At 35.7% G+C, this 108,950-nt stretch overlaps 7 protein-coding genes across 12 annotated transcripts; 2 read left to right on the plus strand and 5 right to left on the minus strand.

The window, feature by feature from the left end:
- Positions 1-1,896: 1,896 nt before the first annotated feature.
- On the plus strand, positions 1,897-11,547 carry LOC130662372 (uncharacterized). 3 transcript variants are annotated; one of them, XM_057461225.1, is made up of 4 exons: positions 1,897-1,987; positions 8,422-8,770; positions 10,274-10,466; positions 10,907-11,547. In XM_057461225.1, the coding sequence occupies exons 2-4, from the start codon at positions 8,427-8,429 to the stop codon at positions 11,252-11,254; spliced, it is 885 nt and encodes a 294-aa protein (XP_057317208.1). In that variant the 5' UTR covers positions 1,897-1,987; positions 8,422-8,426; the 3' UTR covers positions 11,255-11,547. The 3 variants fall into 3 exon arrangements, with proteins under 3 accessions (XP_057317208.1, XP_057317206.1, XP_057317207.1); XM_057461223.1 differs by lacking the exon at positions 1,897-1,987 and adding an exon at positions 6,644-6,798; XM_057461224.1 differs by lacking the exon at positions 1,897-1,987 and adding an exon at positions 7,345-7,930.
- A 7,117-nt stretch (positions 11,548-18,664) lies between these two features.
- LOC130612479 (COMM domain-containing protein 9-like) lies at positions 18,665-101,181 on the minus strand. The gene is made up of 4 exons (XM_057433799.1): positions 101,172-101,181; positions 21,175-21,225; positions 20,263-20,366; positions 18,665-19,408 (listed from the first exon to the last, which is right to left on the minus strand). The coding sequence occupies exons 2-4, from the start codon at positions 21,203-21,205 to the stop codon at positions 19,262-19,264; spliced, it is 282 nt and encodes a 93-aa protein (XP_057289782.1). The 5' UTR covers positions 21,206-21,225; positions 101,172-101,181; the 3' UTR covers positions 18,665-19,261.
- LOC130612476 (palmitoyltransferase ZDHHC16-like) lies at positions 21,799-24,010 on the minus strand. The gene has a single exon (XM_057433797.1). The coding sequence runs from the start codon at positions 23,983-23,985 to the stop codon at positions 22,804-22,806; it is 1,182 nt and encodes a 393-aa protein (XP_057289780.1). The 5' UTR covers positions 23,986-24,010; the 3' UTR covers positions 21,799-22,803.
- Positions 27,707-57,353, plus strand: LOC130612474 (ribonuclease 3-like). Of its 4 annotated transcripts, none has more exons than XM_057433793.1 (39): positions 27,707-28,131; positions 38,810-38,856; positions 38,942-39,415; positions 40,340-40,439; positions 41,348-41,480; positions 42,992-43,032; positions 43,186-43,266; positions 43,360-43,446; positions 46,068-46,154; positions 46,231-46,305; positions 46,698-46,779; positions 46,889-46,948; positions 47,140-47,228; positions 47,312-47,398; positions 47,694-47,744; positions 48,183-48,247; positions 48,676-48,729; positions 49,054-49,128; positions 49,327-49,405; positions 49,605-49,712; positions 50,215-50,332; positions 50,572-50,632; positions 51,044-51,103; positions 51,221-51,320; positions 51,522-51,559; positions 51,713-51,771; positions 51,975-52,048; positions 52,236-52,280; positions 52,438-52,491; positions 52,851-52,960; positions 53,797-53,902; positions 53,994-54,086; positions 54,166-54,211; positions 54,643-54,725; positions 55,039-55,157; positions 55,316-55,359; positions 56,073-56,121; positions 56,203-56,249; positions 56,357-57,353. In XM_057433793.1, the coding sequence occupies exons 2-39, from the start codon at positions 38,816-38,818 to the stop codon at positions 56,809-56,811; spliced, it is 3,630 nt and encodes a 1,209-aa protein (XP_057289776.1). In that variant the 5' UTR covers positions 27,707-28,131; positions 38,810-38,815; the 3' UTR covers positions 56,812-57,353. The 4 variants fall into 4 exon arrangements, with proteins under 4 accessions (XP_057289776.1, XP_057289775.1, XP_057289777.1 ...); XM_057433792.1 differs by having other exon boundaries at positions 27,709-28,131; positions 50,215-50,353; XM_057433794.1 differs by lacking the exon at positions 38,810-38,856 and having other exon boundaries at positions 27,711-28,131; positions 50,215-50,353.
- On the minus strand, positions 58,926-61,336 carry LOC130612478 (uncharacterized). Its single transcript, XM_057433798.1, has 3 exons — positions 60,074-61,336; positions 59,630-59,675; positions 58,926-59,479 (listed from the first exon to the last, which is right to left on the minus strand). Exons 1-3 carry the CDS (start codon positions 60,134-60,136, stop codon positions 59,004-59,006), a joined length of 585 nt encoding a protein of 194 aa, XP_057289781.1. The 5' UTR covers positions 60,137-61,336; the 3' UTR covers positions 58,926-59,003.
- LOC130612475 (bromodomain-containing protein 3-like) lies at positions 61,474-74,127 on the minus strand. Its single transcript, XM_057433796.1, has 19 exons — positions 73,957-74,127; positions 73,506-73,674; positions 73,063-73,218; positions 72,635-72,781; positions 70,897-71,089; positions 70,646-70,809; positions 70,075-70,248; positions 69,202-69,393; positions 68,367-69,073; positions 67,002-67,114; positions 66,568-66,809; positions 65,630-65,690; positions 65,419-65,553; positions 64,550-64,587; positions 64,310-64,367; positions 63,722-64,225; positions 63,459-63,649; positions 63,142-63,348; positions 61,474-61,715 (listed from the first exon to the last, which is right to left on the minus strand). Exons 1-19 carry the CDS (start codon positions 74,046-74,048, stop codon positions 61,650-61,652), a joined length of 3,609 nt encoding a protein of 1,202 aa, XP_057289779.1. The 5' UTR covers positions 74,049-74,127; the 3' UTR covers positions 61,474-61,649.
- Positions 81,034-82,384, minus strand: LOC130612899 (uncharacterized). The gene is made up of 2 exons (XM_057434233.1): positions 82,163-82,384; positions 81,034-82,089 (listed from the first exon to the last, which is right to left on the minus strand). Exons 1-2 carry the CDS (start codon positions 82,382-82,384, stop codon positions 81,034-81,036), a joined length of 1,278 nt encoding a protein of 425 aa, XP_057290216.1.
- Positions 101,182-108,950: the final 7,769 nt, after the last annotated feature.

A 108,950-nucleotide genomic window follows, 5' to 3' on the forward strand; every position in this document is an offset into this window, starting at 1 on the left:
TTTTTGTGGTAGAAGTAACGAAAGTTGTATTTATTTATTTACGTATAATTTGATCCGTTAACAACAGCCCCCAATAGATATATTCCCTACAAATCTAACTCAAGTCTTTACTCGATATAGATCAACTCCCACACTTGATAATAAAACTCGTAAAACTCATCTTAAAATTCGTCTCGAACTGCTCATTTTGGAACTTCAAATATCTTTTAATAGAAATTTATTTGAGCAGTCCTATTCATAGAAACACAAGCACTTTTTCCACTAGTAGTAATGTCATTTTAGAAAGTTGTTATAAAAGTAACAGGGGCGTCTGCCACTTTCCGGTTCAAAATGATTTTATTGATAATCATTTAACAGCTGATCTGCATATTCTTTTGTCCTTCTTTTGTTTTTTATTGTTGTCGAAAAGTACGTGCCAAACACGAACACAAATCCGAGTAAAATCATTGCAGCGGTAACCAAAAATACACTTCCCGGGTAAATACTCCGTGTTTTCATGTAAACGTAGTACTCAATTGAACTGAAACCAACCGTGACGATCAAGCTACTTATCGTCGAGATCTCCAGCAACGTATCGATCGTCTCCGTAAAATTAGTCTTCATGAATGATAAAAGCGTGGGTATAGCAATACCACCAAATATGTTCAGCACCAGTGATATGTAAATATATTCCTTTGAAGGTATGACAGCTAACACGGTGTAGTATATAATATAATTTAACGCCGCGATACTAATCATTGAGCTGTGTTTGAACGGTGAAAAATAATTCAAAATTTTCATGAGAAACAATCCGATTATCTTTGCCACACCCTGCGATGCAACGCAGTACCCATAATCCCTCAGCGTTAATTCAAAAGGAGGTTGTAACAGGTAAGGTCCACTTATATTTGAATCAGCGATGATGGCGATCGTAAAAATGGAGAGTTCAATAATGACAATTAGCTCTTTTCTATATGACGTTTCGGAGAAAATCATCGGTGCTTCTGTGAATAAGTTCGTTTCATTGGATAACAAACCTTTGTCTTTGGATTTTCGCGCCTGTTGCAGCAAAATTTGTTCTTCTTCTTCTGACGATGAAACCGAATCGTCGATACTTTTGTCTTTTTTATCTTCATCATTTTCGATATTAGTCAGGCAGGAACACCTAATTGGCGCCAACAATAAAGCGTATAATCCATTTGCGAACGCAAGAGTAAACTGCAGAACAAAAACAAGCGAATACGATAAATCAAAACACGTACTTATAACGAAACCACCAAAAATTACGGCGGCAAAAACCAAGATATGGGATAGTTCAAGTTTAGTATTGACGATATCTCTCCTTTGCTTGAACGTCCTTTGCTCCAAATTTGCAGTTAAACGGTAAAATAATAAAAATACGCCTTGAAACTGACAATGAAAAGACGGCATTAAAACTCCTGCCAAAATAATAAATTTGAAAGTTGTAGTACTTTTTACAGTCAATGCGTATGAAAATAAGATACATTGACATAATATACATAGAGGCGGTAAAAACACAGCGATAATTCTGCAGTTTGACAGAGTAGGCTTCCAAACTAAAAAGTACGACGCTAATGATAAAATGGCTGAAGCCACAGAACCAACGATCATAATATTCAAAGTATCATGGTTAATTTGGGAAACATCAAATCTCATTGACGTTGTTTTGTTCAATCCTGTCATGTATTTATCAATACAAGAAGTGTCAGAGAAATTAACAGTAAACAAAAATTTATTTTCCAAATGATTATTCTCCACACAATACCTTTCAATTATGAGCAGTGGCCACACGAGTGTATTGATAATGAAAGTTGTGAAGTACAGCATAAAATATGGTGTGATTAGCCAGTAGCTTGGTCTCTTTTGTTGTTTAGTTTCGTCGTCATTTTGAATTCTGCTGAGTAGAAAAGGGTTAAAATTCATATCAGATAGCATACCAAACGCGTTAAATGTGACGCCTGAATTTTATGTATATTTTGCTTGTTTGGTAAATTGATCTTTGTCTTGAAATTAATATATACAAATCGATAATACAAATTACAAGCTCTTTCTATTCATTTGGATTTTTTGTTTATGCAAATAAACTTTTCCTTTATCTATAAAATCCTTCATCTAACATAACAACATGATAGTTTATGTTAACAACTTCCAATTGCCATAAGACTTTAATAAACTCATTATTTTACAATGCGTTTTTTAACGTGTATAAACTTAACAATGAAATTACCTGAGGCTCCGTCGTTAATTTTCTAAAAAAAACGTGCACTCCACCACGGAGTTTTGTTGCTGTCTTTTTGGTTGAATGCGTTGCCTATCTAGCGTAAGAGCTTTTTACAGATAATATATTCAATGTTGCTGCTCAAAATTTTTTACAGCCTCTCTCCAGGGTACTTTTTCATTTATGGCATTTTTTATTTATTTGAGAAAATAAAGGATCATCGCAAGTTCTTTAAAGCAACCCAGTTCCTAAGGGCCTAGGTCTTAATGAGCCAAAAAATTAAGCTAATTGTTTAGGCCTTATCCTTCCTATGAGCCCTTTTTGCAAAAACCTCCCAGTTGGGTTGCGGCAAGAGTCTTTTCTTACGAGCAACATATTGTTTTTGTGTGCTTTGGAGAAAATAGTTTTGTGTGTATTAAGTTCCTGAATAAAGAGTTAAGATAGAGTTCACAATGTCAATACCGTGCAGATAAAACAAATTAGAAAAGCAATTAGCTATGCACATATATTTTATGTTTTCAGTTTTCAAAATACTGTCTTTTTTGCTTTTTTAAAACATTTTCACAAGCTGCATGTTTCTCATTTATTAATCTTTATTCTAGTTTAATACTCTTCGAACTTCTTTAATACACAACATTCTTTATGCAACTAGCTAAGAGGTTATTTATTTACCACGTACACACCAAATAAAGGTTTATTAACATTTAACCCTCCTTGAGCGAAGCATCGGGAGTCCCCTCCCAAGTGTACACGATAATCGTTCACTACCCATCTTCCGTTCACTACCTGTTTCAGATACAGTAGTCAAAGGTATTAAGAAAACCTTTTCAAGCAGCACTAAATAATAAGAAGTCGGTACTATCTAGAAGAATGGAAATATAGAGAAAAAAAGAGATAAGGGAAGTGTGTACCTAACGTGTAACCCCTCCTCCCTTTTACAAGCCTCTACGTATACTTGATGAGCCCCACCACCAACCTCGTCCCCAAGACTTGTTAGGTTTCCCCAACCCTCCACTTTTATACTATTTATAATCTGTAAAAAAAACTTCTGTAGATACTCGCCTCGTTAATACAGCATGAATGAAATATCAAAAAGTTTTATCTTGACTTTGACTAGGGTAGGGAAAGGATTATACATCTTGAAATTTTTTAATCCATGCCATGTGAGGGAAATCACGTAGGCAATACCGGTGTGTAACTAATATATGCATTCAGACCGGACCCACATTGATAACAGTGCTTCCGCTTAAGTGGCTAATATCCTGTATAAACATTCGAAATAATAATAAAAAAATGATATTCGAAATAATAACAATGTAAATTATTTGTTATGCTTGGTAACATATTGAAAAGTATGTTGTATAATTATTTTAAGATGTTAGATCTATAACCACTTTGAACATTCTCTTAAAAACATATTTGTTACTGTGCTACAAAAAAAACCCGATAAAATATCTTTGTTTTTCAAAGTTTTATTGATAAAAATTGAAAGTTATTATATTCCAGTTCTTGTTTTTTCGCCGAAATATTCATACTTAGTTACATTAGCATTTACATCAAGAGTTATGGCAGTATGTCGTGTAGAAGACATCACAGAAACAGGCAAGAGAAATTTTATTTCTTATAGGTTCCTTTGAAGGCAAAAATGCCCGAAAATTGAACTCTCCATAAAAAACAGTGTTAATTTTGTAACGCTATTTTCAGTGACACTCATAGCTTAGACATTTTTATTAAAAACTTGTAAATAAAGTCTTATTTGACCTAAAAAATAAAAAAATTATTTAGAATGAAAGTAGCTAGCTACCTAAAGTCACATTTTTGATATTTTTGATATAAACCTTAATATTAATATTGCTAGCATTGTAAAAGTGACGATCAGACTTTACTTTTGTCTATAATGTAAACAAAAAACAGAATATAAAAAGTAAATGTTTTTCAGACAGTACATGAACATGTACGAAACAAAATAGGGCCAGTTAGCAAAAGTTAACTAGCCCTAGCTATCATGAACGAAAAATAACATTATATTTCTGCACTCCTATTTTTAGTTTTCAGGAACGTAAATATGAATTTTCAAATTCGCAAAACGAAACAATGACTCGAGTTATCGACCAGGTTTTAAAAAATCCCTTTTACGGGTAAGAGCAAACAATAAAAGATAATTTATTAGAGACTGCATCAGAGGGTTGATGCACGGATTTGAACTAGCCTGATTTGCCGATCGTACTCACTCAGTCGTAATCTCACTGTCCGTAAAAATGTGTTGTTCAAGCAGCGGGTTTCACTATGCCTTATTACACGAAATTAACGCTGTGTGGATATTAACGCGGTTAAAAATAACAAGACATTAATTGACGCGGTTGCTTGAGAAGACCTAGTTTAAGTGTGTGAAAATTAACGCGGTTAGAGACAAGTTTTGACAATTTTCATGTGACTAAACATTTTTTATTCAACAACAATTCAATGCAAAAGTTAGTAAAAATGTCTACTCCATAGCATCGGATGGGTTCTAATGAATATAATTTGTTCCCATTTCCCGAGTATTTTCAACAGCGGCGGTAATACCAGCACTTTGCCAACCATTTTTTATTACTAACTCCTTTCTTTGGTTGGAGGAGCTCGTACGCCTCGACCATCACTTTGGCATGATACGGTTTCAACGTAGACAACTTTAAATCTACTTTGATTGAACATCTAGTATCCGTCTTGTTCTTTTCAGGTTAACATAGCTACCTCTGCGAGAAATAGCCTTGAAATTTAATCGATGCGCGAAAATAAATTTTAATTGAGGACAAAAATTGTATGTATATGATGTATATGATAATGTATGTATACACTAGGCAGTTTTTAATCTTTTTTCGTTGTTTTTTTAGATCACAAATTAAGGGTGTTTAATTAACAGGGACATGAAATTAAGGGCGGTTTGATCAACACGGACCAGAAATTAAGGGCGGTTTTCATTAACGCGGTTGAAAGTCAACCGCGTTAATAACAACACAGCGTTAATTTCGTGTAATAAGGTATATAAAGATCTTATATTATATAAATATATATAAAAAGACCAGCTCGGCTGATTAGTGGAATTATTGTTAATATTCTGTGAATGCTTATAAATGTGCAGATTTATATGACGTAACAAGATTTTAGTCCAGTTCATTGGGCCTAAACCTACACGAGCCACCCCCTAGAAAATTGGGTCAGCCTCCTTTATATACGAACAACTTATATATTGATCGAACATTTTGTTCAGTAAACACGCCAATACAATAGGTGTTTTTAGTAAACATATTTAATGCTCTCTTAAAGTTTTATCACAATTTTGCAGTATTCAAAGCCAGAACTTTTATAATTTCTTTCATAGGATGGGAAAGAATTGGATAGGATAAAATTTTGGCATTAAAAAGAATCCTGTTTCACCTCTTCCTAAATTCTTCGTTCGGAAAATCGGTTTTATTAGTTAATCTTGTTTTCTCACAAACTTCAATATGGCTTGCAAAACCCCTGATATCCTCTAAAATTGCTTACTTAAAATAAAAAAAATTACACTTAGAGCTGTTTTTTTTCCCTCAAAGCCTAACAAACACAAATTTTTATTAAAACTGGACAATATTTTCAAATTAATTGATTTTGTTGTCTAAAAATCCAATGTTGTTCCCGAGCCTGTAACGAACTGCAAAGTTATAAGCCATGGAACGAGGTGGGAAAATGCCATCATTTTAAGGGTCAATTGGTGGAAATGAAAAGGTTAACAGAATTTTTAAAAGGAAAGCAAATAATATAAGCTACAAAACATAACGACAGTTTAAATGATATGTTGACATGTTAAGAATTTGTTTACAGCAACAAGCCAAGAGAAAGTTCCTGACCAAGCGTAAGTCTCGGTTTTTACATCACTTTGTTATAATCAAACTATAACAGACTTTATTGAGGCGGGTTTCCGCTCGAAAGAAATCGGTTAAATCCATCGACGTTAATCAATGCAAATGAAGGATCCCTCTCAACTTTTGTTAATCGATTGGTTTGACTTGGCCATTTTAGTATAAAATCCTCTTTTTAATAGCCTGTCTCAAGCAATATTTGAAGCGTATTCCCCCCAAAAAAATCTGAATAGGTTGTTAAAAAAAACAGTTTTTTCCGTTAACCTTTATTGTTTGCAGTCCAACAAGAATATTTTTGTAATGGGAGACCAAAGCATATAAAATCTACGTAAAGTTGTTTTTTTGGTATAACTTTATTTATTTTTTTATTCAAAACTAACAACACACTTCTACGCAAATGCAATTAACAAAAATGTAAACAATTTGACTTTTAACATCTGACGCAAGCCAATCATTTTTTTGATTAAATTAGTTAATTGTTCCATACATCGAATACCCATCTTAATTTCACCATTAAGGTAAATAATTTACAAAAGTGTTGGTAATTTAACGATGCATAGAATCGGATTATTTGCTACCCTTGATTCAAGCAGACGGTTTTTGTGTAACTAGTGCATTTAATAACATAATACGTGAAAATGGAATCCACTAAAAATAAAGAAAACAGTGCCAGTGATGTTAACACAATCAAAGAAATAGAAGGTATACATTAAATCTTCTTAGTTTGAGCATGAACTATTTTAAAGACGCGCCCTATATATTATTTTGATCAGCGTTTTGAGCTCTACAAAATAAAGGTAACATTGGCATATTTAACCGGATGTTCTGGATTTATACGGGTCCAATGGTCGTTTTTCTGTCTAGGTGGAGTTTTACTGCGGAACTTGCACTTAAACCACTGCAACATTTTTTTTATTTTTGACGGCATGAACGTTCATGTATTTAATACCGTGTACTTCCTTCTTGTTGATTCTATTGTATTATGCAAGATTTATCCTTTGGATGTTTTTTTTTTATCGAAATTGAAAGACATAGTAGGAATCTTGGCATTCTGATTGATATTATTCCAATATTAAGATGAATAGAAGGAACTTCCTTGTTTTCTTAAACTCTTATAATAGTATTGTCAACTTTGTTCCCAGAGCATCTTGTCTCCAATGAAAATAGCGGTGGCAGGATCCTGTGAACGAGGAAGTAGTTTTGTATATATAGGCTTCTAGTAGCGGGTTTTTAAATTTCGGAAGAAATTAGCTAGAGCATGAGTTGACAAAAGACAGTTGTCATCTCCAGAGATGTGATCCAAATTTAAAACGGTTATTCAATCAGGATGTTCATTAATCGGAAGAAATATGATACGTTTATTATCCGTGAAAGCATATGTTGGAAAGGAAGGACGGAATAATTTTAATGACTGCTGCGATTTTCTGCAGCAATTACGCGCGGAAAAGAATTTTCTTTCTATCAGCAAATAGCTAATAATATTTGTGTATTTTGACCTATTATGTAGTTTCTCCAATCGCCAGCAAAAATTAAAAATTCCAAACTCAATCCCAAGGCTTCTTCCTCACTTTCTGATATGCGTTATGGTGTGATCCACACAACAGAAAACGAAAAAGAAACCCTGGGAACGAGGCTGTTTCAACAATTAACAAAGTATAAATTAAATTCATAAAGTAGGAAAGTTTATAGTAGTAGGATAAACAATGAAATTAGTCAGGCTTTGAGACTAACTGTACTTTTTTGTGTGTGTCAGATAAATGATCAAGTACAAAAAGTGGATTTGGAGGGCGTTTGGAGGGTGATTTCGAAAATAAACAAACATTGCAATAACCAGGTAAATCTGTCAACAAACAATGCAACTTTTTCCTTATGGGGTTAATATATATCTGCTCAAGTTCTCTTTTTAATGTTCATGCTTAATCTAGATTAATACTTATTTCTCCATTGGAAATTAAGACCAATACGAGATACCTTTTTAAGCTAACGATTTATCAAAGACATAATTTCTCTTTTTAAGGACAATGTTTTTGACAAATGTAAGAAATAATGTCATTAGGATAGTTTAATTACCCCCCTTTACCAAGATTTATAATTACTTTTCTACAATGTGTAGGCTGTTGTTACGAAACTAATGTAGTTATGGTCGGCTGTGCTTTGTGCTTAAACTGAACTGGCCATTATAACAGGAGAACAAAAAAACTTATATAAGCATCACGCATTGTTAAACACAACTACCGAAGTTATAATACAGTTTATACAAAATAGATTTGTTAGATCGTGTGGAATATATTTTTAGTTATATTTTTTTGGTTTTGACTTTTTCAGAAGAGATGTGCGAAGCGAAGGAGCAACAGAATACACTCTGGATTTATTTATATCGTTGTTCGAAGCTTGGACCAAGATCAATATGGCGCAAACAAGAGGTATGCCTGCTGGAAGAACAATCACGTGCTGTGTGCGATAAAGCGATACGACATCGCATGGAGAGAGTTTGTATTGATCATTCGCCAATAAAAAGTCCGAACATCAGAGCGAAACCTTCCGCTGAAGCACTTGCCTGCATTTACGATATTATGGATGTTTTGGTGGCGTCCAATCCTGAGTTATATACTGATGTTTCTTTTAAGATGAATATGAACATTCATGACGAGAGAGCTGTTTGTCGAGCGTACAGGTAGGCCATTTTTTTCCGCAGCTGATGTTTAAATTTTTTTGTTTTCCCTTAAAAAGCAGCATTCAACATGATAATTCCAGCATTCAACATGAAATTCCCAGCTAATCTATATATTATGACTTGTGTCAGAAATCTGCATACAGAAGCTTCCCGCCTAAAAAGAGACAAATGTTTCGCAATTTTAAAATGATGTTTAGCGGTTTTCTTTACTGTTTGTGTTTCCATTATTTTAAACCGGACTAGTTAGGGGGTGGGGGATAGCGTTTGTTTTTTACACAAGCAGAATTTAAAACTGGAAATCGGAGGAAGTTTTAAAGAACAATACTTGACTGCAATTAAATTTTCTGCTAACTTAAAAATTGACTGGTTAATGGTATTATTTTTTTGCTCACGTAATCAATATCGGGCAAATCCTCGCTTGGTGTTTCGAGCGAATGGTTTTACTCACCCAAACAGACATAATTAACACTTGGACTGTTTACTCCGGAACAATGTGACCATGGTTGTAAACATGCGTGTGACTGGCTTTGTGCACATTAGTCAACTTGAATTCCGAAATTACTTTGAGAAAATCGTTTGCATCAACTCTTTCGTAAAAGAGAAGCACAATTTTTAAATCTTTGAAAAAAACTGAGTTGAGTAGGCTAACAAGATAACATAGGTGATGCTATCCTTTTATGTGATTGTTGCCGTGACAACATACGCATTTTAATTAGCAGTTAACTCATTTTAATTGTAGAAGCGTTAATAAAAATATGTTCCTCTTCATTTCAAACATTTACTCTCGACACTACTACGCGTCGTTATAAAAACTTGCCTACTGTTGTTACATGTTGGTTGAGAGAAAGTTATGACGAGAAAGTAGTGTTTGGTACTGCACAAGTAAAACAGACCATTCTACTTGTGCAGTACCGAGCCGCGTTGTCAAGTTGTTTACAGCCAAATGGAAACGTACAGCTTTGCGCACTTTCACAGTCCTGTATAACAATGATACCGAGCCAAGCCTAGTTTAAATTTTTATTGACTTCAACTCGGTCCAGCATAAGCCTAAGTTCCTGATTTTAAAGTCGACAGGAAATTGTGGAAATTATGATGTAAAAAAATACTGACGAGTTTAACCAGGTGTTTTTGCCTTTTTGACATCAATTAAGCGCTCTGGGGGAGCACAATGAAATAATTTTTCCGAGCATCTGATGCAAGATGATTTTTTTTATTTTTGTGTAGGATCATTTCTTTATTGACTATCGTTATTGGTCGACTGATTTTTATAATTTTTTTTCGGAAATTGTCAAGTTTAACAGCACTCTATTGGTAAAACCAGTATTATTTGATAAATTGTCCAAGCCACCAGTTGAAACCAGTAAGTTTGAAGTACGTGTGTTCGAATGCCACTCTGCTCAAAAATTTAGTTGCAATTTAGAATACACTCGCTCATCAATGAATAACTTAATTTCTTACTGTTAATAAAAGCAGTGTTTATGACTACATTTTTTCTCATTTCAGCGACTTTGCAGAAAGTTTGTTTCAAAAAGGCGTCACCTGGCCACTGATCACAGCGTTGTTCGCTTTCTCAGGAAGTCTTGCAGCAGAGTGTACAAGAAATGGTCGCAGTATATTAGTTCGAAGCATCTGCGATTGGGCCACCGTGTTTATCGTGATGCGTTTGAAAGAATGGTTAAAAGAAAACAATGGATGGGTCAGTGGCTTTTCTTGTTATTTCTTTCCAGAAAAATTCTAATTTGATTCTCTCCTGTTTTTTCCAACAACATGTAAAACTTTAAAACAGATCACAAAATACAATATATAATTTGACTTATAAATTCGTAAATGTTTATGTGCTAAACTTTTAGAATGAAAAAATTTGTAGTTGGTACACTATCGTTAGTTACACAGCAATTTTGCTAAAGATCTACATTCCGAAAAAAATTCTCAGGAAAAAGCACAAAATTAAAGGTTTTGTTCACACATATTTTGTTAACAGTGTAGTTATTAGAACTTTCTGCTGGTTTAAAATGACATTCAAACCATTGTCATACAAGATTGCACAAAAGCAGAAAGCAATGTGAACCATTACGAAATTTGTATAAAATAAACAAAATAAATATACGTTAAAGTTCTTTTATTTTTATTTTACAGGAAGGTATTGTCAGTTACTTTGGTGAGCGATCATTCTCAGCTGGTCAATGTGCGTCTTCATTTATCAAATCTGGACGAGCTCAAATAAGAAGAGCATCACTTATGTTGGTCAAAGAAGATTATAAAAAAGAAATACTCGAAAAATGTGTCTCTGGCGTTAAACTAAACAATGAACTTTTTCAAAAAGGCATATTTTCTTTTAAAATCATTCAAACGCTATTTCTGTTTGTCGCTTTGTTATTTCTGGTCGTGTGTATAACGACCGCCAACTTTAATCGCACCATATTTAATCCGTCTCATAATGAGGTTGGCGCGAATTCAGTAAGATGTGAAAAATATTTATCATGACAAAAAATTAGAATATATGTTGAGAAATCCGAAGAAAGAGCGATGTTGCATTGTGGGTTAATACAGTAGCTAATGTTGTTTCAACATAAAAACTTTCAAAAAAACAACTTGAAGAAGCTAATGAACTTGTACAAACTTGGAGGAAAACGAGCGAGACATCAAACTTTACAATTTGGCAGTCTTAACATGAAATTTCATTCCGAATCGTCTTATGCTGTATGTAGATATCTGTTAATATATTTTAAAATTTAAAAATATTTAAGAATTGTGTAAATAAATTTCATGTCGCATGGTATTCGTGTCTTAGTAAATCCCGACTTGCATTATATATTGATACCATAAGCATGCGCTTTGTGCATCCTCTCCATCCCTCACTGCCGGGTTATACTTTTAGTTGCAAAATAATTGATTTTTTACTGCCGACAGCCTGGGGCTCCTTCTTTAAATTTGAGGTCTTACGGGTCGTTATGTCGGTTTGTTACGTGCAGGTTTGGATGTACAGGTTTGGACGCTGGTTAGTGCTTTTTAAACGATGTTTACCTGGGACCTCTGCTTTTTGTCACTTTGGAATGGCGATATACTGGGAATGAGATGAATTAACTTCCATTTTACAGAATAGCCAAATAATTGCATTGTCTATTCGGTTTTGCTCAGGATTGTAGTAATATTAGATCAAAAAATCGACTAAAATCGTACGTGCCATGAAAAAAAAGAATGTGAAAAAGCTGACAATCTAAAAAATAAAGGAGGTAAAGAAAGTAAGATAAAGGAGGTGAAAAACAGACTTTGATGCAATGAATATTTTTTGTTATCAAGAAAGACAACATCTTTTATTGGAAAACAAGATATTTACATAAATACAAATTGTAAAAATTAGTGTGCAACTTTAGTTATTCTCCCACAAAAATTGTTACACTCCTTGTACGTTTCAAAGTTATTGCTGTTACCAAAGCAACCACCGTATGCAAACCTCTTACATGCAGAAAGCGTTTCATCATACGCCCAGCGTATCGATGCACGTCTACACGGCCCAGAATCACTTTTCATTTTGCAGACGTCTAAAGGAGTATCAAAAAAAATTTTATAGCACATGAGTCAGACTACCAGGTTATGGCAAAATAAATGTCATTGAAAAGGTATCGATACTAATCTAGAAAGTATCGGTAAATTATACAGTTATCAATACTTTGTATCGGTAATTTTATGGGTAGTATCAATACAGTATTATTACCGATATTATAGGTTGTTACCGTTTTCCCTAAAACCGTCACATTTTGGCTTATAACCGAAAAGGAATTGGTACTTAGTTTTGAGGCAGTAAATTACGCAGTTTAAAAATATTTTAAAAAAGAAGGCATGATGGCTGAAGGCTGGTACCGTTTTCCATTTTTTAACAAAACAACTTTACTTAGACAAAAATAAATAGCTTGTAGATCCAAACACTGCATTGGAGGATCGTTTTTTAAAAATGCACAAAATGTTTCCCTTGTTCCCAACTTGCGCACATTTGACGTTACATCAAATTTGAAAGAGGTGTATTGAAGGATAACATAGAGAAGTAAATATATTTTGTTTTTTCAGCACTTACCCCAGTATAGCTCGTGGGAAGGTATAAGAGCCATAATTTCTGTGTTTATATTTTCTTGCAAAAAAAGTATGTTTCTTATAACTAACATTACCTTTGCAATTTTTTTCACATTCTTTTTTTGTTTTATGTCCAATCCGCCCAGTTTTATGGCACTCCCCAGCTTTTGTTTCCACACATTGATCCAATTGTTGGTTGTAATAAAAGACTGGAAGTTTTCCATTGCAAGAACCCTTCTTTGGATTGATGTTGCAAATGCTAGCTGTATAATGGAAATAATATGTATGGTAAGAAGAAGAAGAAGAAGAAGAAGAAGAAGAAGAAGAAGAAGAAGAAGAAGAAGAAGAAGAAGAAGAAGAAGAAGAAGAAGAAGAAGAAGAAGAAGAAGAAGAAGAAGAAGAAGAAGAAGAAGAAGAAGAAGAAGAAGAAGAAGAAGAAGAAGAAGAAGAAGAAGAAGAAGAAGAAGAAGAAGAAGAAGAAGAAGAAGAAGAAGAAGAAGAAGAAGAAGAAGAAGAAGAAGAAGAAGAAGAAGAAGAAGAAGAAGAAGAAGAAGAAGAAGAAGAAGAAGAAGAAGAAGAAGAAGAAGAAGAAGAAGAAGAAGAAGAAGAAGAAATAGAAGAAGCATACCTGGTTTACACACATCATTAGCCACTTTATATATGGAAGAATTGGCTCGACATGCTCTTGCTTTCATCAGGCACTCGTTCTTGTACGTAAAAGCATCAGAAGCACATATTGGAGAGACGATGGATGGGCATTGAAGATTTGATTTGCATACACAAGTCACTTTTAATATTGTGTAATCGTATTTACAAATTTGGCTGTCAGGACATTTGAAATTTTGACACGCAGCTAAAAAGTTAAGATCAAGAGCATAAATTACTTGTTGCGTTTTTTGCCATGAATAATGATTCGGAATGATGTCTTTATCTCTTACGTCTTGTAAAGTTCAAATAAAAATAGATTTGAAAATTTTACAATATCAAAGAGATAACACTTGTAATAAAGTGTGAAGTGGAAAACAATTTTCATTAATTTGTTCAAACTGACAAAAGTAAACTTCATATTTACTTACGTACGCATGCTGGAGGACTGTGTGACCACTGCCCATTTCTTTGACAGTAAATCTTTTCATTCCCTTGCAAGCGATATCCTGGATCGCAGGAAAACTCGTATGACGATCCACGCTCATTGGAGCCTATTAGTCTTCCATTTATTGGCGAAAAATGTTTTGAGCATGATTGAACTAGATGAAATTCAGGAGGAAGGTGATGAACATTCCACGGTGATAACAGTCCTTGTGTAAACAAACGAGTGACACTTACATGAGGGGATCACAAGCAAGTGGACTTACATGAGGGGATGACAAGCAGGTGGACTTGCAGCAAGAAATTGCAGGCAGAGAGACAGAAGTAAATGATTTCAGTTAGGGCCTTATCTAAAATTATCGTGATGGTAAAAAATTTAAATTACACGGCCGTGTTACCGTTACGCATCGATTATGAACCCAGGCGCAGCTATATTAATTTTTTCGTATTTAAAACTAATTTGTCTATTAACGTACTAGTTAGCGCCTTTTTTCTCAGCGTATATCAATATACAGAGGGACAACATGAGCTGGGAACAAAGTTGGCTATCCCAATCTTGTCACTTTTTTTCCACATCTTTTGGCGTATAAAGGTAACTCAAGTGTTCATAGCGGTGTGACAATGTTATTGTGAAGTCTAGAGTATCTCTATTCCGTTATGCGTTAACCACTACATATTCCCCATCAACCTTACACAGTGCCTTTTTTGTATTGGGAGTTCAATATTAAGAAGCAAAAAGATTTCTTGGAATAAGGTTGTAATCCCCGCCCAATACTGTTTTTCTAGTTATGCATTTTCAAATAAGAACTTACTCAGACATGTTGGATGGTAGTTTGTCCATTCAAAGTTCGGCTTGCATTCCCGATAAGGCGGTCCCGCTAAACGATATTTTTCTTTACATAAGTAGTACATGCGATCACCTGGGCGAAACTTGCCGAGATATTGCTTGACTTTAAATGTGTAGCCATTTTCAAGTTCGCTCGGAATTTCAGCGCAAGATGTCATTTTTATGGAGACATCAGTTGGACGGGTGATGATTGCTGCACTAACTGTGGTAGTTGTGGTTGATTTCAAGGAGGGTTTCGCTATAAAATATTGTTTTCATGTTAAACAAATCACGTTACAAGTAATGCCAATCAGCCAGAAGTTTTTCTCCGGTTGAAATTCTTATTTTAGGCTAAATGCTTCAAATAAACGTCGTCCGTTTTTATTAAATTTTTCAATTTTTAGGAGGGAGGGTTGATTTAAGAGGGCGTCTATTTGAAGGGGCGTAACTTTTGCATTTTCCCTTTTTTATTTGCCAATGAAATATATTTTCCACATAATAAATGTCATTATCAATATCGTCATCGTCAAGCATATAAAAAGCTTATGCAAAATTAACAATATTTCCTTCTGATAATTAGGATGGGTTGTTACCGTAAATGGTAAAATTTAAAATTTGGATAATGTTTCGAAAAAAAACCCCTCTAAAGGGGCGGGTGTTATTGGAGGAGATCATTTATCAAAAATAATCATTGAAAAGAGAGGCGTCTCATATAAAAGGGGCGTTTATTCGAGGCATTATGGTAAATTAATTATACTAGCAATTGAACAAACCAAATGTACATACACACGCATCGGGGCGGAACTCCTTTCCATCTTCCATTACACATACATTCTATTGAATCTCCACCTTTTAGTATTGCAGAATGGTGACACACAAACTTGTGTACATAGCCAACTTTTCTTCCTTTTAAAGTTTCTGTTTTGTTTACTCTGATGTTTGGGCAAGTTCGAACTGTACGAAAAAGAGGTTACTTATTGTCATCTACCTGACAAATTTATCTGCAATCATGGACAGAATATAATGAAAAAGGACGACTAATTTCGAATTTTGCCGACACAAATAAGTAATCACTTGTAGCGGCGAAATTGGTTGTTTCTATTTAGAGCGCGCATTTTGAACTTGTCAATGTCAACTTGTCACTGTCCATAACAGATTTACGATTTCGGATCTTACGTTATTGTTTAAACCCGTACTCTTGAAGTATGTTAATTGCTGCTGACGTCAGCACGATCATTTTTCTCAAATTTCGCAACCTTTGTGGGCTCCTAAGTGGATTATTTCGTTGTGCAGGTGCGCTAGAGAATGCCACTAGCAGATTTAAAACGCTCTCCACCTGGAACGCTCTCCAACTTTCAGCCTGCCTGGCTGCAGAATAATGACCGTTTGAACCTTTGTTCAAGTTTGGATGACGAAAAAAAACTCACAAAAAATAAAGAGCAAGTAAGACAAGATACTTACGAACACACTTAGGAGGCACAGCTGTCCAGCGACCCCATGCTGTGCATTGTATTAACCTGGCACCTTTTAAATCGAAGCAGTTGTTACATTTGTATCGAATGATACCACCAGTGTTAAAGTGAGTAACACGTTTGGTGCCGTTAAAAAGCGGTCCAGGATCTCCACAAGAGATGGACGCTGTAGCTAGAGGAAAAAGTAGAGGTTGATGACTTTATGTGTTTATAAAAAATTGAGTTTATGTAACTGAAACTTCGAAATAACGAAACAAAAATAAAAGTCAATAAGGTAACTTGTGGTGACAAAATTGTGTGTAGTCTAAGAGGATATACTTTTATGTAAAACGAGTAAAAAGTGTGAGAAAGACATCGACATCCCTGCTAATTGACGACTCCATAGCGAGAAAACCCTTACCCCTAAAAAGTGGGCGGATCAAATCTGTTTCCATGACAAGGTGAATTAGGACTAGGTGCTAAAATGCAAATTTTACCATTACGTTATTTCTGGATGATTTCTATATATTTATTTTTAAATCAACAAACCTTCAATATTGCAAGACAGTAATGCAAACAAAAATGCGACATGGAATGAGACCATCTTCACAACGTTTGAAATGATTTCTTTTCTCTTCTATATTTTATGGACTTGTTGTTTTGTCAGTGAAAAAACAACTCGATAGTCATCTTTGCTGAAAATAAACATTTTCGTTTGATTAAGATTATTTTTTTGATTAAATTGTAGAGCGATAATAACACAAATCACACGACGTTTGTTTATAATCCGACACAATCCGATTTATCTAGAATTATACAACAGTTATATAATTAAAATTTTGTGATAGGAGTTAAAAAATAACAAGAAACCGAATCGGCTTGAAAAATCACGCCTTTGATAACGATTTTCAAAGTTGTGACAGTGGCCTGGAAGCAAAATAGTTTTGTTTTATGGCAAATTTTTGAAACAACAAAACAGTTTTATTATTTGGCCTATTTTCGCCTAGATCAGATAACAAAATTTTAGAGCTACAACCATGTTTAATCCACTGTCCAAAGTTTTGTTTACGGTACAAAAGGTGTGGAAAATATGGACAAACAGTCAACCGTCCAGGTCACATATTTTAAGAAACATCGTACCGTAAAAACGAAGTATATTTAAAAGTGAGACGGAAAAAATTATCATACCATGATCGTGGGAGCTTGTTCTAATAAATAACTCTTCTTTGAGGAGTGTAATTTAACAATAAAAAATACAACAGGCGGCAATTTCTTGAATATGGTCTGCGTTTTGCGGACAAATAGTAGAGGCTATTTTAAGTTGCAAATATTTTTTTTCATACATTTCACGATAACTTAACAGTGATAAACGTTTTGACTAAGCGACTAACATTTGCAACGACCAAAATTTTTTGTTTGCTCAACCTCGTCCCCAGAACTTGTTGGGCTTTCTTCAGGCCGTCCAAATATAAACTTTAAGAGCCCAAATATCTTTGGGAATCAAATGTCTTAAAATAAAACGTTGCAAGGGTTGCATATTTTCAGGTTACATTTTGAGATAAAATTATTATAAATGAAGTCATTTGTGATAATTGTAAAATTTCAGCCTTATGTCAAAAATTTATAAAATTCCTTTGTAGGAGTTTTCGTAGAATCTTTCAATCTCTGGATGCTTAGAAGTGACTACCTGATTGATGAAAATCCGTCGATTAAAAGTGACGACCTCTTTAGTAGGTGAAGAAAGTTTTAACGCACGAAATTTTAACCCAAATTTTTTTTTTTGCATGAAATACGTCAAAAAGGAGACCTAAATTAAAAAAATAAATTAGAGTAGCTTGTATTGAGTGAGCTAATTTGAATGAATGACGGTGAGCTAATTTGTCTTGAGCAAGCAAAGAAACTTACAAGTTGTATGTAATTGATGACAATTCAATATAAATAAGAAAAAAAAAATGGAAGATAAAATACTAAAGTTCTCAAATATACCCGTTCGAAAATATTTTGTCGGTTAAAAATGACGTTTTCTTTGCTATGTGACGAATATTTTCACTGACGAAAGTTTTTCACTGACGAGAATGATGACCGACGGATTTTACACAGATATACCTTATGGGTAAAAAAAAGTCGCCAAAAATGTTTGGTCGGTAATAAAAAAGTCGGCCAAAACTTTAGTCGGAAAAAAATATTAGGCATCTAGCCAAAATTTAGTCACTTTTTGCTGACTTTTTTTTTTACTGATAAGACGAAAACTTAATTTCGGAAGATAGAAAGTCTTAATATTTTGCTAAAATTAAATTTTGCGACACATAAAATAAAGACCGCTGAAGTTAAAATTCACATATCTGTTGAATAAATGGTAGGCATATCATAAAAAAAAATAGTGCGAAATTGTTTACCCCCAAGGACTAAAAATCCAAAAAAGGTACTTGAATACATAGGTTGCAGGTGATTTGCTGGAAATAGTGAACACATGACTGATTTATTTACTTCTGAAAATATTCTTATATTCTTTGATATTTTATATACAAAAGTTCTTCGAACAAAAAGAATCAAATTAACGAATATATAACTCCGGTAAAATCTAGGGGCGACCCGCGAATTTTATAATTTTCTCACAAATGAATTACAGTGAAGCTGTAATAAAAATTCTGTACCTGACATTGTGACACATTTTGATACGATATGTAAGTTTATAAACATTTATAAAAAAATTAAAAAAAAAACGATTCCTATATTTAATGCAGATAGAAAATGCACAGTTTACAAAATACAAAATTTAAAATAAAAACACAAAGGAAAAAGATTTTAGAGTCAAACAAAGGCGTGACAAAGACTTGCTAAAAGGACTAAACAAAAATATTTTTTCTCTTTCCTCCCCCTTTACCCCCCCCCCCCTCCCAAAAAAAAAATAAAATAAAATAAAAAAAAAATTACGTTACAGGCAATAAAATTGGTACACTGGAAAATACTATTTTATTTTTCATTTATTCACGCGTGACCTTGGATAGTCATGCTTAACCAACGAACATTTTTTTATTGCGTTGTCACACTAAATAGTTATTTCGAAACAACAGAATTTAGCTGATCTCGGATCTTCCCTAACCCATCCAACATCGTATCTAAAGTTTCCTTAGACAGTTCTACAGTAACATTCCGTGGTTTCACTTCCTCTGTCGATTTTTTACAATTTCCATAATCAGCAACCTAAAAACACGTGATACAATATAATTAAATTATATTGTAATAATTTATATTATTATATACCCGTAAGCAAAAACAGCCATTGAATAAATAATCGTATTCCACCCGTATTATTGAATGCTTGTGACGTAATAGTTTTGACAAAACATTCGTAAACGCATGTTTTGATTTTATCCTTTCCGCCTCATTAATTTTTATCGTAATTAACTGTGATTGGTTGTTTCTTAGTGGTCCGTTTTCTGATTGGTCGATTTCCAAACACGTGAAATGGCGGGAACTTTTTTGTCGAGAAAATTCTTTTTACAAAAACATCAAAACAAAGAAATCGAAAGAAAAATGAATCGCTTCGGGGACATAGATGATGCAAGAATTGAAAAATTAATAATCGATAAAGATAGTGTTAATACAAAAAAGAGTACTGAAGCAAGCTTTAGGTTATTTGAAGCTTATAACAAGGAGAAATCACTGGACAAACACAAAACAAAATAAGTAATATTAATTATAACAATCTCTTTTGGGTATATAATAAAACATATATACAATAGGTAAACATAGCTTATTGGATTTACTAACCCTCGGTGATATTATATTCAACTCCGCTGCGCGTCGTTGAATATAAATCACCTCGGGTTAATAAATCTCAATAACCTATGTTTACCTATTGTATATCTACTTAATAATATATAATTAAACACTAAACTCACAAAGATTGAAGACTAGTGGAGTTTCAAAAGGGATTATTTTTCACCGCAAATTTAATTTTTGTTGATAATTTGCACGCCTTTTTATCAGAAGTTTTATGTGTGCGGTATAACATAAACGCCAATAATTTTAAAGCAACACAGCACGGTTGATACCTTAAATTGTAGAAGACACGTGGGTAGCGACATTCGATTAACTTGATCAGAAGCCGACACAACATCGATTCTCCAGTCAAAGTCGAGAAGACTTGGTAAGGATACTAAAAGAACACAAAAAACGCACATAGATCAATTCTCGTCTGTATAACACATTCTAAAAGGAGATTATTTTTAGCGAGCATCAAAATTCACGAAATTTGCTCGCAATTATATAGTTAGGAAATGTCGATTCAACCACATAACGCTTGCAAAGATTTTTTAAAAAGATTCAGCATTACACAAGTGGTTTGATTTAATGTATTACGTCACAAGATAAGTTTCAAGAATAAAAAATAAATATAAAAATCCAACGAATTTTGACTTAATCTTAAAATTTCGAAAACAAAATTCTAGCACTTTTCCATATTAACTAAAAATTCCAGGTCGATTTTGTGATTTTCATGGATAGTGTTCAAAAAATGTTACGAACCAGCTGAATTAGCCGCTGATTCAAAGCTGATTCAAAGCTGATGTTTCAAAGGGATAAATGTACTCGACCTTAAAACCAGTACTTAAAAAACTCCTATTTGAGTACTAGATGAAATAAAGTATTAAAAGAGATTTTTTAAAAGGATTAGTACGAAAAAGATCCAGTTTTTCCAGAACTTTTCAAAAACTTTTCAAAACTTTTTTTTTTCAGGCTCTGACCACCCTTAACTTAAAATTATCTCCGTAATATAATTTTTGTTGCAACTTTTCCTTACACTATCTCCATCATGAATAACTTCAAATATATAATGGATTTTATGACATAAATTGCGGTTCAAAGCTGTGCAATGTATTTTGCGATGTAAATTATTGCGGCGTCTCAGTGTAGTTTTTTGTAAAAGTTCACAATCATTTCTTTTCTGTAATAATTTATGGCACTACCTGGTTTCAATGTGTCTTCCTCAGCAGGCATTGTCGAAATTTTTTATCACTAAAAATATAAAATTGAAATAACAATCTGTAGTATAGATCAATGCTTTTATGAATAGGATAGACTAAAACTTTCCTAAAATTGTTCATTAACAAACACACGAGCAAATATTGGCATATTTTGTAAACTTTAACTACCTTACTGGCATTAGTTTTCTTGGGGCAAAAAAATTGTATTAATTTTCGCAAAAAAACGTAAAAATGTTCTCGAATACCTTTAAAAGAAAAATCCTTTTCTCAATAAAATGTATTTACAAATTTTGCTAAAACCTGCAAGAACCGCGAAAAAAAAGTAATCTTCAAAATTAGTTAGAGTTACAAATCAGCTATATTTCAATCTAACACAGGCTTTGTTAGGAAGACATGTTTCTCTTATGAATAAAAAAAATTGACAAGCAAAAGTTGTATCAGGCACTTATTTAAAGTGTAATTTTTGTAAAAGAAAGCTTCGAGTGCTTCTTAATAATATATCTTAACAAATTTACACCTGTAGTGTTGAGGATAGGAATTTGAAACGCCATTTTGGTGATTTTAGATTTTAGTGATTTTAGACACTTTCCCAGAACGACATAAGACTGTAAAACTTTCAAAGATGTTATTGTCCTAAATAAATAACAGCATATTTTCTTCCAGTCACGAAATACTGATAATCTTCCTAATTTCTCTATAGAAGTTTTTTATAAAAAACGTCCTATGAAGAATTATGGAGAAAAAAATATCACGTTATCGTCATAAATAAAAAAAAACATAAATAAATTGCAAAAAATTTCAAAAATTCCTAGAAATTGATAAATTTATATATACTAACATAAAAACAGACAATGAATTCACAAGTAAAACTATGATGAATAACAAAACATATCATATAAATGGGATTCAGCAAAGAACTCAAAGAAACATTTTTATCAATTCATTCTCAATCACGAGATTGAATGCAAAAACTTAAAAAAATGGTTAGAGGTATTAAAGAAACTTTATTCCTTCACAAGTTGTATGAAATGTGTTTCCTATATTCTGGAGTAAATATACTTCACTTCTTTAATTAATTAGAAAATTTAAGGAAAGTTTCAATTTAAAAATTAGTTGTTTAACGACGACTGAGAATGCTGTATTAGAAACTAAAAAAATTGATTTTTAAACTCATAGCCTAAACCTTTTTATTCCTCAAAATGCTTAATACTCAATAATATACCCTATTTTTAAAAAGCTATGGCTTTTTTAAAAAGAAACGTCTTTAAAGAGGTAAAATAAAACAAAAAATTAAATTTAATAAAAACTAAAATTGTTTTCATCACAAAAAAAAAATGAACAAATATTTTGCCAAAAGTAAAATATAAATTTTAGCCTATGGACTAAAAACCTCCACTAGGGTAACAAAGATATAATGTTAAATTTTATAGCAAAAAATTTACAAAAAATTTAGCTCCAATTATATACAGAAAATGGAAACAAATGTTTTCTACAATTTATAATTAATTAAATGTATATACATATTTCATTCTTAATTTTGTGCAAAAACATTTTATCAGAAATATCAAACCTATCGCTTTTATTAGCCTAAATAATTTTCGTTTCTTGTCTTCAACAAGGACACAATTTTCGCCAAGTTAAATTTTTACTACGTTCGTATTTAGCAAACACCTCTGGATCAGGATAATGAATTGGTTTTTTGTTGTCTGCCCAACTTATTCCATTACCATTTGGTGGGTGACTAGAAGGAAATAAAACTGACCATATTGTTTTACCATTAGTTAAACCAAACATTTCTTTTAAATTGCCTTTTACACCATAACTGTACGGATTATTATATCCCATCCCTCTTTTCGCTGCCTTTTCTCTTTCTGAACTGTTTAAATGCACTTCAATTGATGTCTCACCTCGACTTACAAGAACCATATGCCATGTATTTAGCAAACCAAGAGCCACAGCAACAGCAGCACAAAGCAAAAACAAATATATAATTCCTATGTGTTCCCATTCGTGAACTTCTGTGAAGCCTCCAGGGTGTGGACGGTAGTTTTTCATAGTCTCCTCCACACCACTGACAAAATGGGTACTGTTTATTTGCAGTTTACTTAGTAAGTTATCTAACATTGGACCCAATCCCAATGCAAATGACAAGGAAACAGCTCTTTTTGGAGAGCTTAATAATGTTCCTGGATGATTAAAATGGTATGTAAACAAATCAAACGTAGATACACTAACGTAAACCGTGCCCAGCCACATAAATATACAGAATGATACAAAATATCTATGATTGTAAAACCCAATACAATTATTCATCCATGGGCAGTGATGGTCCATCTTCAGAAAACACCTATTACAAATTGAACAGTGATGTGTACGTGGAGGTTTCGGCTGGATACACTTTTTACAAACAACAGCCCCAGGTATGTTCTGCAGTGGCGTCTTTTGTGGTGGGGTCCCAGGGCTTGTAAAAACAGCTTTAAAGTAGTGGAAGACAATATTTATCAAAAGATAATGAGCAAGAACAACATGAAATATCAATCTTGTAGTTGAGTAAGTTTGCAAAACAGGTAGTAGAAATAAATACCACAAACAAACAACAGATGATGTGAGAACTGTAACAGCAATAACAAACAGTAAACCCATATACGAAGCTATGTTATCGATAAACCAAAAGAGTGGCTCAAAACATGCATCGATATAATGTTGCTTTGGTCTTGAAGAATTGTACGTCAGGGATTTAAATGTGAAATACAAAACGTAAACATGCTGCTTGATTTTTCTCCAGATATTCATGGCGCAAGATTTTATTATTAATAACTAAAACAGAAATGGAAAATTTCAGCAAACAAAAATATACAAATCAGAAAATACCATGCTTTATTGGTGCTTGTTTTTAAAGTATGTTAATCTTCATTCACAATGTGAGTTCTTATGCTTGTTTTACCACAGCTCTTAAAATTAGCGTCGGCATTCGGAACTGCCAACGTAATTGTCGACGTAACATACGAAGATACCGTAGTTGCATAGGAAAAAAAATTACTGACGTAATTTTGTTGTGAAATTTTTAAATAACAACATTTTGGTTTTGTTTGAGCTACTCCTACTTATTGTGACTACAAAATAATTACATTCGATTTTTATTAAGTTAGGCCATTATCACTAACTAAAATCATTTAAGCTACAGAAATACTGTGGTGTCATTCGATTTGTAATAATAATCGAAAATATTGTATATCGTATTAAAAAAAAGTCCAGAAGTTCTTTCTCCCACACGACACAGCAGGCAATAAGTCAGCCCTGCCCTCGGTTTTGTAAGAAGAAACGTTCTGTGAAGACTCTAACAATTGAGTCACCTGTACAGTTTTGCTTCATCTTACACTGTGCTGGTGACAAGCATGACACCAGCGACTTCTGTGATATACAACATAATGATGCCCTAACCCAATGAGTTCATCTCGAAAAATAAAAAGCCAGTTGGCAGTGAACTGTTATATCAAACTAACAAAGTTCACCATCTGGACTGTATGTCAATAAGACTTGTTGTACTCCATTCCCATTCGTCATCGTCTTAGGAGATCAATGCATCGAATTTATAAGGGGTCTAGAGCTAATAAAAGGTGAATGACGAAATTTATTGCCAGCTGAAAATTTCACTACAAAAAAATAATACAGACGCAATGTTGACGTAAAAAAATTCTAATTTTAAGGGCTGTACCAGTGAGAACAAGGCTTAAGATTCTTAAAACTATAACAAAAATGTCCTTATCACTTATTACTTTCTATCATGGCTTAAAAAAAGCCAAATAAATCTTTTTAAAATAAATAATGTTAATTTTTTTCCACTTAAGAAACCGAAACTAACAACAAAACAATAGAGCAGGTTGCATCTTCGTCTTAAAACATGTTTTAAGAATCAAACTGATTTGATTCTAAAAACATGTTTCGCAACTTAATGCAGAGTGGTTTAAATGTATTAAAATAAAACAATCTGTTCACATGAAATTAAAACTGGTTTTAAGTAACTGTAACGTTTTAGTACTAAGCCATTACATTTTTATTGTCCATGTGAAACCCAGCTTTAAAGGTTTTCTAATGATGCCATTAACCTATTATTCCTGAAATTGGATAAAGTGGTTCATCATGAAGGTGATGGCTGGCCGAAAATGGCTGTATATATGAGGACAAGCTTGAGTGACTTTAATAAAATTTGAGTTTTTGCTGATATCTGCCAACACAGATCTACTCCTGAATTCGCCAAATTCTTCCCGAAATGCAAAACCAACGCTTTCAATTTTGTTGGCTCTGCAACAAAAAAGGAAACTTTTGAAGCATTACACTATTATGTGAATTTATTAACTATATATTTATCGATTAAATTGTATCAAATGAAGCCTTTTTGAAAACTCTACCCCAACAAGCTTTCTTGGCAAAGTTTGCTTGTGATACAATCACAGTTTATCTTCCATTCTTAAAGTTATGTGCAGAACTTTTGAGATATATATAAAGTTTTGATGTTCTGGTGTTAAGGTGGCAGTAACACTTTTTTAGCTGTCCAAATAGTTGAATTATTTACTCAGTGTTTTATTTATACCATTTTTTTTACTTTTTCCTGAAAACATAGACCTTAATACATAATAAAATGATTTTAACTTAACACTAAAATTGCTGAGTCAGCAAAAATTTCTATTTAAAAAGGTATCATAAACAAGAAAAAAATCGGCTTCTACGAGCTCCGAATTTTTACAAACTCGTTATTTTACATTAGCTTGTTTTTAAATGAGCCTTGGGTTAAACCTGTTAAAACAGTGTGCAGGTTTTTTTTGTTCATTCTTATTATTTAAAAAGATTTTTATTTTTCAAAAGATTTTTTGTTAGCATCCCTGCTGCATCGAACGCTGTTAAAAGAAAAATATTCCGAATAAAAAATTTCCGCACACTATATCATGGCTGCATGATTCACCAAGCATGTCTGAAAATTTTAAAGTAAAACGAAAATGCTAACGAAAGTTAAAGCTCGTGCAGCATAATGAAGATTGTCTTAAATTTCTACATAATGCGCTATCTTTTTTGTTATTAACGTTTTTTTTAATAACTACATCATTTCTTTCTGTACAATTTTGCAAGCGCGTAGACTAAAACTATATTCGGCAGAACTAATTAATTATTTATGAGTTTTATTTTAAAGAAGAATTGTTGAGGCTGAATGTTTTTGGTAAAAGATAATAGTATTTTAGTCACAAAATCATGACAAGTGTGTTATAACAGAAAAAATATGGATATATGGAGTGAAAATAACCCTTCGTAACTAATTATGTAAAAAAAATTTCTGATTTTTAAAAGGGTTACTGCCACCTTAAATAAATTGTTAATAAACACTTCTGTCACTATATAAAAGGCATAACCCACACAATTATTGTTTCGATAGACAAAGTAATGTTAACATAAATCTGTGTTTTTCTGACAACCAATTTTAATAGATGGGGAGCTTTTTCGGGCACCTTCCTGGTTCATCTTGGAGAATTTGACCAATATTGGTCTTAGATGGTCCAAACTAACCAGCACAGGTAAAAGTAATACAACCACGTTTCTATAAGGTGGGCCTTACACCTACAAGTGCATGTCTTCACTAACTTTTAGTAATACTGTGTTAGTCTTTGTAATGGCATAATCTCCTGCTGGTTACTATAGATGACTTGCTAGAATCTTTGTTTACATTTTATTTCGGCAGGCAAATAGTTTTTTAACCAATCAGATCTTCTAAAAAGAATTATTAGCCAATTAAATTGTTTTATTTTACCTGCCAAAAAATAAAAACAAAAAAATTATCAAGATAGCAAGTCATCTATATGGCTAGGTTTGATTATATTCTCAGTGGACTCCCCTTAGCGGCGATTAAATGTGGGCAATTGAACATTACCATAGCCCCGGGTTAACCCAAGCTATGTGAGGGGAAATTGGGGAGATGGTGCACTGTGTGGTCCGTTGGATGTTGTGCAGCTCAAGGTGAGCATTAAATATATACTCCATGACTCCCCATCAAAGCCATGGCCCATCCCCATGGCCCATAGACAGGGTATATCCCTCAATATTTGTGAGGCTAGCCATGTAAAATATGCACATCCATCTATCTCCAGGTTACCATGTTTGAAATTATCTGATCATTTCAATAAAAATGATCAACATATTTGAGTTCAGCATCAAAATTTATAGAAACATGGAGATTTTCAAGTTTATACACTACTGTCTCTATTAGTAGTTAAACATTTAATGTATTACGAATCAACTGTAGTGACTTTTGTATTTATGTAATTATAGGGAATCCTTATGCACATTCATTAAAGAATTTTGTAAACATTAGAATCTTGTCAAAAACTTAAGCTTATAAATAAAGAAAACCATGAGCATTATTCCAAGAACAAGATGACATGACTAAAGAAAAACAAGCCACCGCTCACTGAACCAAACTGCACTAGATAGAGGCATAACTCCGTAAAATCTTTATGTAGGGCAACATGACCTTCAGTCAAGCAATGTTTGGCAACCAAAAGATGATAGCTAAAGGGTGCGATTTGGCAGGATTATCTTTAGGATCGTAGAATTATCTTAATATTGTAGAAACCATTTTAAGATCGTAGTGTAAACTAAATATAAAGTATAACATGTCTGCAATGGGCTTCCGTAACAAACATTATGCGAGAGACCAGAAAAATATTACAAAAACTCAACGTTCAAGGTTGCTGTCTTGTATATGGATTTTACCTCAAGGACCTCCCCATTTGTTGTTAGTTACGTGCAGGGGATGTTGTGACATGGACCTTCACAGCAGGCTGGACATCAGATCAGGAGGTAGATCAGAGGTCATGTTTGTTTTAGATTAAACTTGCGAGTCTAAAGACGCCTAAAGTCGTGAAACTATGGAGGTTGCTTGAGGAGATCTAGGTGAGCCATTTTTTTGTTAGATTTTAGTAAACATTTTATACCTAGCTACAGCTGGCTGGGTACCATCCGCGTAAGCCTTTCTGGCTCTAACACAACTGCGTGGCGGGCAGAACAATGCGGACGCTTGCTGAAGAAAGGTCTTTTTCAGTCAATTTCTTTCTCAATATTTGAGTAGATGTGCGATGATTCGCATGTTAATTTTTTATGCGCATTCATTTTGCGGTAGTTAAACTCACACATAAAAACTCATCATTGTAGAGTACAGTTCTATTGCTGTAGATAGGACAAAAGTTACAAAAAATTTATATATAGTAATAGCTGAAAATATATACAAGCATGAAATGAAAGTAGAACACATATATAATATAAGCAACAACAAAGCCAAGGTAATAACACATCTCTAGCTATATAATATTAATAAGCGTGAACAAAATAAATATATACATAGCATAGCTCACAACGTAAAATATGTGAAAACATAGAGTCCAAATCCAAAGTAGTAGTAGAAAATAAAATAAAATATGTCATGAAAGGTGTGATGCCATAAGTTGTTGGGCAGAAAACCGCTGAGCAAGGGGCATGTGAAGGTAAAGAAACATACTATCAGATTTCCAGTCCCCCAATAAGGATATAACATCCAGGGGAACACCTGCCTCTAAAGCAAAGGTGGCCCCCCCACGGCGAAACGAGTGGGTACCATATTGGGAGGTAGAACACCCTAACTCTGTCAACACTTTTTATAACGGACATGAAAGTCCGATATGTCAATATAGTGTTGGTTAGCATCGAGGATTTGCGCCAACAAAAGGCTTGAGCATCAGGCAGAACACCTGGAGTGAGAGAAAAAGCATGCAAAATAGCCCGAACTGGACAAAGAGGAGAAGAAGGAATAGCCACCAGTGGAACAGTAATTGTGCGCTGTCCCAGTTGGATGGTCTTACTCCATCTAACTAGAACGAGAATATGGTCATTATGAAAAGTAAAATCAGACCGAACTAGTTGTTTGAGCGGGTTAAATATCGTAGAAGATGCTGGCAATAAATGTGACTTACGGAACAGACCAAAAAATGAAACTAAACAAACAGCCCAAAATGAAGCATGAAAGCTACAATTTAGGTTAAGGCGAGAACGAATACCAAAAAGAAGAGCAGTGGTAATAGGAAGACGTGGCTTGGCCGGAACACCAAGCATACGCTTCATACCTTTTAAAACTGTGGATAGTGTCCAATTGTTGGTTAGAGGATTAGCATATCCCATCTCAAGATGTAGAAGGCCAACAAAATTTAGATACATACAAACTGATTGTGGTAGTAAAAAACTAGCCAAATGGGCAATATATGGGCATAAAAAATCTGTGGAGGCAGGCACAAGTGGCGAAGACATCAGGCTACAAAAACATTCATAAGCCTTGCGATGCGTGCAATAGCTCTTTTTTGTATTCTCAGCATAGGTGGCCTGCCGAAAAAGGACAACGTCGTGTACCAACTCCGAAACGAAGGAGGGCAACTCTAGAGGAAGAAGAATACAAAAATTAGCTACCACAGATGGTATACTTACCAATGAGAAAATAATAAGAATAGGCAGACATATGATTGATGGCAACCAAATCACAGACTGAAGTCAGTGAGTTGAGCTGCAAAAATGATAATAAGTGTTGTCTTGAATGAAGACGTGATATGTCGTCAGCAAGGACATTCTGAGCACCAGTTACATGGAAAGCCTTCAAACGAAAATTGAAGGTAGCCGATAACCAAAACAACTGACGTAAATAGTCCATCATAACAGGGTGATGGGTAGTTCCTTTATTAAGCATAGCAACAGCAGCAGTATTATCACAGAAGACTTGGATAGTTTTGTTCTTCCAAGTGGGAGCCCAGCGAATAGCAGAAAGAACTACACACAGGGCTTCCTTAAAATTAATATGCAAAGAGGCAAGAGGGGAATGGTCTACCCATAGATGAGAATAGAACCAATCACCCTCAAAAAAGGCACCAACAGCGTCAGAGCAAGCATCAGTTTGCAGACTGGTAATAGGTCTTTGGTCATAGAAATCGCATTGTCCATTAAACACACCCAAGAACTGATCCCACCAAGCTATATCCCTGTGAAATTCGAGCGTCAAGCAACACTTCGAGGCAGGGGAAGACAAGGTGTTCATCAGATCCAGGACACGTCTCAAGAACGTTCTACCACCATACACGACTTTACAAGCCCAATTTAGGCTCTTTCTTAGAGGCACTCTGCTTGGTTAAAAAATGTGACACTACTTCCCTCAATGCATCCAGTTTAGCAGGTGGAAGAGAAAGGGTAAGTGACAGAGTGTCAAGCAGAATTCCAGGAAAAGTAAGTTGCTGGCATGGAGGAACCAACTTAGCAGGGCTAAGCTGAAACCCTAGTGCAACAAGTAATTTACAGAGTGTTTTATAGGCCTCATAACATTCAGTCTGTGTTCGGCCAATAACAAGAAAATCATCTAGGTAGACAATAACGAGAGGAAAACCTCGTCTTAGCATCATACGACGAACAGATTGTGTAAGGCGATGAAATATTCCAGAAGCACTTCGACCTCCAAAAGGAAGTCGAGTATCGACAAGATATGAGTATCGAGTGCTTCCAGAAAACCGCCATTTTAGACCAAGCGCAGCATAGTTTGATGGATGAACAGGTACTGACCGATATGCATGGTGTAAATCAACGACAATGTACGTATTGACACCCTTTCCAACTGGCATGGAACAGTCATGTATAATGCGTAACTCGTCAGAGTCAGGTTTGGGGACAGCCCTAAGAGCACTGACAATGGTAGGTTTACATTGAGTAAGAACATAGTTACCAGTTTTAAGTTCATCCAGCAGAGTAGCTTCTACTTTCATACGAGGACTGGTAACAGAAAAGTAGTTATTCATTTCGGCAGGCAATAAATCAGAGTCCTTAGGAAGAAGCTGAAAACCACAGTGAATTCCATTAAGGAGGAAGTCACGATCTGGGTCTTCAGCCAGTTCATTGGTCCATAAGTGAACATTAAGAGGAGTGCGAAATTCTGAGGGTAGTCAATTGTCAGAATTGTGGTTTTGTCCAGAATGAGGTTTGCCACAAGCCTGATTACCAATTTTGCGGTTGCAGATGTGGGTGAATTTACATTCTGTTTTCTGGCAACTTTTTTGGCGGTTAAAATTACGACATATTTCCACACCAGAAGAAGTATGTGTAGGAAACCCTGAAGACGATCCTGAGGCAGGTGAACCTGAATTTCCCTTACTTAAGGTACTGGAAGGGTTACAGACAGGAGGGGAGGCCCAACGAGGTATAAGCATCACTTCATGCAAATGGCTATTGTCAAAGCTCCATGGATAGCCATAAGTTTGCTGAAGAATTCGATATTCATCGTCATACTTTAGCACAGACTCCCAGGTGTACTTTCTAGCCAACTCTAAGATCTTAATGGAATAAGACAAATAGTCACGTAAATCGGACGAAGTTGGCAATCTGGCAGAAGACAATAATTCATAAAAAATCCTCAAATTAGCTATGTTATATTGTTCCATGAAAAGAGATTCCAGTCTTGGCTTCTTATTTCCAATGGCCAACATTAGCATAGGGAGTGTGTTTGTTGTTGTGACAGGACAGTGCGATTGGTCAACAAATTGGCGGACTGTTGCGGAGCAAGCAAGGAAGCAAAACAAGATGGCGGTTGTACGTCAAAAGGTGAAGGGTGGAGATTGTCTCGGACACGATTGGTTAGATTTACAGTTTGCTGCAACGGGGAAGTGCTTAAAATTTGTGCTGGGCGGGCATTTCTGGAAGAAGCTGAGCGAAGCTTAGCTAATTCTGATTGTCGAGCAGCAATCTGATTGAGAAGGTGTTGCTCTTCTGTTTGTAAACTTTCCCTTAGGGATAGCTCTTCCTGTTCTAAGACAGCCAGCTGATTTCGAAGAGCAGCTAGCTGAGACGGCGAAGAAGATTTGTTTGGGTTGTTTAGGTGAGACTGCAGAGGCGAAGATCTTTGGATTGAAGACATTGGGTTATTAGCGATAGTTGAGGAAAGTGTTGAAGCAGCTGATGTGACAGTGTTGGTAGCGCTAGAACGACGACCTGGACAGTGACGACTGGGAATACCAAAGTCGTGTAGAGCTAGAAGTTTCTTGCAGCCAGGACATTTTGGGATACGTTTCTTTTTAAGTGTGGACGATTCCTCAAGAGCGACAGACATTGCAGCAGATTGGAAGGTTTGTGAAGTTGAATCTTCATCTTCTGAGCCATCTGGCGTTTGAGTAGGTGAGATAAAATATAACAGCATCCATATAGGTGATAAATTCATGTTTAATTAGCCAAAGATTGGTTTGATTGCAAAATGATTGATTAGATATAAGTGGATTAATAAGCAGCAGACATAAGCATAAGAAAAACTGCTAGAACTGAAAAGGAAAACCATGAGGCAACGGCAGCTTAAATTCGAAATAGTATGCATGACTATACTGTCATTTTTATATTTATTGTTCACTTTTCAGGTCATCACAAGCAAATACACAAAAATATGCTTTGTTTTCAAATTAAAAAAATCTTTATCCACGTGGCTTAGGGGTCATCTACAAAATTCGTAGCAATTCGTATCAAAAAAATTCGTATATGCTATACGAATTTTCTTTTGCCATACAGTAATTAAATTCGTATGAAATTTTTCTAAAATCGTATAAAATTCGTATGAGTTTTTAATTAAATTCGTATGAGTTTTATATTAAATTCGTATGAGTTTTAAATTAAATTCGTATGAGTTTAAAAAGTTCGTATGAGTTTTAAATTAAATTCGTATAAGTTTTAAATTAAATTCGTATGAGTTAAATTCGTACGAGTTTAACAAAAAATTCGTATGAGATTTTAATTAGATGCGTATGGTTTTAAAAAAAAGAAAATCGTTTGACATTGTATTAAATTCGTATACGAGTTTTAAAATAAAATGTTTTTTTAGATCGCATTTTAAAAGTTTAAAAACAAAAAAAGGCGATAGAAATGTTTTTTAAGATCGCATTTTCAAAAGTTGAAAAACGAAAAACGGCGATAGAAATGTTTTTTTAGATCGCATTTTATAAGTTGAAAACCGAAAAACGACGATAGAAATGTTTTTTTAGATCGCATTTTAAAAGTTTAAAAACGAAAAACGACGATAGAAATGTTTTTTTAGATCGCGTTTTAAAAGTTGAAAAACGAAAAACGGCGATAGAAATGTTTTTTTAGATCGCATTTTAAAAGTTTAAAAACGAAAAACGGCGATAGAAATGTTTTTTTAGATCGCGTTTTAAAAGTTGAAAAACGAAAAACGGCGATAGAAATGTTTTTTTAGATCGCATTTTTAAAGTTTAAAAAAGAAAAACGGCGATAGAAATGTTTTTTAAGATCGCATTTTTAAAGTTTAAAAAAGAAAAACGGCGATAGAAATGTTTTTTTAGATCGCATTTTTAAAGTTTAAAAACGAAAAGCGGCGATAGAAATGTTTTTTAAGATCGCATTTTTAAAGTTTAAAAACGAAAAGCGGCGATAGAAATGTTTTTTAAGATCGCATTTTTAAAGTTTAAAAAAGAAAAACGGCGATAGAAATGTTTTTTTAGATCGCATTTTTAAAGTTTAAAAACGAAAAGCGGCGATAGAAATGTTTTTTAAGATCGCATTTTTAAAGTTTAAAAACGAAAAGCGGCGATAGAAATGTTTTTTAAGATCGCATTTTTAAAGTTTAAAAAAGAAAAACGGCGATAGAAATGTTTTTTTAGATCGCATTTTAAAAGTTGAAAAACGAAATATAATTCGTATGAAAATTCGTATAAAAGAGAATATAATTCGAATGACAATTCGTATGAAAGAGAATATAATTCGTATGACAATTCGTATGAAAATCGTATAAAAGAGAATACAATTCGTATGACAATTCGTATGAAAATCGTATAAAATTCGTATTAGATTTTTTAAAAATCGTATAACTATTTAACACTATACGAATTGTATACGATTTTTATACGAATTAAAAGCAATTAAATTCGTATATGTTCGTATAAAATATCATACGAAATTTGTAGACGACCCCTTAGAACGTCAAAAAAATTAAATTTACACTGCATGTGGGTTTCGTTTTTACAGGCATAAAGAAAAAATCCATTAAATTCTGACCTGAAGAAATTATCTTCAATTAAATCCATGATAAAATGTCTATTCTGCCTGTAAGTGCAGTTTTGCAGACTTGCTTCATCCGTGCTCCGTCAGCGTTCACCTCCACATTAGTTAAGAACCACATGGCTGGATTTCTTGTGCAAGACCTGTTTACCAACAACGAAGGGGCCAGGCAAAAGAGATTTGTGTCTACGTAGTTCGTTTAACTAAGTCAGGAGTCGGTGAATTAGCTAGGATGGTCAGGTTGGCTATGAATAGGCTTGCTCGTGGATTAAAAGGACCAGGACTATTCAATAATTTCTGAGATCTTAAAGTGTCCGACCATGACGGAAATCTATCGGACGTTTTGTCTGACAAGTCTGCAAAAATTCTTTCCAGGGGCTGCCATCGCACGCTACAAAATGGATTTTAAAGGTTGATTTTGAAAACTCAATATTTATTTTTCAGGTGTGCGATTAATCACACGCCTAAAATGATTTAGGCGTGCGCGCGCGATCGCACGCCTCTCCTGAAAAAGACTGTTTGCGGTATATTCTTTATCTTTTTAAAATCATCAGAGCAAGATGCGAATTTATGTTAATATTGTGTTACAGCACTGTCATAATGCTCGTCAAGTTTCGAAGTTCTGTATCGAAAGAAGTGTCTTACAAATAATATATAATTCACATTTATATAGTAAACCAGGCGGGTACTAAATAAATGATATTATGGAAAACCAACCTAGTAGCTTTCCGCGTGCGAAGTTTGTTTCGAATTTCTTAAGTCAAATAAACCCTATTATTATGGCTAACTATTTACAATTTTTTCTTGTTGTTCATTTCTGTATGAGAACGTGTATAATTCACATGTTTTCATGTGCATTGTATATTATCTCATGTAGATTTGAGCCATGTATACAATGGGAGATGATTTCATTTTTTGAAAAAAAATAAATCCCGGTATCACTAAAATTGCATTTATGCAGGGATTTTTGTGTTTTAAATTTGCATACAGTATGTGCACCTGAAACAGGGAATTGTCTTCAAATACTGCATTTAATTTTGGATTATGGCATTGTAATGTAGTTTCAAAACGAAATACCCATGTAAGCCTCGTATGATAGCATTTTCAAAGTTTTGCAATAAAACATGTTGGTAATTGTGAACGTGTAATGAAAAATAAAAATGTATAAAGTACTTATGTGGCATCTAAAAACTGAACTATATGTCTCCACTAAGTTAACTAGGTTCTATCTGGTACATGGGAACAAGAGTAACCACTGAGACATAGCATACATTATGATAAAAAAGCACTTATTGCTTTCATGCATTACTTAATAATGCAAAAATTGGAAAAAAAGTTTTAAAGTGAATACCGTATTTTCGGGTTATAAGTTGATTTTTACAACTTCCATCGTTGGTGCGGGTTATATTGTGGTGCGGGTTATGTGATGAGTTTTATATTTTCTGTCATTTATTGTGAAACTTAAAGTTTATACATTTAATGAAGAAAATAGTACCCACGGGGTAAAATGCGTACATTAATATAACTGCATGCGCGATCCTATATCTACGTAATCTTACTTCAACTACGTGATTTAATTTTTTTTTACACAGTGAAATTGCTTTCTTTAACTTTCTATTGCTTGCCATTGTTAATATTACGAGCTCTCTCTGAAACACAATTCTGGAGATCATTTTTCTTTTGTGTTGAATGTATAATTCTAATCTATTTATATCTTTGCAATCACATTGAGCACATTGAAATGATTTGCTATTGGTAATAAAGCAATATAGCAGGTATCATATAAGTAAGTATAGATAATAATTTTATTTTTGTATCTTCGCTAACTTCGAGCAACAAGTGGCCACTAAAAATATGAAAAATAAATATAAAATACAATTAATTAGACACATGCAACTATCTCCTCCTTATTGCCGTCATTCATTTTATCATGCACACTGTGATTGCTGAGATATAAATAGATCACAAAATTCTATAAACATGAAAAGAATGTTCCGCACATCGCTGTTACAGACAATCCGTGATAATTATTATGTTGTTTATTTTTATGCCAAAAAAACTTAAATATACATAAAAAAACAGAGATTTTACTTTAGGTTTATAACCTGATAGAATGGTTTTTTATTTGTTTGTTTGTTCAATCACAGGAAGAGTTATTATTGCCTGAAACTAATGTTTACAAATTAAAAGAAAACATCATTGTCCGATTTGGTACCGCCAGAATTAGCAGAAGATTGACTTGTCAAATTAATTTTAATTCATTATTATTTCACCATCTTAACATGATGCAGGTTATGCAAAGGTGCGGGTTGGTGAAACAGATTGATTGAAATTTTATGCGGGTTATACGAAGGTGCAGGCTATCTGATACCATCTAGTTCATAAGTCCCTAAAAAAGCTGAGCTGCGGGTTATACGATGTGCGGGTTATATACCCAAAAATACGGTAGTTAAGAAGCCAGAAATATTTTAAGTTCCTAAATTTTTGACAAGTGACAAATTTTCTTATCATAGTAGAAACAAGAAAACTTGACTATTTTTAAAGTCTTACTGAATGCACTGGTGAGTCAATTTAATGGCTAACACATCTAAGTCACAGAAAGCTGACTTTTAATTTTGCCTGGTGAATAGACAAGGTGTCCATCGAAAAGTTGACCTCAGTTTCCTGACATTTTTTAGCTTAATTTTCTTGTCTACTTCATTCTATAGTTTTTGTGCATGAACTAGCTGACTGTTGAAGGAAAAAAAATTAAAAAGTAACAAAAAATGAAACAAATACAAGCTGAAGATAAAAACTGACTTTAAAAAGCATTATATTAAAATGAAAAGCATATGCATTACAAGAACTTAGTGAAGAGTTTAAAATTCCTCTCATTTTTCCTGAAATTTCATAAAAAGACCAAATTTTTCCAACAGTTTGACTATATTTTCAAAATTCCTGACATTTCTGACAGAGGAGGCACACTGAACCAGACCATATAACAGACAATGTATGTGATGTATATTTAGTGTGCCTTTTTTGAGCATTCCAAACAGGAATATTTTACAAAAACAAAATGAGAGTAGGTGGGAGTACCTAAAAACTCTTTAAGTGAAAAGAAATTACAAGCATAACTTTCTGAATAAGTTTCTGCGTATTCATAACATTAACATTAATCTTTGAAGTTTGATTGAATTGTTTCAATATTTTAGAATTTTTCTTTTTCTTTTTGTTAGAAACTAAAAATAATTTCATAATTAAAGCTAAATAGCATTTCAAATACCATATATTTATGCTTTTGCATACCTTCTCACAAAACCTTTTAGTAGTCTTTTTTATAGACCACTTTTCCTCCTTTATCAGCATGCTGTGATTTTTCAATTTTTGTGCCTTGATTTATCTGCTTTTTTGTAGTCACATTTGCTATAATTAAAAAGCTATTTTACATTTTATCCTCGATATTTTGCGCTCTGTCATTAATTATAAGTAAGAAATAGTAAGCAAGAAATTTTGCTGCCTACACCAAACACCCGTACATTTCTTTGCACTATGACTGAATATTAGTTCGGTTTACATGTGTTATACATGGCTTTTGAACTGGATCTATTGTAAAAATAAATATCATAAAACAAAAATATATAAACTGATTCAGATAAAAATGTTGATCATGAAAGTAAAACAAACAATGTCACACAATGGGAAAAAGATTTTTAGTCGCAGTGTCCATACAAATCCGATGCAAGATAAAAGTAAAAAATCTATGTTGATAAACGCATTAGGAGTCTGTAACTCAGACTCCTAATGCGTCAAAAAGAACCATCTAGGTTGATTGATAGAACTGCAAAAGTTAGTACAACTGTGGCTCTATTTGACTTATTTCCAAATACAATAAAAGTTAAAGAAAATCAGCACCAATTTACAATGTCGGTTATTAATTAAATTTGAAGTTACTATCTATGGTCCTGACGTTAACCAATCAAAGTGGAATAACATGCTTAACATTAAACTCAAATTTGTATTTGACAAGAGGGGTGAAGATAAAGAGTATGATGAAAAAGCCATCAGTGTTTACTGATGAAGAAGAACAAAACGAGGGACTTTTTGAGCACCTTTCAATTGAATTATCAAAACTTATGAAGCAATTTCTTGATGCAGATAACAAGAACATTGCTGTTGTTGCATAGAAGGGAAAGGGAGGATGGACTTCTTATCCCTGCTAGATACAGTGCGTTGATCAAAAATAAAGAAATGGTAACTGTATTAAATGATAAACTGCTTAAAAGGAAGAAAAATAGTGAAAGTTTACTTTGTAAATCAGGTAAAAAAAGCTATATTCCTATGAACACTTGTTGTTTTCTATATACCCCTTTTAATTTTAATGTCTGAGTAGGTGTGCTTAAAAAGGGGGAAGTGCTTATTTGAAAGGGATGTTTATTTGAAAGGGGGCGCTTATTCCATCATTGAGGTAGCTCTTCATTTTTAAATCAGGCCTTTCAATACACTTTTAAAAACAGCACTTTCCCATCTGTTTTTGTTCTAGAGGCAAATGGAACATACAGATCTGAATCTTGAGATAGAAAATAAAAGGTGTTAGGTCTATTCTTCTAATTGTTGTTTTACAATATTACTTTGCCCATTTTTTTGTTTAGCTTTTGTAGTTCAATTTTTTTAGGAGAAAAATGGAACTGACTACAACAGCTAGACAATCCAACACAACTCCTTCTTTTGCGGTTTCCCGAAATCAGGCAAACATTTTATCTGTTGATAAGATAAATCAACCAACCAAGACCACTCCACAACAAGAATCCACCCTGCAACAACTATCATGTGTGCAGCATTCATCCGTCAACAACAAACCAAGCTACCCCTCTTCATTTCAATGTGAACAACCAATGCATGTCCAACCACATCGTTACCAGAATCAATATGCTAATGTGCCTTGTAGCTCAGGAACTAGTGTTAGGAGTTTAACTCCTACTATTCATCATTCCGTGATACTGCATCAAGCATGTGGGCACAGTAGTCTGCCATCTGACATATCAAGCAATAGCGATGAAAAGAAGCCTCATGAAAACAATCAAATTATTGGTTCGAAAAGAAAATTAAATATGAAAAATGAAAGGAAGAAAAAGAAAAACAGATATTGGTGAATTTGTTTTCGTTGGACATGAGGGGCTTGTGTTTATCTCTTTTGTGTGTATTTCTAGCTAATGAACTCAATTAGAATCACAAAATTCAACTTTATGTGTTGCTCTTGTGGTTCGAGTCAAAGTTTCTTACTGACTGCAAAATAGGACAGTTTTTTTAATAAAAAATATTTTTTCCTTGAAATAAATTTCTACCTTTTTAAGTGAAAAGATTTCTGGTCAGGTAAAATAGTACCCTAAGGTATAATGACAAGGAAAAGTCAGGGAATTTGCACTGAAGCTGAAATTTCATTTGATCCCAAAAAATGTGAATTATATATTTTTACTATTAATTATTTACCATTATTTTCAGGTAGGAAATTTAATTTAAGGGTTTTCATTTAACATGATTTTGAAATTGAATTCAAAATATATAATTCTGATAAAGGACAATAAACAGGTATTTTAAATTTTAAACACCTCTAAATACAAATTCAAAAAACATTATTGTGATCACCTTTTTTAAAAATATGGCAATCAAGCAATCAGCATTTAAAACTTTTTCTTATGAGAAATGGAACACTTTTAACCAAAATATATATATATATATATATATCTTTTATTAGAGTGCAGGTTTGGACAAAATGTTTTGTTGTGGAAAATATAAAGTGAAATGTTTGCTCTAAATTTCTTATCTTAGAGCCCTTTAAGTCTTCATATGAGAGTTAAGATTTTGTTATTTTGTCTATGAGTGAAGAAATATGTTGAAAAGAAGACAATCTTTGAAAAAAATATGATAGGAATAATCACATTCTATCTGTGTACGTACTTACTAAAACTAACAGTTTAACTTCTAAATTGCTTGGTATTTGTAACATAACTTTGCCATATAAAGTATCTTATTATCAGCTGTTATAACACATTTTTTGTATTTGACATTTCAGTGAGCCACCAAGACGTGGTTATGTTTTGGAGAACATTAAACGTAAACAGACATATATTTCTGTTGGTCAAGATGGTTTTTATACAAAAGAAAGTGAAAAAGTAAGTTAAAAATTAACTCAGAAATTCTTTCCATAAGACATGTTTTGTTAAAAAGGAGAGGTCAAAAACTCTCATGTCACTTATACTAACAATACCCCAAAGTTAATTATGTTTTTGAGGTAAACACAGAAATCTTTCTATGCTTGGTTTTAAACAAAAAAAATTAATTGGGCAATGATCCTGTGATAAATGTATTCAGACAGTCGCAGCATGTTTCCAATATAAAACAAGAGAAAAAAAACTAATAGAGGAACCCATAAACCCAAACATACTTTCCAGATTAGATAAAAAAGCCAAATTTAACAAGAAATAATATACAAAGTAATATATAATGAAGAATTAAAAAACAAATATATCTTACAAATCTATCTTATCTTCTTAATGTTGTGCCATTTAGGATAAGCTTAACAAAAGTTCTTTCGAATTAAACACACTTCCAGTGCATTTCTGGACATGTTTTTTTTTACTGCCAGAAAGTTTTGTAGTTTTTAAAAATGATATCATTTTTGATCAAATGGTGGATTTATCACCAGAAACCGGAAATGCACAGATTTCTGAACCTCCAAGCCAGGTGGTCTAAAGAATAAACATTTGGCAGAAAAAGCAAATAATTATTTAAAAATCAAACATATTCTGTAAAGAGCAGAACAAGAAGCTACAGGACAGTCATGCAACCCGAAAAAATGTTTTTTTAAAGTACCACAACTGTCAACAAAGTATTAGGAGAAACGAAAGAGGCTGTATAACCTGTATTGCTTTACTTTGTAGAAAAGTAGCACTTTTGAGTTAGGGAAAATTTGAAATTAGATAATGAATATTGTTTATTCTTCTTGTAACTTTTAAAAATAGCTTTAGAATACAGATCTTTGTTGGTTTGTGAGCAATATTTTGTCTCTTATTCTTCATAGAGAGAAGATGATATAAATGTGTCTGTATGTGAGGGTCTTCTAAAACTCCACCATGAATTCATTGTTCACCGCATCTCATTAGATGAAATAACACCAAGCTGTGATAACACGTACAAAACTGTACAAGAAAAAGGTATATTTTTCTATGAACACATCATACAATGGTTAAGCTAAAAAATTTTATCTATAATGATTTAAAGGGATACGAACGTCAAAAAAAAAACTTTTAAAGCCTTTTGATTCAACAATGTAGTAGTATCTTAGTTTCTATAACTAATTAATCTTTAAAATTGATTATAACCCTTCAAAATTAAAAATTGTTTTCTTGCCATTTGCATTTGAAAACAAAAGTAATCACTACCGTTTTTTATCAAAGCATTCCATTCTGTGATGTAACTATTGTGGAGAGAAAGTAGTAGATACAAAAGTAGTAGATACAAACCAAATAATTCCAGAAAGAAAAATAAATACAATATTATGCATTACCCTTGCCTTGTTTTTCTCCTTAATATATATATAGCAAATGACATAGCTAATGGAAAAATTTTTTGAGTTATATATTACCATATTCAATAAAAATAAATCTTGACGTTCGTTCTTCTTCAGGATTAATTTAATTAATAAGCCATTATTAGGGTTCACAAATGTCACTTGTAATATTTGAATATATGTTTAATGGTTGTCTTTATCAGAACAAAATTACTTTTGTTTTTCTTGCCTACAACCCCTCGCCAAAATATTAAGACAAATTTTACAAAACTAGCCAAAAGCATTAACTTGCAAATTCTCTGCAACCACAGGCTGTGGAAGTGCGACTTTTTTAATGGTTTAAGTTAGACAGGCAGCATTTAAATTGCACTAGTTGCATTTTCTAAGGAAAAAATCCATTTCAGGGCCATCAAAGAACTTGACTTTGAGAAAAATGGCCATGCTCATGTCAATAATGATTAGCACATTTTGATTTTGTGAGATTGAGCAAAGTAACAAAGTCCTAAGTCTTAAACATTGACAATTGAACTTTGTCAAGTTCAAATTGTGTGAACCTTGTATAGAAATAGAATATTAATTACTTGTGGAGACAAACTACGAAATTTGCCACATTGTCGCAGTATATTTTGTGGGGGATTGTAGAGCTCAAGAAAATAAGGTATTAAAATAACACTTGTGGAAAAAAAGATGTTATGCTAAAGATGATGATCGTTTGGGGTTAAAATAATACTGAAGTTGGTGAGTTATTTAAAATAAATAATATTTAACCTATTTTACACAATCCAAGATTGAACGAAAATGATGGTGTAGCTGATGAATAATTTTTCACATGTTAAATTTAAAATCAACTAATCAGTGTTCACATGATAAAGGCATTCTTTGTTGTTAACACACAAAACCTAATATATGACTAGTGAATAATGACAAAAAATAAAAACACGTTCTCATAAACTATGGAGTATTTATACAGCATCTATTTTCCTTCGCTTCTTTTTTTTGTATGTACTAAATCTCTGCTGTAGCGGCGGAACAATTAAGTTTCAAATTCAAGAGAAAGTAAATGCTTTTTTTAGTTTTGCAGCAGATATAATGTTATACTTGACTTATTTTAACAATTTCTAATTTGGTTTAATCAACATTTTTTACATTTCACAGAAATTCTTCACCCGTCAATACACTATAACCAACATCCAGAGGTAAGTAAAATCGAATTATATTGAAACCACTATGAGCAGAAAGGTATTGCTATTTTTTATAAAAAAGATGTTAATTGGAGAAAATTTGGTTACATCCCCCCCCCAAAAAAAAAAAAAATATTCAAATTTAAATTCTATATTTATTTCTATTAGGATTGTGATTGTAAAGCTGATCAAAAAACCTATGGAATACATCACAATGTTTTTCCTGGAAAAGCTGGATTTTTTGGCTCGGTAAGCTGGTGTTAATCTTTGCTGGTGTTTTCATAGTGTATCTGTGTATCTGCAGTTTTGTGCACAAATATGTTTATATATTTCTATTTTCAGGATAGTTTACATTGCGATCCTTACTCTAACAATGCAGATCGATTATACCATTACCGATTGGTCATAGATCCTGAAATAAATTTTACTGTAAGTGTTATATATATATCTATATTATAATACCTGTATACGTCTGTCTGTCTGGCACGCAAAATGGCTACCGATATTCCTTTGATCTTTCAAGGTTTTTTAAAAACCAGGGGGTTGTTTAATCGAAAATCTTACTATTGATTAAAATATATTCAAGAAATTATTTAATTTCCTTAAATAATTTAATTACTTTAATTCACTAACCTTAATTGGAAAAATAAATTAAGTGATTAAAATGAATGCATTATTTAAATACGCCAGTTTTAAGAATAATTACCCCTGTGATCTCGATCGCCGATTCCACTCAGGAGCCACAGAAAACAAATAGGACAGTTTTATGACTTCTCGCATGTACTGTATCAGTCAAAACACTTGATTCTTTGAAAAACAAATTGTGTAGCCCGGACATGCCAACGAAGAAACATGATGGCCATTTTAGTTTTTAAAGTGATGGTGGTCAATGTTGTTTGTATAGGTCTGTTTCACCTTTCTGTCTAAGCTTTTTATTTTTGTAGTATTTGTTTTTTGTATGTTCCAAAATGTTAAGATAAATATATTGTCAGGTTTTTTAGTCACGTACAGATCTTAAACGAGATCTTAAACCAGTTTTTGAAGGCTAGCTAGCTAGAGCCTTACTTATTACTATTCTGTATGGTATAAGAGCTATTTATTCTACCCAACATTTATTTTTATATTGTGGTTGTAGCCATTTAGCTAGCTCCTATCTTTGACTAAAAGTGAGAGTATAAAAATGCAGTTTGGCTACAACAATTTTCGTAAGCAATAATTCTTATGCTAAATGCAGTTAGGTAGCTACATTTTTTATTATTTTCCTGAAAACGTCTGCAAATAAAATGGCTGAGCGATTGTTTTAGCTGGACGGGTAATGAAAGGCTGTTCCCTATGTTTTTATTTAAACCAAAGTTGCAGTGAAGTTTTTTTTGGAAAGGGTATTATGCCTGTACACCTGTTCAACCCTGTTTACCTGTACTAAGCGCTTAGCCCACTGTTAACAACAGACTGTTTTTTTTAAAAAAGGATGTTGTGCCTATGCACATTTGCAACCTGGTTTACCTCTATTAAGGGGTCAACCCACTGTGAAAATTAATTTTTAAGCTTTCTCACAAATCACGCCTGTACTGATGTGCAACATTGTTTACCCGGACTAACCGCTCAGCCCTGTGTTAGCAATGGACTGTTTCTTGTGTTTTTATTTAAACATAGTCGGCGAGAAAGTTTTTTTCAAAAGGGTATTATCCCTATACGCCTGTACGCCTAAGCCTAGTGTCACGAGTAATTTTTTAACTTTTACAACAACTTATTCCCCAAAATGAGATTATATTGACTGATTGTTTTTGCTATGACGGAACAACAACAGTTTGTAAACTCTGTTTTTATTTCAACTATAGTTGCGGGAAAGTTTTTTTTTCAAAAATACTACAGTCGCAACACCATAATGCTGTATGTGATTCACTTGGTTTACGACATACTGTATACCTGTTATAAAGCGCTCCACTTGATCATTTGGCACAGTTTACGGCTCTTATTAAGCGCTCCACATAGTGTTCAACGTCGGGCCACACCTTGACCTGTAGCTTACCCCAGCGTTTCGACGCCAGGTTTCCTGGCTGTATTTTAACATTTTGTTTTTACTTCCTTAATTCAAGCTTGTTGATTTTTTACACTCATTCTCTTCCAATAATTAATAAAGCTATTTATCTTTATTTTGTGACAAAGCTTTATAATGTTTTGTCATCCCTGGGACATTTTCCATGCAAAACTCTTTTTCATGTACTGTGACATGCAATGCAGTTTTCTATGCTAACAGTAATTTTTAATCAACTTTCTGTCCATTTTAACACCTTCAACTATACCTTTTCTCAAATCATGTTCGCCTTTTATTTTGTTTTTGCCAATTTGTGTACCGTAATGCTTTGAATAAACGCCAAACGCCTGGGGCGTTTATTAAATTTTTAAAAGAGGGGGCGTTTATTAAGTTTTTTACACTTCGTCTCTTTTGCAGTTTTTAAGGATACCTATAATATATATCGTCACAACAGAAAATAAAAGATATTCACATGTTTTAGAGAATGAACTTCAAAAGCGAAAAGCTAAATTTCCAACCTTAAACCTAAGATTTAGGAAAAAAGTAAGTATACTTTTACTATCGCCTCGTATAAACTCCCCTTATGAGGGAGGGGCGTCTATTCGAGGGGGCGTCTATTCGAGGGTTGCGTTTATTTAAAAAATGACTGAAAAGGAGAGGCGTTTAAGAGAAGGGGGCGTTTATTCGAAGCATTACGGTATATCTAACTTTCAAAATTAAATTCTATATCGTTTAAATCACTGAACTCGACCTCCTTGGATAAAACAAAAGAGTAGACAAATCGTCGTGCTGCAATATAAGAGATAATTTAGCATTTTTAATTTCTTGAATAAATAACCATTTGCATCACAGGGAATAAAATTTCCCCATATGCTTTACTGTGTTCTAATTTACAGAGATAATACCAACACAGCATGTTGTTAATATATCTATGTGCGCATAAAAATGTTTTCTATAAGTCACGAATCTCTTCGAAAGTCTGCAATGCAATGATTACTGTATTGATTTCTTTTAGACAAGAGACCCAACGACAATTTATTTTGATGGCAAAGATTTTTGTTTTGAAGGATACTCTTTATTTTCGCATGTCTCATTAGAACAGGTCTGTCTTTTTTTTCATTTGAATTACAATTTTTTATTTTACAAACATCTGATAAAATCATGTGTTTTTACTGCAGGTCCCTTCATATTTATTTTTACGTAATGGAGTTGATTACACAATCAAATTTGCTAAAGAACCTTCGATACCAGAGGTAACTTTTTTCCAGATTTATTTTACTTACTTTTTTTTACTACATTGTATCAGTTCTGTACCAGCATTGTGTTGATGGCTAGTTATTGTGGAAACTAAACATTCGATTTTTTCACAAATTACTAGTTAAAATATGGCTTCTTGTTATTACACTAAAAGAATGTTTGAACTGAAGCAAATGTTAATAATAGAACGAACCTTGAAAAGCAAGGTAATTCAAAATCAATTTGTACAAAGTGATACCTCCATAGATTATGAACCACCATAAACTATGTTACTCTGAAGTATGGTGCAATTTTTTTTTATTTAGGATAGTAGAGCAGTTCGAACGTCTGAATGTATAGCCCTCACCTATTTCCCCATATTTTTATTTTCTGCTATTTATTTGTTTAGGGTTTCTGTCTAAAAGATTTGGATTTGATCTGTGATTATTTGTTTGCAGACATTTTCGAGTTATCAGATTGGTGCAATAAAGGTATGTGTGGCTTTAGTGAAAACCAGCCAACCAACATCAACCACTAAAGCGGTTAAATCATATTATTACCTTCAACAGTTCAATTTTCAGACTAAATTTTTATCTTTAGATTCAGAAGACGGTTGTAGACAGTTTCATCTCATGCCAAGATTTGTTCATCGACCAAGTGGTAACACTTTAATCATCTTTCTTTTATTTCATCTTCAGAAAGAATTTTAGGTTAGGAGGAAACTTTTATGGTTGATTAGTTGTGATTCTGCCAATCTTACTGACAGTGAGTGATGCGTGGAGATTTTGCTAAGGGTACAGATTGTGTCAATACAATATATATGTGGTAAAAATGTTATTGATGTAATGTAGATTCAACAAAAGAACACGAAGATGAGATGCAGTTGTTATCAATGGCTAGAGTCCTTGAATATTTAATGAAATCCTATACTCCGTTTGAAGTATGATTTCGTTTTTATTACTCTCTGACAACATAATTTTTGTTGATATATTTGTTATAAAAGAGTTAGAATGTGTACTTTAGACTGGAGTAACAAAAAAGTTTACCAGAGAAGATTGGAAACATTTTTCAAAAGAGAATCGAGGATGTTTAGTTTTGAATCAAAGCAAGGTAAAACTTTTTCGTGACCTTTATCCAAGCTTTTATCAAACAAGAAAAAATTCTTGTGACCTTCTTTTAGATTATGTGTTGTGGTGTTTTATTTCATATTGCTTGTCATTATGAAATCATTAGTTTTTTTGTTACGTTGGAAGTAAGTTTGTGTTTCTTTAACTGTTGGCTAGTAGGTGTATACTGGTTGGCTTCCAGGCTAATTTCATAGTTTGCAACCGCTGTATTATTACATGCAGTTAACGCTTTTTTTTTTGTTTACTACGCTTATTTATATTTTTATACATCTATTTAGAAACCCAGAGCAATTCGTGTTGATGAAGTATTATATCCTGAAAGGCGTAAAGTATGTATATTCAGATTTAAAGAGCCTTGGAAATGATTAAAATAAGACCTACTGAAAGTTTACAGTTTTGTCGTATAATTTTGAGATAACCGGATTATTAAATTTCTATTGTCAAATGTTTTCTGTGAAAATGTGGTTTTACCCTTCTGTTCATAAAAACGAGATTTATTTCGGGAAATTTTTTAATGAAATTGCCAGTATCTTAATCTTTGTTTACCCTGCATTTATAATTTAAAACATATCTGTGATTGAAGCAAACATAGTAGGAATAAAAATGTGTATCTCTATTATCAATTAAAACTCTCTCTGTTGTTACTTGATCCTTTTTTCATCTGTACTTCCTATTATTGTATCACTTTTAAAAGCTTGTCTTTAAAACTGCTGTATTCATGCTGTATTAATGCTGTATTCATGCTGTATTTTGTGTTTTTGTGGTAGGGACATCTTCGTATCTTACACTCAGCATCAAGTTTAAAAAGTACTTCAAAGAAAATGAACAAGCAGTAAGTTAATTATAGTGAAACACAAAACATTTTTTTGCTTCTGCGCTAATTTTCGTACCTCGTTACTTTTTCAGACACACTAATACCAGGTTAGGATTTATCAGGTTAGGATTTTAGGTTAAAAACAACAGTTTTGCCTGTTCAAAATTTTGGTATTCTTAAAGAAAAGTGTGTATTGCTTTTCAGAAACACTTTAAAAAAATAGGCAAAATTAATCTGAGAGTAGATTGTGTAGTAATCAGAAAAAATACGGGTAAATGAATAGTTTGGTTATGAATATGAATTTGTTGTTTGCGTTTCTTTTCAAATATTAGTTTGAAATGGTATGTGTGATAGGTAGGTTGCAAACGTTTAATTAGACATTTGTAACATTAAAAGAAACACTCTCTTTATTTGATTGTTGTTGTTATGTTTATGTGTTTTTCTAGATACAATGACTTGACTGAACAACTACGAAAAGCAAAGAGGGCTGTTCAAAGCAGGTAAATTTTACTCTCTCATTATGTTAAGCGTCCATTAAAATATTTAAAAATACTAAATTATTGCTCTTAGATTTTTCTTAAGAAAGTCCAGCTGTGTCTCAATTTTATTGTAAAACTCTGAGCAGTTATATACACCAGAATGTTGCTCTTAGTAACCTAAATGTGGGGGGAGGGGGGGGGGACAACACCAAATTTCAGGGGAATTTAGCACCCATTTCAATTTATTAGCACCTCCCACCCCCTATTAAAGAAATACATGGTCATTCATTTGAGCACATGTTTTATTTTCACAACTGTATTGTTTTTCTCTCCATATTTGTGTAGACCTGTACCACGCAAAGAAGATCAAGAATTATTATGGAAGGTGCAAGAAAAAGTGAACGTAGTCAAAGAACAGAGGTAATTCAAGAGTAATTTGTAAAACTTCATTCAATTCAGGATTTGAATTTGAAATAAAAAATATAAAGAAGGGATGACGGATTTGAGATCGCAACTACAACTACAAAATTTTAATGCATTTTTATTAATGACATACTAAAATTATTGGCGTTTGAAATAACATAACATATTGAAATATTTGTCATCATTTTTTAACAGGTGTGAAAGCAAATGGAAGGACATCGAAATAAATTGTGAAGGTTATTTCAACACTGGATTAAGTTGGGACATATGCCAAGTTAGTTGTTACTGTGTTTTCTATTATCTAAAAAACCTTAACATTCGCAAAAAATCTCACCACAACTGATTCGCGAAAATAAATCTTCGTCAAATGCATTTGTTTAGATCCTAATTCCCCAAAAGTTAATCAACTTAAAGCCTCATTCATCATGACATTCCATTGTCAAAGTTGTAATTATTTGATTTCTACTTCCTAGCACTCATCCTACATACCTGGCGTGTGGAAGTATCTACGATTTATGTCGTGTTTACATGTGTTAGAAGATCGTATAAGTTACACCTTCAAAGACAAATCACACCTAAAGGTAAACGAAAATCGATGTTGGCGCAAAGATTTTATATTTTGAACTGTTTAGTTAACTGTGCTAATGCTATATAAAGCAAAGCTTTTTAATTTGATGTCACTTTGAACCGAAATTGGTATTAGCTTTCCATCAAAAATATTTTTTACAGACACAGACAAAATAGGAGATTTAGAAAAAAAAATTATATTTTACTGACATGCCCTAATTAGTTCCATATTAATTTGTTATTATATCCTCTTTTTAATAATTCTAAAAATTATGCCTTCGTGGCGATCTATAAATACTGTAGCTGATAACGCATTTTATATAAACTTATCCTTCCTTTTTGTTGCCGGTGTGGTCTTACTATTTGCAGCAGTTCAGTATGATAACCAAGAGTTTTATACTATGCAGTATTTCTTCATTCAAGTCATGTTAAAATGATAAAGCAGAAGATGCGAGCTTTTTATCTGGATAAGTTCCCTCTGGTACGCATCTTTTGTGATTGTTGCACTTTTCATAGAACGCTTTGACGCATCCATCGTATGTAGACCAATCAACGTTGTCTGCACAACTCATTACTATGGTCAAGAATCTTGGGAAGCGACATCCTCATGTTGATAAAACGAATCGACCTAAAGGTTTGGGCATAAAGAAGAAAGGTTTGAACACTCTTCGTTTTCGCTGGGGTGGCCGTGAAAATTTGCTGCTTTTATGCTCAGATATTAAAACCTAACTAGCAAATTTGCATCTGTTAAAACTGTCTTTATAAAATGTGTTATCATAAGTGTGAACACGATCCTACATAACATCACTATCAATGGAGGTGTAACGTGACTGTTTCAAGATTCTTTTGATTTTTTCCTGTTCTTGCTGCTAGGTGTCATCAACATGACCAATGTTATGGCGACGTTATTTGATGAAGAACAGCCAAAAATTTGGTAGGTGTCTTATCAAATTACTAAAGTTGAAAATTTTGAGATTACTGTAGTGACCTTTTAACTTTAGCCAGAGAATATTAGAACTAAGATTAAGAGTCGGAATGTTGTTGGATAAAACTCAGCCGCCAACTGTGCAAATAGAGTAGTGTTTTGAAAATGTTGTTTTTGTTAAAAACAATTTAGAGTTGTTAGGAAAATCGTTATTTTAGTCCTGAAAAAGTCATGAAAAATTGACTAGCTACCCTGATTATTTCCTGAAGTGATTATTGTTAGACCTGGCAATTTACTTTTAACACAGGCACGTGGTTCTCATATTCCAAACTGATGGTAATCCAAGCTTCAATCCAATCTTCATATTTGAACTCCAGTGCTTAGCTCTGTAATATCTTCTAGCAGTTACGTTATTTTTAGTTTTCAGAATAATGAAAGATTGGAATTCCTGGGTGATGCTGTACTGGATTATTTGAGCAGGTTATAAACTTTTATGAATTTATTTTTTGAGGAAATAGTGCATGAGTTTAACACAGATTTGTTATTATTTCTTTTAAGTATTTTGGTTTCCGAACTGTTACTATTTCTTTGTTTTAGCGTTCATTTATTTTTGATGTTGTCTGATAAAGGACCTGGTAAACTAAGTGCCTTTCGATCTGGTTTGGTTAGAAAAGACAACCTTGTGAAAATAGCGCATGTAAGTATGAAGTAACATTTGAGTCATTCATATAGCATTTGTTTTGTCAGCCTGTAACATTGTGAATTTTTTTTAGCCTTACTTCATGATCATTTGTTATAAACGTAGATTGCACTATCAATGTCTGTGTTTTGAGCCAATCAGGTTGCTTGCAGCAAGCAACAATATCATTTTAAATGTTTTTTTTTTTTTTTTTTTTAGAAAATCAATTTAAAAGAGTTCATTTTAATTGACCACAGGTGCGACATTTTTACTAGAGGATAAATCTCTATTTTGTAAATTTGTATTTTTATTCTCAGCTTTTTGTTCATATTTTTTGTATTTTTAATACCAGTGGTGTATTAGTCACAAATTTAGAATTCTGTCTCTTATTATAATATTTCGACAATTAGACACAACACAACAGAAAAGCTAGATACCTTCCTCGCAGACGCTGTAGAAGCTTTGATAGGTATGGATTCTTTTCATGGTTAAACAAAGTCGGGAAATCAAAGAAATTCAAGGGAAATTTAGGGGGACTTTTTTATTGGTTAAGAAGGAAAGGGGAGAGTCCAGGGAGAAATCCACGGTTGGTTGGGGAAAATCAAGGAATTTCTAGTTAGTGAGGAATCTTGAAATTTATAATTGATAAATAATTAATTTTGTCAATTTTAGGTGCGGCATATTTAGATGGTGGAATAAATGTTGCTGATCAGTTGATATTATTTTTTTTCTTCTCTGATGACGAAGTAAGTGGAAGTTGAAAATTATGTGCTCGAATTAATTTTTTTCCAAAGAGTAAATAATTATATATGTGAATTATATGCAATACAACGGTTATGGAAGCATTTTATTGACCTTTTATTTATTTTTATTTGTGTAATAATTTTTACAAGATGAAATTAGTTTTTATATATTTCGTTTGATTGCATTTAGACGTTAGCAAATGTATGGAAGAACTTGAAGAAACACCCGCTGCAGGTTAGCACGTGTGTATTATGTTATATGGGGTCCAAGTCTTGTTTGTTGGTTTGTAATGTACCTGTCAATGCAGGTGTATTGTGACTGCTGTTGCAGATGCTGTTTTTTGATCGCTTTTTTTTCGTTTCTCTTTCTTTGCAATTTTTAATTTTTGTAGGAAGAGTATCCTGAAAGTGATCGCCACTTAATTAATGAATCACCGACATTGCTCGTAGGTTGTTTTTTCTTTGAAGAAATATGCTCCATGATGACTAGTATCTTTGTTGAGGAATTGATGTAACTCTTTTTTTACCGTTCCAGTATATACCTTGGAATAGGATATTTAGACGTACTTAAGCAGATTTTTGTGTTCAAGCAGATTCTTTAAAACTAGCTGGTAAGAAAACTAGTTAACTAGAGACTCCACTCTAATTCAAGATGTTCCAAGCCTAGCTCCTTAAAGCTGGCATTATTTAGGATAAAATTTGCTGCATTTGTTATTTATGGAACTACTTAATCTTGTTAGCCCATAAGACTTTTGAATTTTATCGTTAACCAATAAGAGGACGGATCAACTGTTTTATATTATAGAAATGTGTAGAGCTAGAATCAAAAACTGGTGTTCAATTCAACCACATTCGATTACTAGCGAGAGCGTTAACACATTCAGCTGCTGGTCTTGATGATCCTTTGGTAACTGGGTACGTTATTTGTTTTTATTCAGATGGAACAGCAGGTAGAGTTAACAGTTAAGATTACCTTGTATAAATTAAATGTTGCTCTCGATTTTTGAAACACTAAATTGGCAATTCTTTGTTTGGCATGGTTAACACTCTTGTTCTCGAAGTTCTTATCGTTTCGAATAACTTTAACATGATAGTAAAACGATACATTTTAGATGCAGATACTGATGTGTTAACCAGGATTTTTTTATAGTTTTAAATAGTGATTTTTTGTTAATCAGCAGGGGTTTTTGCTCTGTTGTGAAGAAAACGTTTTGTTTATGGGGCTGATAAGACTCAGGACATCTGAAATTTTTTTTTAATTTTCTTAAATCTGAACAAAAAAAATTATGAGTTTTTCCGACAATAACTACTTTAGATTGGGAAGAGGTAATTGATTGGTTTGTTTTTTCTTCTAGCTAATACTCTAGCAATTCTGCTTGCGCAAGTGTTTAGGGATATATGAGATGTGTCTTGGCGAGTAAAATGATGTTACGTAGTGGACTGTAACAAAGCTGCAAATAGAGCTCTTCAAAAACTGAGTTGCATTTTTTAATCAGCAACAGAATATTAAGTTTGGAAGTTAAACAAAGAACAGACCATGCTCGGACAACTGAGATATTTGTCAAGAAGAAATTGTGAAGTGCTGTCAAACAAACATGGAAATAAGCTGTTTAAGTATATAAGCATGTTTCATTTCGACATAAAACAACTGGTGTTGTTGCAACAGGCACTACATAAGCGACGACTTCACAACTCAGCGGTGACGTTGTACGAAAGCGTAGTGTGTTAATGTGTAACCACTTTCATTTTAGCGGTAACTACGAAAGATTGGAGTTTCTTGGTGATGCTATTATAAAGTATGTTTGCAGTGATTATCTCTACAAACGCTTTCCAAATCACCAGGAAGGACATTTAACAGTATGTTGTTTAACAATTTGTTATTTGCCTTTCTCGAAAGCCTCGAAAACTCAAGTATTGATGTAAGACATTACATTTCTTTTCACTACAGCTCTTACGAACATCACTCATCAACGCGAAATGTCTCTCAAAAGCGGCTAGCGAACTTCATCTGGACAATTATATTGTTTATCAATCACAAAGAGTAAGTTGAACTATCGGGTCAAACTAATTAAGGTTTGGGTGATCAAGATAGAGTTTTTCATCCATGCTTTTCTTTACAGGAAGCGATGAGCGTGAAAGAGAAAGTATTGTGCGATGTGTTCGAAGGTGATTTTTTGTTATTGTGTTAAAAGCAAAGAAATTTTATTGGATAAAAAAATAAAATTCGTGGGTAAAGTGTCGCAAGGATTAGAGGAATGCTTTATTCGTACGTATTATTTTTCGCGCAAAACATTTTCCAATAACGAATTCATTGCGCAAACGCACGAAAATTGGTACGAATAACACCATAATTTTCTTGTACCAGCTTGAACTTCAGGAGCTTGAAATTTCACCTTGAATGGTGAAAAGATAGCTGTTAAAATAAAGGACCTGGTAAAATAGAGGAAAATCGATGGTATTTCGGAATAAAAAATATCAATATTTTGATGCAATTTGCACAGTAGCACAACATAAAAAATGTTGACCAACATTAAGCATATTTTGAGGCTGAATACATTCTGCGATTCATGTTTTTATTACGAAAGTTTGCTGTTTAGCGTTCATTGGAGCTGTTCACGTTGACCAAGGTATAAAACGTTGTCACAAAATCATTGAAGTGTGCATACTACAAAAACTCAAGGTATTTTTTTTATGTCGCTGTAAACTTTTTGCAGTATAGATTAGCCTATCCAATTGCTTGACAAAACAAGTTTAAATGACGAGAATGACGGCTTTTGGGATGAAAGCATAAAAGGTTTTCGTTTGAGTTTGTTTAGCTGATTCTCTGAAACTGTAAATTGAACTTTCTTTGCTAAAATTCCCGTTTAATATTCTGAATATGATAAAAAAACATTTCGATTATTGCTGCTTTTTAAAATTTTAGTCACAAAAATCTTCTTGAACTTGTTCTGTTATGAGTTTCAATATTTAAAGACTAACTTTCTTTCACTTAGGAATTCATTATCAATCAAGAATGGCTTGATCCGAAAACCCAACTTCAACAATGTTGTTATAGCGTGAGTGATCCGAAAAATTCGAAAAATAAGAAAAACGACTTTGTTCCTGTGTACAAGTACGAACTTATTTTACTAGCAAGCGTTTCGCGTTCGATGTGTGCTCGCCTGTGTCGTCATGTAACATGTGTGAATCTTTTTCTTACTCTGGCGTGCCCTGTTTTGTTTTATATATTTAATATCCTTATTGTGCTTGTTATCTTTATTTCATATTCAGGCGATTAAAAGAAACTTCAGAGGGTGGAATTCAATATTTTAAAGGTTAGAAATTTCATTATCTCCTAACTTTTCCCTCTTTACAAAACGTTGTGTGTAATAATGTGTAGAGGCTCACAACAAAATTCCCCGGCGGTTGATTTTCGGCAAATATTACTTCTGTCGAGTGATTTTTAAAATTTAAAATTACAATATTTGGAAATATATATCAAGGGTTGCCAATCTAACGTTTTTGCTGCTGATGTCAGCGGTAGGAATCCCCATAACTAAACAATGGGTGAAATCACGTGATCTGCTACCGAAAAAAAAAATCAAAATGTTGGCATTCACGTAATTAAAATAGGAAAATTTTTTGCGAGCGCCCAGGCAAGAGATGGTTAAATGAAGATGTACAATTTTTTTTCACTACACATACGATACTTAGTGTTTTGTTGCCAAGTGACCATTTCAAGACCAAAAATTTCACGCTCCAATGAATTTCCAGGTTATATTTTAATGCAGATCTTGTGTCACCACCATGTTTAGTATATATATTTTTTCACATGAAACTATTATCACAAACGGAATAGGTCTGTTATACGGTTAGTCTAATTTTGGGCTTAAACGCGATAACATGTCCATATCATGTATGTTCGGCATGTCTGGCATTTTTAATTGATAACGAAGCAATATTTATTATGACTAAATTTTTGACACACTGTTCCATCGCGTTCTTAAAAAGTCATTCAACTTCTCATTTAACTTACTTTGTCTTTTAGTTGGTGTATATTGCAACAGTCGCCGGTTGGGTGTTGGAACCGGACGAAGGTATGTATTGGCACGACATCAAAATGTTTTTTATCCTTTTGTTTTGTTGTCATTTACTCATGTTGCATCTTTTCTTCATAGTTGCAAAGAAGCAGAGAAGGAGGCTGCAAGAGACGCTTTGAGAAGTAGTGAGTGTTGTTCTTCTCTGTTGTTCAGATTTGCATCAGAGTGTTTGTTGTGATAAGAGTTGTGAAAACAGATTGTAAATTATAAGGTAAATCTTTTTTAATTTTAGATCATTTTGAGCAGCACGCGCGGCAAAAGAGAATTGCGTATAAACGGTTTGGTCCGAGAGGATCCACTTCAACTGCGCATGAAAGTAAACAGAGTGAACAGCGATCTTTTGTGGAATCGGATAACAGTCACTCCAAACGCAGGCGAACTGAAACATCGTATGAGGGGTGTGAGTTACCACGATTCAGCTCGTCAAAACACTGCGGACGTTCGCCACCACGTAGCTCAATGACTGACCGCAAAAATCTAACAACGAAAAGTGATGCGAGAAGCGTAGTGACAACAGGAAACACGCATTTTGATAATGCGGAATTTTGTATGGGGAAAGAGTTACAAGAAAGTGATAACGACGCAAAAACGTTACAATCGTCTGATTCTTCTTCTGATATGGATGAAGGTGAATTGTATGAATCTGTGTTCGATATGGGTGATAAATCAGATCTATTTAGAGGATGACATCTAAATTTTTGTGTTTTTATTGAAGATATATACAAAACGGTTGTGTGACTTTACAAGGAAGTGCGTTCTTAATTTTCCTTTTAAAAGTGTTTATGTTGTTTTCAGACTTTACATAAAAATGGCTCGAAGGTTAAAAGTTAAGCGATTTGTGCAAATTTACCTGCTTCAGACAACTGAATTACAATAATTTTGTTTGACAAAAACAAATTTCTATGCGGTTCCCATAGCCTGATGAAATGAAGAAGTGCGGATATAGGTAAGATTTGCCCTAATTAATTCCGTCCTGATCTAAAATTTCTGAAGGTGCATTAATTAGTTTCACACTTCTTCATTCTCGCATTTTTATGAGTATAAGTTATTTTCTAAGAGTTTTCCAGAAGTTTTACCAAATAGTTACATTGTGTTTTGGTCCACATTGGATCGTTATTTTTTTTTCAGACGTTAAAATTTGTAAATTTGGATATATTATGAATACGTTGACAGTATTTTTTTAAGTAATGTTCAAAATATATATTAAAGGACTAAAAGTGGTCATTTTTGTTTCTAACTTCTGCAGTGTGAAATTTTGTGTTTAAATCCTCCGAAATGAAAGAACTGGGGAATTATTTACTTTTTTAGTTGTTGTTATCTGACTTCTTTATATTCTTAAAAATGCTTTCATTATCATGACACAAGAATGACGAAACTTATGTAAAAATAATTTTTTTTTTGCACTAGTGTCAACACTTTTCGCCTCAACAAATTTTTTAAAATCTTAAGGCCCGTTTCCACTCTGAGAAATTTTCCGTGGACAGGGAAAAATTTCCACGGAATTTTTTCTACCGGCATTTCCATAACGCGGGAAAATCAGAAAACGAAATCGAAAATAAAAATGGCTGCAATAAATAGACGCTTGCTTTTACTAATTTTGCTGCGAAGAAGATTATCTAGAGCAAGGCAAAGCAAGCGATGTTGGGTTCGTAAAATATTTTCCGAACGTACTTTCAAAGGTGAATATCATGTGCTCATTCAAGAAATGAAATTGTTTGACCATGAGTACTTTTTTAAACAATTTCGCATGTCACAAACCCGGTTTGAGCATTTGTTGTCACTGATTGCTCCAATTATTACGAAATGTTCATTGCGCAGGGAGGCAATTAGTCCGTCAGAAAGACTTTGTTTAACATTGCGCTATCTAGTGACTGGTGATTCTCAAGTATCCATTGCATGTAGTTATCGCGTAAGTCCGACATCAATTACTCGCATAGTTGCAGAAACGTGCGAAGCTCTTTGGACGATGTTATTGAGAGAAGGCTACTTGAAATGTCCTACAACGAGTGAAGAGTGGAAAAAAATATCCCAAAAGTTCGAAGAATTATGGAACTTTCCAAACTGCGTAGGTGCAATTGATGGTAAACACGTTATGATGCAAGCACCTGCATCATCTGGCTCTACTTTTTTTAATTATAAATAGCATCACAGCATAGTTCTGTTAGCTGTATGTAATGCCACTTACGAATTTACGCTAGTGGACATAGGTCAGTCAGGACGGAATAGCGATGGAGGAGTGTTTTTAAATAGTGACCTTGGAACGGCAATAAACGATCAAACGTTGGGCATTCCTAATGCAAGAATACTTCGTGGAACTCAAGAGAATTTCCCATATGTTTTTGTGGGCGATGAAGCATTTCCCCTCAAGCGATTTATGATGAAACCATATGCTAGAAGCAATCTTAATAGCAAAAAAAGAATATGTAACTACCGCTTTTCTCGAGCACGGAGGGTTATAGAGAATTGTTTTGGAATATGCGCTTTAAGATTTCGAATCTTCCGTCGACCAATAATAAGAAAAATAGAGACTGTTGTGAAAATAACAAAAGCTGTGGTGGCTCTCCATAATTATTTAATGAAACACGAATCGGCTAGTTATTGCCCCCCAGGTTACCCTGATGTAGAGGCGACAAATGGTATAACACCTGGAGAATGGCGAAGTGAAACAACAGATTGTAATGGCTTATTACCTATCGCTAACCAAGGTTCTAATAATTTTAGTAGGTCAGCAGCACAGATACGAGATCAATTTTGCACATACTTTAATTCTCAGGCTGGTTCATTAAGTTGGCAATGGGATATAGTAAATACAACTGCAGATATGTGATAACTTTGTAATATATACATAATAAGTCTATATATATTGTATATGATGTAACTTATTCTTCATCTGTCAAGTTATAAAACAGTTCACTTATCTTCATTTTCGCATATTGTTGTTTTCGGTTTGATAACTCCTTCAAAGTATGTACAAAACTAAGTAAAAACGAAGTTTCAGAATCATTTTCAGCTTTTGAAGGAGCAACTTCCTTATTGTTGTCATCACTTAATGCTTTTATTAACAAAGCATCAACACTCATTTGTAAATCTGCTTTTCTTTTGGCAGATTTCCTTCTTAATGGCTCAACGTTCTCCTGCAAATCATCGTCAACAGTTTGACTTTCAATAGGTATGGGTACATTTGATGCAGTTTTTCGAAGCAGTGAAACGTCTTTCAGGAAATCCAGCTCATCAAAAAAATTGCAAGTGGGCAGCTTTTTGTTGCCTGCCCCTGAACGTGTCATCTTCTCTCTTCGTTGAAGGCATTTCCGATAGTTGTCACGCAACTTCTCCCATTCCTTTTTCAGATATTCCACTTAAATAAAATAAATTTCTTAAGATATATATAGCTACTATTTGCAAAAATAAAACCCACGAAAAATTAAGAAATATCATTAATTCGTGGAAATTTGAAAGTTTTGTACAAACTAAGCAAAAAAGGTAGCTAGTAGCTAAGCTAGCTTACCATCAATGTCTCCCAATCTTTTTGAAATTTCCTCCCAGGACCTTATGTGGCGCCGTAGATTAGTGGGTGGCGCCGTAGATTAGTGCGTGGCGCCGTAGATTAGTGGTTATAGCTTTCGTACTCTGTGCGGGAGACCGGGGTTCGATTCCTCTTGACGGCGATTCAACATGGGCGAGTGAATGTTACCATAGCCCCGGGTTAACCCAAGCCATGTGAGGGAAATTGGGGAGATGGCACACTGTGTGGGCCGTTGGATGTTGCCGGGAGTTGTCTAGTAGAGCGTGGGCCCTACTAATTGGGTCTGCGTAGCTTAAAATGAGCATTAAATACTCTAGGACTCTCCATCTAAGCCATGGCCCCTCCTGGAAATAATAGACAGGGTATATCCCTCGATATTTGTGAGGCTAGCCATGTAAAATATACACATCTATCTATCTATCTTATTTTTCTGTCTTTGTCTTTGTATTCTGTTGAGTACACTTTCCATATGCACGAGTACTCTGGCATTAGGTTTACTAACCTTTCATGCACAGAGAGTTCTTCACGTTCTTCTTCACAAGTAGATTTATCAGCAAGATCTTGCTGCTGTTCTGAGTCATCAGCATTCTCTTGGGCACTTGGAACTGAAGGACTTGCAATGCCAGAAACAATGCCAGGACTTATAATGCCAGAAAAGCGTTGTTAAAAACAAGATACAGGTGATGGAAGGGGAGATGTAACTGTGGCACTAGCTGCTGGTGCTGAAGGAATCATCACAGCAGAACGAACAGGATATCGCACACGTATCTGCGGTGTTCTTGGTTGTCCAATGCTACAAATTCTCTGTTGTCGCTTCACATGCTCAAAAAATAACTTGTTTCTTATAATCATTTCGTCTTCCCTTGAAGTTTCATCACTACTAGTGTTATTTGCCATTTTGTTGTTTGTTTACTCTACATCCAGCAATTTCAGCTACCATTTTTGTCCAATTTAAGTCGATTTGATTGGTTGAAAATATTTTTTCCGCCGTAAAGAAAAAAAAGTTGAAAATTTTCAACTTTTATTTTTGTTCCAACTTTTCCAGCGGCAAAAAAGAACCACCTCTGTTTTGATATACTGCGCATGTGCAATTCGGAAATTTTTCTTTTCCGAGGAAAATTTTCCTGAGTGGAAACGGGCCTTTAGAGGCGGTTTTTTAAATTTGGCAAAATTTGGCAATGTTTTTATAAAAAGTGCCATTCACGCACCTTGATTGTATTTTTATTGTAAGAACTAATTGTTGAAGATGACAGAACACAACATGATTCAAGAAAGTTTAAGAACATGAACTATGGTAGCAAGCAAACCAACTTTAGCTATTTAGCTATTCGTCAGGATAAAAAGCATAACCTCATAATACGTCCCCTTAAATTCAATTTCTTATTTTCCCGAAATTTTGCTCATTTGTTAAGTTATATTGGGCAAGAAATTTTTTGTGCGGCAAAGTTTCGTCATGAAGCTCAAGCCAGGTGAACAACAAAAACGATGAGATTAAAAATATTTCATTTGTTTCGTTATTTTTACATACTTTAATGTGAAAACTAGACATACATAACTCGAACATACTTTATTCTCGCTAACACGAAGAAGATAAGCTTCGAGTTTTTTGTGAGACGCGTGAAACGACTTTTTTAAAAAACAAGACTGACTTTACATTCAGGCATAAACATTTTTACGAGAACATTAGGACATACAAAAGTTGAAATATTCGTTAAAAAAAATAAGATCGAGTGATCAGCATTTTTTCCCGGTACAAAAGCTGGAAATACGATTTTGCGTTAACAATAAAGGATTCCGATAAAACTAAGTGTGAAAAACTCGAACAATTCAAACTGAGATCAGTTTTTGTATTTTTAATATATACATATATATGTACAAACTTAAAATTTAATTAGCATCAAATGTATTGTATAGAATCAAACTCAGAAAAAGTTCAACGTAACTAAGCAATCCGAAGTGATATTTAAATGACTCGTCGGCAGCGGTGCAAAAAGTGAAACGTCTAAAGGTTAGCTTCAAAATCACCCATAATATCGCTCTGTGACGTCATATCGATAGTACCAGCCAACTAAAGAGAGAAAAAGTCAGATTTAAAAAGTTAAATTAAAAAAAAGAAAAAACTTCTCGGAATATAATAACCTTTATTCGCAAATATTAGTTCTGTAAAACAAATTAAAAAAATGAGCAACAGTATATCAAACACTATATGGTCGAGTTCAAAATGACTGTATTTGTTTAGCTTTTCTTTTCCAATTTATCATAACGCGTATCAGCAGAACGGAATTTTTTAGTAACACAAGTGAATTTTTCTAGCACAACTAACCCGATTTCACGCTTTCTTTTTCCTTCCACATCTGTAACGATTTTGTTTGAATTGTCAGCATTAAGAAAATAGTCCAATAAGTACTGTTTATATGTTACTTTAAGGGCAGAAATTTTCGCGGGCAAATCGCGAAATTTCGCGAACAAATTCTACTTCTGGAAGAAATTTTACAGAAAAACTTTCGCGAATGACAATGAATTTCAATGAAAAAAAACATTGATTTTAAATCGAATATCTTTTTAAAGGGGCTACGGAACGGCTGTTGGTTTTCGACTTTAGTGAATTACACGAAAGACGAGCTGATGGCGGCGGAAAACAAAAATGGCTATTTTTCCGGCATGTATGTAATTTACAGACTCTAACATATAGATATATCTAATATATATATTTAATATGTGCGCGGAATATACGGAATGTGAGCATTTTAACCAGTTCGTAGCCCCTTTAATGAAATAACAATACTACTGATATAAGAAAACAATCAAATATTATATAGAAAAAAATCACCAAATTATTCTCACTCTTCTCTTCGTTTTTTTGTCTTGAAATTTGAAATTTGTGATACGAAGATATTCAAACCCTTCTGCTTTTTGATTTTTAGCTGTTTTCCCCACATTGAGTCAAGCTTTGGAGCCATTTTTAGAGTTAGAGTTTTAGAGCCATTTTTCACGCTGATTATTTTTTCGTTGTGATTCTATTATTTCTACCCTTGTCCTCGGAGCCCTCCTTATTTAAGAGTTTTCGGCTTTTAAAACTTGTAAAAAACTTTCGCGATTTTAAAAAAAAGTTGTTTTTTCGCGAAAGTTTCGCAAATTTCAGGTTAAATATCTTACCTGGCAAAATTTTTCGCGGAAAGGGGCCAAAATCGCGAAAAATTTTGCCCTTAAAGTATTTGAAGAAATAAAAAAATGAATTGTCTGAAAATTGTTCTTTTGAATAAGAACAACCCTCGAATAAGCATCGCACTAAGAAAATCTAGTTTTCAGTAAATGCGGCGGCGCGTAATCAAGGATTTACGGTAATACTGCTTGCCGAACTATTTTTTATTAATCGTTAATGTTTAACTCAATTGATTATAATAGTTTAAAATATTTAAAAGCATATTCCTTGAAATTGGAACAGTTGCGCATAGAGAAACTTTTTATGCCAAATTTACACTAAGGAAACTTACAGCTTGTCGCTTTCGCCTTTCTTGTTCTTTTCTTCTTTCTAATTCCCTTTTTTTTCGTTCGACTTCTTCCTGCTGTTGTCGCGCATGCTCTAGTGCTTCTTCTTCCTCCTTTTCACGTTTTCGTTCGTCGATCAGTCTCAAGCGATCTGATTCTTCGCGCTCCTTTTGTCGGCGAGCTTGCTCTTCAGCTTGTTTAACTGCTCGTTCCTAAACGATGGGGGAGATGGGAAATGATTTAAAATTCATTGTCCAGGGACGCCTGTAAACTCAAGTCACTTTAATTGACGCAAAAAGATCGAAAGTCGTTTTGGACTTACCTTTTCCTCTTTCTCTTTCGCCATTTTTTGAAATTGTTCGAAATTGGCAGTTTTGCTAGTAGGGTCTACTTTAGTTGGAGGTTTTGGTGAAGCGACTGGTTTGTTTCCCCATGAAGTTACATGTTTTAATGGATTCTCTTTCTTGAGACTATTCTCAGCTGGAGATGCAACCGGTTTTGAGTATGCATCACCTAAAAATGACAAAAAACGTTCCAAATACGAAAATACATGGCAGTCAACAAAAGATGAAAACAATGTCCTACTTTTTTGATTTGGAAGACTTTTTGACAAGATACTTTCATCTACCATTCCAAAAGAAATCTTATCTTTTCCAATTATACTAGCTGGGGATGCTGCCGAGAGTGGTGTCTTAATAGTGGCTTCTGAAGATTTTGACGATGCCTTCAAACCACTTAATAATGAACCTGGCGTTGTTACCGTAGTAGCAGTTGAGCTTATCGTTCTAGTAAAAAGACTGACCGGCGTGGAACTTGGCGTTGGTGCACTTAACACTTTTGTTGCGGAAGTAGGTGCTGCAACCAAGGTTGGCATTTTTAACGGAGGGAGTTTTGAAGCTGGTTTTAATTGGGTCGCAGGATTAGCCGAAATGGTTGGCGGTTGCGACAGCTGACTTGGCATAGTTTTAACAGTGGGTGCAGTCTGAAGACTTGGTGCTTGTTGTGGTGATGGCCGTTCAACATTCACCGAAGAGTTGCTTGTCGCAGCAACTTGAGTTTTTGCACTGGCAACAATCGATGACAACGAAACTGGAAAAGTAAAATGAATTTAAATGTATCTACTTGACATTAAAATTTCACTTTACACAGTAAGAAATGTTATGTTCTACCTACCTGGTTTCTTATCGGGAGCAGCTAACAAGCCAATGCTGTTGCGAACGTCTTGCTTAGGCTACGTAAAAAAATAAAAAAAATACAATACTTAAGCAATTACGTTACAAGCAATAGTTGTAATATCCTTCCCAACGACATTAGGGTTGTTGAAAATGAAATGTGATTGTTTCTCCATCCTCCGTGTCATTTTTTTGTACTGATAAAAACAGCAAGGTGTCAAAAATTATAACACTTAATTACCTTCTCTTCTTTGTTTGTTTTCTTCGGTTTTTGACCATCTGAAAATATGAACGTGCTTGCATTTACAATGCGAAGTAAACGCGAGTCAGTGAATGAAGGTTCTAAGTGTCGCAGGGAAGTTGTTCATTATTTTCGCTGCATTTTCGAAACAATGCAATGTATTTACTGGTTTTATCATGTGGGGTTACGAATGCAATTAATACGAATAGACAAAGTTCTGCAGTCCACATTTTCTATTTTTCTCACTGGTACATTGGTAAACAAAAACTATCTGTAAAAATTTCTTTGCGTAAAAAAGGAGCCATATAACTTATTATATTTTCCTATATGATTCAACATCTTGGCAACATCTTCAAAGTATTAGAGAATACTCTTTGTAACTCTCTGAGATCAAACTTTGTCTGCTCGCTATTTTTTTAAATTGCATTGAAACAACGATTGTTAATACGAAAAGAAATATCAGATCCGTATAGTCATGAACAACTTCGCCTGCTATACTTTTTGTTTTATATTTCCATGAACTATCTCGATTTAATGCAAACCAATTCTGAAATAGGCGTAGCATTAGAAAGAGATAACGTTGTCCAATACATTGAAAATTGGTTACCAAGTAAATAAATTACTAACAGATCAATCTTCAATGAAACAAACAACCTTATCGTGCACAAATCCACGTATTAAAAAATGTTGTTTCATTAAAAAGCGCCTGCATATCACACAAACATTACATTTTATCATAAACATCATTTGCTCATATAAAAATCTGAAGACATAATATATGTACATATTTGGTCGAACTAGAAAAAACACAATAAATATGAAAAACCTATTTATACACAAAAAGAGCTGTTTAACTTATATTCAACTACCTTCTTTCTCAGAGTCAGAACTGCTGTCAGAACTCGACCCACTGCTTGATCCAGAACTGGAACTACTTGAGCTACCACTCGTGGTACTACTTTCTGACAGACGCGACGTTTTCGGTTCTGATCCTGCTGGTAAATCTAAAATAATTTCAAAATGCACACCATTAACTGTGTCAACTCAATTTAGTGTAAATTTAATATCCTGAATAGTTACCTTTTTTAGATGACTTTTTGGATTTCTTTGGTGCTACTGCTTGTAGCTTTCCAGAAACATCCTGTAACAATAATATTTTTCTTTTAAACTTTTACACTAGTAAAAAACAGGAAATTTAAATACAAGGCAATAAGAACCTTTCTTAAAATTCACCATGTCAAACAAAATCCACCATAACTATCAAGCCGTTTTGGAACAAGGATGTGGATTCAAACTTTATATGTGTTACGGAAACAAAACTGACACTATCTTCAGGGAAGAAACAAATGCAGAAGAAAGAAAGTTGAATTGGTGATTCACAAACTTAAGTTCCAATTTTTTTTTTTAAATATGGATGGACATTCGCATTATTCCACATTTTATTTTATTCCTGTGTGCAATTTTCCTGCAAATTCAGTACAAAATTTAACTTAGACATTGAAAATTGCATATTAGCAAAACAATATATTTGTGGTTACTATTTTGAAATTCCTAATTCTGTAATTTCAATAAAACGATGCTTTGGGTACCTGTACTGTCACTGGCAATGCACTATGATAACCTGTCAGGCCTGGAAATTTTTGGAGTCAAGGGAAACCATCCATCGTTATCGTGATTTGAAGCTGGCAGAAACGATCAAAACATTTTTTCGTTTCCGCAAGGTCTACTTCGCGGAAACGAAAAAATGTTATGTTAACAACGGTAATGATTAGCTTTAAACCAATAAATAAGTGGAGAACCATTTTATAATGGCTATAGTTAGTGAATAGACCTACTCCATAGCAGTAAAATTTTATAACATATAATTATTATAATTTGAAATATTGCCCAAGGGAAACGATTTATCGTTACCGTCTTAATTGATTTGCGGAAACGTCGCGGAAACGAAACGATGGTTTCCGCCAAACTTCTAGGCCTGCCTGTCAGACCATCTATGGTATTTTTAATGACAACCATACCTGCAGTCTTTTCTCAAGTTCTTCTTTCTTTTTTGCCTGCATCGCCTCCCTATCTTCAGCTGACTTAGGCTTCTTGATTGGTGTTTTCTTTTTCTTAACACAGGAATTCACATACTTTTCTAATTCACGAAGAGTGGCTGGTTTTAATGTCTCGAAATCAATCTCGATTTCGTCAGGGTTGTTGCCTTTCAAACTCGGCTCTTTTGTCTGTATAATATGAACAACTTTACCAAGCTTATCCCCTAAAAAAAGATCATCAGCATAATTTCGAAAAAAAAAATTATATACTTTAAAATAAATTTGTAATATTCTATATTTGTTTCATTGAAACTAAGTATAATTTAAGTATAAAATATACACATTTCAATAAATACATTAAAAATACTCTAAGCATAAGTTAAGTATAATTAATATTATAAAGAAAGTATTTATACCTGGCAGTTTGTTTATATCCAAGCTAAGTTGTCTCTTTTCATCATATGTCATGGCTTTCACATTATCATCATCATCACTATCATCAGGAAGTTCTCCCTTTTTGGCAGCAATTCTAAAAACAACAGCAGAAAGTTAAGAACAAATGAAATAAAATTACAAAATTAACGTGATGAGGCCCAAGCATGGCAAGAGAATATTAAGATGTTAATGTTTCTGTCATAACAATCAGTTAGGAATATTATAGTATGGTTGATAATTCAAAACAAGCTTTATAGGAACCCAAGTGAAAAATAAAATTGTGCTATCATGTAATCATTGTCAATTTTCTGTCATTGATTTAAAATATATATTAAATATATGTAACTTTTCTAAAAAACAATTATCAGGTGTCTGTGACAGGAAGCTTTTTTCATTTTATTCTATTTCAGTAATCACAATATGACAAAAAGAATCATCGTATTTTCCTGTTGATTAAAAACCTGGAAATACATAAAAATATTATCAACATTCAAATTACAATTGTTTAAAACATTTATACTGGTTGTACTGTTTTTTAAAAATTTTTAGCAAACTTCACTAATGTTTTGGCTCTATTCTGACTTTTGAATTAAAAATATCTTCTGATTGTATTATACCTTTTTTCTTTAAGCATATGCTGAGCATTGCTTAGCCTCTGCAAATCAAACAGACATCAAGTCTGTTTGATTTTAATATTTTAATTAGACAGCCTTTTATCTTATACATAAAAAGACCCAAACACCACATTGTGTGACCTTAGTCTTGTGCGATTATACCTTCAGTTTCGCTCCTGTTCTTTTAAAGCCTAAAACAAGACCACTTCTGTTTTTAATTTGTCTCTCCATTCAGCCTAACCTAAGCCGATTGTGTGTTTCAGGTAAGCATATATAAGTCTGATACAGTTTAAAGAGCTAAGAAATAGAAAATGAAACAGATATGGTAACCTTTTTAATAATAGAAAAAGAACTTGGCTAGTAGTATTCCCATATCACATACCATTTTTTATATTAAAATTTATCTTAAATTTGTAAAGAGCAAGTTATTTGTGTATAGCAAGGGTATGTATTTTATCACACGCTCAATTTTAAGTGCTAACACCCACCACTACTCTTAGCTCACAACCAAATAAAGTTTTAGGCCCTTCACAATAGTTCAGCATCATTCTATTTCTACTATTGGATCCCTTTAAGAAGTCGCTGTCAAGTACTAAACCCAACGTACAGTCTTGTCTTTTTAAACTGTAACAAGACAACAAGACAAGAAAAACAATAACGGTTTAAATTTGATTTATTAGGTAACAGATTTCCCAGTTGAAAGGAAAACATTTATTTATGTCTGAAACGTACTTGCTTTTCTTTGATCGCTCTGAAGCTGACTTCTTTTTTAAACTCTGTGTAGACATAGTGGACTTCAAATCAGCTTTTTTCTTGTCTGCCTTTGGTAAAACTTTAATGGGAGAATCTTGAGATGTTTCTACAATTCCTTTTTTCTTCTCTGTTTTCTCTTTTTTTTTACTTTTTTCTCTCTCAACAGTTTTTAAGAGATTAATACTCTTCTCCTTTTTACTGACAGTTGATTTCTCTTTACTTATTTTTTTATCTTTTCTATCCTTTTTTTTCTTCTTAACACCACGCTCAGCTTTTCTATCTTTTTCCACTTTAGTTAATTCAGAAAGTTGTTCATGTACAGATATAAGTTGTGCTTCTAACTGTGCTAATTTACGTTTACGTTCAGCCTCGCTGTCTTCAGATTCTTCACTTGAGTCATCCTCGTCTGATTCTTCTTCAGAATCAGACTTCATAACTTGCCTCGCTGATCTGGATTTAGTATTTATAGTAGTAGTTGTAGAAGTTGCAGTTGGAGTTGAAGGCTCCTGCATTTCAGGTTCATCTGGCATTTTTGCAAATTTAACCTCAAATAAGTCCTGTAATTTTCTGGCCATTTTGACAACATCATGGTCAGGTGGATTGTATTTATAACAGTTTGTAAATATTAGTCTTACATCAGTTGCAAAAGCTGTGGGATTGGCATATTCACGTGCTTCCATTTTATTCTAAGAAATTGAAAACAAAAAAATATAAAAAAAATGTATGCAATTTAAAAAAAGAATGATCATTTTCCAGGACTTAAAAATATATACAAATACAGTTTCAAATACAGTAAATCTTTCTTAGGACATACTTTAACAGTAGATAAATCCATTGGGCGTTTTATAATGTCAAAGTAATCATGTAGACCAAGATTTTCTGCAGGTACTGGTTTATAAAACGGCCATGCATATCCTTCATGTTTTTTGGAAAACATCTCTTTGATAAGTGTGTTACAATATTTGAGTTGCTCAGTCAACTTGGTTTTTTTCTTCCCTGGTGTAGGCTAAAGAAAATATAAATAGAAGCTAAAAAATTATCTTTTTGATTTTTAGGCATCGCAAATGTTGATAACATATATAAAGAGCACAAAAACAGTTAAAACTAGTGATAAACAATTACAACACAATACAGATGCCTTCATCATACTATAGCTATATAGTTCTTATTTAATATACAGTAGATATATACACACATCTTATTGACATTTTTATATTTCAAGCTACCTTGTTTATGTACAAACAACCAAACTTGCACATGCTCCCTTTTTTATTCTTAATTCGGACACATGCTTATGTTCAAGTGAGTCATGTTTAGGCCTCAGGAATAATCTGATGATCATATTGTATTTTAAGCCTGGATGGTGTGTAGGAGTTTAAGAGATCTAAGAAGTTATAGGAAAGATTAAGGAAGAGGTACCATTATTTTTTACCTTTTTTATCATATTAGGATGTTTTCTAATGGACACTAAGAGGAACAAGGAGTCACACCTCTAAGAAACAGTTATAAACATATTTGAAAGGGACAGTAAATAGATACAGAGACTTGGTTATAAACCAAACAGAGGTAAAATTATTTTATAAAGTAAAGAATGATTATTTGATAAAGTGTTTTAAAGAGACACACCAAGTTTAATAAATTAAAATGTTGCTTCCACTAATAAAGTAAAAATAGGACAAAATCATACCGCAATCTCCTGTTCCCCGGGCAGTTCTCTAATAGGCTTTTTTATGGTTCTACTTGAAGATTCTCGTCGTAATGGTATTTTCGCTGGTACACCCGGAGTGACATCCATTGTTGACAATATTGCTGTCCCAGGAGTTGTAGTGTCAGCCTTCTTACGCTTAACACCTGATTTCACCTAAACATTGACGGTTAATTCACTCATTAAACAATGTCATCATGGGCAAAAACAACAATATTAACTATTCACAACGAAATGATACACCATTCAGCAAAATAAATCTCCAGGAAAAAAATATATCACTTTCTTACAAAAATTGTAAAAATAAGAAAAAATTAATTTCTTGAGGTATATATTGATTACAGTGCACTACATTCATAAATTTGTTTTACTATACTAATCTCTTAAACATTGTTGTTACACAAAAATAAATATTTGCAGAAAAAAAAAAAATTACAAAAATTAATCTTATGAAGGTAATCCATCAAAATGTTTGATAAATATTTTTAATCAGACAATTTACAACGATTGCCCAAAATTAGGCAGTAAATGTATTCAAAAATGTCCAAATTACCATTCTAGTAGGTAACTTTGGAAGAATATCAGGTGTTGAAGGAACAGTAGAGGTGACATTTGAATGTGGGCTGGTAACAATTGATGGTTGTTCTAATGCAACAGGTGATGCTACTGGAACTATTGAAGTCTGTGAAGGAGAAGTTAGAGAAGGTTGTGTAGTATCTAAATTGATGATTTCAAAAATATATTATTATACTTGACACATAATAACTTCCATAACAAAAACTAGCACACAAAAAAGATACACACCTGCTGGTAGAGATCTAGGTTTTGTAGGCTCAATTTTCTTTCCTCGTTTACTAGGTGGCTCACCAGTAGAACTAACTGCTGCCTTTTTTAGAACACCCTTCCCTTTTCCAACAATCTCATACTCTTCTGGAGGCATCATTGCTAGTTTTTCATTGAAAAACTTTTCCAATGACTCTGCCATGACGACAACATCCTACAGAGAGCATATTGCTTTTCAGTGACATGTAAATATAAAAAAATTGAGTGAACCATAAAATAATATAAAAATGGTTTAGTAGCCTAGACATTTCTGACAATTTAACAATTAGGAATTCTTTTAGTTTAATCACTCCTCTTCGCACCACTGGAAGTGGAGGCACTGTGTCCGTTACATAATGGTAGACCTTGCTGTGATCAAAGATGCACTGTTAAATGTATATTACAAATACCATTCTCTTATTTTTTTTTAAGAACTAACAATTTTTTTTCCAACGTATATTCTCAATATTTGGAGAATTTTGTGTAATCATAAGAGTGAAAAATCTTTGTCTACATTGGGCGTCTTCAAATAATAATTTGGTGAAAATCTGTTCAAAAAATAAACGTTTCAATACACACTCAAAAAAGAAAGCGAAATAATATATCTAGAGCATAGTAAATTTGCCTCCTATGGCAATGCAAAGCATTTTCAAATGGCTTAAAGGTAAAAAACATTAAACGGCTAAAACCGACTAAATGCTGTTTATCCTGTGATAAATATTAATATTTATCTGTGGATTTTAACTTTAATTTTGTATTGCATATTTTTTTATATTTTTATTTTTATTATTGCATTTCACTTTAGTAAATAAGAAAATCGTTGACACTAACTTTCCTGTTTGTTTTAAGATTAGGGGTAAGCAAAACATAAAAACTAGCATTTTATGAACATACTCTTAAAATATACGTACACTGAACAAAGAACTCTTGCAACATTTGTAAGCAACGAGCAAAAAATGTTAATGTAACAATAGCTGCTATGCTTTCTGTGTCACCTGTGCTTTTCAATTTTCACTTTTAAAAACTTTTTATGTTTGTCGAAAAAGAAAAAAGTATATAAAAAAAGAGTTTATGTGAGGTGTTAATATAATGTACAACAGGAAAAGTCATAAAGTCTAAGTACATGTGCAACAAAAGTTATGTCATGTAATAGATGTCATAAGCACTTATACACTCTTCTTACTTGTTTGATCAACAAGAGTGGACAGTATGTGTAAAAGAAATGTTAAAACAGCAAAAATAATAGTGAAAATATTCAAATAATGTTTTTTCGTAAACGAACAGAACATTTTGTTCCTTAAAGTGTTCATAAGCGATTAACAGAACCAAAATATAGTTTTCATGAATATATATAACTTAAATTGTGTGGGCACTTCTTTCTTTATTGAAAAATCGGCTTCAGGTGTGTTGCACAAAATTTAATATGCGAAGAAATGAACACATGACATAATGTAGTGACTTTTCATCCATTTAGTTTTAATTATTTTATGTAAGTTGGTTCTTTAACTTGATTTCTTTAATCGTTGTGGTCTGTTGTTTATATATATTGGCTATTATGTAGTATACATATGTGTATACAAGTGAATATCCAATTTGCTTTAAGTAACCCTTTTATGCCTGTCAGCAAACAAACTCATACACACATACAGAACTTTTTAAACATTCACTTTATAAGGTAGTTCCAATCCTTATGTAGCATAAAATTATAAAGCAGGCATACTTCTCCAGGTTTGTTGTATCTGTAGCAATTGGTAAATATAAGACGAAAGTCCTTGATGCAGTCAGCTGCACACATATAATCCTGGTGCTCCAGCTTTTTCTTTATTGTTCCCAAATCCATAGGTGATGTAATGATTTCATAATAATCCTGAACAAAAAATTGGAGACATGTGAAATGGCTATCTAGCTGGCTATTATTAAAAAAATATCTAGATAGTTTCATATCTGACCTAGTAATAGGAAACTACTACTACCGCCTAGCTTTAATACGTGCTTTGTGTATAGCTAGCTAGCTAGCTGGCTAGGTAGCTATAACATCTATAATAGCTGGCTGGCTCCCTCCAGTATAGCTGGGGGTCACACTCTACACAAATTACTTGCCCAAAAGTGCTAGTAACAAGAAGTTAATAATATAGAAGTTTTAATTACTGGAATTCTGAGTTTAACAGCATCGACGGGCTTAGCAAAGGGCCAACCATACTGATGTTTCAGAATCTGTCTCAGGACTGTTTTGAGCAAAAATTGCAATTGATTTGTGTTGCGTCCTTTCTTCTCCCGTTTGGGCGGCATCTTCGGTTTCTGAATCTTTAAAAGTCATTGAAATATTATAATAAGGTGTGCATATTGTAAAAATTTCTTTAAAAATATCAAAATGTGTTTAGTAAAAGAGAAAGTGTCATGGCGCGTTAGCTAAATGAAAATGGCCTTTGTATATTTAGCAGACCAGGTTGAGCCATCTGACTAGTGCAGTAGGGTAATTTCAGGACTGAGTAAAAAATGCTATATAAAGCGGGTCAGTAATTTCTTTTCAAAATACTCATTAAATATATTCGGGTCTGTAACCTTTCTGCAACCATTTAAAGAAAGCATACCAAGGGAGTGGTGGGCTTCCCTTCGCTCTCGGTTTTTATTTCAGCGACGAATGACGGTAACCCAACAGGATTTCCAGCTATTACTTGAGGAGGCTTATTTTCTGAAGTATCGTTGCCTGCTAGTGCATTTGATGGTTCTGATATTGTCGCAATGGGTTTAATGTTCATGCTATAAGATAAAACAAATTGTTCGTGGTTGTAAATAAAAAATGGCGCTGGTGGGGATTAAATGAACCAACATAATTAAACAAGAGTATATTCGTAATGAATATACTTTAAATATCCTTTTTGGATTGTCATTAATTGACTGTTTAGACTGGGTGATGAAACTTCATTTTTATTGCAAATTAAGCTTGTAAAAAAATATTGTTTTAAATGGCAATACTCTTACAAATTAGTTCAGTAATTTTATGCTTGTAAAATTTTAAAGCACAAAAATAAGACGTTATACCACTCTTGTATGCTTTTAGCGTCATTTTGAAGTGACTTCTCAGCTGACAGGGTATCCACTTCCATGGATTGCTGAGGATATAACTGAACCATTTATCTTTTCTTCGGCGTCCTCCATTCATGAAGGGCAACGAAGAAAGCTCTTTCTTTATCAACTTTCTGCCAATATCCCCCGCAAAGAATAATCGTGACGAATCATCACGTGATGACAACAAAGCAAGTTGCGAAAAAACATGGCGGCGCTTCTGCGTAAAAATGGCGCTCAATAATATAAATCTTGTTTCTCTTAGCAGGGATAATTAAACAGTTAGCTGCCAGGTTAAATAGATATGGGCAAAACCAGCGAATCAGGGCTGTTGAAAAATATCCCCACATGCTCTGCTATGTGCCAGATCAATTCAAGACCCAGGACATGTGCAATAAGGTTGCTGCAAAGAAGCCCTGGATGCTCGAATATGTCCCGGATCGGTTTAAGGCTTAGGACATGTGCTACAAGGCCATTGAGGAGATGCCACATGTGTTCAAATATGTACCGGACCGGCTCAAGACGCAGGACATGTGTAACAAGGCTGTTGAGGAGAATTTCTACCTATTCAGGTATGTACCGACCGGCTCAAGACCCGAGACATGTGTAACAGGGTTGTTGGGGAGGATTTCGAGATGTTCGAGTATGTGCCAGATCAATTAAAGACACAAGACATGTGCAATAAGATTGTTCCAAAAGATCCCTGGATGCTCAGGTATGTGCCGGACTGGTTTATCACCCCGGATATATGGGATATGGTTGTTGAGAATGAGGAGCTCGAACTACTCGAGGCTTGCTATTACGGGAAGATGGGAAAGGCCGGGATTAAGGAGGATCTTTTTCCAATAACCTGGCATCCGGATAGGGTCGTAGATTCGTGGTAAGCGGTAAAATGTTGTGCTGGTGCTGCTATCATGAATATATAACATATAACAGGGGTGGTTGTGCATGTACAATGACATGCAATTCTCTGCAGTCATTCAAAATATACAATAAACAGAATGCTGAAATTTGAAAATGAGCTTGTTAAACCTAATATATTCTACAATTTTGCTGCTACCTTCACAAACATCAAAGATATCAATATGGAATACTTGACAGTCTCAGAAGCCATGCCCGCTAACGGAGCTAAGGACAAACGATATGTGATAGGGTACCATACACAAGACTTTGTGGTGGCCTTGAGGGTAAAGACACCGAAAATCTGGTCCCCGAATGGGGTGACCAAGTATAACGCCAATGCGTCACCGGCAATGAGTCTCGATTTTGAAGAGTATCCAGATTGGATTGCTAAATATCGTCAAATATGGTCATAGGTTGAGGAGTTGATATACGAGCAATTAACGACAGAGCTTGTAAAAAAGGACCGTTTATATAAATTCCAAACTTCAATATTACATGGACGTAATTACCACCAAATTCTATGGTATGCCTGTACCATACGATGAGCCCTGCCGGGCCAGCGCTATTCTAGCCTTTTCATTGGTCTCAAGTACACATCACAGAATGTCGGTATAAAGATTTTAAAAAGGAATGGTTGCTGAGTGAGGATTAAGAAACCATATTATTTTATAGATCTCATTAGACCTATAAAATGTAATACGAATTAAGGCCTATATGCAGGTGGGGACTCTACATAGTGCTTGCATGTTGCACAGATTGAAGCTTTTTTAAAATAAAAATTTTTAAAAAAAAAAGAGAGGGAGGTTTTTTAAAACCTCCCTCTCTCCTGTTCGTTGATAGCATTTACAATCCTGCTAAACCTCTGCCGCATTTGTTCCTTCATCAGCATATACCTTTCTTTTTCACGGCTAATCAGGCTATACTCATGGTCACTGATTATGCCATTTTCCATTGCCTTACTGATGAGGTCAACGATGGAGTTTAATTTTGCCCCCGCAAGTAGCCTTATACCTTCGTGCTTTTTGGATTTAACACGTAGGCATTTTAAAGCGTTCCGAAGACCGGCTTGCCCTATTCCGGCGGCAATCGCGAGCCCCCCCCCCCCCCATGGTACAAGCCAAGGGTACCCCCATACCTGAGGCCATGGCTCCTATCCCAAGCCCTGACGTAATCACATTTATGCCAAGCAGACCATGGTCGCACATTCTGACCCACGTGTTGTCCATCTTGAATTTTTTCGCCAATCTATTCCGCTCCTTTATTTCATCCCGGAGATATTGTTCTATCTCCTCAATTTTTTTCAGCCTAAGGACCTGCCCCTCATCCTGATCAGGGCTAGCTATATCGCTCATTTATTCTATCAGCAAATGCATTGTGATGTCAAAAAACGTGACGTTCTTCTCGTGGTGGTAGACGTCCACAGCATAAACTCAATACGGTCAGTAGACCCCTTTAGGGGAAGGTATACGGGACTGTCAAAGGTCCAGGTCAGCATGTCTCCCCATGCATTCCATTCCTTGGTGGAAAGCAGGGCCAGAATTTTAGACTTTTTACCATCAAGCAAGCAGTCGTCTTCATCCAATTGTGGACAAATAACTCTTAATTTTTGGTATATGTCGGTCCTATATATGACATCATAATCACCGTTCATAAAATACCAATTACTGGGGTCATAGGGTAGGCCTAGGAGCTGCAAGGGTCGATGAATCACCACCAAGTACCCCTCAGTGACACGGAGTCTGGAGTACCCATTTTTCAGTACGAAAAGCTTGATCTTGTCCTCCGCCTGGCTGTTGACAATAGCTGTGATATCCTCGAGTTTGTACAGGCCATTCATAATATCAATCCTTGTAATCCTCTGGTCGGGTCCTACTTTACGTATAGTGATATCGTTGTTGCTATATAGGTTTAGCCATCCAGGCCTAACCGACATTGATTTTAGAGCAATACGGGTGTCCTGGCCCACATAGTCTTCAAATATGATAGGTTTATCTATGTTGGTGATATAGAGTTGTTTCATATCCTTTTGTTTTAATAAAATGAATATTTACCACTACAACCACTCTGCAAAGTATAAAAGTAACAGGGGTGAATGGCCACTTGGTGTAAGCAAGTTGGAACACCAGGACCTGTACGTGAGTACAGACTCCCATATTTCCGTGGTATTTCTGGAGTTTACCAAATACGCCATAAAGGTGCCAACAACCTATCTCAATGACCCTGTTAATGTGAACTGGAAAGGTCAGGCGCTGGATTACTGAAATATTTAGGTCAATTTCGCTACCCATTGCGCAACTACCAACTAGGCATCTGTAGCAAACACATGACGGGTTCGGTACCCCTCATCAACTCTATTTTTATTTCCATGTCTACTATCACATGCGTCGCATCCTGGCAAGAATGAAGGTCCCCATGTCGTATGATGATGGCTTCTCACAATATAAAAATCCATACTCGAGCTCTGGATATGCACAGGTATGCCGCGAATACGGTGTAGATCCCAATAGCCTGTACAAATTCAAGGCGGTCATGTCGTCGTTGACACATGGTGGATGGTGACCCCAAGTTGATGGGGACTGGGGCAAATTTATCTTGCCGACAAGCCACGGCCGAACATCAGAGAGTCTGACCAAGCCGAGTGAGAGTATCAGGGTTTATGTGGTCCTGTTACTGGGATCGCAAGCATGTGCCAAGGAATCCCTACTAGGAACCGGTGCCGATAATTATACAGCAAGGCAGATCCTGGTACAGAAATTCGAGGCTATGGTAGAGCGTCAAGAAAATGTAAGTCATGACATCACAGAGTTTCAGAAGGTACTGCAATATGCCCGGACTCCAGTGAACTCCGCTGTCATGCATCACGTGCACATGTTACCCTCCGATATGAACTTGCGTATAGGCAAAATTGTCGGGTACAATAATAATATTTTGATTGCACCGGCTAACGCAATCATTGACATCCGACTTGACCTGAATAACAAGCCTATTGCAAGGCATACAGAGAGGGCTATCAAACCACCTCCTAGACATACCATCAGACATGTGGCAGATATCAAACTACCACCCAAGCATGACACGCATCCTATGTCTCCTATACTAATCATACTATACGGACCATACCATCTATACCTCCCAGACCTACAACAAGGCAATAAATTGTAGGACAGAAGGGTGGGGGTGGCATCCCCATACGTTTTAGAGGGTCAAATCAGCATGAGGATACCAAGGCCTCAATAATCACCATAGGTAGGTATAATCCTTGCCTATATATGGCTACGAAAAAATAAGGGCTTATTTCACGTATAGTACGACAAGCCCGGCAGTTCCTGCAATTGCCATATACAGATGTTTAGCTGCATATGTAACGTTGGTTGTCGCTACCCTCAGAAAGACCGATAATCCCGGGTAAGGCAGCACCTGCATTGCCTGCTAGATATTTAAGGAAGTTTCCGAGCCTCTCAAGTTGTTTCTCCACAAAGCCTTTTTCACTACCCGCTGTAGCACCTGCAGCACCTGCCGCGGTACCTCCCCCTCCTGTAACAGAGAGTACAATAGTGCTTATTAACAGCCCAATAGCAGAGACTATACTAGCTATGGTTATCCCCTGTTCTCTGAAGAGTATACGAAGCTTTTCCAGCAGAGTTGTGTTATCACCTGCAATTTTTAATAGCGTGTCCTTAATATGCCTCAACTGGAGGTATATGTCAGTGGATAGTATGCCATGTGCTTCCCCTATAGCCTTCCTTTTATCGTTCAGATCTTTAATCTCTTTCTTCGCCTTTTCTATCTCCTTTTCAAGATTAGCCTTCTGTCTTTCGTCCGCCCCGACCTTCTGCTTTTCAAGTTCTTTCACCCTGCCCTCTGCCATGTTAATCTCGCTGTCGTATAGGATCATCTTATTTTTCAGGCTTTTCAAGTTACCTCTTAACGTCTGAAGCTCGAGGTCAATTCCCCTTCTTTCACGTGGGGTAATACCACCTTCATCAGGTCCAACAAATTCATTCATCTCCTCCAACGATTTCATCTCAATATGTTCGGCCTCCTCCTTTTTTTCATTATACCTTTTAAGGAGGTTCTGGGCCCTAAATTTACCGCCTTTGTTGGGTGTAACATAGTCCACAAACCCAGGGCTTGCAGGCTATTACTACCCAGGAGCCTTTGTATCTGACCCACGGTTTTTAGGCTACCATCTTAAATAGTAAGAACTATTTCCTTGAAGGTTTTTTTACCTTTCACTATCTCCTTTACAATAAGTACATTAGGCTGTAAGCCCAATTTTTCCGTAAGACGATCGTAAAGGCCATCGATCTTTGATTTTAATAACCTTTTCCTCTGCCCTGAAAGATCTTGTTCTGTTGAAGCCCCCGATGTTCCGGGAAGTTTTGGCGTTCCAGGGAGTTTTGACGTAGTATCATCGAGCTTATCCGGATGGCCTCCATCGTTCTCCTCCTCATCATTATCAATGTCAGGCACAAATACTGGATTAGTCGGCATTCTTTATTTAAAAGATTTCCCTATATATAATAAATATGAGTGCATTTAGAACGACGACGCTAAACCCCTATGCAGAGATGAAGCAACTATTTGGTATCAAGGGCCGAAAACAAAGGGTTCAAATAAGTCACATACCTTCAATTATTAACCAGAACGAAGACCTGCATGTGGATATGCCTAATATGTCTGGGAATGATGTTATCTTTCCGGGATCCATCAAGCTTCTACAGTAGACGTCCGTTATTTCGAATGCCACTTAATTCGAACTTTCGTTATTTCGAACAAATTGCCAAGTCCCTTGAGTTTGGTTTAATAAAGTCTTAAGGCCGTTTCACATTACAGAAATATATTGAATCCAATATATTGGAAATTATTGATAACTATTGAAAAATATTGCCTCAATTAATTGACATAATGTGAAACCAACTTTTGAGACACGTTCGAAAAAACATTACGCAATCGCTTTCAATACTTGTCAAGACTTTTTAATTCAAACACGGTTTGAATTAAAAAATATTGCAAGGGAAATTCTTTTGTTGTGAGAAGACTCAATTGTTCTCCGAACAATAGAAAAATCGAATTAGCAAAGTATTCGAAATTTGTCTGTCTGAAATAAACAGTAAATGAAACATACGATCGAAGATAAAAGATGGAGCAAAATAACATTTATTATTTTGAAAGTCAGCCACACGATTTTGCTACGAATGATCAAATACTATTTCCTCAAGCTGCGACGCAACAGCAACATGCCGCACATGTCTTCACTCAGAGCTCACCAAAACCAACCTCGTCAATCTTGAGCCAAAACACACAAATATTCGGTCAGAGCGTGCCACAGCAACTTCAACCTTCACTCAGCCCCGTATTTCAAAATCCAGAAGATGAAACTTCTGCGAAACCTCAGAAGCGAGGAAGAAAAGGCTTGAAACATGAGAAAGTTTGGAGTAGTGGTGAAACTGAACATTTGATAAATTTGTGGTCACAACACGAAGTTCTATACAAAGTTAGTTGCCCAGGATATATGGACAAAAACAAAAAACAACTGGCACTTGTAGCGATTGCAGCCGAGCTAAATTGTAGCGAGAGTGAAGTACAAAAGAAGATGCACAGCATGAAGACTTATTATGGGACATTACGTCAGAATTATGAGGAATCGAAGAGGAAAAGTGGAAGCGGGAGAGCTGATTTGAAGAAGCCTAATTGGCCTTGGTATGCACTTATGGAATTTTTGAACGATAACTTGACTTCCAAGCGCACATATTCCAACATGAGACAAAACGAGGCTTTATCGGAGATTGACGATTTAGAGTCTCACGAATCTTTCTATGTGACCCCAAAATCGAAAAACAACCGGAGTAAGGGGCAAAGTTCGTGTCAACAAGATCTGCTGTACGTCAAACAATCTGCGCTTATGGACAAAGCTTTGAATGTTTTGTCTAGTCCTAAGCCGAACGCACAGCTTTCTGAAAAGTCAGCTGACGATCTGTTTGGAATGATGGTGTCAAAGTCTATGTCTTCCATTCCCGAGAGCGAAGATAAGGAGGAATTGAAGATAGAAATCCAATCACTTATTTTACAAACAAAACGAAGAATACAGCTTTTCTAGAACCCTTAGATTCGTCATTGTTTGTATTTGTTGTTTTGGTGAATAAAGTTCTATTGTCCGTATACTTGATTCCATTGCCAATGCACCTGACCTATACCTTGAAAATAATCACTGAAAGAATTTCGAATATTTTCTGCGCGTGTGCTAAAGTTTCTTGATTTTGTTCCTTCCATCGGGGACAGACTTGATAGGTTGTTAAAAATATTATCTTTGATTTCCGGTCCCTCCGCGTTTGTATACGTTTGCATAGACATAGTACACAGCATATTATGTAGCGCACAAGTAGCTAACGTTACTTTTACAGCAGATTCGGGCAAAACATTTAATTTTGCAGTGAGGCAGCGAAACCGATTTACAAGTATTCCAAAAGCGTTTTCACTTGTTCTTCTTGCACGTGATAAACGATAGTTGAATATGCGCTTTGAGTCAGTAAGTCCTTTCTGTGCGTAAGGTTTCATGCAATACTCAGTTAAGGGAAAAGCATCATCAGCAACTAGAACGTATGGCAAGAGTGGCTGGTCACACTCAGGGTTAAGGAAGGAATCATCAATTCCAGATATGTTTGGCAGTTTTCTCCTTTCTGGTAAATCTATGCTGTTTGTAGATAATCCTCTGAAAAATTCACACCGCCTGAAAACTCCACCATCGCTCAGACGTCCCTGGCAGCCGATATCGACAAAAATAAATCGATAACGCGCATCAATGATACCTAGTAAAACTAAACTACAAAAACCTTTGTAGTTGTGGTATGTTGAACCGCTAAGCTTAGGATGGTACAGAGCAATATGTTTTCCATCCATTGCCCCAATGCAATTTGGAAATTGCCACATCGTTTCGAATTCAGATGCAATTTCAAACCAGTCGTCTTTGTTTTCGGGGAACTTGAGGAAATCATCTTTTAGTGTATCATATAATGCTTGACAAACCTGAGGAATAAATGTGGCAATGGTTGAAATACCAACAGAATAGTGATGATGTAAGCTAGTAAAATTCTCCCCAGTAGCGAGAAAGCGCAAAGTTATTGTTAGCTTCAACTCCGGCTCCAAAGGTTTCCGTAAATGCGTTGTCTTCTTCGTTAATTTACTTCTGACTTTCTCAAGTAAAAGCTAAACAAAAGGATTGTTTTAGATCAAACTCAGAATTATTTCACATGAATATCAAGTTAAAAATTATATTCACCTCATATATGTCTGGGCTCATTCGCAGGTATTTGCGGAAACTCTCTTCGTCATACAAACGTAGTTCTTGCACTAAGTTATCGTAAACACCGATCGATTTTCGTTTTTTCATCCACTCCTTCACCCAAATTATACGCTTAACCTTAGGTTTGGAAAAGTTTGTCGGAAGTAAAGTTGTAGCAATAATAATCGCAGCAACCGCTTTTCTCTGTTCCTCAGTCATTTTGAATTACAACAAAATTTAAATGGACATTTAAAGAGACATTTAAAGAGACAATTTGCAATAATTCGAAATATTTTCCAATATAATGAATTCAATAATTTTCAATTGATATCATTATTCATAAATATATTGCTGTCAATATTTTTCTATATATTGCTGTAATGTGAAACGGCCTTTATATTTTCAGCTGCTTAATTCGAACTTCGCTAATTCGAACATTTCGCTAATTCGACCAATTTTTATTCCGAAGGCTGCATTATTCTCGTTAATTCGAAATTTTGTGTATCGATAAATGAAATTTAACGGAAAAATAAAAAATGTTTTCATATTTATTCATTTTTATTGAATCAATGGTGGCAAAATTTCTTTCAATTTATCGATTAAATTGGCATTTCCAATAAAATGAAGTTTACAAGGAATTTGGAGGCCTTGCCCATCGCCAAGCAAACAACGTTAAAAGATTTTAATAAAAATTTGTACAAGTTGTAATAAAGTTATATTAGCATAAAAACCTTTCACGTTTATTAAAATTCTTGTTTTTTCTGAACTTCCGATAATTCGAACATTCGTTAATTCGAACAAATAATTTAGTCCCTTGCGTGTTCGAATTAACGGACGTCTACTGTATTTGACCTGACGCTGACGGGGACCAATACAAAGCTTAGTATCAGTGGTAAGCCTGGTGAATAATCTACGTATCACTTTGAACGGCAACGAAGTACAAAATATTAGCGACTACAATATCCTAGCCTTATATAGAGACTTGTGGCTACCAAAATTTTATAGGGACAACAACCTTGTTTTAGAGGGTATCAATCCTATCGACTGGACTATCCGGGTCCTGCAGGTCAAGGCAACCGACCATGTCGGGACAGATGAGGAGAAGGCCACCGTGGCGGCCTACAGCAACACTTTCTGCATACCCCTAGGAAAAATGTTTGATCTGACAAGGGATTTACCCTTTTATGCAGCGGGTTTATACGACAGATTGCAATTCGTAATACATTTTGCAGGACATGCTGACGTCTTCAAGGATGCTGGGACAGCAGCTTCGGGAAGTACGGCAGCCAAGCCAGCCGATGCCACCTATCGGATAAACAACATTGGGTTAGAACTTGACAAGCTCAGTAATAAAGGTCTCGCGAGCGCTATGATGTCCAGATATGCAAGATTGGCCCTGCTACGCGGAAGGATACTCCGTAACAAGGTGATAACCATGAAAACATCAGACAGTTCATACAACCTTCAAATTGACACACCCTCAAAATCGTTTAAGGGTGTCTTAACGAGACGTTTCATAACCCTAAGATTGAGAAGATATCGGTGACGATGGAGGGCGAACCCAATGAACTCTGCTCTCACGCAATGTTACCCAAAGATCACCTCGAACAAGTCGTGAAACTATTTGGTAGTCACGACTCCAGCGTGACCATCGGGCAATTTTTCAATGAAACGTATGCCCTGTTTGTAGACTTTTGGACGTCTCCCGATCATACCCTACATGGTAGTGGAAGACATCTACAACGTCTAAGTGATGGAATTACTCCACATATCACTAAAAAGCAGACGGAACCGGAGATTTCATGGCTTACGTATATTTGCTCCAGGATGCGCAGCTGAATTTCCTGGACGGTAGGTTTCATTCCGTGGAGTATTAAATGACCACAAATTGTATTTGTCCTCAGGGACAAATACAAATCAACATGGGGGGAACAAAGAGATGCTCAAAATGTAAGCACTTTTTATCTTTGAATAAGTTTAGAATCAAGGGGAATGGTCAAACTACAAAATGGTGCCTCGAATGCCTCGATGTTAGCAAGGCGTCAACGGATCGTAATAGGTGCCCGCATCAAAGGGTGAGCGGATCGCAGGCGTCATAAAGAGGCTGTTGAAAAGCTCGATACAGCCCAGGCGGAGTGGATACGTAAGAGGCAGGCTAAATTGGACTGGTTCAACGAGGAACGGGAGAGGCAAATAAAATCAGGAAAAAGCCTGAGAGAATTAGACGATAGCAGATACCAATTTTATATCTCGGAAAAAAAAGCTCCATAATTGAAGGATTTCTACACCCCTTTAAAAACCCAACAAGATGGGGAATTGGCCTTCGTTGTTGGCTCATTGTCCCTGCTAGGCTTCGTAGCTTACAAATTTTTGTAACAACGTGCGTTTTTTGACATATAAATAAAGGATGTCAAAAGCATCACATATCGTTACAGAGGAGAAAGCCGAAAGGCTTAGTAATATATACTACACTCCGGAACATTAGTCGGTCGGACGGAAAGCCTTCAAATTACTCACGAATGAAAGTGTCTCTCTAAAAAGAAGGTAATTCATTGGCTATCCAGGCAACTGCTCTGGCTAAGACATATCAGGGGTCCAAAACGTATAGACCATTTCCATTTCACCATTACGACACCCAACGAAATGCATCAATTCAATCTACTGTACATGCCTCACAATAGGGTACATGGAAACACCTATAAATATATCCTGACGGGGATTGAGGTGGCTTCACGTTATAAGGTAGCAAGATCCCTAAGAACAAAGAAAACTAGCGAGGTCGCGGATATGATCAAAGATATCTATAAAGCAGGACCTTTACGATACCCCAAGATCTTTCAGTGCGACAATGGTTCCCAATTCAAGTCAAATGTGACGAAACTACTGGAGGATAAGAGTGTTGAGATCAAGCGGGCCACCACCAAGTACCATCATACGTTTACGGCCTTTGTAGAGTCCTACAATAAAGTCCTTGCCGAGAGATTATTCAAACCTCAAGATGCCCAAGAGTTGGTCTCTGGCGAGCCTAGCACCATTTGGGTCAAACACCTGTATACCATCGTCAAAAGCCTTAATAATTCCAAGACCGCCATGATCAAAATGAAGCCTGGCAAGGACATCAAGCTTTAAGATGTCCCACTTGCAAAAAGCGAAGAATATCCCGAAGAGAAGCCTCTACTCGAGGATGGTCTCTACCCTATCTTCTACAGCCCGGGGAAGAGCACACTGACTCTAAAAGACGCGCTACCGACGCCTGGTGGAGTAAAATGATGTATAGGTTGGATAGGATCGTGACAGATAGTCGTATGCTATACTATTTCAAAGACGGTCCCGAAAGGAGTTCATCTTGGAAGAACTCATGCAAGTACCGGAGGATGTTGAAGTTCAGCGATATCATGTGAAGGAGTGGTGATAGCGATCGATTTTTATCAAGGGGTGGGGTAGCACCCCACCCACTTTTGCGTACAATTTTCACTACCCGCAAGAGTAGAAAAAATCGTGTCTGAATGAAGGTGGACAGATCTGTCCACACCTATTCCGCGATTCTCACGAAGCCTAAAATGCCTGACCCTCTCCAGGTTGCAGCAGATACAGCCACGTTCCCTAAGCCAATTATAGTGAGCAATTGAATTGGAGGTTTCGGCCAATACTAAATGGGTAATCAACAAGCTTATTACGTGTTTTTTGTGCTACATACCCCTGTTGTTCACAGATCGCAACGTATGGCCAGGGATCATCATTACTCTTTTGAATTATTACCATACTGTTATCCTTGCCCGGATCTTCGAGGTGGGGCAGGGCACGTTGCTTCAGCTCTTCAATCTCATCCCCCAAAACCATAATTTGGCTATCTCTGTCCTCGATTTCATCATTTAGGAAGGCAAGGGCCCCATCCTTCTCAATAATGGTTTCCTGCAATTTTTCCTCCCCCTTCCCGGCTAGCTATTTTGTCAATGCCACAGCATTGACAAAATGGCTAGCCTGGTGTAACCACGGGTTGGCCCGGGTATGCCCTCTATTTCTCCCCTTGATATTGTCATATGGCGAGCAAGCCCATACTTCCTAGCGTTTTGAATACAGAGAAATCTCTCGACTTCTGCCCTTTTGAAGAAGGGTTGCCCTGTTTATCGAACAAGGTCACAATGGCTCCTGCGGGTATTGCGTTGAATAGGGTGAGTTGCGACGACATTTTCTATATACCAATGCTTGGTCGGAAGATTTTATAACGGTCAATCCCAAATTTTCCAACTCCTAGGACGATCAAGACTTACAAAAAGGCTCGCATGCCTGGAATTTTTCAGCTCAACTTTGATCTCGTCCCAGTCTGGGATGAGAGTCGTTTCCTCGTCTATCATTTTCATGTCACTTTTTTCATGGGGATATCATAAAACCAAGGCTTTCTTCTGCCTTCTCAAAGTTTTTGGTAATGCCGTATAGCTTTGTGTTAAGAGCCACAGGCTTTGCTTGCGATGCCTACCACTGATAGCTAATTCAATCAAGGGATGCCTTTTTTATCGAGGCTTTTGTCAGATATCATGTCATCAATCACGAAAAGACTCTCCTCACCCGCCAATAATGAGGACAGTTTCTGAATCCATTCGAAAAGTTGGTCTTTGGAGTCTATCAGGAACACATAGCTATCCTTCCAAAGTGAAGCCCTCTCCAAATAGGTGGCATTCCACCGTAGGGTGGGGCAAAGTATCACTATATTGTGATAGTGTCCCTAGTATTCTCCTTCAAGCATATCCAGGACTCGCTGTGTTTTTCCAGAAGACGTCGGACCTGTAAAGATCGCCGTATGCGGGACTCTTACAACATCCATTTACTGTTACTCACCTTCGGGTATACTCCAAAGCATGACCCACATACCCATGTACCCCCGTGGTTATTCACCAAGGACCCCCGGCAGGCAGGGCATAGCTTGGTCCCTCGGGCCTTGTATTCGAGGGGTGGTGGAGTACATATTAATTTACCTTCAAGGCATCGCGTTGCGGTATCTTTCAACAAGCCCTGCCTTCTCCGAGCTATCCCCGATAAGTTCGGTATATTGACTTATAATCCGGTATGTCAATAGGTCATAGAGAATCAAGTAGTTTTCATCCTGTTCAAGCCCCCAAATTTCCCTATCAATAACAAGAGGGTCTATTTCAACGTCGTTGTCCCTATTCTTAGGAGTCGCCTGCCTTTTTTAGTTTTATCAAGGCAGTCTATGCAACTATTGCCCTTAATTTTAAATTTGTGTGGCGGTAATATATTTTTTCATACCCTACAACATTTGATCTCCATTTGTTAATGCATACTGTGCCCGTCGTAATGCATTAGTGACCTCAGCAAGCGTTGGGCGGTTAAAAGTTTCGTCGTACCTTGTTATTCACATGTCTCTCATAATTTTCCCACGTGTAGCCCTCATTAAATTGGGCTTGAATATGATCCTGTAGGAGGATGATCAATTCATATAGGGGTTGCATATAGATGCGTTGTTTCGTCGTACCTTTAAATACCCTCCCAAAATCAAGAGGCAGGGAATGCAACTTTTTGTCAGCTGCCCTTTGCCCTTTGCCTTGAATTGGTTTAAGGGTAGGGTTTTTAGACATTTATAACACTGCTTAGCATTCCATTATTTATTTGTCTTTATGACATTCTCTCTTTATTATATGGAATTTTAGCATTGTTCGACGATTTAATAATGGTCAAAACTAACGCGGTTATTTCCTTCAAGGGAATTTCCCTCTTTACTGCGCATGCGTTGATTTTTTGATGAATATTAGTATCCTTAGGGAAATTCCCTTGTATGCGCGTTGATTATTAGGGAATTGCGCTAAAATCCCGATGACGTCATTACGGTGACTATTAGGGACTATGTAGATTAATACGGAATGGTCTTGGATGGGGGTGCTGGATTAATAGGTCTTGGATGATGGATGCGGTGACTATTAGGGGATTGTCGTTGACTTTGCTGGGGATTGCCGTGACATGCGCACGCCACTGCGCTAGAACATACATTTTCCTATCTCTCGTGTTCTTAAGCATATTATAAAATTTTAAAGTAGGACTGGATTGTGTCATGTCAAGCTTCCGCATGATTACTACATGCTTTGTCAGACCCAAACGCGTCCCCAGGACTCTTTATTACTATTTTTCCTGGCAATCCTGTCTTTACTTTGTGAGAAATTTTCACGCCATATAATAAAAAAAGTTGTTTGTAGCTGTAAATAAAAAGCACTGGTGGTGAAAAACTGAATTAAGATAATTGAACTAAAGTATAATTCATAACCAATATATACTTTAAAAATTCTCCTTTTTGGATTGTCAGTGATTGATTGGATGGTTAAGGCGCACACTTTTTTTCCTTAAAATTGCGGTATTGAACGACCGTGGGCCAACCGCGATTTTTTTTTATTTCGCAGACCTATTTTAGATTTTCTAATTTAATTTTATTTTCTGAGATTTACTTCGCGTTTGGTGGGGAAAAATATTTATCACAACGCTTATTTTTGGAGATTTTGAAAATTTTGTGAATACCATGGTCGGAATGGACAGGTTAATGACGTCATCAAAAAACCTTTATATCTCTGCACCCGTTTGTCAAAAGTACACGATCCTATACATTTTCTTGATCAGCGTTTCAAGATCTATACGATGAAGGCAACAGGCATACAAATTTCTGAAAAAATTTTTTTGGTGTTCCGACAGGTCTCTGCTGACGTCAGCAAAATTTAAATGACGTTTGTTTTTCTCTGTTATCCTGCCTAAGAGGATTTTTCCACGGGCCTTATTGACTAGTCTATATAATAATACGCCAGTTCCGTGTCTCTGTGACAGGCAAAGTTGATATGCTTATTATTCTTTGATGTCGCCGAAAGATGCATGTTTAATATGTTAAATTTTCTGACGTTACGGCGCGAAGTCAGTAACACTACTTTCACGTCAATATCCTATATTAAATTAATGAAGCTATTGCAGTGCACCTAAAACTTTGAGGCCAAATAACTTGGAAACGAGGTGGTGACGTCAATAATTTTTCGCCGCGTGGGTAACTAGGGACCATCTGGGACCAATTTGTGTAAGTTTCTCAAACCTAGGTCCCAAAATCCGTTTCGGAATGGACGGGTTGATGGCGTCATCAAAAAACCTTCAAACTCTAATATCTCTGCAACCGTTTGTCAAAAGTACATGGTCCTATACATTGTCTTGATCAGCGTTTCAAGATCTACACGAGGAAGGCAACATATATAAATTTATAAAAAAAACCTTATATCTCCTTTTGCGTTTCTCGAAAACATATCATCCTATACATTATTTTGATCAGCGTTTCAACCTCTGCACATTACAATAAAAGAATAAAATAAATTTCTCTAATTTTTTGGGGATCTTCACTGCTGACGTCAGCAAAACATATAAAGCCACCTATTTTTCCATTGTTTTTCTGCCTTAGTGGATTCTTCCACGGGCTTCATCGACTAGTCTATATAATAATACGCCAGTTCTGTCTGTTACTTTTGCAAAGTGGATGAAATTTCTTTGATAAAGTCTATAAAACATCGCCTATAAATTTGTTCTGTAAATTAGCAAACTTAGCATTATTGACGTCAAAGGAAAATATATTAAGATTAGTGAAGCCATTGCATTGCACTTTTAAATTTAAGGCTAAATAACTTGGAAACGGGTGGAAATAACTGACGTCATCTCCTGCGTGGGTAACTAGGGGCTACCTGGGACCAATTTGGGTAAGTTTTCCAAACCTGGGTCACCGAATCCGTTTCGGAATGGACGGATTAATGACGTCATAAAAAAACCTTTAAACCCTAATATCTCTGCATCCGTTTGTCACAAGTACACGATCCTATAAAATTTTCTTGATCAGCGTTTCAAGATCTATACGATGAAGGCAACAGGCATACACATTTCTGAAAAAAAAATTTGTGTTCTGACAGGTAGAGATAGGAAAAGGCGGATGCTGGGACAGCGATTAATATGTTGTGCCATTCCACGTCAAATTATAGACCATCCACGTTAAATCAACGATAGAGGAGTCAATAAATCCATGAGCACTTTGCCACTTTACGTTAAATTATAGAGCATCCCCGGTAAATCAATTTTATCTGTCCAAAACCCCCTCACTCCCCCACCCCCTCCCAGTCCCATGGGTCCCTCCCCACCCTCCCCTGTCGTGTCCTATAAATTATAGTGATATGTGTTTCTATAATGACCTTTGGCGTCGTACAAAGTATCTTTACTAGAAACAAGTAAAGATGATTGCAATGTCGCAAGGTTTAGCGCCACATAATGTCATAACTGAAGAATCGATTTTGATGATTATTCTGAGATTGTTTGAGACCATTTGATCTGATAAAGGCATCACCCTTCCAACCATAATCCTTCAATTCAACACAAAGTCTTGCGTGCAACCATGTCTTATATTTATTTCCTATTCTATCTTGAACCTCCGCATACATAGATTTTTCAGAAAGAGCACCAGGTCCCGATATTTCCATCTCTTTCACATATTTAACAAGGTAAATATCGTTTTTAGGCAGCTCTCTCCACTTTATGATTGGAGTAACTTGTTCTATTTTTTGTTCAAATTCTTCAACTGTTGGAAAATCCATTGTGTTTATATTCACGATTATATCTCTTTATACCACTTTCAAGATTCTATCGGAAAGCATACCATATACCAAATGCTGCTGTCAAAGATAAAATAAGAGCGATCTTCTCATCTTCATGTGTACTAACACCGGTACTACTGGTGATACCAGCGCTACCGGTAATGTGTTTATCTGTAGTATCCACGTGGTGTACGGTAATGTGTTTATCAGGATGATCAGGATGGATATCAGGATGATCGGAGGTTACAGACTTCTTTTTAGTTATCTTTTTATGTGATTCGGTTGTTTTTTCGGTAACATTGACCTTTCGATTAATACCAATGGTAAGATCTTCACCAGATATCAAAATCTTGTTGTTGTAACCCACCACACCCGTCTTAATTCTGAGATTCATGTCACTAGGTATCATATAAATACCTTGTCCAACCGAATAATCAACCTTACTTGAAGCGTAGTTTAACGTATCCTGATAACGTTTAATGTCCTCCTGAATATCAACCCTACGGTTAACAATGTCTTCAAGGTTATTCATAAAAACTCTTTGGGCGGTCAGAGCACTTGAATCATTACCAAGGATGGAGGAGCGTGCTGAGGCCTGAGAACTAAGAACAAGATAGGCATAGGCCCTAACACTGCTTGAGATCTTCACAAGGCCCGTTTTTGTAAATCCATCGGATTTTTCCACAATCCACCGCGTCATGGAGTCGTTAGTGAAATAACTCAACCCGGGAGTTGGATAGTCTTTACGTCTTTTTTGATATGAACTGAAAAAGTACTGACCTCTGTATTTCATGGGGTTGGAATCAACATCATACTCGCCACAGATTTTTAGAAATTCCTCATTTGAATAGGGATTATCATATTGATTAAAACTATTCTCAAAGGGTAGAGGTGTCTGCAGGCGCTTAATGATTCGTCTAATGTGATAATACACATGAAAACGATATATTGACCTGACCATAGATCTACCATCCTTAAGGTGTTCGGAACTTACCCCACAGGCACTTGAAGCGCACCAAGTGGCAAAATTTAGCTGGGTTTGCCATAGTCTAAAAGGTTGCTCATTCCAAATTTTCATACGTTGCGCGTTTTGACTAAGTTCATAATTGGTAAAAATATTAGGAAAGGAAGCGGGGAAAGAGCCATTTTCGGACACAATAATGGTCTGTTTGTATAGATCCCTAGCGCCCAATATTTGAAGATCCAGCCCCCCATTTGGCTTATATGCCGCATTCGGGTTATATTTGAAAATGTCATCCATTCTTTGATTTAAATATATTCACAATCTCTAATATAATAATGTATATCACAATAAAGGACGTAAATAGCGAGAAGAAAATCTATTTGTATCAACCGATAGACAACTCGCATGGTACAAAGGAGGTTGCGATCGTGGAGACGTTTTCAGACAATGTCACATATGTGGTTGCAGATCCAATAGATATACTCTTGGTTGATGGAGTTACCAAGGTTAGGTTACTACAGGGTCAGCACTACACGGGGAGGGAGTTGAATTCAATCGTGAGAGGTGATGTAAAATCAACACAACTAGCTATAAAATCTAAGTTGGGTAAAATATTCAATCTAGGGGGTATAACGGAACTACATTTTAATCTTAATGAATTGGATAATTCATTAAATCTTAAAGATGGTGAATATAGCAACAACCTGATGACATATCATATATCCGAGTATGGTGATTTCACATTTAATGAACCGAAAAACCCACAATATAAGAAACTAAAGAAAGGTTTACTTCAATCACTTACCATGAGAGTCACGGGTCAGGATGGTAAGGTGCTATGGGGTGGTATGAAGACAACAGTTACCCTACACATAAGAGATACGGTGGACGGATGATACATCTAACGTAGCATTAACCGAATTAAAGTAAAATAAAATAAAAGTAATATGGAATAGCATGGAATACGGGAAAAAGTTAAACCCAGAACGTTCACTTAGAATCGCACATGGCGTAAAAGGAACGCATCAAAAAGTAATTGTCACTCACAACCCAAGTGAGATTGATCAGAACCAGTTACTCCTGATTAGGTTCCCTAATTTAGGTAACGATGATGTCATTGTTCCGGGTACTTCGAAACTTAGTTTCGACATTGATCTCGAGTCAAAAGCCGACACGAAGAGAACATTGGTCTCTAACATAGGGAGGGCAATTGTTAAAAAGCTAGCTATCAAGTTCGAGGCTACCGAGATTCTGAGCATTGATGACTTTGATCTTTTCGGGTGCTACAGAGATTTATGGCTGACAAAGCATGAGAAGGGGAACTCAATCAGACAGGGTATCATATCCGATGATGGTTGCACGGAAAATTGCATGAAACTGAGAGTTGGAGCCGCGGATAAAGATACATCGGAGGTAGCGGACAAAGCAATCTATGATGCGTATAAAAACAAGTTTACCATACCTCTGGATTTTGAAATGTTGGATAGCACGATCCCATATTATCAGGCTGGATTAGGTAATAGGCTGTGTTATGAAATAACATTCAACAATTATGACAGGGTAGTACTATCAACACCTACCAAACCTTCCGGTTCGGCCTCGGCACCGGCACCGGATGCTAAATACAAAATCTCCAACATATCTCTCGAATATGAGATTGTGACACAACCCACACTTGCCAGATTCATCTCAAATGAATACGAAAACATGGCTGTACTTTATGACAGATTTCTGAGACATAGACAAATTAGGGTGGATAAGTCAGACACAACGTGGAATTGGTCGTTCAATACACCATGCAAGTCCCTGAAGGGTATATTGGTTCTGTTTAAGGAAGAGAAAGCTTACAAACGAGATACAGGTAAGTTCTACAATCCCAAGATCAAAAAGGTATCCGCAATAGTTGAGGGTAAGCCTAACCAACTTTTCGCTCAGGGAATGCAACCGTTTGAGCATTATGGTGAAATTTGCAAGTATTTTGCGGAGGGCAAGCAAAGGGATGGCAATGCCGGTGAAATACAAAAACATTTGCAATTACATGATGTGAAGGTCGCGGACTACCTAACCACGAAATATGCTCTATGGCTGGATTTCAGAACCATAGATGAAAACTCACTGCACGGGACCGGTCGACGGATTGAAAATGCGAGCGAGGGCATCACACTGCAAGTTGAAAAGACGACCGAGGCAGCGGGATCCTTAAACGCCTACATATATCTAATCATGGATGCTCAATTAAATATTCAAAACGGTGAAATTATGGATGTACTATATTAAGATGGACTACATGAAAGATCCTCACACGGCACTATTCATCGGTCCAACGGGCTGCGGAAAATCCAAACGCGTTGTAACGCTGCTAGAGAGTGAATACTTTGATCACTTCGATTTCATTGTGATTATATGTCCAACATTAAGATGGAACAAGACATATATGTGTCGAAAATGGTTCTGGAGGGATAAATATGTGATTCTAATTGAGCCCATGGGTATGTTGTATGAATGGATCCAAAAGATGACGGATTTCTGTGCCGGATACAAAACATTATTCCTGATCGATGACATCATCGCGGATGAGAAACTGGACAAAAAGAGGCAACCACTGCTGGAGCTGGCCATCAGCGGTCGGCATCGAAACCACACCATGTGGCTACTCACACAATCATACACCGCGATACCGAAGAACTTACGAAGGCAGGCAAAAATGTTATATGTGTGGTATCCGACATGATCTCGCAACTATCCACGAGGAGAATGATGTCATTGAATCATCAGAGATCCAGAAGGTTAAGGAAAGGCTAAAAGATGGCAAATATACACATTTAGTCATGAGGATGGAACATCCAAGAACCCACGTGATTTGCTAGATTGGGAGTTTTTTGTTACAAGAGTCTTGTAACAAATCTATAGAAAAACTACAGTACTATCCTAATGATAGAATATACAAATTTCATATTACTGGTGATAGCTGTAGTGCTATTGCTGGTATTGGTTAGTTTTTGTCTTTTTTGTATTAAAAAATACCTATCGCTATTGAAAATGGCTGAAAACGCAATTGATAACCTAATTTTTATTGAGGACCAACCGGATGATGGGAAGAGGCAAAAATTGCTCGAGTGTGTGCTGACCGGAAATAGCAAGTTATATCTTGGGAAGATGTATACGGAGGCGGAGATCCAGAAGCTCAAGAATGATGAGGTGGATAAACTTTTCACTATATACGAGGCTAAACTGTCAGGTCAAATGGTAAAGTCTTTGGGACAGTCAATAATCCACATGTACTCCATGGGCGCCTGTACAGCCCTAGGTATAAAAAATCAAAAAGCGCTGAGTGATGACCTGGAGAATGACCCATTCCTAAATTCGGCACTCCAAAGGTTCACATGTGATCTATATTATAAGTTCGGATCACTACTATCACCAATCAGTGTAGGTTTAATAACAGGTAGGCATTATATCGCGGGAAAAAATTTAAACAATATCGATACGGATACTAAAGATGTCGGATACTCCAGTTCAGGTGACAACGAAGAACCCTAAAAAGGTTGAGGCCGGTAAGAGGCTGGCCGAATACAATCGTAAAAATAGGGAAGAATATAAAAGATTGCTCATGGCTCAGACGGAGGCACAGTCAGCACCTCAGACACAAACCCAGCCGACACCTCAGACACAGTTGGAGGATCCTAAGGATATTGTAATTGAGGATTCCGTGACAGATGGTCCTAAAAACGGTGGGGTGAACTACACAATAATGGGTGGTGGTGTGATAGTTATGGTACTAATTGGTGCTTATTTCGTTTATAAAAATAAGGACAAAAATATTAAGGTGAAGGGTACCCCACCAAGTTACTCAGATATTAAAAAAACTATGAGAATAGGTAAACTTGAAATGGAATAAAGGGATAATATCGCGATATTATAATCTCGAAGTATATAAAACATGGATAAGAAAAGTATAGTCAACGATATTTATAAAGCATCGGTCGTATGCGTTTTCGCTGTAGGCTATTCAATGCTCGGGAAAAAGGTATTAAAAATGACACCACCATCAATTCAGAAGTTTGACCTGGAAGATACCGGAAAGCTTGTAGCAATAGTCGCTGCAAGTGAAATGTCAAGAGAATATCTAGTTAAGCAAAAAATTATACCTGAAACTATAAATATATAATGTTGAGAATACTGGAATGGTTGGTCTGGGTTTTATGTCAACGTAAGAAAGTTGAGAGGATTTTACCAAAGGTGGAATACAAGGATACCGATGTCATAGACTCCGAAGCTATCGTATTAAAATAACGCCACTAAATTATACCGGATTATATAAAACATGGCTTCAATTGCAATGATGTTGGGAGGTGCCTTCGCGAACGCTTTGGCTTTCACCGGATCAAGCTACCTCTTTTCAAGTTTATCAAAGGATAGGATAGATAAGGAACGGAAGCGACATGATCTTGCCATAGAACAGCTACAAAAGGCTCAGGTTATATGGCAACGTAAAAGACAAGAGAGGGTGGACTTTATCAATAAGCAGCTCAGACTTGAGAAGAAGGCCGAAGGGAAATTCACAGAGCTGGATGATGCGATGCGCGAATATAAAAAAGTGTTTGGGAGATCAACTCTCACGGATATTCCGCGCGAACCCGTATTGAGCGACTTTTATACACCCGGCAATGGCCAGCATGAACGGGAATTGGCATTTATCGCGCTAAGCATGATCGGTGTCGGGGGTGTCGTGCGGTATTTCGAAAAATAGTACGATACCGCAGGTATTATGTTACATGTGTCATGTAACATATATTCCAGATTCCACTAACGCTTTGTAACCATGTAGGTGTATATCAGACCTCCGATTCCAACTATCAAAGCCCACAGGTTTTGACTCAACCAACCGACGGCTTCCTTTGCTCTATTTAGGATCCATGATACGATGGATCCAATTATACCCGGTAGGGACGCGGCTGCGGCACCGGCTAATCTACCCAGGAGAGATCCCAGCGCGCTCAGCTTGTTCTTTATCCACCGCCCTCGGTTTTTTCATGATTTTTTGTATTACCGGTGGATGACCCCCCACCTCCGGGCGTCAAAGTTTCAACCAAAAGTCCGATAAACATCCCGAATGCCGTTAGTACACTGACAACGGTGATACCCTGCTCACGGAATAGCGTTCGTATCTTTTCACCCAATGTAGTTTCTTTGCTAAGTACCTTGGCGATTGTCTCCTTTATGCTTTTTATCTGGGTGTTAAGTTCACCCTTGAGGAGATTGATGGCATCCTGGTTGGCTTCCAACTCATCGTTTAGCATTTCCAACCTCTCGGCTACCTGCTCCCTCTGTTCATCCGTGTATGACGGATCTTCCAACTCCTTCAACTTCATTTGTTCCTTATGGATGTTGTTCTCGATATCTACCTTTTTGGCGGTCGAGAGTTGGAGACTTCCCCGAATTTTTTGCACCGAATTATCCAATCCGCGAATATCCCGCGGGTGATATTCAGCTCTAAGTGCACCATCATCGACCAGCGATACCAGGTCCTCCGCACTGTTTACCACATCTCCAGACATAGTTTCTAATTCTATATCAGTCGCATTTTCTATTTTATCCGGTGACGGTAGTCTCTCTTCTATTTTGTTTAGCCTAGCGGCCTGTCGGGGGGTAATACTACCTTTCGGTATATCAAACCCCAAACTGCGCAGCCTTTTCTTGCCCAGTAGATCTGCAATGGTACCGGTAGACCTTAGAGATCCACCATGTGTCAGCGGTCTGTCATCACCCTTGTAGTATAATTCACCGCCACGAATCTCAAACAGATCGGTATGTATCACGCTCGGGTTCTCGTTTGGATATTTAGTTAATAGCACCTCATAGAGTGATTTAACCCGCTCACTAGTAACTCTAGCGCGTTGAGAGGAGCCTCCACCGAATGATGTCTCCTTTTCATCAGGTGTGTGTATCTGTACCCGTGTGCGTTCCTTCGGTACCAGGGGCGTGGTTTCATCGGCACCCTCATCGGTTTGACCATGGTCCCCAAATGGATCAATGTCAATGTCTGCCATTATTTTATTTAGAGGATAGTTTTTTCTTAAGATAATAGAAATGGCCGAGCATTCTAGTCCTAGAGAAATGTTTAAAACAGATATATCCAATTCCCAACTTGAGGAGCTGCTTAAATTACGAGATAAGTTCTATGACAGGATAGACAAATACGGCGGATCTCTGATCATATTGGCGCTTATGGAGGGTATATCCGAAACCGTGGCCGTTACCAGCTCGATAGCGACCGCAGCGACCATTATTAGAAATTCGCTAGGGCTCGGTGGGTCACCCACCCGTGGAAATTACATTCGGAATTCGGGTATGTGTCTATTAAGCTCTGCTTCCTGTGCGGTTACCACCGAATATGTTAAGATATATCGGGAGAAACTTAACAAAGTCAGAGCCTCATATCGCGTTGTACAAAATGCCATCGATGTGTTCGATAAAACGTTACCAAACAGCCTGTACATCTGTAGAGCCGATTTTGAAAGTTTGTGTGATACATATCACAGAACTCTCGAGGATCTGGATAAACTAGATATATGTTATTTAGAGTAAAGTTTTTTTCTTTGTAGTAACCAATGGCAGAGATTTATCCGAAGCTACCCACCGCTCCTGAGTATTCGAGCGAGCGGGACAAGTTTAATACTAATACCGTGAACTCTCAACTTGAGGAGCTTATAAAATTAAAAGGTAAATTCCAGTCAAAGGAGGACAAATACAACAAGAAATTACACAGACTTGTGATTCTAAATGCCGGCGCCACGGCCCTAACCATCACTTCCGGCATAGGTTCGGTGGTAACAGGTGCTACACTCATTGGGATACCCGTTTCTGTCGGAATGGGTGCCGTAGCACTGTCGGGATCCATTTTCACAGGTTCTATCACAGCCTTGATTAAAAGATATCAGAGCAAACTTGACAAAGTCATAAAATTATATGATGTTGCAACATCTGCTATTGCTGTGTTTGAAAACTCATTCTCACGGGCGCTGAATAATGATGACATTAGTCACATTGAATTTCAAACCCTGTGTGGTATATACTACGAAGCTCTGGACAAGATGACGAAAACCGACAGAAAGATGGAGAGCGAAACGCGCAACCAGTTTGAAAAAAGTCTAATGGCCGAGGTTCAAAGCCTCAGAAAGACAGTAAATCAGGAACAAAGTTAGTGATGTGTGCATGTACGCCGCTCGCATATTTCGTGTGCTATTTGAAAAATTAATATTTGAAAGTAAGGCGGTTTGTGACATTATGTGGCGCGATCGTCCCGAGCCATAGCGGCCCTATCTGCCGACCGCCCTGTGCGATCCCCGGCATCATCTTTACCAGATACAGGTAAAGATACTTTTTATGTATCGTCTCCCTTTTTCACCAACCTTGCACATAATCAGGAGGTAATTCTGTATCTTCAGGTATTAACATCAATTCCTCTTTTACAAAAGCCCGTCTGGGTCCGTCTTGAACATAGTACATTACACGGTTACCAGGTTGCGCTATTACCTCACGCAATCTATATGTGTTTTTCGACCATATTCTATCGGTTGCCCGTCTCCGCCCATCATCATGCTCTTCACCAGGTTGTAGTAGATATCTATACAGGCCATCTTTAGGTAATTCTACTTCAGGTGGATAATTCTCTCGTTTAGCAAGAGGCACCTCTTTCATTATAATAGCATCTTTTGGTTTCATACCAATCATCTGCGTCTTTGTATCGTTTAGCCTATCAATCAGTTTATACAGATGCTTAACCCATGTAGATGATACCTTTTCCGAATCATTCAGTTCTTGAGCATCTTGTATTTTGAATAAATTTTCGGCAAGTATCTTGTTCAACGCCTCAACAAAAGCTGTGTGCGTATGCTTATATTTTGTAGTCGCCCTTTTAATTTCAACCTTATGCTTCTCCAACAATTTTGATACATCTGCCTTGAATTCTGAACCGTTATCACATTGGAAAGTTTTCGGATAAGTTAATGGTCCTGCCTTGTAGATGTCTTCAATCATAGCGGCAACCTCTTTGGCTTTCTTAGTCCTCAAAGGTCGGGCTACTTTGTATCTGGAAGCAGCATCGATTCCCGACAAAATGTACTTATATTTATTACCATACAGTATGTCACCGGGCATGTATAATAAATCGAATTGATGTAAATCATTAGGGGTGGTAACTTCATAATGTGGTCTTTTAACATGTTTTGGAGCGGGTAAATGTACTTGCCAAAATGCTTGTTTTGATAGCCACTTCTTAATCTCCTTTGGCTTGAAACCGAATCCTCTTAAATTCTGAACAGCCTTTTGTCCTTTCCATAAATTTTGAGGTTGATAGTAAGTCTCTTGAAGTTTAGAGTTTGACATGTTTTATTTATGCACACCTTTATTTATCTCCTTTTTGTTATGATGTGGTACGATAAAAGTGCTTAAAGTTTTTTATATTTATATTTATATTAATATTAATATGTCAGACATGAATACCACACCAGATTACAAATTGATGAAACTGAGAGAGTTGCGAGAGGTTGCTAAATCCCGTGGGGTGAAGTATATTGTGGGGATGAAAAAGGCTAAACTGGTTGAGGTGATTGAGAAGAATGATCTCGACCCATCCTACACCATCGATCTGGATACTAAGAAGGAACGGTACGGATACTGTTCAAGGTGGAGGTCGGACAACAGGGAGGCATATCTAAAATCTCAAAAACGTTATAACGACAAGAGATCCAAGTGATTGAGCATTTTTTTGTTACTCGAGCGGGTAACAAATGTTGGTGGGTGGGTACCCATGGTGTACCGGTCACGGCCCTCCGACAAGATTTATAAAAAAAGGGTTAAAGATTTTGTAATCGTATATCATACACAAGCATGACTTCGAGAAATACCGTTGTTGAATTAAGAAAACTCGCTACCGTGTCAGCACCGGTTAGACCGTTACCCGTGCCAAGACCCACCAGACCAGTACCAGCGCCGAGACCAAATAGACCAATACCGATGCCTAGACCCGTACCAGCACCGGTTAGACCCGTACCAGCGCCGAGATACAAATCTCTAGAGGCGTTTCTAGGATCCGGTGGATCTATACCCGTACCAGCACCGAGACCGGCACCGAGACCCTCGAGATCCGGTACTAGCCAACAAGACATGGATTTTTTTGAAGAGCAAGAAATGATTAAAACCAGACCTATTGTGAAAAGCAAGTTGATTGAATGGAGAGACTGGTTGATAAATCATGTACCTAAGGCTATTAAGGATAAAACAACAAAAGCTTTCAAAACCATGAAGGATAAGATCATGGGTTTTTATAAAAAGGGCAGTGGAGAGGAAGATGAGGAAGAGGTGAAGGAAGAGGAAAACCCCTATACCCCTATTGAAGAAGCATTTGTAGGTTCATACAAACGTTTCAAGATAAACTCAGATGGTGGGAAGAATGTCTTTTCTAAGAAAGTTTTTTCTAAAAAAGGTCGAGCACGTCGTCAAGAGGTTGATGAGTGACGTGCTCGGGCAGAAGAAGTCGCTGAAGACTCAGTCGACCCTGTGGGTGAAATGGGTAAAGGAGGACACCAGCTCGACCGATGCCCCGTGTGTATATGTCGACAAAGCGTTCAATAGTTATATGGAGATACTACATGCCCATGGTGACATTTCTGATGTTTTTGATCGTATGTGTAATAAGATAATCGAGCAGATTGAAAACCCTGCTCCACCCGCCAGCGGATTCACAATCGAAAGGATCTTACATATGCATGTGGACTTTCACAAACTAAAATTAACTAGAGGTAGATCTTACTTGCCGCTACCCAAGAATTTCAGTGGTAAGTTCTCCGTGATCAATCCCAAAAATGAAGATGATGAATGCTTCAAATGGGCCGTTTTAGCTGCCTTATATCATGATAAGATTGATAATCATCCTGAACGAATCTCAAACCTTAAGAAGTTTGAAGACAAGTGCAATTGGGATGGTCTATCTTTCCCAATGGCACTAAACAAGATAGATTTGTTTGAGAGAAGGAACCCTGATATCGCTGTGCATGTTTTCACAAAAGATGACATAGAGGGTGTCTATATGTGTCGAAAGTCGAAGCATCTTGACCGGGATGAGACGGTTGTTTTGTTTTTACTGTGTGAAGGGGATAAGAGGCATTATATCGCTGTTAAGAACCTGAGCGGTGTCCTGAGCAAGGTCAACTCAAAGCATAAAAATAAAGAGTATTATTGCTTGAATTGTCTCTCTGGTTTTCCAAGCGAACAGAAAAGGGATGAGCACTTTGAGTATTGCAAGAATAACGATGCTGCTAAGATTCAACTCCCTAAGGAGGATAGCACCCTAACCTTCACCGATGGTAAGTTTCAGCTCAAGGTTCCATTCATCATTTATGCCGATTTCGAAGCTTTTACACAAGAATTGCCCGAGGATGAGAGAAAAGGCGGATCATCAACCGAGAAAGTTGGTAAACATGTCCCAACCGGATTCTGTTGTTATAGTAAATATGCTCATGGTGAAGTTCCCAACCCTCTTAATCTTTACCGTGGTGAGGACTGTGTTCCGCGCTTTGTGGATCATGTGGTTTCTGAGGCGGAAAGGTTATATAACATGTTTCCTCAGAAAGAAATGGATCCACTGACGGATGAGGAGCGTGACGTTTTCAATAGATCCGAGGTTTGCCACATTTGTATGAAGGAATTTGATGATGATGATGACATCAAGGTTAGGGATCACTGTCATTTCACTGGTAAGTTTCGTGGAGCCGCCCATCAGGAATGTAATCTGCGATATAAGGTACCTAATTATATTCCGGTTGTCTTCCACAATCTGAGCGGATATGATGCGCATTTATTCATTAAGGAGCTTGCAAGGAAGTACGGAGAGGATGGTATGGGTGTAATCGCAGAGAATAAGGAGAAATATATCTCTTTCTCGACCGATGTTAAGGTTGGCGAATATATTAACAAAAATGGTGAGACTAAGGACAAAAAGATAAAGCTAAGATTCATAGATTCGTTTAGATTTATGTCTAGCGGCTTGAACAATCTTAGTGCAAATCTCGCGGGTGTTAACAACATCAGATGTGATGAGTGTAGCTCAGGCTGCTCGTTTGAATATATTGATGAAAACTATATTGCTCACGGGAAATGTGGTGAATGCGATGTCGGTTGCAATAGAACTCTTGATAAGCAGAGTTTACTTGAAAAGTTCCGTAATATGCACACGGGAAACGATGAGCAGTTCAGGTTGCTGTTGAGAAAAGGTGTATACCCATATGAGTATGTTAACTCATTCGATAGGTTTAATGAAACTGAGCTCCCGTCAAAGGATGACTTTTATAGCGAGCTTAACATGAGTCACATCAGTGATGCTGACTATGAGCATGCTCAGAAGGTTTGGAAAGCCTTTGATATTAAGGATCTAGGTGAATATCATGACATCTATCTCAATACAGATGTTCTATTGCTCGCCGGTGTGTTTGAGACATTCAGAGAGACGTGTTTGAGATACTACAAACTAGATCCAGCGCATTTTTACACAACTCCTGGATTAACTTGGCAAGCATGTCTGAAAAAGACCGGGGTTAGTCTAGATCTATTGTCTGATATTGAGATGGTCACGTTCATTGAAAGCGGTATTAGGGGTGGATTGTGTCAGGCTGTCCACCGCTACGCCAAGGCCAACAATCCATATATAGGCGATATGTATAATACTTCGGAAGATACAACCTATCTGCAGTATCTTGATGCTAACAATCTGTATGGATGGGCTATGATACAGAAGATGCCCACCGGAGGGTTTGAGTGGGTTGATGACGTTAGTAAATTGCCCGAACCCGTACCGGCACCCTCGAGATCCGGTACTAGCCAACAAGACATGGATTTGTTTGAAGAGCAAGAAATGATTAAAACCAGACCTATTGTGAAAAGCAAGTTGATTGAATGGAGAGACTGGTTGATAAATCATGTACCTAAGGCTATTAAGGATAAAACAACAAAAGCTTTCAAAACCATGAAGGATAAGATCATGGGTTTTTATAAAAAGGACAGTGGAGAGGAAGAGGTGAAAGAGGAAAATCCATATACTCCTAGAAAAGTTGTTCACGATCCTGTAACCAACACTTTCAATCGTGTGGTAAACTCTCCTAGGACGGGGAAGATAATGGTTTCCGATTTCACATCCGAACTTATTTCAAAATTAGCCGATGAAGATGGTGATAGGGGGTACTTCCTTGAGGTTGATGTTAGTTACCCACGGGAACTTCATGATTCTCATAACGACCTTCCTTTCATGCCCGAGAGGAAAAAGATTAATGGTGTTGAGAAACTGACACCATGTCTTTCGGACAAGACAAACTACATCATCCATATCCGTGCGCTTGATCAGGCGTTGAAGCATGGTCTTGTTCTTGATAAGGTTCATAGAGTCTTGAGATTTAATCAGAGTGCGTGGTTGAAGTCGTACATAGATTTTAACACTGATTTGCGTACTAAATCAACTAATGACTTTGAGAAGGACTTTTTCAAGCTTATGAACAATTCGTTCTTTGGTAAGACAATGGAGAATCAGCGTAAACACAAGGATATACGCTTGGCTACGAAGAAGGATCAGTATGAGAAGCTGGTGATGAAGCCAAACTTCAAGGGTAGCACATGGTTCTCGGAAACACTGATGGGTATAGAGATGTCCAAGATCAAGATCAAAATGAATAAGCCGATATACCTGGGACTGGCAATTCTCGACATGTCCAAGATGATTATGTACGAGTTTCACTATGATTACATGAAACCGAAATATGGTGATGACGTGAAACTGTGTTACATGGATACTGATTCATTCGTATACCACATCAAAACCAACGACTTTTACAGAGATATCGCCGATGATGTGTCTGCGAGATTTGACACATCGGGGTATGATAAGGAAGATGGTAGACTTCTACCATTAGGTTTGAATAAAAAGATCATTGGGCTGATGAAGGACGAGTTAGGTGGTAAGGTGATGACTGAGTTTGTAGCCCTAAGAGCTAAGACCTATGCATACAAACAACTATGTGGTAAGGAGGATAAGAGGTGTAGGGGGGTGAAGAAATGTGTGGTAAGGGAGACCATAGGTTTCGCTGATTATAAGAGATGCCTGTTTGAGGGTGAGAACATTTACAGAACCCAAATGACATTTCGATCTATTAAGCATGATGTTCACACAATAAAAACAAATAAACTGGCGCTCAATGCCGATGATGATAAACGCATAATTTTGGAAGATGGTATTACCACACTGGCTAGAGGCCATTATAATTTATGGGACACGACAGGGGAGGGTGGGGAGGGACCCATGGGACTGGGAGGGGGTGGGGGAGTGAGGGGGTTTTGGACAGATATCGTTGATTTAACGGGCATGCTCTATAATTTAACGTAAAGTGGTAAAGTGCTCATGGATTTATTGACTCCTCTATCGTTGATTTAACGTGGATGATCTATAATTTGACGTGGAGTGGCACAGAATATTAATCGCTGTCCCAGCATCCGCACTTTCCTATCTGTCAGGTCTCTGCTGACGTCAGCAAAATTTAAATGACGGTTGTTTTTCTCTGTTATCCTGCCTAAGTGGATTATTCCACGGGCCTTATCGACTAGTCTCTATAATAATAGCCGTCGTCTGTCTGTCTCTGCGCGGACCCCCGCTGAGTAAGAAAATGATGTTACGGAAACACGAATATCAAACACGATATATTTTTATCCACTTTGTTGCGACGGGTAAATATAAAGCATTGCCAATTATAGAGCGGTGTAAGTTTGTTACGAATTTAAGAGATTGACAGACCTGGCCCCTATACTAAATCGGCCGTATATGATCAACAAAGAAAACATTCGCCGAAATACCTCACTCAATAAACGCATTACCACAAGGAAATTTTGATAAAGCTATGTGGTGTTGTTTGTGACATTAAAATAAAAAAAATTAGATACTGCATTTAATTGTAGAAAACCTTGTATCCATTTTGCCGCTTATGGGTTCACCGTCAGGCACTAAAGGCTAGACGGGCACTGTTTATATCTTTCTGACAAACCACGGATGGGACCCAGCGACCCGCGGCATCAGGTAGCGATGTATGAACATGGAAGGAAGGGAAATGCAAATTTTTTTTGGTTTCTGTTGCTTTTTTACTAATGAAATCCCATAAGGGCACTTGATACACCCAACTTCTTCAGAGTTTGTAGGGGGACACGGCACAAAGGAACATTTGCAAAGTTGGTCACTTAGTTCTTTCAAGTTCCCTGATTTTTCCTTTTAAAAGTTTGGAACACAAATTTAAACATTATATAGCTATGTAGCTAGCTAGCTAGGAATGCAATGCAATGTTTACAAATGTATGGATTTTGTGTATGCTAATGTTGGTAGAAAAAAGCAGAACTGTCCTGGTTGTTGTTGTTTCCCAGCCTGTTTGTAAAATGGGACAGAAATGTTACCAGAGGTCAGCAAAAATGTACTCGTTTGTGTACATTTATACATTTCATTTATAAATTAGACACAACAGTCAGGGAAAACTTTTATTTCGTGCTTTCAATCAAGATATATATATATATATATCTATATTATAATGCCCGTATACGTCTGTCTGTCTGTCACGCAAAATGGTAGCTTAGCTGCGACGGGCGAACCCGTGGATTTTTCACGGGCTAACGACTAGTCTCTTTAATAAAAGCCGTATTTTGTCTGTCTCTGCGCGGACCCCCCGCTGAGTTAGAAAATCGTGCTACGGAGACACGAATATCAAATGCGATATATTTTTATCCACTTTGTTGCCACGGGCAAATTTAAAGGACGGGCGAACCCGTGGATTTTTTCACGGGCTAACGACTAGTCTATATAATAATACGTCAGTTCTGTCTGTCTGTGACTTTTGCAAAGTGGATTATATTCTCAACTATTTTCTCCGATAAAGTGTGTAAAACAAAGCCCATAATATTGTTCTGTAATTTACCAAACTTTAACGTTAAAATAATATTAACGTCAAAGAGAGTATATTTAATTAATGAAGCCATTGCAGTGCAGTTAAAACTTTGAGGCCAAATAACTTGGAAACGAGGTGGTGACGTTAATGATTTTTCACTGCGTGGGTAACTAGGGACCACCGAGGACCAATATGGGTAATTTTCCCAAACCTGGGTTTCCAAATCCGTTTCGGAAGGGGCGGGTTGATGACGTCATCAAAAAGCCTTCAAACTCTAATATCTCTGCAACCGTTTGTCAAAAGTACATGATCCTATACATTTTCTTGATCACCGCTTTAAGATCTATACGATGAAGGCAACGGGTATACAAATTTCTAAAAAAAAAAATTTGGTTATCAGCAAAATCTTTAAACCCTTATCTCATTAACCGTTCATCAAAGGGAATGATGATCATATACATGCACTTTAAGCTGTACACAACAGAGGCAACGAAAAACAAGGTTTTAAATATTTTTTTGTGGATTGGTTGTTGACGTCATAAAATCCAAATGACACTTCTCTTTTTCATTTTTATTATGCCCAGTGGATTTTTCAACGGTTTTTATCAACTAGTAGTCACATATAATGAAATTTGAGTTTTTATAAGTTTTTTCGAGATGACGGTATTAAAAAAATTAGGGATATTTGAATTTAAGGGCATTTTAGTATTTTTCTAAATAAATTGACAATATTGAAGATTTCAAAGGTAACGCCACGAGCGGAGAACAAGTTATTTCTGCAACCATATAGCATTTTAATGCATCTTTAAATAAAAAAATGGGATAAGCCATATAGTTTTGAACAAGGAAAATTGAGGACATTTGAGGAGAAAGTTCTTCAAAAGCCCATTCTAAAAGGGGAATTGAGAAGACTTAAATATTTTAAGGTGTGGCAATGCTGGTAAAGCATGGTGACCACAAAAATTAAACCTTAATCCTGAAATTTGAGGATTATTTTAGAACTGAACGATTAACCATGCATAGATTTCCAGACTTAAAAGCGTTAATCTTTTTTAATCTGTTTAGGCTTTCTCTGCAAGCATTTAAAAACAATTTCAACTTTTTGTCAACATTCCAGGATTTTTCAGGACAAAATCCTTTCCGGGATTTTTCAGTAATTTCTAGGGCTGTCACCATGAAGATAGAAGGGTAACAAGAAGCGTGATTAACTTTCATTTTTAACTCCTATCGCCCCTGACCCTTCTTAGCGGTTTTAGAAGAACATTGAATTGGCACTTGCAACAGGTAGTCGGCCTTGATTGACACGTAATCACGTATAAAAACGTAGTAGTGACCGACTTTGAACAGTCTGCAATGGATTGCATGCAATAGTCACAAATAGTTAATGGATGGAACAAAATGGAAAATGTTGGAGAGTTGCCACTCTTCTTTTATAGAGTCAAATTTGAGATTTGGGGACTTTTGATGAGAATTTTACACTTCTTTGAGAAGATGATGAGTTTTCATATTTTTCTAAAGAGATTTAGAATGTTAGAGATTGTGCCAAAGTGACGAAAGATATAATGCTGCACAAATGTAAAAATTTTAAAATAAAAACAAGCGATAGGTTGTAAAAATAAAATTGAGGAGATTTGAGGGGAAATTTTTAAAAAAATTCACTTTTTTAGGAGACTTTCCTGAATTGAGGAGAATTGAGGATTTTTAAAGAGGGGTGGCAACCTTATTGTTGAACCAACGTCGTAAATAAATTAAATGGTTATCCAAACTTTAAAATAAATCTTTCTGTGCAGTCTTCATTTTAACAAAAAAGGCGTTAAAAATATAAACCACCATTTTAAGATATAACTAGTTATAATTATAATTCGAATAAATAGGCAAGCATCTTTAATATGTAAATATATTGATAAATGACAATCTAGGTTTCAAATGCTTGTGAAATCTTTGCTTGATTTTATACACGTGTTTTTTCAAAGCGACTAAAATCTGCAAATTGCGAAGCAACTACAGGATACAAACAACAAATAACTTTTGAGTTGCGGTGTTTTTTTCAAAGTACGCTCGCATTTCGGGGAATAACTCGTCTACAAAATACGCTAGCACATATAACTTAAGATTGAAAGACATTTCTGCAGTCATAAACTATCACGAGTATACTTTTAGGAGATTTTAGGTTTTTTTTCATTTTTTAGGGAAGTGTGGCCACGCTGATTGAGAATAGCGATAACTTTCGTAATAGGTACACAGGT

The sequence above is a fragment of the Hydractinia symbiolongicarpus genome, chromosome 10 (assembly GCF_029227915.1).
Source record: "Hydractinia symbiolongicarpus strain clone_291-10 chromosome 10, HSymV2.1, whole genome shotgun sequence".
In the NCBI taxonomy this organism is placed as follows: domain Eukaryota; kingdom Metazoa; phylum Cnidaria; class Hydrozoa; order Anthoathecata; family Hydractiniidae; genus Hydractinia; species Hydractinia symbiolongicarpus.

Coding starts and splice junctions, on each gene's coding strand:
- LOC130662372 (XM_057461223.1), top strand. CDS start 6,735: ATGGAATCCACTAAAAATAAAGAAAACAGTGCCAGTGATGTTAACACA. Junction 8,771..10,273: donor GCTGTTTGTCGAGCGTACAG/GTAGGCCATTTT, acceptor TTCTCATTTCAG/CGACTTTGCAGAAAGTTTGT. Junction 10,467..10,906: donor TAAAAGAAAACAATGGATGG/GTCAGTGGCTTT, acceptor TTTATTTTACAG/GAAGGTATTGTCAGTTACTT.
- LOC130612479 (XM_057433799.1), bottom strand. CDS start 21,205: ATGCCTGCTGAGGAAGACACATTGAAACCAG. Junction 20,367..21,174: donor GGAAGACACATTGAAACCAG/GTAGTGCCATAA, acceptor GTGTTCTTTTAG/TATCCTTACCAAGTCTTCTC. Junction 19,409..20,262: donor CGTGTCTTCTACAATTTAAG/GTATCAACCGTG, acceptor ACGTGTTTTTAG/GTTGCTGATTATGGAAATTG.
- LOC130612476 (XM_057433797.1), bottom strand. CDS start 23,985: ATGAATATCTGGAGAAAAATCAAGCAGCATGTTTACGTTTTGTATTTC.
- LOC130612474 (XM_057433792.1), top strand. CDS start 38,816: ATGGAACATACAGATCTGAATCTTGAGATAGAAAATAAAAG. Junction 52,281..52,437: donor TGAAGAAACACCCGCTGCAG/GTTAGCACGTGT, acceptor TAATTTTTGTAG/GAAGAGTATCCTGAAAGTGA. Junction 52,492..52,850: donor ATGAATCACCGACATTGCTC/GTAGGTTGTTTT, acceptor TTTATATTATAG/AAATGTGTAGAGCTAGAATC.
- LOC130612478 (XM_057433798.1), bottom strand. CDS start 60,136: ATGCCAGAGTACTCGTGCATATGGAAAGTGTACTCAACAGAATACAAA. Junction 59,676..60,073: donor ACAAAGACAAAGACAGAAAA/ATAAGATAGATA, acceptor CTACGGCGCCAC/ATAAGGTCCTGGGAGGAAAT. Junction 59,480..59,629: donor AAGATTGGGAGACATTGATG/GTAAGCTAGCTT, acceptor ATTTTATTTAAG/TGGAATATCTGAAAAAGGAA.
- LOC130612475 (XM_057433796.1), bottom strand. CDS start 74,048: ATGGTTCAGTTATATCCTCAGCAATCCATGGAAGTGGATACCCTGTCA. Junction 69,074..69,201: donor TGGATTTATCTACTGTTAAA/GTATGTCCTAAG, acceptor TCAATTTCTTAG/AATAAAATGGAAGCACGTGA. Junction 61,716..63,141: donor AAAGGCGAAAGCGACAAGCT/GTAAGTTTCCTT, acceptor TTCTCTCTTTAG/TTGGCTGGTACTATCGATAT.
- LOC130612899 (XM_057434233.1), bottom strand. CDS start 82,384: ATGACTGAGGAACAGAGAAAAGCGGTTGCTGCGATTATTATTGCTACA. Junction 82,090..82,162: donor TGAGCCCAGACATATATGAG/GTGAATATAATT, acceptor CCTTTTGTTTAG/CTTTTACTTGAGAAAGTCAG.